At 42.0% G+C, this 144,179-nt stretch overlaps 2 protein-coding genes and 1 pseudogene across 4 annotated transcripts in view; all 3 read right to left on the bottom strand.

Annotated features, from left to right (window-relative positions):
• Positions 1-30,971: 30,971 nt before the first annotated feature.
• Positions 30,972-31,090, bottom strand: LOC137620372 (5S ribosomal RNA; annotated as a pseudogene).
• A 6,045-nt stretch (positions 31,091-37,135) lies between these two features.
• LOC137619699 (dnaJ homolog subfamily A member 2-like) lies at positions 37,136-109,630 on the bottom strand. 2 transcript variants are annotated; one of them, XM_068349978.1, is made up of 9 exons: positions 109,472-109,630; positions 97,994-98,140; positions 91,158-91,324; positions 77,078-77,158; positions 70,124-70,257; positions 62,592-62,773; positions 54,805-54,964; positions 54,050-54,177; positions 37,136-39,978 (listed from the first exon to the last, which is right to left on the bottom strand). In XM_068349978.1, the coding sequence occupies exons 1-9, from the start codon at positions 109,538-109,540 to the stop codon at positions 39,802-39,804; spliced, it is 1,245 nt and encodes a 414-aa protein (XP_068206079.1). In that variant the 5' UTR covers positions 109,541-109,630; the 3' UTR covers positions 37,136-39,801. The 2 variants fall into 2 exon arrangements, with proteins under 2 accessions (XP_068206079.1, XP_068206080.1); XM_068349979.1 differs by lacking the exon at positions 97,994-98,140 and having other exon boundaries at positions 109,472-109,621.
• A 31,961-nt stretch (positions 109,631-141,591) lies between these two features.
• Positions 141,592-144,179, bottom strand: part of LOC137619701 (GMP reductase 2-like) — a 68,171-nt gene continuing 65,583 nt past the window's right edge. Inside the window, exons 7-8 of one of the 2 annotated variants that reach the window (XM_068349981.1) lie at positions 143,387-143,603; positions 141,592-141,952 (exon numbers count right to left, since the gene is read on the bottom strand). In XM_068349981.1, coding sequence (XP_068206082.1) covers positions 143,399-143,603 — 205 coding nt within the window. In that variant the 3' untranslated portion in view covers positions 141,592-141,952; positions 143,387-143,398. Of the gene's footprint in view, positions 142,194-143,386; positions 143,604-144,179 lie in introns of both variants that reach the window. The other variant, XM_068349980.1, reaches the window with a different exon arrangement.

Below are 144,179 nucleotides of genomic sequence, written 5' to 3' on the forward strand. Positions count from 1 at the left end.
TAAGAGACCTGAGAAATCGAACCACGTTCCATGGAGGAGGTCTCACTTCCGACTGAGGGCAGGTAAGTTCATAACTTCGTATGAGTAGGGAAAGTTCCAGCGAGGAAGAAATGTCCACTCCTTTGAGCCTGAAGGCTAGACTTAAGGCTGAGCGATAGCCTTTCACCGCCGAGACTGAAAGGCGCATTGCTTCCCGCAAATACACGAGGAACTCCGCTATTGCTGGAATAGTGGCATCGAGTGGAGAGATACCCCTTCCACGACACCAACCACAGAAGACTTTCCACTTTGCCTGGTAGACAGATGCGGATGACTTTCGCAGATGTCCAGACATCCTAACCGCAACTTGTTGCGAAAATCCTCTTTCAGCGAGGAGATGCTGGATAGTCTCCAGGCGTGAAGTCGTAGCGAAGCTACGGCTTTGTGGAAGATGTTGGCATGTGGTTGTCTAAGTAGCTCGTGTCGTGGAGGGAGTTTTCTCGGAAGTTCCGTTAGGAGTTGCAGAAGGTCCGGAAACAATTCCGCGTGATGCCATAGCGGAGCTATAAGGGTCATTGAAAGATTGACCGATATTCTGGTCTTGTTGAGCACCCTCCTCATCAGACAGAACGGGGGAAAGGCGTATACGTCGATGTTGTTCCACCGTTGTTGGAAGGCATCTTGCAAGAGCGCCTTGGGATCCGGGACTGGGGAGCAGTACAGCGGAAGCTTGAAGTTCAACGCTGTAGCGAATAGATCCACAGTCGGGGAACCCCACAAAGTCAGGACTTTGTTGGCTACTAGATGACACAAAGACCACTCGGTACTCACTATCTGAGACGCTCTGCTCAGACTGTCGCCGAGCACATTCCTCTTCCCTGGAATGAAACGTGCCGATAGTGGAATCGAGTGGACTTCAGTCCATCTCAGTATCTCTACTGCGATGGGATAGCTGCTCTGAAAAGGTACCTCCCTGCTTGTTGATGTAAGCCACTACTGTGGTGTTGTCGCTCATCACCACCACAGAGTGACCCGCCAGGTATTGTTGGAACTGTTGAAGGGCCAGGAAAACGGCCTTCATCTCTAGCAGATTTATATGGAGGCACTTTTCTGATTCTGACCACAGAATCCGGGGGGAGGACGAGAAGATCCACTCCTCTTCGTAGGTTCTCGTCTGTCACCTACCACTGGAGGTCCGTCCGTTCCGCAGGTCCCATAGGGATCATGATGTCCGGGGAATCGTAACCCTGATTCCACCAAGACTTAGAGTCGCCACTGGAGGAATCTCATCCTGAGGCGACCGTTGGGAACTAGACGAGCCAAAGATAAGAGGTGACCGAGGAGACGTAACCACGTTTGGGCTGGAAGTTCTTCTCGTCTGAGGAAAGGGCTTGCGACCCTCCTCAGCCTTGCTATCCTGTCGTCTGACAGGAAGGCTTTGTGGAGATTGGTGTCTATGATCATGCCTAGGTATACCAGTCTTTGAGTGGGAAGCAGAGAGGACTTCTTGAGATTTACCATGATCCCCAGATCTTGGCAAAGTCCCAGAAGTTTATCTCGGTGTCAAAGAAGGGCTGACTCCGAGTCTGCTAGGATCAGCCAGTCGTCCAGATAACGCAGGAGACGGATGCCGATCCTGTGTGTCCACGACGATATTAGGGTGAACACTCTGGTGAAAACTTGTGGTGCTGTGGAGAAACCGAAACACAGCACCTTGAACTGGTAAACCTTGTATCTAGGCTGAATCTTAAGTACTTCCTTGAAGACGGATGGACTGGGATCTGGAAGTACGCCTCCTTCAGATCCAGAGTACACATGAAGTCTTGGGGTCTCACTGCAAGTCTGACCGTGTCTGCGGTCTCCATGCTGAACTGAGTTTGCTTGACAAACTTGTTCAGAGCCGAGAGGTCGATGACTGGTCTCCAGTCTCCTTCTTTACAAGAAAGAGTCGACTAAAGAAGCCTGGAGACACGTCGAAGACCTCTTGGAGAGCGCCCTTCTTCAACATAGTCTCGACTTCTGCCTGAAGGGCTTGCCCCCTTGCTGATCCCATGGCAAGGGAGCTCAACGACACTGGATCCGCTGTCAGGGGAGGTAGAGATGTTGTGAACGGGACGCGATACCCCTGACTGATTACAGAAATCGTCCAGGAATCGGCCCCGAGTTGCTGCCACCTGTTCGCGAAACTTTGTAGGCATCCCCCCACTGGTGAACATGCAGGGGGACTGCCAATCCTAGCGTTTGCGGCCTCGGCCGCTCCCTCTAGGATTCTTTCCTCCCCTGGAGGACTTTTTGCCTTTCTTCTCCTTGACAGGAACGGGCTTAGACACCACCGTCTTTGCTGCCGCTGCCGGTTTCGTGGTCTTGGTAGGGCGTGGCTGCTGGGGTGCTGGAGGTTTATAGGGCTTCAATGTCAGAGCCCTATGTAGGAGAGAATCCTGGTTGGACTTCCTCCACCTCTCAGCGGCCTGCTCCACGTCCCTAGGCTCAAACAAGTTCTTTCCCATGACGGAAGAATGTCTGAGCCTGCTGATCTCGGTATTAGGGACCTTTTGATGGAACCTCTCAGACACCGCATCTCGACGTTTCAAGATGGTGTTAGCCCACAAGTTCGAGACTTGGTGGGCTAGAAACTCGATTGTGCGAGTACCGGAGAGTAAAAAGGTCTCCATAGCCTTCCTGGTACTTTCTTTGGATAAATCTCCGAACGTATCAGGATACTTAATGTCCTACCCAGATATCCAGCCACGAAGTGGCCTGCATGGCACACTTCGCCACCTTCTCCTGGCTAAGGATCTCCGTTGCCGAGAACGAGACCTGCCGGTTGGAGTCTCTCTCAAGAGGGACTCCCCTGGTAAGCTCTTCCAACGAATGGTGAAGGGGAAGAGCCAAACAAGTCTCCTCTACGATGTCGAAGTACCTCCTCTGTTGGACACGAGGAGGTGGGAGGAGCTTGTTTCCGGCGCTAGATCGGCTGGAGGAGGCTAGCTCGGAGAGCTGAACTTAGATCTTGTCTCTGGCACTCATGATCCCTTGAGACCAGGGCAAAGCCGCACTGGCCTTCGAGGGTTTTTGAGTCCCAAAGACTCGGTCCAAGACCGTGTCTTTGCCCTCATGAGGAGGAATCTCTCGGTCAGCAAACCCATTGAGATTCCTCATAAGGGTCAGAACCTGCCAGAACGCGTGCTCTGACTCCTGCAGCTCTCCTCCTGAAGGACTAGCAGCGAAGTCTCCTGTCCCCAAAGGCTCTTCTTAGGGGGACTCGCGGACATTCTCCGAGTGACTGGCTGGCTCCGGTCAAAGTCTTGATGAAGACTTTGGTACAGTCTTGGAGTCCTTCGACTCCCTCCTGGGAGGGATGCAAGACTCCAACAACGACGGTGGTAGGCTCTTCTCCACCCCTACCCGAGAAGACTTTCCAGTGCGAGGTGGGGTTTCCCTCATTGGTGCGATGGGGGAACGCCTCACCTCACGTGACTCCCCTGAGGACGGGAAGTCTTCGTCCGAAGGGGAGGGAGAAAAAGGCTGGGGGGGTGAGGAGGCCTGCCTCAAGGACTTACGAGGAGTCAGCTTTGCCCTCGGAGAAGTTACCATGTTTGAAACTCCTCTTTTCCTCTTCAGGGGAATAGAAGCTGCCAAGGATTTGTGGCCCAGGTCAGAGAAAATAGGCTTAAATGCCTGCACGACCGCCTGACCAGTGTCCCAAACCAAGGCTGCTGGCTGACGGCTGCGCTGTCAGATACTCCCTATGGAGGGAAAGGGATCGACCGATCCCTGGGAGGAGTTACTAAAGTGGGGTTCGCCTGAAAAGAAGAGGATAATGGAGAAGAAATGTCCCTGGGGGGAGGGATGCAACGATGACGACCTTGCCGCGCGTTGTCCTGCAGCCTCGCGCATGAGGGGGTATTGGCGATCGTGCAATGGGGAATACCCTGGGTCGCGCGCGGGAGACTGTTGGCGCGCGTGCGCGGGCTAATGTTGGAGCGCGTGCGCGCACGCGCGGGCGATGGCAATGGCGAGGGTGCGTGCGGCCGCGCGGCCGAGCGATGGGTATAGGAGTGCGAGCCAGAGACAGCAGAGGGTGCGCAGAAGGAAGATTACGTGCTCGCGCGCGCAGCGTCAGGATGAAGAGCCCGTGCGGGCGATGATACCGTTGGGCACGCGTGCGCAAGAGAGACATCTCTTGCGCGCGGGCGCGCATGAGTGCACACATCAGGATGGGGAGATGGGCGTGGGCACGCAGGGCGCGCGTGCGCATCCTCGTGGGCGCAAGTGGGAGACTGCGCGCGAAGGCGTGCTGGCGAGGGATGGCGCGCAGGAGGAGATCGACGGCGCGTTGGCGAGGGCTGACGAGCAGGGGAAGTATTCAACTTCCCTACTGCGCCCAGATCAGAAGATCGTGGGCGTGCAGGAGATCGTTGGCACAGAGAGCACTGGCGTGCAGGAGATCGTTGGCACAGAGAGCACTGGCGTGCAGGCAAGCGCTGGCGCGTTAGCGAGCGCTGGCGCGTTGGCGAGCACTGGCGCGCAGGAGAACTATGGCGTGCATGGCGCGCAGAAGGTTGAAGGCGCGCAGTAGTGCGCTGGCGATCAGGAGAGCGCTGGCGCCCAGGTGAGCACTGACGCCCAGGTGAGCGCCTGCACGCAGGTGAGCACTGGCACGTAAGGGACGTATGCGCCAACTTGCACATACGCCCTTGTTGCCCCGAAGGGACCGTTGCCTGTCTCACAACAACAGGGTGTGTCGGCGGCCACAGCGCATCAGCAGCCAGGAACGGCGACGGCAGGTCAGCAGGTCTAACGGGTGGAAGGTCGACGTGTCCTTTGTAAGGACGACCTTCCACCGAAGGGGATCGCGAACGATCCGCAGAGAGGTACAGGGTTGTAGCTGGGAAAGTCGGAGAACGATGGTGAGGCTCCTCTGCGGCGGACTGCGGAGGAGACGATGAACCGAAGAGGCGCCTCCTCACACCCTTGTGAGGTGAAGGAAGGCGAGCCTTACGCCGTATGCGCCCTTTGGGGGCCGTAGGGTCAGCGAGCTGACCGTCAGCAGTCCTCCGAAGAGGAGTCTCTGTGAGTGAACTCCCCCGAGGGGAAGAATCACCGGCAGGAGAGACTGTTGGACTTAGTTCCTCCCTCAAAGGATGAGCAGAGGGAGAAACTAAGACTTCAGCTACAGCATGGTTTATCAGGTGCAGAGGTCGGAGATACCGCATCGGAAGCCTCTGCCACCACAACGTCGACGATAGACAGAGGATCAACCTCTGCCAAAGTCGGCGATTGTTTGACAGCGGCACCCAACCGGATCATGTGAAACAAGGCTTCCTTGGAGGGCAAACCCTCAAGCCCCAAGGAAGACCAAAGCTGAAACAAATCATTAGTACACAAATTAATATTCAAATCCTCCTCCAGGGGAAGAGGTGGAGCTGCCTCGCTATGGAAGGCAACTCCCTCTCCCGAACCCCGAGTTCGGCAACAGAACTATGGCCTACACTACCACTCGACAGTTTCTCGGAAGAAACCGATCGAGCTGGAGCTTCGGAGGAGGTTTGGGCAACGGATGAAGAATCCTTAGGATTTTCTCCTTTCAAAGAAACTATCAAAGGAGAAATATCCCGCTTGGACTTCTTCTTCCGTCGCCGAGAAAACCTCTCCCACTGGGAGGTAGACCACTCCCTACACTCACCACACTTATTAGTTCTATCACACCATTGGCCCCTACAATAAGGACAAAGGGTGTGAGGGTCCGTATCGACCGCCGACATAAACGTACCACAAGGGCGGTTGGGTAATCCAGGACACTTTCGCATGATAGCAGAGGCCAACTTCAAACACACCTGTAAAAAAAAAAAAGCAAAAAGCATTAATGGCTGTCAGAGAGACGAGGGTGAAAGCGGACACGTCCGACTACCACCTGAGCCGAGAGCAAAGTGAGCTCAAGCACAGGTGTGTGTGAGGGGGCGGGTAGCAAGCTACCCTCCCTACCCCCAGCTAACTAGCGGTGGGGTAGTAAACCCTCGTTAAAATTCTAATGGCTCGTCATTTCAGCTACGCCGAAAGTAATAACCCCTATTAAATAGCGTGGTTTGTATGTCAGTTACAGAACAAATACAGTAATATTGAGCTTCGCAAACTAACATTGGTAATGTTAGCATAACATGATAACATTAGCAGTGTTTTTCATTTATTTTTTGTCATTCTACTTGTCTGTTGTATTCGCTCTCGTTCGTTCGTTTGTACATAGCAGGTTTCGACCTTCTGCACAAAAACCCCTCCTACCTGCGCATAGACGCCTCCTCCACCAATAGGATTTCCTCTTCTCTAGCCGTCAAATTTAACTATTCGACTTCACCCGGTTTATTCAAGTATTTGACTTGATCCAGTACAACTATGCCATCCCTTTTATGTAATACCTTCGTATACATATTACATTTGACCCCATTATTACTCTTTTTATTATCCTATACCTTATAAAATCACCTCATTTTATATTCCCATTAAATATTATTCATCATACACTCAATTTTATCTTGCTATATTACTTTTATATATTTTGTTATTACCTTGTCATGCCCAGATTTCACATAAATACTTGCTCTGGACAAGTTTCCCCTTCTGGTTCATTCATGTTTACTCTCTAGACCCGTTGCTTTTCCGTTAACCAATCAAGAACTCATACATATGGAAACTTTGCACAGGGGGTGGGGGTTAACATTTCCCTACCCCCACCTTCCAACAAACACTTTTCCGTGGAAACCTTTGTCCAGGTCAGGTCTTTGTTAGTTCAAGTGACGTGTTTTTGCGTATTTTACGATGGAAGTTTTAGAAACTTGTAACGACTGCAGCAATCCATACTTGGAAGTATTTCGGTGAATTGCAATGTTGATAATTTTCTTAAATCTCATAATGTAATAGCCCAATGTTTACAGTGTCCCAAGTGCAGTACTAAGCTAAGACAAAGAAGTTAAGACGTCACAGATTCACAGTCACAACACCACGGTGACTCCAGTTTCGTCGTTATATATTTGCAGGTAGAACCTTGGATAGGGGTTGTGACCTGGGAATGTTTGTGACCTGGGAAGGTGGTCTGGGGGCTTGCCCCCGGGTAGGGGTTGTGACCTGGGAACTTCTAGGTTAGGTTAAGTGGGTTTGTTAGGTTCTGTACCCTTCTGTACCTTTTTATATATTGTGTAAAAGGTATATGGAAAAATGCTTTAAAATACACATGCTAATATTATCGTAGCATTGCTAATGTTAGCAATGGCAGTGTAACATTGGTAACGTTGGGTAACATTGCTAAAGTAAGCGTTCGCAGTACATACGTTCTTGACGAGTGAAGTGACACAGAAATTGAACAAGTCATTATATTTAAAAATTTCAAAAGAAAATATATAACAAGAGACCTTATATTTAAACATTTCAACAGAAAATAGGAGCCTTTGTAGTATATGGGGACAGGCTTTTGACCGGCCGAAAATCGAGTAAAAAAAGTCCGAAATCGGCTCTTTTTTATGGGAATGATCACGAAATGAAATAATATTAATTTCACTAGTTTTGTAATTGCTTGTCCCAACAATCTACATATTAGGACCACTCTGGTCATGGATGTCGGAAACATGCGAAAAAAAAGTTCGAAATCTGCTCTTCTTCGCAGGAATGATCACGGAATGAAATATTAAATTCACTAGTTTTGTAAATGCTTGTCCCAACAATCTACATACTAGGACCACTCTGGTCATGGATGTCGGAAACGTGCGAGAAAAATGGACAACTAACCCAAAATTCTCCTCCTAACCTGACCTACAAGCCATGTCCTTACCTTCCTCGTGAACTAACCGGGGGGGCTAACGCCCCCCTGCGACCCCCCAAACACTGTCGCTAACATACAAACCACACAAACCCAACCTAACCGAACCTAGTAGTTCCCAGGTCACTACCCCTACCCGGGGGCAAGCCCCCGGACCCCCTTCGTAAGTCTCTCTCCTACACAAAAAAAGGTATGGGCAGCACTCAAAATTATATCTTAACCACATTGTCATAATAAAAAAGTACTCAGGCTTACCTTAACCCTTTTACCCCCAGGCTATTTGGAAATTTCCAACCCTTAACCCCCAGGGGGTTATTTTTTTCCAAGCACATTTTGCAGTATATTTTTTTTTAAATTGCTCTAAAAGCCTTAATTTTTGTCATAGAGAGGTCAGGTTGGTCTCATTCTCTTGGAAAATGCCTGAATTTTCTCAAAAACTTATCAAAAAATATGAAAAACTTATTTTTATAGCATTTTTTTGCAAGGACGTACCGGTACGTCCATGGGGGTAAAGGGATGGCTTTTGTGAAACGTACCAGTACGTCCTTTGGGGGTAAAAGGGTTAACATTCGATGTCGCAACATCAATTGTACACTTCTCACATGGACCCCTAAAATCCCCTAAGAGGCCTTCTCGAAATAAATAATGAAAGAATTCGGGGATAACTCGAGTAAAATCACGTAGGTGTATATACCTTAGAGTCTTAATTGAATCAATTTGATCAATATGAGTGATATACTCAGCAACATCGCTCAAAGAGAAACTGTACGAAACATGTCTATCCATTACGGCGGTTAGAGTTGGAAAGGGTCGACTCCAGGTCAATCTCGGGTCATGTGGGGGGGGATGAAAAATTAGAAATCACGCGGCCAACGAAAGGTTTAGTTCGGTTGCTATGTTTGGCACTGGCTTTATCTACTGATATATCTTAACTAGATGTTGGCTAACCTAACGTTTGGTTGTATATAAAACAAATTAGTATTCGGCATAATTTCAGGACGTGTCCCAACGAAATAACAATCTTAACAAGAGGTTAAAAATGAAGATTGTTGGGATTAGCGAAAACATAAGTCCGATCATCGATAACTGTTCAAGCTTGCGCCACCAGCTGATAGGCGAACCGAGCGCCGCCAAACGGGTGTTGTTATAGTCAGGCAGGAAACAATGCTTGCGGGAAATTTTACGACCGAGTAAGTTGGCCGTGGCTTCAGCGGACGACGCATTGTAACGACCATTCCCTAACCTAACATTTCATGATAATTATCCTAGAAGTATCAAAAGTCACTATAAATGATGTGTCCCTAAAAAATACAAACTTAATAAAGGGGTTACAGTAATATGTAGATTGACGGGACAGTATTAAGTTGTAAAACCGAACGTTTCTTAGACTGGGATGACACGGGGTCTATCTATCGGGAAAGTTGGAAACTAAGCAGGAGCTACCCGTGACTTGCGTTCGGACCGTGCTGAACTTAGAAAATATTGCCGTGGTAAAGGTAAATTATGATATTATTCAAAATGATAAAATATGATAAAATAACATCATATTATGGTATGTTGCATCATTGTAAAGAACATCTTCCCCATAAGGAAAAACGATTTGGCTAGTAAAAAGAAAGATATTGCCCTGTCCCCAAAAACTACAGACACCCCATGTTGGTGACCTGGGAAGGTGGTCCGGGGGCTTGCCCCCGGGTAGGGGTTGTGACCTGGGAACTTCTAGGTTAGGTTAGGTGGGTTTGTTAGGTTCTGTACCCTTTTGTACCTTTTTATATATTGTGTAAAGGGTATATGGAAAAAATGCTTTAAAATACACATGCTAATATTATCGTAGCATTGCTAATGTTAGCAATGGCAGTGTAACATTGCTAATGTTAGCAATGGCAGTGTAACATTGCTAATGTTAGCAATGGCAGTGTAACATTGCTAATGTTAGCAATGGCAGTGTAACATTGCTAAAGTAAGCGTTCGCAGTACATACGTTCTTGACGAGTGAAGTGACACAGAAATTGAACAAGTCATTGTTTAAAAATTTCAAAAGAAAATATATAACAAGAGATCTTATATTTAAACATTTCAACTTAAAGTTAGTCGAACTGGTTGTTCTGTTTGTGAATGAAATAAAAGTCAAACTCGGTCAAATCACGTTATTTACTACAGGAAAACATATATTTTCTGTTTGAGATCAGAATCTGTAATACAGTAAAACTTTACCTAGTATAGTATAGTATAGTATAGTATAATATAGTATAGTATGGTATAGTTAGTAATATGATAGGGAAGTGTTGTGGGCTGAAAGACGGGGGCAGACTTGATCTTATCACCTCTACAAACTCCTATAAGAATTCATATTATCATTGTAAACTATTAAACACTGGACGTATACTTACAATAACTATGAGCTTCATGAAGTGAGCGTCAGTGACAACGTTGGGTTGAGGAACTTGGGGATTTGTTGCTATCTAGTAACAACTTTGTTGACGTTCCTGGTTCGGTTCCTGGTTCCTTATTGCTCACTCCGCAAAATAAGTTTGCGGGCACTCTATCTCTTTATAGATAGGTGCAAAGCTTCTAAGCTTATTCTTCTTATTAAGTTTATATCATCTGTGCCTTAAATAAATTAATATCATAATGAGGTTCACAATCTTTACTTTTATTCCCTTATACTTTGAAATTGGATACGATAACACCTTGCTATCATCAGTTTTGGCAACCTGTTGTGGTAATCAGTTTGGGCTTCCTAAACTCTTCTTTTATATTCATTGCCCTATCTATAAATTCAGCCAGATCCCTGCTAGGATTTTTTAGCATACCTAAACTTAATTCTACATTCTTTAGCTGTTCTAACTTTGGGCATAAAAATAAATGTTCGGTGGTGTCTTCTTCCTCTTTGCATAGATCACACAAATTGTCATCATATTTTCCCCTGAAATTTGCTTTTAAGTTGAGCATATTTAATCTTGCTTTCATCACAAGGGATGCCTTATCCAGATACATTTCTCTGATATAAGGCATAGGGCCATTTCCTTTAATAAATCTTAATTTTTTCATTATTTTCTTTTTTTCTTCAATAGTTTCTTCTATTTTTTCTATAATTCTTTTCTTGATTTCTTTTTTCAGGGTCCTTTTCCCCCAACTTCTTATTTCTTCCACTTCCATCCCATATTTACTGCAGATTTCTTCTACGCTCTTGCTCCAGCACTTCCCATACGGGTTCTTCAACTGATCCTCAATTATCTCTCTTACTAGTCTTTTTTCCTCGGAGTTTATGATGTTATGGAAGAGCATTAACGTTGACGTTGATTATCAACAGGTTCAGGTTCTGGGGTGAGGCATAGCCTTTACAACGGCGCCTTCAACGTTTATCTTCTTGTACTGTTTTGTCTTTTCTTCCACATCAGGTTTAATACTTCTTTTTTCTTTTCTATATTTGTCACTAAATAAAAATAATCCTACTATCTTCTTTAAGTCTTCCTCGTATGGTTGTTGTAGCTCAATTACTTCATTCCTTTCTTTTCTATATTCCTGGCAAAATAACAAAAAATGTATCAAATCTTCCTCCTCATTTTCACAAAAATTACAATTTATATTCCCCCATTGTGTCTATTTACAATATTTAGTTTTAACGTATTAGTTCTTGCTCTAAAAAAAATATCACTGAAGCAAATGTATTGTCATAAACTGACTCTTCTTTAATTTTTTTCTTCCACGTTCTATATATTTCTAAGCTCACTTTACTTTCTATTTCTTCTTTCCACTTTTCAGTATCCCACTTTCTGGTTTCAGTTTTTATTTCTACCTTGTTCATTCTTCTTATTTGTCTTATGCCTAAACTTAATTTTTCCAAATACCTTGCAGGTTGTTTCCACCATCTTCCTTCTTTTTCTTGAACATCCTAATTAACTATTTTCAGTATTTCCTTCTTTCCATTCAGGGTACGATTTAAGTACTACAGCTTCCCATCCATCACCCTTGCTTTCATAGAAGATGCACCTATCTCCCCTCTTAGAGTAGTATTAGCTGTGCTTTTAGCGGCACCTAAAATCTTCCTGTATACCCCCATTCGCTATTCTTTGTAGTTTCTCTATTTCAGTTTCTGTTAGATTTATAATACTTGTTCCATACAAAATAGATGGTAAAGCAATACTTTTCCAGAACGTTTTTCTTATTACTTTATTGCAACTTTTCTCTATAACTGAATATGTTGGACTAGCTAATTTTTGTGCATTTTCTATCATTACCCTTATCTGAGTTTTAAATATATTCCTATTATCGTCTAGCTTTATTCCTAAGTATGTTAAACTTTCTACTACTTTGATTCCCTCTATGTTATCTGGCTTTTCTTTCATATTGTAAATCATATAACTCTTTTCTCTATTAATTTCTAACCCACATTTTTTACTAGTTTCTACTAAAATCTGGATGTTACGCTTTGCATTATTTATATCCTGTGCAATTATTAAGGCATTATCTGCAAAAATTAATGATTCTATCTTTATTAAATGATTTCTGAAACCGTTTCCTTCCTCTTCTATTTTCTTCATGACAATATACGTAATCAGTTTAAAAGTGAAGTTGATCCTGTGCAACCTTGTTTAATTCCACAAACCTTTTGTCAACAAACATCTGGAGGCGTTTGGTCTTTCCAGATATTTATTTCCTCTATCTAATCCATACATTATTCGTCTATATAAAGATTATTCGTATATTTGAAAATTTAAAATACTAAATTACTTTATTATCTTGTATCTATAATCTTTTTATTCAAATAAAAACAATATTTTCATAATAAATAATCCAGACTAGTAAAATGATTAGTTCTATGAGGAAAATCTTTTCCTGCGATCAAATGAGTTCGCAATCATTATGTAAACACTTAAAACATGATCGTGATGAATACGAACAAGGGATACAACGTTCTGGAAAAGTATTGCTTTACCATTATTTTGTATGGAACAAGTATTATAAATCTAACAGAAACTGAAATAGAGAAACTACAAAGAATAGAGAATGGGGTATATAGGAAGATCTTAGGTGCCACTAAAAGCACAGCTAATACTACTCCAAGAGGGGAGATAGGAAGTAGGTTGACCAGGGCACCAGCCACCCATTGAGATACTACCACTAGAGAGTTATAGGGTCTTTTGACTGTCCAGATACATTTTTTGTTGTTCTGCCAGGAATATAGAAAAGAAAGGAATGAAATAATCGAGCTACAACAACCATACGAGGAAGACCTAAAGAAAATGGTAGGATTATTTTTATTTAGTGAAACAAATATAGAAAAGAAAAAAAAAGAAGTATTAAACCTGATGTGGAGGAAAAGACAAAACAGTTTAAGAAGATAAACTTTGGAGGCACCCTTGCAAAGGCTACGATGCCTCGTCACCCCTGAACCTGAACCTTTATTAATAAAAGGAAAATATGGATATGAAATCCCCATGTACTTTTATTCCTTTCATTGATTGATTTATAAGAATTACTAAGAAGTCGAAAATTTAATTTGTTGATATGTTTGGGATAGTTCTGTTGGAGTGGGTTCGGATTTGTTGATCATTGAAGAGAGGAAGTTAAATAAAACTATAAAGTCAAGATGGATTAAAAGCAGGCGGAATCTCTTTCTGAAGCGCTTCAAATGTGAAGACCCTTACCTAGATAGGAAGTGGCCCTAAATCTGAAGAGGATTTTTCTATTTGCACTAATAGTTTTGCCTGAAGTACTGTACAGGAAAAAAGTAAAACGTAGGACAGAGAACAATAAAATAGAATAAGATATTTTATAGTGATAATATTAGTGTGACAGAACAATTAAAGTAAAATGATCCCAGTATTGGATTAGATAGAATAATATCTATTCATTTACGAAACAAAATGTCCACCCAAATAATAATTATCTTTTCTTCTGCAGTAATTAGGTCATCTTTGTACTTATAACATGAAACAAGTTAATTAGAACCTATTCCTGAGCATTGATCTATGGAATTTTGTGTCCGGTGAGTGCGAAAAATTACTTTCTTTGGTTAGTAAGGTTTGAAAAGTCTTTTGTAAATTATGTAAAGGGTAGTTAGTCGACTCTTTGGGTCTGGCCGAGGACTAGCCCTTTTAGCAATAATGAAGCATATACAGGTGAAATAATTCTCTCTCTCTCTCTCTCTCTCTCTCTCTCTCTCTCTCTCTCTCTCTCTCTCTCTCTCTCTCTCTCTCTCTCTCTCTCTCTCTCTCTCATGCAATTGCTATCTATTTTTCTTTCACATTTCACTGGTTTTTTTCTCATACATGTATAATAAAAGTTGTATCACCTTTGAATACTGTAATTAATGAGATCAACTTCAATCAAACTACTGAAGAGAAGATGAGAATGTATCATGTCTTTTTTTATGTTTGCTGCTTTGTAGTCTTTTAAAAATGTAGAAGAAACAAAAATCACTGGTCATACTTGGTCTTTGTGCTTAGGTCCCTGCTTGTCTTGGGCACTACTATTCCATCCGTATTGCTTAATGGAGTACGAGTCACGTAAGCAATAAACATGTTAGTTCTCAGTTGTCTATCATTCGTGATATCACAACTGGTGACCTCCCAGTTTCCACAGTAACTTTGCAGTTTTGGCTACGCCATTAATGGACTCAATATGGCTGTGTTGCCTTCAGAAAAGCCTTAAATGGAGCCATACGATGTCTCAGTTAGACTTTCTGAAAGTTCCTCTCCCGAGTCGACATCAAAACACTGCACAAAACTCTTGCATTCTGGTGTTTTCTCGAGTGGTTTACCCCTACCATTCATATATATATGACCACACAAGAACCCGACACCATTAGCAGACTAACTACGGCACATATCGCATTTTGGTTTGTGAGGTAGAACAATGCCGGACATAGAGATAACTAGTCAGATGCCACCTGCTGGGACCAGAATTCCTGCCCCCCCCCCCCCCCCCCCGGACTACTGGCGGAAGTTGCCCGGAAGTGCCTCTTCAACATGGGAACATGTCGTTCCCGCTCATTTTCCGCCGGCTCGGCCACACCCACCATATGCTCGTTCACCCCCTCATCAGTAGACCGCCTTCCTGCAGGAGTTTCCTGACATTTTCAAGTCAGAACTCTGCCAATCGGCTGGAACACCAGCCAAACACGGCATTTACCATCACATCACTACTACGGGGCCCCATGCATGCCAAGTTTTGGCGGCTATCTCGCCAAAAAACTCTGTGACGCCAATACCGCATTTGCTGACATGGAGAAGATGGGGATCTGCAAGAAAGTGGCAAGCCCGTGGGGCTCTCCCCTCCACATGGTAAAGAAATCTGACGACACCTGGAGGCCTTGCGGGGACTACTGTTACCTCAATCTCATCACAACGCCGGACCACTATCCCCTATCTAACAAGCAGACATCACCGGTGCCCTACACGGGGCAAAGATCTTATCAAAAAGGGACCTCCTCAAGTCATACCTCCAGTTCCCCTGTCCACCCGGACGACATCGCGAAGACAGCCATCATCACACCCTTCGAAACGTACACATTTTCCTTCTCCACCTTCTGCCTCAAGAATTCAGGGGCCACCTTCCAGCGCATGATGGATAGCATCCTTAGAGACCTGCCGTTCTGCTGCTGTTATGTTGACGACATCCATATCTTTGCAAAGTCACAGGAGGAACACAAAGACCACATCCAGGCGGCCCTGAAACGCTTGCAGGAAAACAGATTGGTGGTCTACTACAACAAGTGCACATTCGGGGCAGAGAAGGTGGATTTCCTGGGACATGAAATCTCCTTGACGGGTGTGTGGCCAATGAACTCCAAGGTGGAGGCAGTGAGGACCTTCACAACACCCACGGCAATCAAGGTCCTTCAGTAGTTCATCGGCATGGAGAATTACTATCGCTGCTTTGTCCCGAACATTGTCCGCATCACGACTCACTTAAATGACGTCCTGAAAGGGAAGGTAAAAAAGTTCAGATGAGAGACACCTCAGCAGCAGGCATTCGACCAGACGAAGGTTGCCCTCGCCGAGGCCGCCACACTGGCCTACCAGGACCCGGAAGCCCATCTCAAATTGACCACCAATGGCATTGAGGTGCCATGCTGGAGCAGGTCGTGAATGGATTCACCTCAGCCACTGGCATTCTTCAGCTACAAACTCAAGCCTCCGAGACCCACTACAGCATGTTTGACTGGGAACTGCTGGCCGTCTACCAGGCCGTTCGGCATTTCAGGTGCTTCCTGGAGGGCACCACCTTCAACATCCTGACGGACCATCAGCCACTGGTCCACGCATTCACAAAGGTGAGTGACGCATGATCAGTAAGGCAACAACGACACCTGGTAACTATTGCCGAGTTTGGGTGTACCATCCGGTACCTCCCGGGAAAGAAGAACCCTGTGGTCGATGCTCTATCACAGATAGAGATCAACTCCATTCCCCTTGGGGTGGACTTCACAGACTTTGCCCGAGAATAAGCCGCTGATCCAGAAATGTCGGCATACCGCTCAACGCTAATTTCACAGAGATTGGAAGATGTTCCGTTGGGCCCGGATGGCTCGACACTCCTCTGCGACACCAGCCCTCCGGAGGAAGCTGGTGTTTGACTCATCCACGGACTGTCACATCTCTAAGGACAGACCACGGCATGGCTGATGATGGAAAAATTCGTCTGGCATGGCATCAAGAAGGATACATGTGAATGGGCCCGGACATGTATGGCATGCCAGACCAGCAGGATTAGCCGACACAAGGAATCTGGTGTTGGGGGCCTTCCCACAACCAAGATGACAATTCAGGCACATCTACGTCGACATCGTGGTCCCCCTCCCAAAGTCTTGAGACGCCAGGTACCTCCTGACAATCGTTGACCGCACGACTAGGTGGCCCGAGGCCACCCTCATGATGGAGGCAATGACCAACACCTGTGCGGAAGCCCTACTGACGAGCTGGATCAGCCATTTTGGGGTACCTGACGACATCACGACGGACCGCGGCCCAGCATTCCCGTCCGAAGTGTGAGCTTCCCTGGTCCGCTTGATAAGAACTTCACAGCACAGCATAATAGCTTACAACCCCGCGGCTAACGCCATGGGGGAAAGTATCCGCCACTCACTGATGGCTGCCTTTATGGTGCACTGTACTGACGAAAAATGGAAGGAATAGCTACCATGGGTCCTCCTCAACCTCTGGACCGCTCCCAGAGTGAATGGCGAGGCCTCCCCAGCTGAGAAAGTCTATAGCGAAACACTGACAGTGCCCTGGGAATTTTTCCCTGCTTACATCTCGCAAGACATGGCAATCACAAGACTCCTTGAGATTGCCGGAAGATAGGCACCATGCCTCAAGACCTCCGACAGGACCAAGCACTTTAGGCCAAAGGGCCTGGATACCTGCAGCAGGGTTCTCGTCAGGATTGATACCCACCGGCCTTCTTTGACGTGGCCACAACGAGGACCATACCGTGTCATAGAACGTACACTTTATGGTCCATGGTCAAGAAGATTGAGTCACTGTGGACAGGCTAAAACCTGCATTCTTGGCAGGGGACAACGACGCCACGGGAGCCAGAAGCGGCCACCCCAGAGTAATGCCCCAAAATGACAAATTCGTAGATAATTTGTATTTTTCCTAACTATACAAACCTTAGCTATTTACATGGGGGTAATTACTTCGGCGTAGCTGAATGACGAGCCATAAGAATTTTAACGAGGGTTTACTACCCCTCCGCTAGTTAGCGGGGGGTAGGGAGGGGTAGCTTGCTACCCCTCCCCCTCACACACACCGGTGAAAGGCTCACTTTACTTAGAGGTAGGACTTATCTTGGGGGACAGGGCTGGCGGGCAAATATGTGTAAATAGCTAAGGTTTGTATAGTTAGGAAAAATACAAATTATCTACGAATTTGTCATTTGTTCCGTAACTGAAATACAAACCACGCTATTTACGTGGGGTGACTTAACCCTTAGGAAGGGTGGTAAGTCCCGGCCATACTGGCTTTGGCTTGCCCGGGGATTCCATATTCGAGCGATAAAGTACTCGGACAATAGGGAATCCCTGCTCCTCGCTAGCGGTTGTGAAACTGCCGTGGCCTACGTAAGGTGTGTGCGAAGGTGAAAAGTGACTTGTCCTAGGCAGTTGACCTGGAGTTCCTCAGAAGGAAATATAGGCTAGGACTCTCCCAATACCACCTCGTCAGGGTATGGGGATATGACAGTATTACACCCAATACTAGGAACACAAGGAAGCATGGTCTACCTGCAGTGGTTTGAGGTCAGCTGTGCAGAGAACCCAGGATGCTGCTTTCTCCAAGGGAGGAGAGGATGAAGAAAAGAATAAGGGCCAGACAGATCTTTCATTCATGCAGACTAACACCAGGTAACAATGCCCTCAACCTTCTGCTACTTGTCCATTAAGGAGCCTGAGGTTTAGACCAGCTGTTGTGCAGCCACCACAGGGCCGATAGAAACGTATTAGCCTCCTCTGGGACATGTCTTGCAGGTAAGGGGCTGAGAAGACGGTCTGACGCTTCAACACCCCAGCTTGCAGAACCTGTGTCACTGAATGATGCTCCATGAAGGGCAGGGACGTAGCTACGCCCTTGACATCATGGGCTCTAGGGCGATGCGACGGAGAAGGGTCAGGATTCAAGGCAGGGTGTAACACCCTGCGAATCCGGGCTGAGATGGTATTCCTGGTGACCCTTCTCTTCGTTTTTCCAGGGTCCACGAACGAGGCTTGAGCCTGGGGACGAACTGCAGCTGTTCTCTCTAGACGCCACCTCAGACTCCCTACCGGCAAGGTAGGAGATGGTCTGGGTCATCTGCTACAGGACGGAGACTCGACACCTGGAAAGAGTCGAACCGCGGGTCAGGCACTCCCGGGTTCTGAGTCTTGGCAACAAAACTCAGGGACGAACCTGAATGTTGCCTCCCCATATCCCCCTGAATGGACGAAGTCGTATGAGAGACCATGTGACTCGCTTGGCCGAGGATAAGGCTAGCAGGAACACTGTCTACCCAGTAAGGTGGTGATCTGGGGCCTTACGTAGTGGTTCGTCGGGAGGTCTCTTTAGAGACTTGAGGACTCGAACCACATTCCAAGGAGGAGGTCTCACCTTCGACTGAGGGCAGGAGAGAACATGGCTTCGTATGAGGAGAGAGAGTTCCAGCGAGGGAGAAATGTCTATCCCTTGAGCCTGGAGGCAAGACCTAAGGTTGAGAGATAGCCTTTCACAGCCGAAACTGAAAGGCACATTTCATCCCGCAATCCCACAAGGAGCTCCGCTATTGCTGGAAGCGGCATCATGTGGAGGGATACCCTCTCCACGACTCTGACCACAGTAACTCGCCCCATCGTCTGGGAGACTACTGCGGAAGACTTGCGCAGGTGTCCAGACCTCCTTTTCGCAACTTGATTCGAAAAACCTCTCTCTTTGAGGAGATGCTTTGTGGAGGATGTTGGCATGTGGTTGTGTGAGTAATCCGTGACGTGGGGGGGGGTTCCCTCGGAGGCTCCGTAAGGAGTTACAGAGGGACTGGTGAGCCATCTGCAAGAGGCCCTAGCGGAGCTATGGAGGTCATTGAGAGACTGACCGATACTCTGGTCTTGTAGAGTACTCTCCTCATCAGCCAGAACGGGGGAAGGCGAACACATCGATGTTGTCCCACCGTTGCTGAAAGGCATCCTACCAGAGGGCCTTGGGGTCCGAGACCGGGGAGCAGTACAGCGGGAGCTTGTAGTTCAGCGCTGTAGCGAACCGGTCCACAGAGGGGAGCCCCACCGAGTCAGGACTTTGTAGGCTACTTGAGGATCCAAGGACCACTCGGTATGTGGTGTCTGTGTCGCACTGCTCAGACTGTTGGCGAGCCCATTCCTTTGCCTGGAATGAAGCGAGCTGCTAAGGAGATCGAGGGGAACTCGGGCCATCCCGGTATTTCTGAGCATGTAAGCCATCACTGTGGTGTTGTTGATCCTCACAACCACAGAGTAGTCCGCCAGGCTTGGTGGAGCTACTGAAGTGCCAGAAACACGGTTTCCATCTCTAGTAGGTCTAGAGGAGGTACTTCCTGGTTCTGACCACCGGCCTGAGGTCCCGCGGTTCAGAACGTGGGCCCCCCCCCTTTCTTTGACGCGTCCGAAAACAGCATCAAGTTTGGAGGGAGGAACGAGAAGGTCCACTCCCTATTGTAGATTTTCGTCTGCTTCCCACCACTGGGTGTTGAAAGCTAAACACTACATCCCAAGAAATGAAACCAACTTCAATATACCATAACATGAAAATTTGCAACCTGTGTTATCTTTACCAGCCACGCTTCAGAGAGTTGAACGGACAGTAGTTGGAAAATCAGGATGTTATAAACCGACCATCTGTTCCGGCTGTCCCCTAAGGATCCAGGCGTCCGGGGAGTCGTGTCCCTGACTCCACCGCGCCCTGAGTCGCCACTGGAGAGAACTCATCCTGAGGCGACTGTTGGAAACCAGACGGGCCAGGGAGGAGAGACGTAACCACATTTGGGTTGGAGGATCTTCTCGTGTGGGGAAAGGTCTCGCGACCTTCCTCCGCCTTGCTATCCTGTCGTCTGAAGGTAAGGCTTCGGGAGATTGGTGTCTAAGACCCTGCCTAGGTATACCAGACTCTAAGAGGGCTGCGGGGGGGACTCCTCGAGGACCACCATGATCCTTAGAACTTGGCAAAGTCCGAGGAACTTGTCCCAATGGTGAAGAAGGGATGCCTTCGAGTCTGCTAGGATTAGCCAGTCACCCAGGAAACGGAGGGGACGGATGCCGATCCTGTGAGCCCATGAAGAGATCAGAGTGGAAGCTTCGGCGAACACTTGAGGTGCCGTGGAGAGACCGAAGCACAGCACCTTGAACTGGTATATCCGCCTTCCTGGCAAACTCCAAAGTGCTTCCTTGAAGACGGGTGGACCAAAGGGTCCGGAAAAAGAGAAACCGAAGTATCCCTGTCACTAAACACCGAAGTGTTAGTGACTGAACAGCAAGCTGTTTCAACAGGAACAATCCTCCGAAGAGGAGTCTCTATGAGTGGCCTCTCTCGCGAACGAGAGAGGTGAGCACTTCGTAGAAGAGACTGGTGATGGAGCCCCCAAGGGCCGTGAGATCAGCTGACGTAAACAGGAACAATCCTCCGGAGACGAGTCTCTGTGAGTGTCCTCTCACGAGAACGGGAGGAGACACTTCGTAGAAGAGACAAAAGGAGCAATCCTCAGAAGAGGAGCCCTTAGTGCGGACTCCCTCGCGAACGAGAGAGGTCAAGACTAATCTTGCAGCTACTCAGCCCCTTGAGCGTAGCTACAGAAGCGACCGCTCATCCCCGAGAGCATAGTCGCTAGCACCATGGTCCGGCCTTGCAACCGCTCAGCCCCTTGAGCAAGTCACAAGGACGGTCGCTCAGCCCCAAGAGCATAACCGCCTAAGAACCAGGAAAAGGTAAGTTAACTAACTACCCTGGAGGCGAACCTCCTTATCGTTCTAGGATGCACTGAAGAGCTGACAGTAGTCACGGGGGAACTTCTAAGAGAAGGGAACGCCCCTGGTGATGTCCTAGAGAGACGGCGGCGACAGCAGACTCCCCAGGCATAAACAGGACAGCTCTGCTTCGAAGGAACACTACAGGCAAGAAGAAACTGCATCGTAAACTGGGAAATAAAAATTAATAATTATTTAACAGAAATTCCCCCGGGTGAAACTCCGAAGAAAAACCCCGAGGGAAAGTAAAACATAAAAACGAAAGTAGGTATGCGCCCTCCTCCCCCACTGACATGCACGGGTGAAGGGGGGGGGGACGAAAAACTTAACAAAAACAGGAGTTATAACATTATAATTATGCAACTGACTTTGAATGTTCCAAGGATCACAGACCCCCGAAGGGACGTGTTCCCGAGCTGAAAAGTTAAAAATACAATTATATTCATAAAAATGATTGAGACAAATAAAACGAAATAGCGACTCGGCCCGAGAAGCTATCGTAGCCGTAGTACGGAGTAAGAGGTGAACGACCTCGAGAGAAGGGCCGTACTCCACGAAGGCAACCATGGTGGCCTAGGAGTGAACGGCCGTGACCAAGAAGAGAATCGTGGTGGCCTAGGCTAAGCCGGCGATCACTCTCGTAGACGCACACAACACACACCGCACAACACTGAAAGCAAAGGAAACTTACTATTTCCTATACCCAAGAATATATATAAACATCAATAATGTTTAAATATATTAAGTATAAGAAAAGGTAAGTTAAAAAGACAAAACAATAATGGCCGTCAAGTGAGGATGGGAGCGGAGACATCCGATCGCCATCCGAGCCTAAAGTAAAGTGAGCCTTTCACCAGTGTGTGTGAGGGGGAGGGGTAGCAAGCTACCCCTCCCTACCCCCCGCTAACTAGCGGAGGGGTAGTAAACCCTTGTTAAAATTCTTATGGCTCGTCATTCAGCTACGCCGAAGTAATTACCCCCATGTAAATAGCGTGGTTTATATTTCAGTTACGGAACAAAAAAGCCGCCACCCAACCGGTACCATAGGCGTCGACAACGGACAATCGAACCCCTTGGAGACCCTGCCCCGGGAGGCATCCTGCAAACAAAATAGCGGATGAACCAACTACCAACGACGCCCTCCGACCATAGGTTTAAAAAATCCTGGGGCATTTTAAGAACAGTAACATCAAAATATATCTTTCATATACAAACTATAAAAACTTGAAGAAAATAAGCATGAGGAAAAGAAATAAGATAGAATAGTGTGCTCTACTGTACCCTTAAGTAAGAGAAATCTACCCTAAGATAGTGGAAAACCATGGTGCATAGGCTATGACACTATCCAAGACTAGCGAACAATGGTTTGATTTTGGAGGAGCTGCTTACCATAGCTAAAGAGTCTCTACCCTTACCAAGAGGAAAGTAGCCACTGAACAATTACATTGCTGTAGTTAACCCCTTGAATGAAGAAAAATTTTTGGTAATTCCAGTGTTGTAAGGTGTATGAGGACAGGGAAGAATATGTAAAGAATAGGCCAGACTATTCGGTGTTGGGTAGGCAAAGGGAAAATGAGCCGTAACCAGAGAGAGGGATCCAATGTAGTACTGTCTGGCCAGTTAAAGGACCCAATAACTCTCTAGCGGCAGCATCTCAAATATTCAATAAATACAAATTATAAGGACTCCATTTGACCAGCATTGTAAAATTGAGATTTGCTATGTTCGGACCATTGATGGTCTGATGTAAGAGGAGAAACAAGCAATGGATGGCATACCTCGATTTTACCTGAAGTTAATTATTTATTGAGTTTGTTTTGTGTACATTAGTATAATGCACAAATGCAAATATCAGATTAAGGTTTTCTGAAATATATTGGTAGAAGACCAAAGGAAATATGTGATTGATTATGTATTTTGTTCTCTCTCTCTCTCCACTAGCTTTCTGCCCATCTATACCCTGACTACAACCTATCCCGGTTGACTAACGACCAGGTAAACTATCAACTATCTATATTCGATCATCCGAGGTGCCTTAAAGTGTTTAAAAGATCAGAGCTAATCCACCTCCCCTGGCAGAACTTGGATCAAGAATTGCTCGAAGGTCATTTGAGTCACTGTCTAAAACTTGCTTAATTACGGAGGTCAGTTATAACTGGCAACTGGTCATCTTTTCTAACTACGTTACTGAATGGTATTTGCACGCAAATTTAAATGCTGGTTCCTAGAATTTCAGTTTTGTTGATATTTATGCACCTAAATCTTAATTAAGGAAGGATAGGAGGATAGATGTGAGAGAGGCAAGATTGCGTGCTAGAAATAGGAATGAATGGTGAGCGATTGTGACGCAGTTCCAGTAGGCCCTGCTGCTTCCTCCGGTGCCTTAGATGACCGCGGAGGTAGCAGCAGTAGGGGATTCAGCATTATGAATCTTCATCTGTGGTGGATAACGGGGGAGGGTGGGCTGTGGCACCCTAGCAGTACCAGCTGAACTCGGTTGAGTCCCTTGTCAGGCTGGGATGAACGTAGAGAGTAGAGGTCCTCTTTTTGTTTTGTTTCATTTGTTGATGTCGGCTAACCCCAAAAATTGGGGGAAGTGCCTTGATATATGTATGTATGTACAACAGGTTCAGGGTCATCAGGGTCTGTCGTACCGAACCCTTCAAAGTCCCTCTCAGCAACAGAAGCTGGCCACAATTTCCTCCATGCTGAATTAAGAGTTCGTCTTGTGACACCCTGCCATGCATCGTCAATAATTTTCAAACAATGTACGATGTTAAAATGTTCCTTCCAAAATTCCCGAAGGGTGATATTGGTGTTGTCTGTGATATCGAAGCATTTCTTGAATAAATGCTTCGTGTACAGTTTCTTGAAGTTAGAAATAACTTGTTGGTCCATGGGCTGGAGGAGTGGCGTGGTGTTGGGCGGGAGATAAAGGACCTTGATAAATCTGTACTCATCAAGAATGTCCTCTTCGAGACCAGGAGGGTGACCAGGGGCATTGTCAAGGACCAAGAGATATTTCAATGGCAGGTTTTACTCAGCCAAATATTTTTTGACTGCCAGACCAAAGCACACATTAACCCATTCTGTGAAGAAATGCCAAGTAACCCAAGCCTTAGCATTAGCGTGCCACATCACTTGCAGTTTTTCTTTCAAGATCCTTTGGCTCTTGAAAGCACGTGAGTTTTCATAGAGGTACACTAGCAGTGGCTTGACCTTACAGTCACCGCTGGCATTGGCACACAAGGCTAGAGTTAACCGGTCCTTCATGGGTTTATGGCCCGGTAGTCTCTTCTCTGCCATGATGAAAGTTCTCCTGGGCATTTTCTTCCCAAAAAAGGCCAGTTTCATCGCAGTTGAAAACTTGTTGGGGGATGTAGCCATATTGAGCGATAACCGAGGCAAATGTTGTGACGAAGTCCACCGTGACTTTCGTGTCGGAACTTGCTGCTTCCCCATGCCTCACAACCGAATGTATCCCGGTCCATTTCTTGAAATTATCCAGCCAGCCATGACTGGCTTTGAAGGTTTCCGCTGGCATCGAAGTCTCCCCTTTCTCAGCTGCTTGCTTCTCTTTTAAGTCATCATAGATTCTACTGGCCTTCTCACATATGATCCTGGCAGCCGCATAGCTAGTACAGTATCTCAACTTTTTCCTCGTATCTCAGAATAGAAATTTGCTCGGTGCTATCCTCGTATCTCAATTTTCTCGTGTCGGGACACTCGTATCTCAAGGGATATTAAATTTAAACACAAAAAGAGATAGCATCAAACAAACTTACCCCTTTCCATGTTGTCAAGAAGGGTTAAAAAAGGCTGTACAAACCAAAATAAAATGAAAAACTTTCAACAATGAAATACAGAGAATTAAGCATTATTACGTCATCGTAATTATTGAGAATACTGTAGTGACTAATTAATCATAACCTGATTTCTGTTAATCAACTTTATCATAGTCCAAGGTTCACCACTTAACAAAAAAAAAGCTGGGAAAGATGGAAATTAGATGGCAGCTTGACGCAAGTTTATACGCAGGTAGCATTTTCTCCATCTGTAGCAGGGGTTCTTCGAGATGACGAAGTAATGTGTCACCCATAACAGAGTTTCTGCACTGGAGGTGCTGTGTCAAGTTCAACAGTGCACTGACCTCATGTCTCTTATAAACTGTATGCCCTTGAAGGGGAAGAAGCAAGCTATGCGTTCGCCAGGGTCTGTCTCAGTAAAGTCCAGAAAGTCTTCTCAGAGGTTTTGACTGGTTCTGCCACCCATGGTTCGGTCTAGGGGTATATGTATCAGGAGCAAGGAGTCCTTTTATCAGCTTCGACAAGCTTTTCAGGTGTTGGTGGTGTGTGGGGAACCACAAATGTTCACCGCACCTCTTCGGAAGCTGGAAACATGATAAATTCGAAGATAATTTGTATTTTTCCTAACCATACAAACCTTAGCTATTTACATTGGGTTTACCTTTTAGCGCAGCTGAAATGGCGAGCCATTAGAATTTAACGACGGTGTATTACCCCCGCGCTAGTTAGCTGGGGGGTAGGGGAGTGGTAGCTAGCTACCCCTCCCCCCCTCACACACAGATGAATGCTCACTTTCACTTAGAGGTAGGACTTGTCTTGGGGGACAGAGCTGGCGGGCAAATATGTGTAAATAGCCAAGGTTTGTATGGTTAGGAAAAATACAAATTATCTTCGAATTTGTCATTTGTTCCGTAACCGAAATACAAACCACGCTATTTACATTGGGTGACTTACCCCTTAGGTAGGGTGGAAAGTCCCCAGCCATACTGGCTTTGGCTTTACCCGGGGACTCAGAATCCGAGTGAGTCGCACTTGAGAAAAGGAGTCCCTGCACCTCACAAGTTCCTTGCTCCGCAAGGAACCGTGTGGCCTACATAAGCTTGTGTGTGAAGGAAGAAGTGTGACCCGTCCTAGGCAGTTGACCTGGAGTTCCAGAAGGAACTCTGGGTTAGGACGTTCCCAATACCACCTCGTCAGGGTATGGGGGACGCGACAGTATTGACTCAATAATCGGAACACAAGGAAGCATGGTTTACCTGCAGAGGTTCGAGGTCAGCTATGCAGAGACCAGGATGCTGCTTCCCCGTAGAGGGGATGATGAAGAAAGAAATAAGGGCCAGACATACTTCTTTCGTTCGTGCAGACTAAAACCTGATAACAATGCCCTCAACCTTCTGCTACCTGTTCAAAAAGGAGCCTGAGGTTAGACCAGCTGTTGTGTAGCCACCACAGAGCGATAGAAAAAGTATCGAGACTCCTGTGGGTCACGCCCTGCAGGAAGCGGGCTGCGAAGGTCATTAGACGCTTCCAGACTCCAGCTTGTAGCACCTGCGTCACAGAGTAGTATTACTCGAAGGCGAGGGACGTTGCGATATATCCAACATCGTGCTGTAGGGCGACGTGACGGGGGAGGGTCTGGAGACAGGTCGAGATGAATGTCCTTGAGTCCGGGCTGAAGAGGTATACTGGTGACTCTCCCCCGTGTCCTCCTTGTGCTCCCAAATCGGCTGCAACCGAGGACAAACTGCAGCTGTTCCCAAAGCTAACCTCTCAATTCCTTTACTGGCAAGAAAGAGAAGGTCTTGGGACATCAGATACAGAATGGAGACTCAAAATCTTAAAGAAATTGGACCGAAGGGCCGGGACCCCCAGATTCTGAGTCTAGCCAACAACTCGGGAGCGAACCTGAATGTTGCCTTCCCCTCTTCCTTAGAAAGGGCGGAGTCATACGAGCCGAAGAAGATTGTTTACACACTGGCCGTGGCCAGAGTGAGCAGGAGACCCAAGGCGGAATACAATCCGAGGCCTGTCGTAAAGGGTCTTGAGAAGATCTCTTCAGGGACTAAAAAGTCCGAGCCATGCTCCAAGTTGGAGGTCTTCCTCCGACTAGGGCAGGGACGATCGTAGCTTCGCATGAGCGAGGAAAGATCCAGCGGGCAGGAGAAAGTTATTCCTTTAAGCCTGAAGGTCCGGGAAAGGCTGAGCGACAGGCTTCATTGCCGAGAGCGGAAAGGAGTTTCCTCCCGCCGAAAGGCAATAAGACCGTTATTGCTGGAGAAGAGGCATACAGTGAACCCTCGCTACTTCGCGGTTCGACAATCGCGGATTCACCACTTCGCGGGGTTTTCCCATAACCCATATATATATACATATCGCGGATTTTCCGGAAAATTCGAAAATACCGCGAAATCTGAAGACAACCAAATACGATATTTTGTTACCTGTAATTCCATTAATACTGTAATTAGTAATATCTGTTCTTACTGATTGTTCATTGCATTACATATGATATATAATTCAGCACAGAAAGAAATAAAACACGAAAAGAGAATGTGATCATACGATAATTCAGTACTGTATACAGTACGTAGTACAGTAAAATTAAATCGAACATGAAACGCAAATCAGATGCAGTCATACCATATTAGAATGGTGTGTACTGTAATGGATGTGCTTCTTTTCCATGAATCTTTTGTATGTATACGTACGTAGTACTGCATCCAATAATATTCTTTGTTGCAAAAATCACATTTCGAATAAGCGTACGAGAGAGAGAGAGAGAGAGAGAGAGAGAGAGAGAGAGAGAGAGAGAGAGAGAGAGAGGCGTAAAATAGCGTACGTAAAGCTGTATTATTATTATTGTTATTATTATTATTATTGTTGTTGTTGTTAATAAAATTATTATTGTTATTATTATTATCATTATTATTATTATTATTACTGTACAGTATTATTATCATTATTTATTATTATTACGGTATTTACTTAATCTACGTACGTTCGGTATGCGCGGGGCATCTTCTATGAGTAGGTAACCAACGCATCATAGTACTGTAAGACGGGTTGTGATTGGTTCAAGCGCTGATAGATGACGAATCAGAACTCAAGTTTTGTTATCTAGCCTGTGATTGGTGTTTTGCCCGCATCTCCTAAGTTCTCACGGGGCTGGATCGTCCACTCTCTGTTACCGCGTATCGCTGAGTAGACGTTCTTAAGTGTGTGAATCTGTGCTGTGTGCGACTTTTTTAAGTTGAACTTTTTGTTACTGTAAATCCTACTGTAATGGCTCCCAAGCTTTCTGCTTCTCTTAAGGCTGGTAGTGAGCCTAAACGCCACCGAAGGATGATGACGATAGCTGAGAAGGTTACGCTTCTCGACATGTTAAAAGATGGTAGAAGTTACGCGTCCGCTGGCCGCCATTTTGTCATCAATGAATCTACTGTTTGCTATATCAAGAAGGACGAGGCGAACATTAGAAAGACGGCTGCAATCACCTTTAGCAGATCAGCGAAGCGAGTCGTTACAACGCGTAATAAAACGATCGTACGCATGGAAGGTGCTTTAGCTGTGTGGATTGCCGACTGCCGGAAGAAGAACATAGCGTTGGATACGAACACCATCCAAACAAAGGCTTTGAGCTTATATGAGAATTTTGCTGCAAAGGAACCTAAAGACGACGACGGCAACCATGCTGAAGATGATGATGATGCAGATGATCCTCAACCAGGGACATCCACTGATTCCCAGCCTCAGAAACGTTTTTCCGCCAGCAAAGGATGGTTCGCGAAGTTTCAGAAACGCTTCGCCCTGAAAAGCGTTTCCCTGCATGGGGAGTCTTCTTCCGCTGACACTGCCGCTGCTGAAACTTACGTGAACCAGACGTTCAAGAATATTATCGCCGAAGGTGGATACAAGCCGGAACAAGTCTTTAATATGGATGAGACTGGCTTGTTTTGGAAGAGAATGCCGTCGCGAACTTTCCTGTTCAAAGAGGAAGTCAAAGCCTCTGGCTTTAAAGCATTCAAGGATCGCGTTACCCTCGTGATGTGTGGCAATGCTGCTGGATTTTTGTTAAAGCCGGGGCTTATTTATAAGTCGAAAAATCCTCGCGCTTTGAAAAATAAAAATAAGAATCTCCTTCCCGTGTACTGGATGCATAATCAAAAAGCATGGATTACGAAGATGCTGACCTCCAACTGGTTCCATCAGTGTTTTATCCCGCAAGTCAGCAAATATCTCTTAGAGAAGGGCTTGCCATTCAAGATCCTTCTCCTTATGGATAACGCTGGTGGACACGCAACTGACCTGTCGCATGAGGGCATTCAGGTTGAGTTCCTGCCACCCAACACCACGTCATTAACTAACCTATACATATATGTGTACTGTACACTAAATGAGTTTGTTTCTTCATTATGATCAGAGATGAACGTAAACAAAACATTGGTGTCCATTTTTTATCGTGCTTTTTAGGTGTTTAGGAAACGCATGATATAAAATCGCCTTTAATATTTGTGCCTGTTTTAGTTTAGGGTGCTGTAGTACATGCATTAAGTGTTCTGTACATTAAAGGGTGGTTTGTTAACAGTACTACGTACAAGGGAAGGTTTTAAAAGTCCGAATATACATGTTAAATAAATAGGTAAATATGATGTCACTACTTCGCGGATTTTCACCTATCGCGCCCGCGTCTGGAACCTATCTACCGCGATAAACGAGGGTTCACTGTATCTCCCACGGCACCAACCACCGAAGACTCTTCACTTTGCCTGGAAGACCTCTGCGGATGACTATCGCAGACGACGCGACCTCCGTACCGCGACTGTAGCGGGTTGTCTCTTCTTGAGGAGGAGGCGTAGTGTCTCCAGGCATGAAGCCGAAGCGACGCCCTGGTTCGGGAGAGATGTTGCAGTGTGGTTGTTTGAGTAGTCTGCGCCGTGGGAGAAACTCTCACGGGAGTTCAGTCAGGGGAAGCAGAGGGTCAAGAAACCGTTCTGCGCATAGTCCCAGTGGAGCTCTCCCATTGAAAGGTTGACAGACAACCTGGTCTTGTTGAGACCCATTGTCCACAGACAAAAAGGAGGGAAGACGCAGGCGTTGAAGTTGTCCCACCATCACCGGAATGCATCTTGCCAGAGTCTCGGGGTCTGAGACTGGGGGGAAGAACAGCGGAAGCTTGAGGTTCCAAGCTGTCGCGATCAGGTCACCCAGACCAGGACTTGCTGGTTACTCAAGGTCAAAGACCCCCAGGTACACTCTCTCTACGAGGCTCTGCTCGGATAGTCGGAGAGAACATTCCTCTGCCTGGAATAAGAGAGCCGATGGTGGTATTGAGAGTATCTCAATCATCCCGGTATCTCTACTGCAAGAAGTGAAGGTGTGAAAATGCATCCCCTGCTGGTTAGAACACGCCAGAATCATGAAGTCGACGCGCACGGAGCGACTCGGCAGGAGCTGTAGGATCTGTAGAGGGGCCAGACTACGGCCCCTAAGCCTGCCTGAATGATTGAGAGGTATCCTTCAGGTCTTGACCATAGGCCTGGACCGGAACATGGCCCCCCCCCCCCTTTCCTTTGACGAGTCTGAGAACAGCATCAAGAATGTGGGGAAAGGACGAGAATATCCACTACCATCAAGAGGTTCCATAGGTCAACACCCATTGCAGGTCTAATAGTTCCGCTGGTCCCATAGGGGCCAGGAAGTCCGGTTAAACGTTGCCTGAAACCACCGGAACTTGGACCGCCCCACATGGAACTTATCCCGAGGTGACCGTTCGGACTATAGACGGGTCAATGAGGAAAGGAGAACTAGGAAATGTTCCAAGGTAGGGCTGAAAGCTCTGCTTGACTGAGAACAGGTACTGCGACTCTCCTCAGTCTTGCCACAGTCAACTGAAAGGAAGGCTCGGAGGATGTGGCAACAGAATCTGGCGTGCCCAGGTGGTCACCCATCCAAGTACCGACCAGAACCGACGTTGCTTAACCTCGCTGGACGGACGAGAAGCGGGGTTTCCAACGTGGTAAGGCCGTTGACTCAATATCATGGCCAGATACTCCAGATGTTGAGGCAGAAGAAGAGAACGCTCCAAGCAAAATACCATGAACCCACACTCATGGTAAGCATCCGGAAGCTTGTCCCGGCTCTGAAGAAGGTCGAACCCGAGCCTACCGGAGTTGACCAGCCCTCCAAAAAGCAAAGGAGGCGGAAGCCTGCACCTGAGCGGCCATGAGGAAAGCAGGGAGAGTTCTCTGGGGAAAAAAACCTGCTATGCCACGGCGGGATAGCCACACTGCATCATAAGCAGGAATACTTGCAGTCTAGGCTGAATTCCACGAGCTCCCTGGAAGATGGATGGAATGGAAACTGAAAGTACCCGTCCTTCCGATCCAGGGTTTAAGGAGTCCTGTCGCCTCGTTACCAGTCTGATCGATTCTGCTGTTCTACGCTGGCCGAAGTTTGTTCGACAAACTTGATCAGGGCTAACAGGTCGACTACGGAACTCCCCTCTCAGATCCTTCCTTACAAGAAAGGATCAACTGAAGAGGCCGGAGGTGAAGCTGTCGATGATCCTATGGAGGACCTTCGCCTAAGGTATGGATCATTCTGCCAAACCGGGCAACTCTTGCCGACGCTATGGCATAGAGGTTCAGAGACACTGAATTCGCTGACAGAGACGGCAGGCGCGATATCCTTGGCTGATCACAGAGATCGTGCGGGAATGGGCATCGGGAAGCTGTCATCCGGATGAGTAACCTTAAGCATCCTCCAAGCGAGAAACCTGCAATCCTAGAGTTCGTGAACTCTGCCGCTCCTTTTAGGACTATGCCCCCCCGGGGGAGCCTCCCGTGCCATCTGTTCCTGACAGGAGGAAACTGCAATTGGACACCTTGTCTCAGTTGTCGTAGCCGATAACTTAGGCCGACGTGGTTGAAAGAAAAAGGCGCTGGAGCCCTGCAGAGTCTGGAAGAAAGCGCCTTGGAGGAGTGAAAATGGAAGTCGATTTCCTCCGCAGAGCCGCTGTCTAAGTCTCTGTCCTTGGGCACAAACAAACTCTTCTCAAGGATGGAAGGGTGTCTGAGGTTGTCGACCTCCACAGATGAGACACCCGAAGGAAGCCCTCAGTCAGCGCGTCCAGATGGTCCAACCTCGAGCTTGTCCGCAAGTTAGATACTTAACGACGAAAGGCCAAGGTGCCTGAGCCCGAGAGGAGGAAAGTACCCATGATCTTCCTGTAGCTTCCTTGAACCAAACCTCGGGCCGTAACCGAGGAGGGAAAGGACTTGGTAAGCCCCCAGAGAAAGGGGTAAGCAGTCACCCCTTGGCCGATGGAGAAATCTCGAACGGAAAGCCCCCCGCCAAAAAATCCTTCCAGGGAATGACGGGGAAGGGCTAACCCAGGTTCTGGAAAGAGGAGTTTTGCTCAGACCGCCCTGAAGTTTCCTCCTATTCTTGCAAGTGCCATGCTCTGCGTTTACGGGGTGAGGCCGTGTTCTGGAAATACGCTCCAGAAGAACTCGCCAGGCTGGCCATGCTGCGAAAACCCCAATGGGAATCGTGGTTGCAATCGCCCTGGAGCTCGCGCGATGGTAATTCAGAGATTTGCACGTGGGCGAACGTAGAAGCGCCCATGCGCGGTCACGCAGGAACGCAAACGAAGGTGAGCGAAGAACCGCAGAAGGAGGGCGAGAGCTGGTGGTCGGCGAGCGATAACCCATAGACGAGCAATGGATACTGCAAGAATTAAGCCGACGTTCGTGCGAAGAAACACCGTCGGTTCGAGCGACGGAACACCGTCGGTTCGCGCGACGGAACACCGTAGGTTCGCGCGACGGAACACCGTCCGTCCGCGCGATCGAATACCGTTGGTTCACACGTGGGCGAACATTGGAGAGCATGTGCGCGAACGCACATGAGCGTAGACGTGCAGGCGTGTGGGCGCGCAGGCGAATGATCGCGTGGGCGCGCGGGCGAGCAGTCGCGAGGGTGGGCAGGTGAATGAGCGCGAGTCCGAGAGGGCGAACGCAGGCGTTAGCGCGATGGCGAGGAAACGCGCTGCCGCGTGGGCGAGGAAGACCGCTGGCGATGTGGATCAACAGGCGATAGGTGGTGAGCTGGTGAGCGCTGACGCGCAGGTTGGCGATGGCGCGTTGTGGCATGTCGACGCGTAGGCGAGCGATGGCGAGCAGCATGCGCAGGTGGGCGATCGCGCGATGGCGAGCAGCATGCGCAGGTGGGCGATCGCGCGATGGCGAGCAGCATGCGCAGGTGGGCGATCGCGCGATGGCGAGCAGCATGCGCAGGTGGGCGATTGCGCGATGGCGAGCTAGTAGCTGGCGAACCATGTTCCTTCAGAAGCGTTGGAGAACGTTGGCAGGCCGGCTGTAACACACGCGGGCGATCCGGAGATCGCCGAGAAACAGGTGATCGCTGACGTGTAGAACCTGTTGAATAGGCGATACTAAAATCGCCTGTGTGCGCTGGCGAGCAGGTGAACGCTGGCAAGCAGGTGATCGCTGGCGAGCTGATGATCGCTGACGAGCAGAAGGCAACGCGTGGAAGCCTGCGCATAGAAGAAGAGTCCTTGACCCAGACCTGAACCGAAGTTCTAGATCGCGAGAGCGAACGTGGGCGCGTAACAGGAACCAACAGGAACAGCAGGGATGATCATCATGAGAGCGCTGGCGAACAGGAAGCGCTGATGAGCAGGAGAGCGCCTGTGCGCTAACACTGAGCAGGAGCAGGAGAGAACACAGCAGAAGGGCGCGCAGGGGAACCCTGACACGCAAGGGAAGAACCCCCGTGGGAGGCAACCCTTTGCCCCGAAGGGAACGTTGTCCGTCGGGAGACAGATGTCCATCGGAAGACCGTTGCCTGTCCGCCGGGAGACTGATGTTCGTTGGAAGACCGTTGCCCGTCGGAAGACGAGATCAGACTGCTGTCCATCTGCACCAAGGCGGAAGATCAAGAAGGAGTTGTAGGCTGCAAACGGAGATTCAAAAAGGCGCCTCTTAGCACCCTTATAGGGAGATGAGAGGCCCTTACGACGAGGCGGACGGTGGGCCTTACGGCGAAGGAGGCCAACAGCAACAGCAGCAGAAGAATCCTCCGAAGAGGAGTCTCTATGAGTGTACTCTCTCGCGAACGAAAGAGAAACACTTCGTAGAAGAGACTGGTCAGCCAGTGACCTAAGAGGAGCAATCCTCCGAAGAGGGGCTCCTGCAGTTGCCCAGCCCCTTGAGCGAAACTGCAGGTGTGACCGCTCAGCACCAAGAGCATAGTCGCACGAAAAAAAGGCAAGAGAAGAACCCCCCAAAAGGGGAAAAACTTCCCTCGGAAGGAAAGTTACCCGCCCAAGGAGGCAAGCCTCCTGAGAGTTCTAAAATGAACTGGAGAGCTGTCCGTCGTCACGGGAGTACTTCCAGTAGAAGGAGACACGCCCCTGACGAAAATACAAGGGGGGAGGCAGCTACAGCCGAATCCCCAGGCCTCAACAAGAGAGCTCACACCGTTGCCATATTACAGAAACGAACTAGATCGGTAACTGTAAAAAAAAAAATAAAACAAAAATCATTAGTACACATTCATTCCCCCGGGAAGGCTCCGAAGAGGAATCCCGAGGGAAAGGAAACAAGAATTACACAACAGGCACGTGCCCTCACAACCACTTACACTCACGGAAGGAGAGCTGTAACCAAAACAGAATTATAACAATTATAATTATGAAACTATGTAATTATGTAATTTAAAAATGAATGAACACTAAAGAAAGAACGAAAACCCCGAAAGGAATCGTTCTACAAGTTGAGAAATTAACAACTACAATTAGATTCATAAACTAATTGAGACAAACGTACGGCGTAGCAACCCCCCCACACGGAAAGGAAGCTACAAGGGCGTAGTAACACGAAGTAAAAGGGTGAACGACCTCAAGAGAGAGAGAGAGAGAGAGAAAGACCGAAGTCAAACTCGATCGCCACCCATAAAATTACGCCGTGGTGGCCTAACTGCCGAGGACTCCACGTAGATATCGTACACTACACACAACTCTGAAAAGGAAACTTACTGATTTCTATACTCAAATATATATACAAACATGAAAACACGTTTATATATATATTGAGTAAAAGAAAAGTAAGCGATTAAGTAAAGACAAAACAAACAATGGCTGCCAAGAGAGGACCAAGACAGACGTCTGTCACAGTCCGAGCCAAAAGTGAAAGTGAGCATTCATCTGTGTGGGAGGGGTAGCTAGCTACCACTCCCCTAAACCCCCGCTAACTAGCGCGGGGGTAATACACCCTCGTTAAATTCTAATGGCTCGCCATTTCAGCTGCGCTAAAAGGTAAACCCAATGTAAATAGCGTGGTTTGTATTTCGGTTACGGAACAATTGAAAATTAAAAAGTCTGGTAAGGAGCTGGCAGTACTTGCGTACTTGACAGCCGCCGAATCAAAAGTAATGCTCTTCGGCTGGGAAAGAGGGTGGGCCTCCTAGCCCTGCACCTTTCACCACCTGGATAACCAGTCGTTATCCAAACTTTACTGACCGTCTCCAGCTCATGCCAAATCAATTTTGCTAACTACAGGACAAGAGTTTCTATGTTACAACGGAACAAACACACTCTACAGCAAGGAAGACAATATTTCTATGGTATTATTATTACTTGTTAAGCTATAACCCCAAGGCCCCAACAGGAAAATAGCCCAGTGAGGAAAGGAAACAAGGAAAAGTAAAATATTGTAAGAACAGTAACATTAAAATAAATCTTTCATATAAAAAACTATAAAAATTTTAACATAAGCAGAAGAGAAGTAAATAGAAAAGACCATGGTACAGAGGTTAAGGCACTACCCAAGACTAGAGAACAATGGTTTGATTTTGGAGTGTTGTCCTACTAGAAGAGCTGCTTGCCATAGCTAAAGACTCTCTACTACCCTTACCAAGAGGAAAGTAACCACTGAATAATTACAGTGCAGTAGCTAACCCTTTGAGTGAAAAATTGTTTGGTAATCTCAGTGTTGTCAGGTGTATGAGGACAGTGGAGAATCTGTAAAGAATAGGCCAGACTATTCGGTGTACGTGTAGGCAAAGGGAAAGTGAACTGTAACCAGAGAGAAGGATCCAATGTAGTACTGTCTGGCCAGTCAAAGGAGCCCATAACTCTCTAGCGGTAGTATCTCAACAGATTATCTTGGATTACCTATATTAGTCTTTTACAGTAAAGTCCTTAGAGACCGTCGTCGGCGCCCACTCGCGTCCTAGTATTGGGTTCTGTCGTTAGCCATCAGCCTCCTATCTTGAGAAAGAGATGAAGAGGGGTGGAGGAAACGACAGAATGCCAGTAGCTGGGTATATTGTTTTGGGTGGTCGTGGCTTTGCAACGGCCATGCACACACACTTGGCCCACACCGTTTTCACCGTGGCTCAAGACATATGAGACAGACGGCTTCTCCGATGTTGGTTGCATCGGGCTGCCGGGTTCTTGTTATGTCAAGGCCTGCCTTGTTGCCTGCCCGACAGGCATTGCCCTCTTCCGCCGGCGCTGGGCAGCTCCGCCGTTGGGGTCTTGTTTGGTTTGATTTTGGAGTTTTCCTTCTCCTAGCCTTTGCCTATCTTAAATAAAGGAGAAGGCCTATAGGGGGGTCCAGTCTTGGTCTGGTCTCTCAGAACTGGCCTTAGCGGTATGGTTGAGCCTGCCAGGGTGGGTAAACTACCCCACCGCCATTGCCCAGCCCATCATTGAGACGCTCAAGCCCCTCTACTGCAGCAAAGTGCTGGACCATCAGAGACCACACAGCAAATTAACCAAAAACATAAATATCTGAACATGGAACATATTATACCTATCAACATGTATGGTCGTCCTCCTTTTCCAACACTACGCCGTCTTGAAAAGGGAATAATAAAATGAACAACAATGTGTATAACCAGTGGATTCTTATCTTATAAAGTATATCAATAAGGTCTAGCAAGTGGAAATAGTGAAAGTACGGCTACTTATGTGATTAATGATCGAATAAAAAAAATTCATATATTCCTAAAAATCAAATATTAATAAGGCCAAAATAAACAGAGCTAAAGTCCTCTATACATATTTATTATTTTCAAGAAACTAAACACAGTGTGCACACAAGAGATAAGATAGATATATAAAGCAAATATGCTTTACTAGAAAGAAAATTGCTCCTTACCACCCTAAAAATTCCTAACCTAACATTCAGGTAGATAACATATAGAAGGGTTGATAAAAGTGCTTAAAAATGAAAAGTGGTTTTAGGATGATACAGAGCACAACATTCTTTCAAAAATAATATTTGAAACTGTAACAAACTAACAGTAAACAGTTTGCTGCTCAGTTCAAAATCAAGTAGTTCAAGACTGGGCAGAAACTTATTCATTATTAAGCTTCTCCCACCTCTTCTCAAACAACTGTCTGTAATCATGAACGATACGTGAATGCTCTTTGTAAACAATATTGTATAGGAAAAAGAAATTTTGAGAACTTGCTCCACAATGTACTTTACTTTGGCTACTATTAATAAAAATCTGCAACGGCAGCAACTAAACGCCCCTAAAGCCACTAACCACTAATACTGCCAGATTGTGGTGAACTAAATTCCACATACAATAACTTGCCTAATAAATGAGAGGAAATAAGTTTAGACCATCTTTTACATTGATTCATCAAATAGGTCGTATAGAACTCTTAATTCTGCATACTCCTCGTTCTATTATCAAAATGCAACTAATAAAATACACACTTCTCATTGTTGAGCATAAAGTACTGTACATTGAAAATGAAAAAGTTTTTAAATGGAGAAACTACTATTAGCAATTTCTAGTTTACCTGTAACATGAAAGAGAAATTGCAATGTGTGATAAATAAAATACTGTACTTCAACTAATAACGCCAAATACCATGCAAAATGTTGAAACCTTGCAGTTTTACAAGTAACGTAAAAGCCTGGTACATATCTTTCTATCACAAACCCCTAAATTGTTTTGTCATTGGCTACAAGAACATTCTTTTACTGTATTTACATTCAAATAGATACCACCTAAAGCTTCATATTTTACAGTTGACAACTTTATGCATTTGAATGATAAAACAGTTACCACCTTATAAATAAAGTACATTAAAAAATCAAATATAATTCAATATATACCAAAAAAAAAACAGAATTCTAAAATTGAGTTTGAATAATGCCATAGTACTTAAATTATTAATAGAATGCAAAACAAAGACTGAACTTCAATTGGTGTTTTACCCATCAATTTCCAACCAAACTCCCTTGACATTTCTTTCTTCACTTTGGCAATATCTCGATGCGAGCTTACATACACTGCTCCTTGATAGTCTGCTTTACTCATACAGTTACCTCAAAATAAGAGTCCTTCATCCTCACTTAGACTATCTCAACCTTCCTGTAATAAATACTGACTTGAAACTTGGACACGCATGCAGTGATCAGTTACACTTTGCATTGCCTTTTGAATATTGCTTACCTGTATCAAGCAGGGCAAAACTGACGTTAGCCTCACATATAGGAAAGTACACTGCAACCTAACAGAGAAAGCCCAATTCACCAAGTTAAGTTTTATCTATCAAGCATTCACAAATATTTTCACTGGTCACGATTAGTTGTTCAAACTGTACATTTAATTTACTGAATGTACATTTTCTCTATTTCATCAATTGTATATCCACATTGTGAGGTTTTCATAATACAAATCTGATTAAAACATGAAAAAGCAGACTGATTTACAATCTAATGAAAAGCTAACTTATATAAGCTTTCATACATAAGGAATGTTAATATGGCTATATATAGACAAAAAATATATACAAATACAGTACGTACATTTATTTGCAAAACGTGAAAAGAGAAACTACAGCATCATGTATGTGAGTCAGGTATGAATTCTCCCTTTTGTTTTACAGAATTGGTTTTGTCCAAATTAGGAGATTTTGGTATCATGGGATCTTTCTACAAAAAAATATATCCCTTCCCCCCCCCAAAAAAATGACATCCTAAACCTGGATAAAACTTCAATATAAGAAAAAATAAATGAGGAAATATAAAATGTAACATGTCATTTACCATAGACCAGGTAACAATAGCCTCTTTATTCGTGCAGAACTGTAAAAATACTTTGATGGTGCTTTGACATTTATGGAATTGGCAATCCCTTTTCCTAATAAAGTGACCAACTAAAAATGTTAGTGATATTAGGCAAGGGGATACTACAGAGAGACCTATAGATGCAAAACATGACCAGTTACAGCCTCATCTCAAACCTTAAGAGCATATACAAGCAGCAATTCACAAAATTATAATACCTGCCAGGATTACATTTGCTCACATTAATAAATTACTTCAGACTTTACAATTACTTAGAGAAAGGAAAACAATGGACTACTTTTCCAAACTACATTTTCAGCAGATCATGTCTCAACAATTATACAATGCGACATCCGGTAACATTCTAATCCCATCGGCAGAAGATTAAATTTCAATGAAACAAGCTGGAAACCAAAAAACTATTGATACAGATTACAAACGATCTTAGATGCACTAAAACTTATATGCATAAATTCCCTTTACCTTTCATGATACTATCGGCATATTCCACAAATTACAAAAGGCATGTGAAATATGGACTTAGCTTGGGAACTCACTGTTAGCTTCACATGACTAAAGGGGCTTCAACCATTGCTGTATCATAATAGAACTTCATACACACTACTGATGAGCACATTGTACATGTTGACCCATGTGAGGATGATCATCATCCTCATCATGCGCATGTCCACGGGGTCCACCAGTCCCGTGTCCTTCAAATTCAGTCATATTAACCTCCTCAGCCTCTGCAGGAATTGGGGCTGCAGCAGGTCTACCACCAAGAAGTTTTTCCAATTCCTACGAAAAACAAGAATAAAATACGAGTCCTTAGAAATGCTGTAACAGTTTTAAAAATGATTGATTTCATAGGAATTTAGATCTACTATTAAAAAAAAGCTCTAGTTTTTCCTCCATCCAGTGACCAAGTAAACCAATAAATGAAGACGGTAATATGTAATATACATTGCAGTAAATAATTCAGAGCATAATAGCAGACCTAAACCTTGAGTAAACAGATTCACGCATCATTTAACCCATAATTTAATTTTCTTGCAATTCTTACACAATCCTCCATTATAAAAGATGTACAGTAGTTCTTACCACATCATACTCTATTATTATAATAATTATCATCATTATTATTATCATCAACAGTATTATTACTATTATTATTAATTGCTAAGAAGCAACCCTAGTTGGAAAAGCAGAATGCTATAAGCTTGAGGGCTCCGCAACAAGGAAAATAGCCCAGTGGGGGAGGAAATAAGGAAACAAGAAAGTAATTGACAATTAAAATAAAATATTTTAAAATCAGTGACTACTAAACAAATCTTTAATATATAAACAATAAAAACTTTACAAAAACAAGAGGAAGAGAAACAATATACAATAGTGTGCCCAAGTATATCCTCAAGCAAGAGAACTCTAACCCAAGTCAGTGAAAGACTATGGTACAGAGGCTATGGCACTATCCAAGAAATAGAGAACAATGGTTTGATTTTGGAATGTCCTTCTAGAAGAGCTACTTACCATAGCTAAAGAATACCTTCTACCCTTACCAAGAGGAAAATACAGTAATTCCTCACCTATCCCAGTTAATGGGGACCCGAACCAACCGCGATAGGTGAAAAACCGCGAAGTAGGTTCCCTCCCTATTTTTGGAATACGTACATTTTTTGGTGTAAATGTACATGTATATATAATAAGTGTATATTAAACCTATAAATGCATATGTTATCATTAGAACATTAAAGAATCATGTAAATAAATATTGATAATACATACATACATACAAACATATACCAAAGTACTTCCCCCCATTTTGGGGGGTAGCCGACATCAAACAAATGAAACAGAAAAGGGGACCTTTCCTCTCTACGTTCCTCCCAGCCTGACAAGGGACTCAACCGAGTTCGACTGGTACTGCTAGGGGTGCCACAGCCCACCCTCCCCCTTTATCCACCACAGATGAAGCTTCATAATGCTGAATCCCTTACTGCTGCTACCTCCGCGGTCATACAAGACACCGGAGGAAGCAGCAGGGCCTACCGGAACTGCGTCACAATCACTCGCCATTCATTCCTATTTCTAGCACGCTCTCTTGCCTCTCTCACATCTATCCTCCTATCACCCAGAGCTTCCTTCACTGATAATATACTGTAAATTATATACTGTACATAAAATAAAGTACTGTTCAAAACATATCAAATCTAATGTCTTTTCAAGTATATTAGTTGCCCTAAGTACGGTGCCTGATGATAAACGTAACCAAACCATATTTAACTTACATTTTATTAACAATTTCATAATAAATAGCTTATTTAAGCAAAAATTCCATATCAACATTGAAATCAACTTTTAACTATACGAGTCCAGCTGACAAAATGTAAACAAAAGTTGTGGTTACGTTCTCTGCAATCTATCTTTCTCTAACCTTTTGATAATTTCAATTGTAGTGTTAATGATGGTATATTAAAGCATTTTTGTTTATTACAGTACATGTAAAAGTTTTATTTGTTCCGGCGTAGATACAAACCCTCCACTATTTATAGGGTATACTTTCGGCGTAGCTGACAGACGAGCCATGATAATTTTAGCAGGGGATAACTACCCCATCCGCTAGTTAGCGGGTAGGGGGTGGGGTAGACTGGATACCCAGCTCACTCGCACCTCTCGGCTGAGTAACCACTTCACTAGAGGATGTAGAGGACGTTTAGGAGCCATTTTCAAGGGCCTCACAAGCACTATTTAACACTAAAAAGCACAAGAAAACAGCTAAAAGTTCCATGCGGCAAGACTAAGCAACACAAGCGAAGCGAGAGAACAATGAATGCAGTCTCCCTTGGCGGGGCGCACGGCAGGGAAAGATGCTGGGTAAAGCGTCTTGGCCAATCAGCTTGTGAGATTCTGGAGCCGAGATGGCCAGCGAATCAGAGAGGTGGATTTTGAGTTGCACGGCAGCTCTGTGTTGACACCTGATGTTCTACTGTACTTTCTGCCTTCTGCTAGCGCCCGCGTAACTCTCGCAGCATTTTTTCTAATTTTTGATGAATATTTCTGAAAAGCCGCGATGCACTGAGACCGCGAAACTTGAGCCGCAAAATGGCGAGGGATTACAGCTACTGAATAATTACACTGCAGTAGTTAACCGCTTGAGCCAGAAAAAATTGTTTGGTAATCTCAGTGTTGTCAGGTGTATACAGACTATAGTCTAACCAGCAGTTCAACATCATCTCTTTTGATTAGTTAATTGGTAATGGAATTTACTCTTGAGTGATATAACAACGTTTACATAGTGACTCAAGAAGTTGCATACAAAAACTAAAGTCAATGCATATGTCACATTTTTATGTTATCAAATTGCACTGGGACACCAGTTTATGCGAGAGACTTTAAGCACATTTATCATGTGTATGGAGCCAAACCACATATTTGAGTATATAGTTTAATCACAACATTTGTATATAGAATGAAAAGTAATGAGCATCTGTTTGCACTACCCCGAGGGAAACAAGATATTACATTCCTATACCAACTATGGTGCACATGAGCAACCGCTCTTTGGAATCCATTACTTAACCCTCTTACCCCCAGGCTATTTGGAAATTTCCAACCCTTAACCCCCAGGGGGTTATTTTTTCCCCAGCATATTTTTTTTAAATTGCTCTAACAGCCTTAATTTTTGTCATAGAGAGGTCAGGTTGGTCTCATTCTCTTGGAAAATGCCTGAATTTTCTCAAAAAATTATAAAAAATATGAAAAATGACAAATTCGAAGATAATTTGTATTTTTCCTAACCATACAAACCTTAGCTATTTACAAAGGGTTATTACTTTTAGCGTAGCTGAAATGGCGAGCCATTAGAATTTAACGAGGGTGTATTACCCCCGCGCTAGTTAGCGGGGGGGTAGGGGAGTGGTAGCTAGCTACCCCTCCTCCCTCTCACACACAGGTGAATACTCACTTTCACTTAGAGGTAGGACTTGTCTTGGGGGACAGGGCTGGCGGGCAAATATGTGTAAATAGCTAAGGTTTGTATGGTTAGGAAAAATACAAATTATCTTCGAATTTGTCATTTGTTCCGTAACCGAAATACAAACCACGCTATTTACAAAGGGTGACTTATCCCTTAGGAAGGGTGGAAAGTCCCCAGCCATACTGGCTTTGGCTTTACCCGGGGACTCAGAATCCGAGTGAGTCGCACTCGAGAAAAGGAGTCCCTGCACCTCACAAGTTCCTTGCACCGCAAGGAACCATGTGGCCTACGTAAGCTTGTGTGTGAAGGAAGAAGTGTGACCCGTCCTAGGCAGTTGACCTGGAGTTCCAGAAGGAACTCTGGGTTAGGACGTTCCCAATACCACCTCGTCAGGGTATGGGGGACGCGACAGTATTGACTCAATACTCGGAACACAAGGAAGCATGGTTTACCTGCAGAGGTTCGAGGTCAGCTATGCAGAGACCAGGATGCTGCTTCCCCGTAGAGGGGATGATGAAGAAAGAAGTAAGGGCCAGACATACTTCTTTCGTTCATGCAGACTAAAACCTGATAACAATGCCCTCAACCTTCTGCTACCTGTCCAAAAAGGAGCCTGAGGTTAGACCAGCTGTTGTGTAGCCACCACAGAGCGATAGAAAACGTATCGAGACTCCTGTGGGTCACGCCCTGCAGGAAGCGGGCTGCGAAGGTCATCAGACGCTTCCAGACTCCAGCTTGTAGCACCTGCGTCACAGAGTAGTATTACTCGAAGGCGAGGGACGTTGCGATGTATCCAACATCGTGCTGTAGGGCGACGTGACGGGGGAGGGTCTGAAGACAGGTCGAGATGAATGTCCTTGAGTCCGGGCTGAAGAGGTATACTGGTGACTCTCCCCCCATGTCCTCCTTGTGTTCCCAAATCGGCTGCAACTGAGGCCAAACTGCAGCTGTTCCCAGCGCTAACCTCTCGATTCCTGTACTGGCAAGAAAGAGAAGGTCTTGGGACATCAGACACAGAATGGAGACTCAAAATCTTGAATGAATCGGACCGAAGGGTCGGGACCCTCAGATTCTGAGTCTAGCCAACAACTCAGGAGCGAGCCTGAATGTTGCCTTCCCCTCTTCCTTAGAAAGGGGGGGGAGTAGTAAGAGACCAAGAAGATTGCTTACACACTGGCCGTGGCCAGAGTGAGCAGAAGACCCAAGGCGGAATACAATCCGAGGCCTGTCATAAAAGGGTCTTGAGAAGATCTCTTAAAGGACTAAAAGTCCGAGCCATGCTCCAAGTTGGAGGTCTTCCTCCGACTAGGGCAGGGACGATCGTAGCTTCGCATGAGCGAGGATAGATCCAGCGGGCAGGAAAAAGTTATTCCTTTAAGCCTGAAGGTCAGGGAAAGGCTGAGCGACAGGCTTCATTGCCAAGAGCGGAAGGAGTTTCCTCCCGCCGAAAGGCAATAAGACCGTTATTGCTGGAGAAGAGGCCTCACGGGAAGAGGTATATCTCCCACGGCACCAACCACCTTAGACTCTTCACTTTGCCTGGGAGACCCCTGTGGATGACTATCGCAGATGACGCGACCTCCGTACCGCGACTGTAGCGGGTTGTCTCTTCTAGAGGAGGAAGCGTAGTGTCTCCAGGCATGAAGCCGAAGCGACGTCCCGGTTCGGGAGAGATGTCGCAGTGTGGTTGCTTGAGTAGTCTGCGCCGTGGGAGAAGCTCTCCCGGGAGTTCCGTCAGGGGAAGCAGAGGGTCCAGAAACCGTTCTGCACATATTCCCAGTGGAGCTCTCCCATTGAAAGGTTGACAGACAGCCTGGTTTTGTTGAGACCCATTGTCCGCAGACAAAAAGGAGGGAAGACGCAGGCGTCGAAGTTGTCCCACCATCACCGGAATGCATCTTGCCAGAGTCTCGGGGTCTGAGACTGGGGGGAAAACTAGCGGAAGCTTGAGGTTCCAAGCTGTCGCGATCAGGTCCCCCAGACCAGCACTTGCTGGTTACCCAAGGTCAAAGACCCTTAGGTACACTCTCTCTATGAGGCTCTGCTCGGATAGTCTGAGAGAAACATTCCCCTGCCTGGAATGAGAGAGCCGATGGTGGAATTGAGAGAATCTCAATCATCCCGGTATCTCTACTGCAAGATGTGAAGGTGTGAAAATGCGTCCCCTGCTGGTTAGCATGAAGTCGACACGCAACGGGGCGACTTGGCAGGAGCGGTAGGATCTGAAGAGGGGCCAGACTAAGGCCCTTAAGCCTGCCTGAATGATGGAGAGGTATCCTTCAGGTCTTGACCATAGGCCTGGACCGGAACATGCCCCCCCCCCTTTCCTTTGACGAGTCCGAGAACCGCATCAAGAATGTGGGGAAAGGACGAGAATATCCACTACCATCAAGAGGCTCCATAGGTCAACACCCATTGCAGGTTTAATAGTTCCGCTGGTCCCATAGGGCCAGGGAGTCCGGTTAAACATTGCCTGAAGCCACCGGAACTTGGATCGCCCCACATGGAACTTATCCTGAGGCGACCGTTCGGACTATAAACGGGTCAATGAGGAAAGAAGAACTAGGAAACGTTTCAAGGTAGGGCTGAAAACTCTGCTTGACTGAGAACAGGTACTGCGACTCTCCTCAGTCTTGCCACAGTCAACCGAAAGGAAGGCTCGGAGGATGTGGTAACAGAATCTGGCGTCCCCAGGTGGTCACCCATCCAAGTACCGACGTTGCTTAACCTCGCTGGACGGACGAGAAGCGGGGTTTCCAACGTGGTAAGGCGGTTGACTCAATATCATGGCCAGATACTCCAGATGTTGAGGCAGAGGAAGAGAAGGCTCCAAGCAAAATACCATGAGCCCACACTCATGGTCAGCATTCGGAAGCTTTTCCCGGCGCTGAAGAAGGTCGAAACCCGAGCCTACCGGAGTTGACCAGCCCTCCAAACAGCAGAGGAGGCGGAAGTCTGCACCTGAGCGGCCAAGAGGAAGGCAGGGAGAGTTCTCTGGGGAAACAAACCTGCTATGCCACGGCGGGATAGCCACACTGCATCATAAGCAGGAATACTTGCAGTTTAGGCTGAATTCGACGAGCACCCTGGAAGATGGATGGAATGGAAACTGAAAGTACCCGTCCTTCCGATCCAGGGTTAAAGGAGTCCTGTCGCCTCGTTACCAGTCTGATCGATTCTGCTGGTCTACGCTGGCCAAAGTTTGTTCGACAAACTTGATCAGGGCTGAGAGGTCGACTATGGACATCCCCTCTCAGATCCTTCCTTACAAGAAAGGATCGACTGAGGGGGCCGGGGGTGAAGCCGTCGATGATCCTAAGGAAGACCTTCGCCTAAGGTATGGATCATTCTGCCCAACCGGGCAACTCTGCTGATGCTATGGCATAGAGGTTCAGAGACACTGAATTCGCTGACAGAGACGGCAGGCGCGATATCCTTGGCTACTCACAGAGATTGTGCGGGAATGGGCATCGGGAAGCTGTCATTCGGATGAGTAACCTTAAGCATCCTCCCAGCGAAAAAACCTGCAATCCTAGAGTTCGTGAACTCCTTTTAGGACTATGCCCCCCCGGGGGAGTCTCCCGTGCCATCTGTTCCTGACAGGAGGAAACTGCAATTGGACACCTTGTCCCAGTTGTCGTAGCCGATAACTTAGGCCGACGTGGTTGAAAGAAAAGGGAGCTGGAGCCCTGCAGAGTCTGGAAGAAAGCGCCTTGGAGGAGTGAAACCGGAAGTCGATTTACTCCGCACAGCAGATGTTTAAGTCTCTGTCCTTGGGCAAAGACAAAACTCTTCTCAAGGATGGAAGGGTGTCTGAGGTCGTTGACCTCCACAGATGAGACACCCGAAGGAAGCCTTCAGTCAGTGCGTCCAGATGGTACAACATCGAGCTTGTCCGCAAGTAGATACTTAACGACGAAAGGCCAAGGTGCCTGAGCTCGAGAGGAGGAAAGTACCCTTGATCTTCCTGTAGCTTCCTTGAACCAAACCTCGGGCCGTAACCGAGGAGGGAAAGAACCTGGTAAGCTCCCAGAGGAAGAGGTAAGCAGTCACCCCTTGTCCGATGGAGAAATCTTTAACGGAAAGCCCCCCCGCCAAAAATCCTTCCAGGGCGGGAGAAGGAGAGAGTACTCGTGCAGGAGAGGGGACCCTCGAGACCGACCTCTTGGGAACCAACTTCGCCCTGGGGGAAGTCACCACGAAGTCCACTCCTCTCTTTCTCTTCAGCGTAGGAGAGACAGCCGCTGGTTTGTTACCCTGGCCGGTGAGTGCTGGTTTCATAACCCTCATTAACGCCCGTGCCAGCGGATCAAACCATGTCTGCTGCTCCAAGGACACAGAGTCCGAAATCCTCGCTAAGGTGAAAGGGATCGGGCGATCCTTTGGAGAGGACACGACGGTTCCTGCCTGAAAAGAAGGTGGGAAGAATGCTGTACTGACCTGTCTTCGTCCTGCACTACCAACCTGTGCTTGGATGGAGGTGATCCCGAGTGCCGCCTAGGAGCACGCGTCCCTGCTGCTACCACCGGCTGTGGAATTCGCCGCGAACTATGGTCGCGCGAGGGCGAACGGTCGCGCAAAGGCGAATGGTCGCGCGGGCGCACAGGCGAGTGGTCGCGCGGGCGCGCAGGCGAGCGGTCGCGAGGGCGCGCAGGCGAGCGATCGCGCGGGCGCGCAGGCGAGCGATCGCGCGGGCGCGCAGGCGAGCGATCGCGCGGGCGCGCAGGCGAGCGATCGCGCGGGCGCGCAGGCGAGCGATCGCGCGGGCGCGCAGGCGAGCGATCGCGCGGGCGCGCAGGCGAGCGATCGCGCGGGCGCGCAGGCGAATGGGCGTGACGGCGAGGGATCGTGCTGCCGCGTAGGTGAAGAAGATCGCTGGCGGTAAGCGATGGCGAGCAGCATGTGTAGGTGAATGATCGCGTGATAGGGTGCGATGGTGATCAGCATCCGCAAGAGGGCGAGCGTTCAGAGTTGTGCGATGATGAGCAGCATGCGTAAGCGGGCAATCGTGCAGGGTTGTGCGATGGCGAGCAGCATGCGCAGGTGAATGATCGCGTGAAAGGGTGCGATGGTGATCAGCATCTGCAGGAGGGCGATCGTTCAGGGTTGTGCGATGAGGAGCAGCATGCGTAAGCGGGCAATCGTTCAGGGTTGTGCGATGGCGAGCAGCATGCGCAGGTGAATGATCGCGTGAAAGGGTGCGATGGTGATCAGCATCTGCAGGAGGGCGATCGTTCAGGGTTGTGCGATGAGGAGCAGCATGCGTAAGCGGGCAATCGTTCAGGGTTGTGCGATGGCGAGCAGCATGCGCAGGTGAATGATCGCGTGAAAGGGTGCGATGGTGATCAGCATCCGCAAGAGGGCGATCGTTCAGGGTTGTGCGATGAGGAGCAGCATGCGTAAGCGGGCAATCGTTCAGGGTTGTGCGATGGCGATCAGCATCCGCAGTTGAGGGTCGCGCGATGGCGATCAGCATCCGCAGTTGAGGGTCGCGCGATGGCGATCAGCATCCGCAGTTGAGGGTCGCGCGATGGCGATCAGCATCCGCAGTTGAGGGTCGCGCGATGGCGATCAGCATCCGCAGTTGAGGGTCGCGCGATGGCGATCAGCATCCGCAGTTGAGGGTCGCGCGATGGCGATCAGCATCCGCAGTTGAGGGTCGCGCGATGGCGATCAGCATCCGCAGTTGAGGGTCGCGCGATGGCGATCAGCATCCGCAGTTGAGGGTCGCGCGATGGCGATCAGCATCCGCAGTTGAGGGTCGCGCGATGGCGATCAGCATCCGCAGTTGAGGGTCGCGCGATGGCGATCAGCATCCGCAGTTGAGGGTCGCGCGATGGCGATCAGCATCCGCAGTTGAGGGTCGCGCGATGGCGATCAGCATCCGCAGTTGAGGGTCGCGCGATGGCGATCAGCATCCGCAGTTGAGGGTCGCGCGATGGCGATCAGCATCCGCAGTTGAGGGTCGCGCGATGGCGATCAGCATCCGCAGTTGAGGGTCGCGCGATGGCGATCAGCATCCGCAGTTGAGGGTCGCGCGATGGCGATCAGCATCCGCAGTTGAGGGTCGCGCGATGGCGATCAGCATCCGCAGTTGAGCTAGTAGCTGGCGAACCATGTTCCTTCAGAAGTGTTGGAGAACGTTGGCGTGCCAGCTGTAACACACATGGGCGATCCGGAGATCGCTGGCGAGCTGATGATCGCTGACGAGCTGACGATCGCTGGCGAGCTGATGATCGCTGACGAGCTGATGATCGCTGACGAGCAGAAGGCTACGCGTGGAAGCCTGCGCAAAGAAGAGTCCTTGACCCCGACCTGAACCGAAGTTCTAGATCGCGAGGGCGAACGTGGGCGCACAGGGCACGTAACAGGAACCGCAGGGAAGATCATCTTGAAAGCGCTGACGAACAGGAGAGCGCTGACGAACAGAAGGGCGCGCAGGGAAACCCTGACACGCAAGGGAAGAACCCCCGTGGGGGCAACCCTTTGCCCCGAAGGGATCGTTGTCCGCCGGGAGACTGATGTCCGTCGGAAGACCGCTGTCCGTCGGGAAGACCGTTGTCCGTCGGGAAGACCGTTGCCCGTCGGGAGACGAGATTAGACTGCTGTCCATCTGCACCAAGACGGAAGATCGAGAAAAAGAAGTTGTAGGCTGCAAACGGAGATTCAAAAAGGCGCCTCAAGCACCCTTATAGGGAGATGAGAGGCCCTTACGACGAGGCGGACGGAGGGCCTTACGGCGAGGGAGGCCAACAGCAACAGCAACAGAAGAAACCTCCGAAGAGGAGTCTCTATGAGTGTACTCTCTCGCGAACGACAGAGAAACACTTCGTGGAAGAGACTGGTCAGCCAGTGACCTAAAAGGGGCAATCCTCCGAAGAGGAGCCCCTGCAGTTGCCCAGCCCCTTGAGCGAAACTGCAGGTGCGACCGCTCAGCACCAAGAGCATAGTCGCACGAAAAAAAAGGCAAGAGAAGAACCCCCCAAAAGAGGAAAAGCTCAAGCCTGGACAGGAAAAAAAACTTCCCTCGGAAGGAAAGTTATCCGCCCAAGGAGGCAAGCCTCCTGACTGTTCTAAAATGAACTGGAGAGCTGTCCGTCGACACGGGAGTACTACCAGTAGAAGGAGACACGCCCCTGACGACAATACAAGGGGGGAGGCAGCAACAGCCGAATCCCCAGGACTCAACCAGACAGCTCACACCGTTGCTATATTACAGAAACGAACTAGATCGGTAACTGTAAAAAAATAAAACAAATAATATTAGTACACATTCATTCCCCCGGGAAGGCTCCGAAGAGGAATCCCGAGGAAAAGGAACAAGAATTACACAACAGGCACGTGCCCTCACAACCACTTACACTCGCGGAAGGAGAGCTGTAACCAAAACAGAATTATAACAATTATAATTATGTAACTATGTAATTATGTAATTTAAAAAAAGAATGAACACTAAAGAAAAAAACGAAAACCCCGAAAGGAATCGTTCTACAAGCTGAAAAATTAACAACTACAATTAGATTCATAAACTAATTGAGACAAAATGTACGGCGTAGCAACCCCACCCACACGGGAAGGAAGCTACAAGGGCGTAGTAAAACATAGTAAAAGGGTGAACGACCTCAAGAGAGAGAGAGAGAGAAAGACCGAAGTCAAACTCGATCGCAACCCATAAAATTAGGCCGTGGTGGCCTAACTGCCGAGGCCTCCACGTAGATATCGTACACTACACACACACATCTGAAAAGGAAACTTACTTATTTCTATACTCAAATATATATACAAACATGAAAACATGTTTACATATATATTGAGTAAAAGAAAAGTAAGCGATTAAGTAAAGACAAAACAGACAATGGCTGCCAAGCGAGGACCAAGACAGAGACGTCTGTCACAGTCCGAGCCAAAAGTGAAAGTGAGTATTCACCTGTGTGTGAGGGGGAGGAGGGGTAGCTAGCTACCACTCCCCTACCCCCCCGCTAACTAGCGCGGGGGTAATACACCCTCGTTAAATTCTAATGGCTCGCCATTTCAGCTACGCTAAAAGTAATAACCCTTTGTAAATAGCGTGGTTTGTATTTCGGTTACGGAACAAAAAAAATTTTTATAGCATTTTTTTGCAAGGACGTACCGGTACGTCCATGGGGGTAAAGGGATGGCTTTTGTGAAACGTACCAGTACGTCCTTTGGGGGTAAAAGGGTTAAATAATAAATAATGATGCTAAGAAAAGACCCACCCACTCCCAACTGTTTGAGTTGGAAAACAATGGCCATGATTAACACTTTCAACGGAATCACCAAAATCAAGACCAAACTTACAAACTTTCTTACCATGTCAAGGGATTCCAGTACAGCATTGGAAATTGTAAGAAAGGCATCACATACTCCAATGCCTAATTAGTTTAGCTTTTTAGTTCCATGAAATTTAAGTGCCCTTACTGGAACTTGATGCTTATGAAGGTGTAGACCCAAAGGGTATTCTTTTTTTCTTTAAGACAGGTGATCCCTTTCTTTTTTCCAAGTTAGGAAGAAGAGGTTCTTTTATCATTTGTTGGAAAATTGGCAATATTACGCCTCTGGGTAAATGTGTTTGTAGTAGCTCTAGCCCTGCTGATTAACTCACAATTTCCACTATTCCATGATCACCTTTCGGCACAACATCTAAACAGGTATGTTGATGGTAATCCTCTTTCCCCTAATTTCCAGTGCTCTGGAGCATGTGATGCCTATCTTACAATCTCCAATGTTGTACAGAAATCTTGATTGTGGTCAGAAAGTTAATACGATTGATCTCGACTAAAGTCCTGCCTTTGACTCTGTTAATCATGAGGCCCTTGATTTGAAATTCAAACAGATGAGAAATAGTAGGTCTTTTCTTAAAATCAATATTGAATTTCTAAGTAATAAATTGCATGGAAGTAGTAGTTGATGGGCATCCATAGTGACATTGAGATGTAATATCTGGTGTTCCTTAGGGTAGTGTTTTCGGCCCGTTACTTTTCATACTATATATGCATGTGGGGTTTGGCCTAGGAAGCAAGCTCATTGCATATGCAGATGATACTACTCGCTTTGCATTCATTCCATCTGAATGTAGACCTATGGTTACAAAAACCCTTAATAGAGATCTAGCTATAATTAGTTCATGCTTCAAATTAAGGGACATGAAGTTGAACACTAAAATAATTCAAAGTATGTCGAGGACAGTGGCTCCTCAACATCAAGAGTACAATTTTGCATTTACGATGTCTAACTATATAAAACCCATTTAAAATTTTAGGTGCGATTCTTGAATGGAAATTTAATTTTAACCCTTTTACCCCCGGGGTATTTGGAAATTTCCAACCCTTAACCCCCAAGGGGTTATTTTCTTCCCAGCACATTTTGCAGTATATTTTTTTAAATTGCTCTAACAGCCTTAATTTTTGTCATAGAGAAGTCAGGTTGGTCTCATTCTCTTGGAAAATGCCTGAATTTTCTCAAAAAATTATAAAAAATATGAAAAACAAATTTTTATAGCATTTTTTTGCAAGGACGTACCGGTACGTCCATGGGGGTAAAGGGATGAGTTTTGTGAAACGTACCAGTACGTCCTTTGGGGGTAAAAGGGTTAAGAAACACATTAGTCTATTTAGCCTTCAACTGCACAAAAATTGGGTTAATTGGGAAAGTCTTAAGATATCCGAAGATCAGTCACACTTTATGAAATGTTTTAATTTTCATTTTACTTTGTTTTGAGTGTTATTTGCTTGTCTTTTGTCTTCAGTTGCAGACTCTCATCATATTTTGTTAGACAGAAACTCTAAGTCTTTTCAATTTCATATTCCTTAACTGGATGTCAATCTTTGGCACCACCCTTTAGTTAGTTCTTTATGCATTGCTACATAAGATTTTTGATAATTCAGATCATAATCTCCACTCTGATCTTCACAGACTGTGCCATCCAGAATGTAATACTAGCAATGCAGTTAATTCTAACAGTCATGACTTCTCCATTATGAGACAAGTTTTATTCAAGCTGTGACCAAATTGTGGAATGATCTTTCTAATCAAGCAATTGAATCAATGGAACTTCAGAGGTTCCAATTTTTTGTAAATGTTTTTATGTTGAGCGAGTTGACATGTATCATTTCATAGTTTACAGTATATATGATTGATAACATTTATTTATTTATATATAGTACATTTGCTATTACCTTATTTCCTTTCCTCACTGGGTTACGTTCCCTGTCAGAACCCTTAGGCTTGTAGCATTGTGCTTCTCCAAACAAGGTTGTAGCATGGCTAGTAATAATAATATCAACAGTAATACTAAGTTGCTCGAGGGTCACCACTTTGTTGAGAATGTATTAGGCTATAGGAGCAGAGCTCATTCTCAATCTTTCATAGTCTCCAATCACTTCAGTTGCTCCAATTCTGTAGGTGAGGAGAGTCATTGCTCTTAAGAATTGGGTGATCAAAATCAAACCTTTATTGTATAAGGGCCATCCTCCAGAATTCAATCAGGACATTATCACCCAGGAACTTCCCCCAATTATGGGGGGTAGCCGAGATAAAAAAAAATGAAACAAAAAAGGGGACCTCTCCTCTCTACGTTCCTCCCAGACGTTATAAGGTGGGTAAATTAGAGTAAGTAGTTTACCAAATTAAGTTGGTGGTAAGTAGTTTACCAAATTTAGTTGGTAAGTAGTTTACCAAATTTAGTTGGTAAGTAGTTTACCAAATTTAGTTTACAACCTTTTTTTCCACGTTATCTAGGTCCAAGTTATGAAGAAAATCTAAAATAGCACCTCCCACAGGTCCCAGCAAAATGTAAAGTGCTAAGAATTCAGAGGTCGGGCAACTACTACTACAATACTTTTAAGTATGATGCACGAATCAAAACAGACTTACCTTTAATTTTCCCTCGTTAGTGAAGTAGTTATCAGGGAATCCTATTTCAAAACGTATATATAAATCTCCTTTCTGATACGGATTCTTGCTCATTGGCATACCTTCGCCAAGTACTCCACGCACACAACCTTCAATGAGAGGATATTGCATTACTTACTAATACAACTATTCATACAAATTCTTATACAATCCTACTAGTTTTACACATTACCATTTAAAACAGTGGTTCCCAAACTGGGGGGCGCGCCCCACTAGGGGGGCGTGAAGTCATCTGCTCGAAATTACTTGTTTAATAGAATAATAAAATCATTAAAAGAACAAATATCTGTCATTGCATACATGCATCCATCTCACTAAATTTGACCAGAAATTATGCCTTAGTCTCATAAGTATTTCCAAATATTATATGCCATGTTTTCAAATTATCTATTCTTAAAATTGCAACTCAATTTTGCCAATTTGCTAATGTTCAAACTTTTTTTCGCTCACTTTGAACCAAATGTTTCATTTTTAGTTACTGGAATGTACTATTATTTGTTTGAGTGGCTTTCATTATTAAAATGTAATACAAACAGAAATCTGTTTTCCCGTACAATGCTAGGAAATAAATGTAAGAATCATTTCATATAAAAAAAAGAGAGTGGGGGGGGGCGTACAGGTTTGGGAACCAGTGATTTAAAATATCAGGATGCAGTAACCATCATAAACTGGCTTTTATGTTCAGTGTAGTCTATAAATCCTCTCTTCAAACTTACCTGGTTCTAAAACTGATCCAGGGGGATGTTTAATACACAAATTCCTGCCATCTAAATGTTTAACCACCATGCTAAATCCACACAAGGCCTCTGTCAATGATACTGTGTACTTCATCAGCAAGTCGGATCCATTACGTTGGAATGTCTCGTGAGGTTTTTCCTGTGAATAGTCAATATATACAGTATCATCAAAATATTCCAATAAATATGAGGTATGCATATAATTCCCAACATCAAACTGAATATCTTTTATCTTTCAAATTGATCACAAAGTCAAAAGAAAATATAAGATATGTTCCAGAACTTTTGCAATATCATTAACAGGATTGTAAGAGTTATACTTTTGTAAAGAGAAACTTGTAAACCAAGTATATGAAACACTCATGGAAGGATGTACAGTACATATCCTTGAATATATAATCAAGCATGATGTAAATATAAAAACACAACATATACTACTGACCCTTTTAATATTTATACAGTACACAAACTAAAAGTAGTTCTACATTATCTAGTTTTCTTTAGCCATCAAAATTACATTATGACCATTGAGCATGTCTGCACTCTTAACCCTTTTACCCCCAGGTTATTTGGAAATTTCCAACCCTTAACCCCCATGGGGTTATTTTTTTCCCAGAACATTTTGCAGTATATTTTTTTTTTTTAAATTGCTCTAACAGCCTTAATTTTTGTCAAAGAGAGGTCGGTTGGTCGCATTCTCTTGGAAAATGCCTGAATTTTCTCAAAAAACTATCAAAAATATGAAAAAAATATTCTTTATAGCATTTTTTTGCAAGGACGTACCGGTACGTCCATGGGGGTAAAGGGATGAGTTTTGTGAAACGTACCAGTACATCCTTTGGGGGTAAAAGGGGTTAAAAACTCAAATCAACACTGACTTGTGTAAACACTTAACATACCAAAAAAAAAAAAAAAAAAAAATGCAATTATCAAAATCACAATTTTTAAAAGTAATCTATATTTCTTTCAACTAAACAAACCTGAGTCCTAAATAGGAGCATGATTTCAGAGAAGTTGGAAACTTGGCTGTTCAAAAGCAGGCGGAGGGGAAGCCTTGACCCCTAGCCAGATTACAGAGCATCAAATTTGCGGGGCGGATGAGGCTGTTAGTAGAACTTGAAGGGCTAAAGTTTGCATACTTAGAAAAAATACAAATTCCTTTTAAAATTTTTATTTGTTCCTAAATTAATACAAAATTTCATCCTTCAATAGGAGACTTATCATTAGGAGGGAGGAAACTTGCCAAACTGGCATACTAAAATGACAAGATGTCACCAACTTGTGGTATCTCTGCAGGTAGGATTGATATATAAGGCTAGAACACAGGGGCAACTCCCTTGGAGTCTCAATCAAAGCACATGAGAAGGTCCTGGAACCCTTCTATTCATGGCCACTTGGGTGCCACTGTCATTCCGAAGTTTGGGGCTAACCGTAGCATGTAAATTATCTTGAAATTCAAGAATAACAGAGGAAACGCATAAAAGTCTAAGCCATCCCAGGAGTGTTGGAAGGCATCTTCCAATGCTGCTGCCCGATCAGTAACAGGTGAACAACACTCAGGCACCTTGTTGTTCAGCCTCATTGTGTACAGGTCAACCATTGGTGAACTGCGCAAAGTCCAAATCCCCCTTGCCACAGAACTTGCCTGGAGTGAATCTTTTTGACAGCTATATACCAGTGTCCATTGTCCAATAAAAGCTTGTATTGCCAACTGACAAAGGTACAGAGAAGCAGTACCTCCCTGCTTGTTGATGTATGCATGTATGCCACTACAATAGTCGATCATCAACAGTAACGAGTGGCTTACAAGGTATTGTTGAAATTATTGCAGTGCTATCACAGCTGTCTTCATTATCAGAGGGTTGATGAGGAAGTTCTCCTTCACCAGTCCAGTGGCCTACCATCACCTCATCCAACAGAAGGGCTCTACTGTTCAGTCGAATGACCGAGCCAAAGGCCGAGCGATAGCCTTTGACAACTACAAGATATTATGCATCTCTCAACAAAAGAACACTGAAATCCACTATCTGTGTTAGAATTGCTCCCACCGAAGTATCCCTTCTAAGACCCCCATCACAGATGATAGCCTGCTTCCCCTAGTAGACAGCTGCAGAGGACCATATAAGATGCTCCCGACATCATCTATGCAGTGCCTCACAAAAAGCCTTTCACTCAGGGATTGCTGGATAGCCTCAATCCTTGAAGTTCAAGCGACTTCACAGACAGGTGATACTTCAGAAGATATGACTAACTGAGGATTGTGGGCGATTTTGGTAGCTCTCCCAAGACCTCAACTAGAAGTATTGCTTACAGATTGTGATACCACTCGGCAAGAGACCATCTAGGAGCCACTAGGCTCATTCTGAGTCCTGACATAAACAGCACTATTGATTAGCAGATGGACCAGGCTGAACGGACAAAAGGCGTTGCGTACTGGTAACTTCATGAGTGTTGGAAGGCATCTTCATCACGACCAATGGGTCTGGAACAGGCGAGCAAAACACAAGATGCTTCCTGTTTAGCTGCTTGGCAAACAAGGTCGATCCCATGAGAACCCCAGAGGGCAAGACAGCTCTCCGCTGCGCAAAGCAGAAGGGATCACTCTGACCCTACAACCTGTTCTTGATGACAGTGCGTCTGCTAGTACATTCCTCTTGCTCGAAAATTACCTGGCTGACTAATCTATGGCGTAGAACGCCACCCAGACATGTATCCACTTTGTTAGTTTGCAGAAGGTGTGAGACTGTGCCCTCTTGATTGTTGTCATAGCCACTAAGGTGGTGGTGTCACTCATCAACATTACTGAGTGCTTCTTCAAATGTTCTTGGAATGCTTGCAGCGCTAGGAAGGTTTCTTGCAATTTGAGGACCAAGTGCGGATGTATTTCTGCTAGGGACCAAACCCTTCTTCAATACATCTGAGAACAGTGGCATGTTTTCCTCATTCAGCTACCAGGTAAGATAGCCACAAGGCCCATGCCCCACTGCAACGATTAAGAACAGGGAGTCCCTAATGGCTGACCAGTGATCCTTTAAACACCACCGAAAAGATTATTGGTGGAGGCATCCATGTGGAAAAAGTTTCTCCGGCGAGAAAAAGTGGCTAAGAAGACTGTGTGAACAAAAATGATCACACAACCTATTTACGCTTTGTTGATGAAATCGACTGACATAAAGACTTGTTGCTGCCAAATAGCATCCAAAGTACTCCCAGCAGCCATTGCCTGGCTCAAAATTGGTCCTAGCTTGGGTGGAGAGGGGTCTTGGGCACTAATCATATGAAATATGGTCAGCCTCTAGGGCACTGTCCTGCTAAATAGGGTAATGTCACTGTCACTTGCCTCTGCTATTCATGAGCAACCTTAAACCTAGCTTGGGTAAGAGATTCAATTTCTCCCAGTTTACCATAATCCCCATATGATGACAAATGACAGAATCTGATCTTTATCCTGTAGCAAGTGCACCCCCAGACGAGGCCAAAATCATCCAATCCTCGGGTTACATCAACAGATGCATTCCTTGAGAGTGGTCCCAAGCTGCTGCCAAGGTGAACACCCGAGTGAAAACTTGGAGCCTTACCCTTTGAAAGTGACCCTTATACATTCATAAAATAAATATAAAATAAAATTCAAATGGTAAGAGAATTTCCTAAGTACTTTTAGAGCATAAGATTTTCTTTCAATCCTTTGGCACTTATGCCCTTACAAAAGTCAGGATGAGGTACCGCCCATATGGTCTTAGCCGAACGAGGACATTCGCGAACAAGTTTTGTTTTTTAAATTGGTATGTCCAAACTATAACAGATTAAGGCTTCTGATTTGTTGCATTATATTGCCTAAAGATTGAACATTGAACTAATGAAAAAAAAAAAAAAAAAAAAACTGGAATGCTATAAAATAATACAAGTGCATGTTGAACCTGAATTTAAGAAAAAAAAATCTTGAAATACTTTTTTTTTAAATTCATGAAAAATACAATTATTACGTCTGAGGATTTGATATATTGTGCAAATTCGGTAAAATAAATGTATTATTAAGTGGAAAAAATAGCTTTTTTTTGGGGGGGGGAACAAAAATTTCAGATTTTCCAACATACTTAGGTTTTTCATAGTTACTATGTAACAAATAAAGATAAGGAAAATTTAAAGACATCACTGTAAAGACGATTAAATTTCCAATAAAATTAATATACAATATATGTATTGTTGGACAAATATTGAGCAATGTACCATTAGAAAACAAAGTATGTTTTGCAATTTTGTTGTAGTGTTTTTACAATAACATTTTATGTATAGAAGCTTTAGCACTTTTATATTGTTTTATATACCATACGAAGGTACAAAGTATGAGCTTTCAAATGATTCATGACGACATGTATATTGCAGTAATTTATATAGGCACAAACCTGCCAGGAAATCTTTTTTTCTACAAGAGCGTAAATTTAAACACAAAACATCCCATTGGAAAGCAGCATAGGCCTGCCCTGCCTAAGCTGCTACTACCCTATTTCTTTTAGGCTCCACATGTCCCACAACCATTTGCTTTCTCGCGGTGCGTGTTGCGAGTTTCGTTTTTCTTGAGTGACCCGCGTAATTACGACGAATTTCCCCCAAAAAATAGGTTATGTATGACACGGCAATTCGCGCCACCGGATCACTTACGACAATAAATATTTTCCCGCATCATTGCGTCATTGGTTCATAAGAGACTTACAAGGGTTTTAAATGAAAAAAAAATCTATGCAGAAACAAACTAGTAGCAGAAGTTTGAATTAACCCCACAAAAACTTTCATTGTTATAATGGGGCCGAGTTGGGTTACTTCAAACTCTTAAATTTTTTTTGTTTCTCTTCCATTGTTTTAATCTAAAAAGCATTTGAAAAAGAATTTCTACTTTAAAAGTTGTACCGGTGCATTGGAAATTTTCTTAGCATATGAATTTTTATATGTTTTATCTTATCAGTCTCTTATTGTTAATTCCCTCATTTTTCATATAAAAGAGATATGATACTAAGCCAAAAATTAAACATTGCTAAATTATACAGTGGTACCTCTACATACGAATTTAATTCGTTCCACAACCAACTTCGGATGTAGAAAATGTTCGGATGAAGAAACGAATTTTCCCATAAGAATACATGGTAATTCATTTAATTCGTTCCTCAGCCTAAAACCCATAATAAATCCTTAATAAATGGCTACACATAATTACACATAACAATAACATAACTGCCTAATATGAAAGAAGCATGTAAAAAAGATAATTATAAAGAAATAAATAAAAAATGTGTTTTATTGCCACTTTACCTTAGAGACAGGCCAACGCAGGTGTAGGATTTGCTACGCCAGGAGAAGACGGATGATCGGCGAGAAGGTAAACATGGTGTTAATATGTTCTTTAAATAAATACTCTCTCTCTCTCTCTCTCTCTCTCTCTCTTGTTCTTCTTCACTGTTAGTGTTAGAGACGTCTATTAATTTTTTCTGAGAGAGAGAGAGAGAGAGAGAGAGAGAAGAGAGAAAGAGAAAGAGAGAGAGAGAGAGAGAGAGAGAGAGAGAGAGAGAGAGAGAGAGAGATTAAACAAAAATGAGATATTAAACAAAAATGTGTGTACATATGATTTTTAACAGCGTTAACGAGTTGAAAGACAGTTAAATGTAACTAAAAAAAAACAATATCAGCGAATCTGAATTCCTTTATTAACTAAAACAAATATTGATACAAACACACTCGTGTGCGTATGCGGAAACACACACACACACACACGAGGAGACACGATCGGCGAGGAGGTAGAGATGGTGACTGCGATAACATACCGTAACTTACACTACGGAAATTTTAATCTAACTTAGCTTATTTATTTTTTTTATTTTTATATTTCATATTTTTTAATATTTTTTTTCTTTTTATTTTTTATTTTCATCACTTTCAGTGACGAGTATGTTATCACAGTCACCATCTCTACCTCCTCCCCGACCGTCTCTCTTACTGCGTAGCAATTTTTGCACCTGTGTGTGTGTTTGTTTCAATATTTGTTTTAGTTAATAAAGAAATTCATATTAGCTGTTATTACTTTCTTAGTTACATTTAATTGTTTTTCAACTCGTTGACGCTGTTAAAAATCATATGTACTCTAAACACATTTTTGTTTAATCTCTCTCTCTCTCGGAAAAAAATAATAGACGTATCTAACACTATAACAGCGAAGAAGAAGAGAGAGAGAGAGAGAGAGAGAGAGAGAGAGAGAGAGAGAGAGAGAGAGAGAGAGAGAGAGAGAGAGAGAGAGAGAGAGAGAGAGAGATATTTTATTTAAAGAACATGTTAATGCTATGTTTAGAGAGAAACAGAAAAAGAGAGAAGTCTTATTTAAAAGAGCTTGTTAATGCTATCATGGTTTTCTTTGCTTCACTTTTTTCTTTCTTTCTGTTCATCACGCTGGCCCTTCTCACAAATGATCGTTGCCAACAATCTCTTTGTCCTTTATCCCTATCAACAAAAGGCGTTCTTTCTCTTCCAGGGTATTGCTACGATGTCTTTTAATAATGGTGATCCCCTTCGATGGTTATTTGCTTTAATGGCTGCCTTCAGCTTGATGATCCTCGAGATCATAGGCCTATTCCGGCCATATTGTTTAGCAATACAGTATCACTCACATGCACACTGCTCTCATGTTTTTCTATAATTTCTTGCTTCAATTCTAATGAAAGAATTGCCTTCTTCCTGTACTGAAACTTAGCTTCTTAGGCACTATGATTATAGGTAAAATCTAAAAGGAAATGGGAGAAAAGGAAGAAAATAAGCACTGTTAATAACAGACCAAACAGAGGACAACCACACGATACACACAAGAATAGAGAACTGAGCACTCGACGCTCAATGGCGTAATGTTTACTTCGTGTGTCGAAATAAAATTCGGGTGTAGAGTCAAAAATTTGCTCGAATTTTACTTCGGATGTTGGAAAATTCGGATGTAGATACGTTCGTGTGTAGAGGTTCTACTGTATATAGCATCGAATGTAATAATAGAACTGAATAGTTATATTTCAAGGATTTAGGATCGTCATGAGAAAACCCAAAATTTAGAAATAGTTTATAATGTTATTAATGATTTGGGAATTTTTAAAGAGAGACTGTATAAATAGGAGTTTAAACAGTACTTCATTGAACAATTAATGTAATAAAACCTACAGTACAATTAGTGGACTACAACATGTGGAAACAATGTGGTGCATTATTTACGGGATTAGGGAAACTATGAGTTTATTATCCCTAGGGTACCAATATTATTTGGTTTTTCAAGTTACAGTAGTCTCTTTTACCTTACCCGCAACAAGAAAGCTGTTAAATAGCAAGAAGTTCATTGCACAACTTTCAGCTAGTTTGGGAAAAACTGCAAAAAATTTTTTGCTTTCTTAATCTCTTCACAACATGAACTAACAACAATCTAGTTGAAAAAAAAAAAAAAAAAAAAAAAAATTAAACCGCTAGTTAGCTGTGCCAGGAAATGTCTGTTCTCGTTTGCGGCAGAAAACATTGCGGCTACTCAATTGGTGTGGGAATGCTTCTTTCCCGCTTACCAGCAACAAACTAAACCTCGTTATAAATTTTAACAGCCATTTCCAGCTTCACTGAAAGAATGCCTCTATTAAAGGATGGAAGTTTATACTCATATAGGAACAAAATGTTTATCTCACTCATGGTAACTATTGAGGTTACAACACAGCCATGTTTTAGACTCATATCTTATGGATTTATGAAACAAAAATTACCTGCAAAACAATAATCACATCACCAGGCTCAACTCCTGGCATTTGATCTCCTTCACCACGGAAGGTAATGCGTTGTTCGTCTCTCATTCCCTTTTCGACGTGTACCTCCAGTATTTTGGTTTGCTGCGTGACTTTGCGGCCCATGCATGACTGACAACGATCGGTTTCATTAATCATCTCACCTGTATGGAAAAAGGACCTATTAACTCTACGGACTAATTGACCGTAATTCCACAACTACTCTATCCATATACCATGGCACTTCCCCCAATTCTGGGAGGTAGCCAAGTGACCCAAGGTGACAGCACAGCTTGTCAGAACAGTGTCACAATTGCTCGTCATTTATTCCTATTTCTAAAACACTCTTTTGATTCTCTCACATCTATCTTTTTGTTACCTAGCATACTCTTCACTCCATCCATTCACCCAAACCTTGGGCTTCCTCTTGCTCATTTCCCATCAACTCTCGCATTCATCACCTTCTTCAGCAGATGGCCATTTTCCATCCTTTCCACATGACCAAACTATCTCAACATATTCATATTACACTAGCACCTCATTTCATTTCTCACAACCGTTCTGACCCTTACTACTTAGTTCATAGCCTTATCCAATCAAGACACACCAGCCATACTCTTCAGACACTTTATCTTGAACCACATTCCATTTGTCTCTCCATCACTTTCATTCACCACAACTCTAATCCATATATGACAGTTGGTAAAATCACTTCCTCATACAAAACTCGCTTTACATTTATCCCTAACCCTCTGTTCTTTACCCCTCCCTTCACTGGGCCCCCAACACTTTACAGCCTTCATTCACAGTCTCTGACGTACATCTGCTTACACTCCATTTCCAGCAACAACAGAACCCAAGTACTTAAACTGATCTGCTTCCTTGGGTAACTGTCCATTCAACATGACATTTAATCTAGCACAACCCTTCCTTCTTATGCACCTCATAACCTTACTCTTACCCACATTGATCCTCAACCTACTTCTCTCACACACCCTTACAAACTCAGTCACTAATCAACACAGCTTCTCCTCTGAGTCTGCAACCAATACAGTATCATCCACAAACAACAACTGATTCACCTCCCACTCACAAACACTCTCATCTATCAGTTTCACTCCTAGACCAAGCACTTGAGCATTCACCTCTCTTACATTGCCATACACACAAAATGAAGAACCATGGTGACATCACACATCCCTGTCACAGCCCCACTCTCACTGCAAACCACTTACTTCATTTTCCTATGGTACCACACGCTTTACTGCTTACCGTATATTACCGAGTAAAGGGCAAAATTTTAAGATCAATTTTGGATGGAAAAAGTCTGGGTTCGCCCATTACAAGAGATACTTTTGGAAGAAAATTTTTTATTTTCTCAGCCTCTGTTGTGTTGTTGTTACGGTATTCTAATTGCATACGGTTCATTAATAAGATACAATTTTGGAAAGATCGACTTAAAATCGTATACTATACTCATTTTAATTGAGGTATATAATTTTATGTTCAAGTAAAATAGGAATATCAATAGGTAATTTCATCTTTATTTATTTAAAGTACTGTACTCGGGCTCCATTGTGTGAACCTTTTGGTAGGCTAGCCTAGTTGTCTAAAATCTAGATTTTCCATATTTGTACGTACATACATACATATACCAAGGCACTTCCCCCAATTTTGGGGGGTAGCCGACATCAACAAATGAAACAAAAACAAAAAGGGGACCTCTACTCTCTACATTCCTCCCAGCCTGACAAGGTACTCAACCGAGTTCAACTGGTACTGCTAGGGTGCCACAGCCCACCCTCCCCCATTATCCACCACATTTGAAGCTTCATAATGCTGAATCCCCTACTGCTGCTACCTCCACGGTCATCTAAGGCATTGGAGGAAGCAGCAGTTCCATATTTGTACCAGTAATTAATTATTCTACTTAGTAGTTAGGAAGGATTGACTTAACAGCATATAATATGCTCAGTATACTTATACACAGTAGTTGTGTTTATGTAAAATAAGAATAAAAAATGATTTTTTTTTCTTTATTACAATACTTGCATCACCAAAAATTTGTTTAGGACAATTACGAATGTGGTGAGAGAGGTGAATGCTCGAGTGCTTGGACGAGGATTAAAACAGGTAGACGAAAATGACCATGAATGGGAGGTAAATCAGTTGTTGTTTGCGGATGATACTGTATTGATTGCAGACACAGAAGAGAAGCTTGGCCGATTAGTGACAGAATTTGGAAGTGTGTGAGAGAAGGAAGTTGAGAGTTAATATGGGTAAGAGTAAGGTTATGAGATGTACGAGAAGGGAAAGTGGTGCAAGGTTGAATGTCATGTTGAATGGAGAGTTACTTGAGGAGGTGGATCAGTTTAAGTACTTGGGGTCTGTTGTTGCAGCAAATGGTGGAGTGGAAGCAGATGTACGTCAGAGAGTGAATGAAGGATGCAAAGTGTTGGGGGCAGTTAAGGGAGTAGTAAAAAATAAGAGGGTTGGGCATGAATGTAAAGAGAGTTCTATATGAGAAAGTGATTGTACCAACTGTGATGTATGGATCGGAGTTGTGGGGAATGAAAGTGATGGAGAGACAGAAATTGAATGTGTTTGAGATGAAGCGTCTAAGGAGTATGGCTGGTGTATCTCGAGTAGATAGGGTTAGGAACGAAGTGGTGAGAATGAGAACGGGTGTAAGAAATGAGTTAGCAGCTAGAGTAGATATGAATGTGTTGAGGTGGTTTGGCCATGTTGAGAGAATGGAAAATGGCTGTCTGCTAAAGAAGGTGATGAATGCAAGAGTTGATGGGAGAAGTACAAGAGGAAGGCCAAGGTTTGGGTGGATGGATGGAGTGAAGAAAGCTCTGGGTAATAGGAGGATAGATGTGAGAGAGGCAAGAGAGCATGCTAGAAATAGGAATGAATGGCGGGCGATTGTGACGCAGTTCCGGTAGGCCCTGCTGCTTCCTTCGATGCCTAAGATGACCGCGGAGGTAGCAGCAGTAGGGGATTCAGCATTATGAAGCTTCATCTGTGGGGGATAACGGGGGAGGGTGGGCTGTGGCACCCTAGCAGTACCAGCTGAACTCGGTTGAGTCCCTTGTCAGGCTGGGAGGAATGTAGAGAGTAGAGGTCCCCTTTTTGTTTTTGTTTCATTTGTTGATGTCGGCTACCCCCCAAAATTGGGGGAAGTGCCTTGGTATATGTATGTATGTACAAATGTTAACATTATTTGCCAAGAGATGGGGGTAAGGGCTGTCTGAAACCTTAAACTTTGCAGGTCATTAATACCTACACTATGGTATAGAGGAAAATGATGCAAAAATTCATCATGACAGCACCGTCATTTGTATCATCTACGTTGCTTTCGTTTTCACTACTAGCACTGTCATCGTCCTTCGTTCCATCTAAATTGGTTGAAATGCTTTTGCTGTATACTTAGAAATCGAAAACAAATTAAATAGACAATTTTATGTCATGCTTTTGCTAAAGACACCACCTAAAACCTAAACCATTGCTTTCTTTAAGTTCCATCGCCAATCATAATGAACAAACGAATGCATTTACATGTGTATAGGTTAGCTTTTGTAGCAACAGCTATCTTACCAAGTATTGGTTATGTAATAATGATATTATTGATGTTAATTTGCTTACTTTATCCTTAGAAATTCAAAATAAATGAAATGAATGCAATTTTATGCCATGTTTTTCTTAAAAATGCTGTCTAAAACAGAAAACATTTTGTTTACATTTCATCGCCGATCGTGACGAACTAACGAACACAATTTCACATGCAAGTGATAACTAATGATACTAAATTAGGCTGGCCTTAAAATTGTCGTTCGAGTATATGATAAAAACGTTTTTTTTAAAAGAAATTTTATGGTTTGCCCATTTACATGGGTTCGTCCTTTAGACGGTAATATACGGTATTTATAGTTTCACTGCTTGAAACAGTCTTCCACCAATTTCATATAACGTCATCACATTCCACATTGGTTGCCTATCAACCCTATCATACACATTCTCCAGATCCATAAATACAACATATAACTCCTTGCCTTTTGCTAAACATTTCTTGCATATCTGCTCAACTATAAAAATCTGATCCGTACATCCCCTACCTATTCTAAATCCGCCCTGCGCTTTAAAGATTACATCCTCTGTTTTATCCTTAATCCTGCTAACTAACATACTACCATACACTTTTCCAACTACATTCAATAAACAAATCCCTCCAGATAAACAACACTCATGTACACCTCTCTTACCTCTGCATAGCAGAACAATATACACACACACTCAGTCCACTGGCACCAGTGACAACATAAAACATATATTAAAAAACCTCACCAACCACTCTAGTACAGTCACACCCCCTTCCTTAAACATCTCAGTCCTCACACCCTCCATACCAGAAGTTTGTCCTCTCTCATTTCATCTAGTGCTCTCTTCACTTCCTCTCATTCTCATCTCCCACCACTGGCACCTCACACCTGCAACGGCAATTATATTTGCCTCCCATTTATCCTAAACTTTCTGTAACCTTTTAAAATATTTTGCCCACCTTCTTCTTGCCTCATCTCCTTTCAACAACTATTCATTTTCATCTTTCACTGTCTCTTCATTCCTCGATCCAACCTTCCTTACTCTCTTCACTTCTTCCCAAAACTTCTTTATATTCTCATCATACAAATAACCAATCCCTGACCACATCTCTCGTCAGCCTCCTTCTTTGCCTCGGCTATCTTACGTTTTACTTCACATTTTTCTTTCTATATCTTTCATACTTCTCTACACTATTACTCTCCAGCCATTATTCAAATGCTTTTTTTGCTTCCACCTTCATCTTCACTTATTCATTCCACCACTTACTACCCTTCCTCGTGTTGCCTCCAACATACCTCTTAATACATACTATGACTTGCATGGCCCCCCAAAAAAAATCTTTTATTAACTTCCACTCCTCCTTTAGATGACCAGTTTCTCTTACTTTCCTATGCCACTTAAAACTATTCTTAATATTCACTATTTACCTCTGTTTTTTTTCATCTCTTCCACCTTCACCGTCTCCCTTATACATCCCCCATTTCTATTTCCCCACTCTTTTGCTACAACTAATTTCCCTTCAATCAAAAATTTATCACATACTATTAGCCATACCCCTAAACATGTGCACATCTTTTAAACTTCCAAACATCCTTCTTGTTACAACATAATCCATCAATGCCCTTTTTATCACTCTTCCATACTTAATTCAAAAGTCATTACACTGAAAGTGAGCAATATGATCTAAGAGCTTCCTATATCAAAAGTTACCAGTTAACAAATAGTACATTTCTTCCTCCAGAAGGTTGAATTTATAAGTGAAATTAATATTCCATAATTCAATCCTTGAATATCGTGGAAAAAACACCAATGTTTCAGGCCAATCATACTGTACAGTATAAGTAATGCTAAATAAACTTCCTTCATATTCAAGTTAAATCCTAGCATGCAAACTCTCCTAGATTACTTCACATCTCCAAGCCATTTCATAACTGCATTTTAAACGGAGCTGTTATACATTATACGTAACCTAATGCAGAGCTCATGCTAATCAATCTTATTCACTACAAAATAGCTTAACCCTTTTACCCCCAGGCTATTTGGAAATTTCCAACCCTTAACCCCCAAGGGGTTATTTTTTTCCCAGCACATTTTGCAGTATAATTTTTTTTAAATTGCTCTAACAGCCTTAATTTTTGTCATAGAGAGGTCAGGTTGGTCTCATTCTCATGGAAAATGCCTGAATTTTCAAAAAAAAAAAAAAAAAAAAAAAAAATGATCAAAAATATGAAAAAAAAAATGTTATAGCATTTTTTTGCAAGGACATACCGGTACGTCCATGGGGGTAAAGGGATGGCTTTTGTGAAACGTACCAGTACGTCCTTTGAGGGTAAAAGGGTTAATAGGTGTGAAATTAATCTTCAAAAGTATAGTAATCTATTAATGATGTACCCCTTATTTCATAATCACTATTTATGGAACCCAAAAATCCCAGAGAAAGCTACCGTATTTCCAGTATCATAAGACGCTACAAGTGGTTAGACATACCCTTAAATTAGGGGAGAGAAAAAAAAAAAAAAGTTATCTTAGCAGCAATTCCTAGTCAGCGACTCTAGCGTGATTTTTGTCTGGCACAGTAAATCTTCGTATTTTGAGTGTATTAGGAAATGTATAAGTTAATATTAATTAGCTGCATGCCAGTTATCCCAATTTTATTACATATTCATGTAAGACACCACTAAACCTGTTGTAGTTGCCACCACAACTAAGCGTTTAGTGTTTCAAGAGTTGTTTACATGAAAGCAATGTTGACACATGTTATTATTCAACTTTTGGTAAAGAGGTGAAATTGCAGTAATACTTCCCACATTCCTCAAATAGCCTACACATTTTCACACAAAATTAATCATTGATCAAAGAAGACTAGAAATTCCTCTAGGTAGAATACCTCTGCTACTCTATGTGGGACTCTAGGTCTAGTTACTTTTCTGCAAACTTAGTAACACTGCACTCGACTAACAGTGAGATGCTTTTTCCAAGGTCGAATTCAGCAACTGTCTTTTTGTATTATTTTGGAATCAGGCAAAGTAGGTGTCCAAATATTGCTTTATCACGTCAACAAAATATGAGAAAAAATACAAATACTGCATAAACAAGTAATATGCCATAGCGTCGTCTGCTTGGAGACCACTAGTTGGCATGTTTGCTTGTAGGAAGGGGGTTGACGAGTCATCAGCTGATTACCAAACCAAACATATTACTTGTCACTGCACTTCGTTAAACGAAGTGCAATATAAAAATAAATTTATTTATTACATACGAATGATAACTTTAAGTTTATATTTCATGCCTGGTAAGTGTGAGTGCTTGTATGTCATTACTGGGGTGTTTGAGAGTTGTCAAACTCCCCTATAAAACTTTTTCTTAAGTTTTAAGATTCAGGGTGTTTTTTTTTTTTATGGAAAAAAGGATTTTTATACAGGAGAGGGGGTTCCCAGCCCCCTTGTCCCGTCCCTTTTAGTCGCCTCTTACGACACGCAGGGATAACGTTGGCGCTATTCTAATTGTTTTTATGTCCCCGCGGCCACAGGGGATTCCGCGTTATAAAGCTTCATCTGTGGTGGATAATGTGGGAGGTTGGGCTGTGGCACCCTATCAGTACCAGCTGAACTCAGTTGAGTCCCTGGTTAGGCTGGAGGAACGTAGAGAGTAGAGGTCCCCTTTTTGGTTTTGTTTCATTTGTTGATGTCGGCTACCCCCCAAAATTGGGGGAAGTGCCTTTGGTATATGTATGTAGGAAAAAAGGTGCTTCTTATGTCACGAGAAATACGGTATATTAGCCAACAACAATTTCCCAGTAAACAAGATACATTTCAATCAATTTCCTGAATTGCATATCTAAAGATATGCTCAAATTGATTATGCAAGATTTTCTTCAAGTCAAGCATTATAATGTCTTAAAACATAATTACCTTCTCCGTAACAATCTGGGCACCTGCTTTGCATCTGTTGAACCATACCAGGTCCTAGTTGAGTAATAGTGACCTTAATACCACGACCATTACAAGTCCGGCATGGTTGAAGAGCACCAGCGGGACCACCTTTCCTATAGACAAAGATAAATACATAAAGAAACTCATAAATATCACATTATATCTAAATCTTAATCTTAGTTTACTTACCATGTCCTTATGGATACCGTAAACTTGAATTTCATAGGCACCACAAGCAATTCCTACTGCCCTAAAATTTGTCAAGATGTTTATTGCTGGATTGAACAAATTTTCTTCTTTTTACCCAATCAGGTTTCAGTTTACACACAATAAACGTCTAAAAAATAGTCAGCAGTTATAATCTCCAGAAAATAAACAAATCAGGGAATTCTCATTTTCAATGACAAATGCTTTTTCTAAGACCTTTCACACTTTCCTAAAATGCCTTCGAGAATTTGGCCTTACAACATTGCAAATACACAATTAACCTGTTGAAATATTAGTATTAGAAGAAATGGTCACTTTTCAAACCAGCCAGACCATCAATGTAAGATTCCTTACTAGCATATTCTATATTTAGTCATCAATGCAACATTCAACATACATTTTCCTTTTCATATTTTGGTCAGAAACCTCCAAAGCTAGCAAAAATCTTGCAGGTCAACATAACGTTATAAAGTTCCCGCCAAACGTCACCAAAATTATCCGTGTCCCAAGATGTATTTGTATATGAAAACACTGACTTCTGAGGCTATCTTGCGTCTTACCATGACACTATATTCCACTCTTAGGATCCTAGAAGGATATAACAATAACATATCTGGTGCACTGAAAAAAACCCAAGTACCTAAAGAGACAAAAAGTTAATGAAAAAGAAATACAGATACTTGTCTATTTATGACCTAAGCGACTCACAAGCTACGGACCTTATTACACAAAAACACACATATACAGTATATATCTTAGCAATCCACGTTTGCCAACGGTTATATAAGCGAATGAGAAAATTGGTAGAGTAATGAGAACTCTGGGTGTGGAGGAAATGCCCCCCTAAATCTCAGTCACTGGCAGCAGGGTGACAAATTGGGTTTAAGATGTCTTGTTGGCTCTTACTCCTGTTGCCTAGCTGATGATTTTACTGAAATTAATATGGACAAGCATGGATCACTTGCCTTAGATAGACACTGCACATCACAAGGAACTGGCTATCCTTCGATGAATTTAGCTAATGAATCCTCTATGAAATTAGTCTATGGAAAGCAAAACTTTCAGAATGGTCCCCAGGCCTGGGAATAGCAGTGCAAAGAATCTCTGGGTTTATAAATACTAAAGAAAAATTGGTAATTGGAATGTTGGAACTATGAATCAGATTGAGAAGTTACATAAAGTTTGGATATCTTGGCCCTAATTGAAACACAGTGTAAGGGGATTGGTGAAGAAATTCTAGATCAAGGCAATATATTTATATATCTACTCATGAAAAACAGATGGAGTTGGAAGAGAAGGGGTAGGAATAATGATGACACCAAGAGCAGAAAAGGCATTAACAGAATGGAGAGCTGTAAGTAGTAGATTGTTACTTGTAAAGTTTAAAACAAAGCAGCACAGTATGAGTATTATTGTTTGTTATGCACCAACAAATGATTCCCCGAAGAAAGGAAAGATGAATGCTATGAAGAAAAGCAGTGTAATAGAGGAGATTCCAGAGAGATATAAAAATTATGATAGATGACTTCAATTGTAAAGTTGGAAGGAATAATCAAGGTATAGAGAATGTGACACTAAAAAACATATAATTGTATAAAATATTGTGCATCAGCAACTTGAATGAAACTCCGGTTAATTTCTATGTGCGATTCAATTCAAAAGTAAACAAAATATGAGAGAAGTATTTCAAATAAAACTATTGATATTAGTTTGCTAACTGGAAGATGATAGATCAACTAATAATTGTTACTTTTGAGAAATATGAAACAGGAGAAAAGATTATATAACCGTAAACAATGGGGAAGATTATAATTCGCTGATTTTAATTGAAAATACGATACTAAAATGTGGATATTACATGCATTAATATTGGATATAGTTAAGTATAACATCAGTTTGATCAAAAACTAGTTTATTTCAAATATAACTATGTTTTTACCAAAGTAAATGGATATAAAGTTTGAACAACGACGTAGCCTAGTCCAAGAGTGCATATGCTAATATTATACCTCGTGTATGATGCAATACTATTGAATTTAGCTTCAAAATTAGTCTTTAAACCTTGTATGTTACGATAGTATATAGGGTATTTGTGTTAAGCAATTCAGATCCAGTCGGAGTCGGAGTCAGGACAATTTTAACGACTCCGACTCAAACTTCGCGATTCCACAGGCCTGCTTATTTTACTCTTCAATATCAAACTTGATATTTTGTTTTGATTGTTTGTGTGAATTGTATCGCTACGGAGTATAACACTATTCCATTCCAGCTTTCATGAAAGCCTGGAGGTGATCAAATATACAAATTTTTACCCTCTCTTCATATTAGTTACAGTACAGTAGTACTTAAGGTTACAAATAACTTTGAATAAAAGCAAATCGGGGTATGAGGAGAGATGTGAATTGGGTTACAAGCACTGTATCTGTCTTGAAAAATAATTCCTTCAGTAAGGGCATTTCAAGTGAACAAGTACCAAGAGACTAGCACGAGAAGTGCAGAAATCAGGCACGAGGTGCTCATACGCAACCGACATAGTTTTCAGTCCATATCATTATGATTTTCACCCCCTTTTCTCTCGCATCAGAACACACCCCCCCTTTCCAAGACTCGGCCTCTTCCACTCTCCAAGCAGCACTCCTCTCATGCGAGTCTTTGCAACTGTTCTTTGTGGAGTTGTGACCCTGTGTTCTTTGTCTTGGTATGACTGACATTGTTCATCATAAAGACACCCTCTACTGCATTGTAAGGTATATTTTTTTTTTATAAGGAATTTGGATGTGACAGTGAGAAGTTATGTGGGAAACTGAAAGCCTAGAATTGAAGGATGGTTTACATTAGAGACGTGCACCTAACACATTCCTCTTCAATATTGTAAGGGAAGTGACAACAAAGAACGCGAGGGATGAGGCACCATGGCCGATGATCTGGTGCTATGTACCGAGACAAATGAGTTGAAACAAACTTGTGGCATGGAGGATAGACAAGTGAAAAAAAAGTAAAAGAAAAATTGAATACTTGCAACTTGGTACACAATTAAATGATGGGGAGGGCATGGTGCTGGATGAAGAAAACATCAAGAGTGGATAAATTCAAATATTTAAGATCTTTGGTGGATGAAACCGGAAGTGGGGCACGAGAGATTAAGTGCAGGATACAATTTGGATAGAAAAATTGGAGATGTGTCAGGTGTATTGTGTGACTGGGGAATGGTATAAAAAACAGCTGTAAGACCAACAATGCTCTATGGCATGGAAACTCACAGTCAAGAGGACAGATGAAAGATTAAACGTAGCAGAAATGAGGAGCTGCGCTGGATGTGTGGAGCAACGAGGGAAAATAGAATGAGAAATGAACACATCAGAGGAACAACAGGGGTTACAGAAGCTCCAAAAAAAGGTGCAGGAAGCAAGATTGAGATGGTATGGACATGTGATGAGGGATGAGTATGTTGGCCACAGTGATGGAGAGGCAGGTTCCAAGATGGCGACATAGGGAAAAAGAAAGAGAAGATGGAAAGATTGCAGCAGGGAGGATATGCAGGAAAGAAATTAAATGAAAAAGGGAATAACCAGCGGCAAAAACAAAAAACCAAACACGGTTAAGAATAATAAGTGTCGCTACCGAGAAATCCCAAACGGACAAATATAATACTCAATTTGGGAGCAGGGATCTTTAAAACGTCGGACATCTTCCAAAAAACACAAAACAACACAGAGCAAAACAAAACACGTCTGACCAACGCAAGTGCTGAGGAGGAATGTGGATAGGGGGTGGGGAGATGTAGGGGTAGAGAGGGCGGATGTTGATGAAGGAGAGGTCTAATTGGTGAGGGATCTATGGTCCTGGTTCAATCACGCCTCAGTTTTCTATACCGACACTCAGAGTGAGCGAGCTAGGTTTATTCCTGGCATTCCATGCATCTCTTTTTTCTCTGGTATATTCAGCAATACCTATGCCTTGGAAATGGTGCTAGAGGAGCATTTCACGGACCGACACAGCTCGAGCCCAGAAAAGGGATTTTGACGAAGGAAAAATCTATTTCTGGGCGAGAAACCTGTGTCGCCCAGTGAAATGCTCCTTAAAGCACCATTTCAAAGGTATAAATACTGCTAAATATATCAGAGAAAAAGGTAGCATGGAATGCCACAAATATACCCAGCTCGCTCACCCATAAAGGGTGTCGGTATTAAAACTGGGGCGAGTGACACCACTACCAGAGATCCCTTTCCAATTAGACTTCTCTCTCCTCAAAATCCCCCGTTACTATGAGGTGTCGTTCACTACAGCTACTGACCCCCCCCACCACCACCACTACCTATCCTTCTCCCCTCATTCCTTGTTAGCATCCGTGAATGTTCCCCTCATTCCTTGTTAGCACCCGTGAATGTTCGGACGTGTTTTTGACTCACCAAAAACAGCGATTCCATATATAGTCAAGAAGTTGTAAGGTTATCAGTATAGTACAGTATTGTGATACTGGCCTCCTAGATGATTAAGAAAGATAGTAAAGATACTAAAACCATAGAAATGAAAAAGGAAATGCATCACATGCACGACTTTCTGACTTGGTACGATCTTAGATTTAAAGGAGCTCCTATTTACAGTTGAAAGAATACACCTTTTACTAAAAAAATCCAGACTACTAATAGGAATAGTAATTATTACTGAATAAACCCGTTCTCAGGAAAGGGAGGAGTTACTGTCCTTGACGTGTTTTCTTTCAATCAATTAACCTGCTCCTTGTACTCTTATATTTCCTATAATCAATGTTTTAACATCAAATCAATTAACTTTGATCTTCCATTGCCTTCCTCCCTTCCCTACAACTTTCTGAGGTACATTTGGCATAAGCATGAACTTTGTGATCAATTGGCTGGGCATGTTCAGTGGGGATGTTCTTTTGCTCGAAATAAAGTTTTTTATGATTAATAACTTTTGAATGGTTGGTGAGATTGTTTAATGTGTGTTTTGTGTTGTCAATGGTACCAGTAGATTGGGTCTGTGCATGTATTGTACCACTATATAAGGGTAAGGGAGATGTGCATGAGTGTTGTAATTCAAGAGGTATTAGTTTGTTGAGTGTAGTTGGAAAAGTGTATGGTAGAATACTGATTAATAGGATTAAGGATAAAACAGAGAATGCAATCTTGGAAGTACAGGGTGGTTTTAGAAGAGGTAGGGGTTGTATGAATCAGATTTTTACAGTTAGGCAGATATGCGAGAAATATTTAGCAAAAGGTAAGGAGGTGTATGTTGCGTTTATGGATCTGGAGAAAGCATATGATAGAGTTGATAGGGAAGCAATGTGGAATGTGATGAGGTTATATGGAGTTGGTGGAAGGTTGTTGCAAGCAGTGAAAAGTTTCTACACAGGTAGTAAAGCATGTGTTAGAATAGGAAAGGAGGTGAGCGATTGGTTTCCGGTGAGAGTGGGGCTGAGACAGGGATGTGTGATGTCGCCGTGGTTGTTTAACTTGTATGTTGATGGAGTGGTGAGAGAGGTGAATGCTAGAGTGCTTGGACGAGGATTAAAACTGTTATGCGAGAATGATCATGAATGGGAGGTAAATCAGTTGTTGCTTGCGGATGATACTGTACTGGTAGCAGACACAGAAGAGAAGCTTGACCGACTAGTGACAGAATTTGGAAGGGTGTGTGAGAGAAGGAAGTTGAGAGTTAATGTGGGTAAGAGTAAGGTTATGAGATGTACGAGAAGGGAAGGTGGTGCAAGGTTGAATGTCATGTTGAATGGAGAGTTACTTGAGGAGGTGGATCAGTTTAAGTACTTGGGGTCTGTTGTTGCAGCAAATGGTGGAGTGGAAGCAGATGTACGTCAGAGAGTGAATGAAGGTTGCAAAGTGTTGGGGGCAGTTAAGGGAGTAGTAAAAAATAGAGGATTGGGCATGAATGTAAAGAGAGTTCTATATGAGAAAGTGATTGTACCAACTGTGATGTATGGATCGGAGTTGTGGGGAATGAAAGTGATGGAGAGACAGAAATTGAATGTGTTTGAGATGAAGTGTCTGAGGAGTATGGCTGGTGTATCTCGAGTAGATAGGGTTAGGAACGAAGTGGTGAGGGTGAGAACGGGTGTAAGAAATGAGTTAGCGGCTAGAGTGGATATGAATGTGTTGAGGTGGTTTGGCCATGTTGAGAGAATGGAAAATGGCTGTCTGCTAAAGAAGGTGATGAATGCAAGAGTTGATGGGAGAAGTACAAGAGGAAGGCCAAGGTTTGGGTGGATGGATGGTGTGAAGAAAGCTCTGGGTGATAGGAGGATAGATGTGAGAGAGGCAAGAGAGCGTGCTAGAAATAGGAATGAATGGCGAGCGATTGTGGCGCAGTTCCGGTAGGCCCTGCTGCTTCCTCCGGTGCCTTAGATGACCGCGGAGGTAGCAGCAGTATGAAGCTTCATCTGTGGTGGAAATGTGGGAGGTTGGGCTGTGGCACCCTAGCAGTACCAGCTGAACTCGGCTGAGTCCCTTGTTAGGCTGGAGGAACGTAGAGAGTAGAGGTCCCCTTTTTGTTTTGTTTCTTGTTGTTGTCGGCTACCCCCCAAAATTGGGGGAAGTGCCTTTGGTATATGTATGTAAGAACAAACTTGGATTTAAGTCTTTCTATGATTAACAACTTTTAGGAACAAACTTGGATTTACAATCCTTGCAAGTTCTTTCCGTGGCATTATGTAAAAAGCCCTAAAAGTGTGACTAAACTAACAAAACTTACCCTCCACAAGCTGTACAGATGGTATTTCTCGAGAGCTGAAGTTTCGATATTTTCCCATTATATAAATCCTCAAGAGTTACTCTGAAAATAAATAAAAACATGATTATTGTAGAATTGAAATTTTGACAGACTTATTTTCCCCCAAAACATGAACTTTTGATTTACAGTACTGCAGTGTAGTTACATCTTAGGAAATTATCTGATTTTATGAATTTTGTAAAAATTACTCTTCAATGGGTCAATTTCTAATGCTTTCATCCAACTTTACTTGGTTTTACATACATAGGATTATGATATGGCCAATAAGCAATACATAGCATATATAGTAATATTCTAAAGGTAAAACATTTAACCCTTTTACCCCCAGGCTATTTGGAAATTTCCAACCCTTAACCCCCAGGGGGTTATTCTTTTCCCAGCACATTTTGCAGTATATTTTTTTTTAAATTGCTCTAACAGCCCTAATTTTTGTCATAGAGGGGTCAGGTTGGTCTCATTCGCTTGGAAAATGCCTGAATTTTCTCAAAAAAAAATTATCAAAAATATGAAAAAAAGATTTTTTATAGTATTTTTTTGCAAAGACGTACCGGTACGTCCATGGGGGTAAAGGGATGGCTTTTGTGAAACGTACCAGTACGTCCTTTGGGGGTAAAAGGGTTAACACTTCTTACCATACAAAGCCATAAATTTTATAAAATGTAAAACTTGAAAAAAAAAAGACTTGGTATTCTATAATACCTAAATTATGTAAAGATAATATAAGCATCATTACCAAACTAACCTTAGTTCACAGACCAGACTGGAAAATTACCAAAGATTGCGATGGATTGGTTATGAGCTAAGATGAGAAGGGAAACAGTTGGTAAGAAAAGCTATCTAGATGTAACTAAATTTACGTAAGAAAGCCCATGAATTCATGGAAAAGAGATGGATGAAGACCTAGAACTTACAACGGTTCAAACAAAAAGATCAGAACAAAAGACAGTACAGAAAATCCATGTCTAAACCCACCTGAGCGTTTAAGTAAAATAACATTCCTGACGTTTACAAGACTTGAGGAAAAATATGAATTAATATAAGCTGGATTCTTGCCCTCAAAGTAACCAATATAATAATGATAAGGGGTTTGTGTGAAAAAACTTCAATTATTTTTTTTGGGTTCCAAGGAAAATCCAAATTTCAAATGCATTAAATTTCTTATTATTAATTTTGTTTTTATATAGTGTACTTTAATTTACAGTAAGCTCTTTGTCCATTTGTTTCATGACCCCCTTACACTCAGCAGGGAACTGATGTTAAAATTTAGCTTGTCATGCTTGGAAATTGGGACACTAGCCAGGTTTCTTGGTGTTGGTCGTAAATTCATTTGTTTTGCCCGAGGTCCCCCAAAAAAACAAAGTCAGAAGGGATTGTTGACCCCAGGAGAGTACGATTGCCTTCCATTTACAGTGGTGTACTGTAGGCTAGAACATGGAAAAAGACCCTAAAAGGCAAAAAATAATTTATGCCCTTGGCCTATTAATTGCAAGACTTAATTTGAGCCACGGTGCAAATTAGTGGAGAAACGAGACGACGGTGCTCGTCAACTGAAGATGACACTGTGGAGCCATAAATTAAAAAGAAACAAGATGTTGGAACATCAGCCAAAAAAAGACAGAGAATAAACAAGTTCAGGATAAAGAAGCCTACCGAGAAGATACAAATAATTCCTTGGATGAGTTCTTGGTGAAATGAACATTAAACGGTTTTCAAGTCAACAGAAGCTCATTGGTCTTTGGCCCAGAGCCCCGTTAAAATTTGTATTCAGATCCATCCATATTGTATAATATATATGTTTTGTTTTGTATAAGGAACCCATACGAGTGTTCAACAGGTGAAGGTTTTTTTTTAGGGGGTTATTCAAAATAATTTTTTAATCTTGTTACTGCGAGGCTTAAATGTAAAGGGATACTAAGTTGTTTTTTTTTTTTTTTTTTTTTTACAAAAATATTATTGTCAAACTAATTATGTCTCATTTCTTATTAAATCTGTTTCTATAAGCCTCTTACAATATATATTTTTTCCACTGTGTCCTGTCACCAGCCTAGAGATAATTTACATTTTTTTCCCTTCTAATGTTTGAAAAAATATCTTACCTAGAAAGTATCTGTTCCTCTTATTTAGGACTCCATGCATAGCAATTCAGAGGGAGATGGGGAACCCAAGGAAAAGATAATAGGGAAACTTGAGGTTCTAGCTGGGTACCCTTGCCCAGTATAAAAAATCGAGGGGGGTGCCCAGTTCTCTTGATTATTTACCTTTTGCCAGGATTTCGGGGTATTTCATTGTCATAGTATGTTGGTGTAGTCAGCATTCAGACACTAAGCAATCTGCGTGCTACATCTGGCCACAGTCGTAAAACCACCACAGCATTACTCTTAACTTCTCTGGACACTCGGATTCTGTTTAGGACCTGACAAATCACAGAAAGGCGTTGAGTCGTAAAAGCCTTAGTCCGTTCCATAACTATTGCTGCCGCTTGGACTTGGGACTGATAAGCAAGACACCGGGAACTTGGCTTTCAGGCAAGCGTCAAACATGTCTTGTGATGGGGAAACCCAAAAAGTCAAGGGACCCTTTGCCAATAGAAGAAGAAGCAAAGATCATACAAAACCAACAGCCATCCCTAGTCGACTCAAATGGTCCTCAAAGACGTTTCTCTTCCTAAAAGTGAACCTCACCGAGAGGGACACAGCGCTGTTTTGTACCCAACAAAGTACCTTTACTGCTAGTCGGCATAGCAAGAGCGAGAATTCGGGTCCCGGCTTGGAGATATAGGTCACTACTGTGGAGTTGTTCAACACCACATCGTGACCTCCAAGAAGTGGAGTAATGCAAGATACTCCCACTCTACTTTCCAGATACTTGATGCTTCAGGCAACCAGCTCTTCCCAGCCAACTGCATTCAGCAAACATGCATCCTCCCAAAGGGGATCAGCTTCTCCAACAAGTGAGGTGTTCCAGAAGGTTCTGCCAAGAGTGAGCAGGGAGCAGTGTCCCTTCCAAGATGATTTATGCCACTTTCCTAAATCTTAATACCGACTCAATTTCCATGCCTAGATATCAGATGTTCTGTTGACGGATGAGGCTGGACTTCTCTAGGTCCAATTGAACTCCCAGCTCCCTGCAAAAGTCTAGATCTCTATGCTTTATAAGGAAGGCTTGAGACTGCCAGAAGCCAGTCATCCCAATATCTCAGAAGCCGGATGGCCACGGCATGGACCAAAACAGTGTAAATGGCAGTTGCCACCTGATTCCTACCATCAGGATTTTATTTAACACTACCAAACCATTCATGAAGTAGATAAATGCAGTAAGTTTATAGCATAAAATTGGGTAGTGAAACTGAAAAAACCTTATGTACATTTATTTGAAATGTAGTGTAAACACTGGTATTATCTAGGCAAACATAGTGGGTGCCTACGGCCACTTGTATGTTTCTCTTGTGATAAAAACATACTATACAACATTATATACATTACATACAGTAATGTAAGATGATAAAGTAAGTAAAACATCATATGTAATAACCTGATATTCATTTTATATGAAAGTGGACTATAGTTGCCTTCTGAAAATAATAGGCATCTCAGTTAGGCCATAATTATCCTCGGCCAAAATTTAAACCTAGGAGTTCTTGTACAGTATCAATTTATGAACAATTCAAGCTACTAACGGTATCTTGGTCCCTACTGCGTTCGTTGGTTGGGGACTGTCTGTAATTAGACTACGAGTCTCTGTAATTAGATCTTGTTTAGGACTACTTAGCAATTCCACCTTTTGAGGGTTCGCCAGAAGACTTAGCCTTTCCTCGAATGTCCTTACTCTAACAACATTCAGTGAATGGAAAGAAGAGGAGATTGAGAAAGAATAGGAGGAATCTCACTCACACCAAGCGTTTCTACGCTTAGCAGTGTGCGAAAGAGAAACATGAAGGTACTTTTTGGAATTTAACCAGAGGGTAGAGTACGATCTCTCCGAGGAAGGCCACTTAGGGCGCCTCCTACGAGGACCACATCTATGACGTTTGGTTACCGAGACATCCACTACTGCAGATGGGAGGCCTTTCATAGTTGAAGAGGGTAGTCTCCAGTACCCTTTTCATCACTTGAACCTGTAAAGTAGAAATACCTGAGAAAGGTTTAAGTTATTCTGAAAAATCTGTAAAAACCATCACACGTTGAAATGACAGCGTGTTCAGTGATGTCCTTGTGTAGGATCAGTGGCACGTACAAACTTGTTAGCCTGAGGATGTGCCTTGGCTGTGAGACGTGTAACACACATGGAATCAAAGAATGCATAGTTATTACAGTCCGCTTCCGAGCAGTTTGCTTAGAAGAGAGAAAAAACAGGATTAGAATAACTCGGTCACACAAATATTGCGATTGTGGACACTGGGAAGTTCTGGGACAATTCCTGAGAACTCTTAAGAGGAGAGCAGTGCTGAGGACCCCTGGGGATACGAGGAATGAGCAGGTGAAGGAAATAGATCCTCCTTTAGGCCTGACTCCATACGCAGAGAAATGGCAGTCTCGACACTAGGGTGTGCCTTACATGTATAGCAACAAAAGGAAGTACGATGTTTTTACAGGAGATATTTACAAAAGTGAAAAGTCACCCCACAGAAACTTCCCCACAAAGGGTTCACCATTCAATATACTAATGAGGAAAGGGAGATCTATATATATCAGCATAACCAGGGACCAGGGAAGCTGGGACTGGATCGGGCTCGGAGCACACAGCCATAGCCAAGGGATCAGTCTTGAGCATCGACTCTTGGTCACTCTGTACGTGATTATTAGGTGATAATACATTTACAAAGTTAGAATCACCAATAATTCATTTATGGACATCGTCCTCTGTAACTGGAGCCTCAGAAGGCTCAAGACACAAAGAAGCAGGGTGGGGGATGTCGGTTGTTGCAGAAAAGAGCCTACACTTCTTGCTCTCACCAAAAGACAAGGATGGGAATGATCCCTCTTGGCTCACTTCTTGCACCAGGAACAATATATCTCCCACTGGGAGGACGGCCACTCTCTACAATACTCATATAGAGATTCCACAGAACATCATTTACCATAACATGAGGGGCAGAGAGGATGCTGATCCACCTCAACCCAACTTGTAAAAGTGCCACAAGGGTGACCATCACGGCTAGGACAAGTCCGCATGACACAAGACAGTGTTGAGCATAATTAGTAGGAATAATAAAGAAAAAAGACAAAATACTAAAGGGTAATACAGTGTGGATAGGCCAAGTCGAGATCATAGAGCAAAGAGGGAAGACATCTTAACGGGATGGCGACCAGAAGAGTGGAGCTTGCATCACAGCAGCAGTTGTAACTGGATCCAGTTTTTTTCTTTTATGTCTGGCCATAGAAAATTGACATTAACCCATTTAAATGACTCAGAAGTTTGTATCCACATAAGAATAAACAAAATTGAATTTCTAACTCCTATTTTGGGACATGTGTTGAATAGAGCTAACATTGATTAAGTAGTTGCTCGAGCAGAATATATAACTCAAAGTTGGTTTCATGAATTATTCAACCTTCCAGTTTTGGGTCAGATTTCTCAAGCTCAGATGGGCAAAGGAGGCCCTGTCTTCCAAAAGATTAAACAACAGAATACCGTTACAGTAGACATTGCACAAGGATTTCTGACCGAACTCGAAAACCTTTTAGAGGAATAGTGCAACAGTCATTTTAGCTAAAGTTCGGTAGGGGAAAGACTGTCCCACTTCTTCCCCGTCTTGGAAAGAAAACAATCCGATCCATAGGTATTGGCTGTGGTCAAAGGCGGCTGAGAATACTGCTCAATACCAAACTGCCTTTTTCAAAGAAACTGGTCCTGTACCCAAGTTATCTTACTAATGCATCAAAAGCTTAGTTACTGCAACAGGAAATTGTGAAACCTTTAGGGAAGGATGTGATAGAAGAGATCCTAACCAGTGGCAGCTCGTAGCTAAAATTAGTGGGGGCGATGCTTCAGAAAATGTGTAGCCTTTGTTTCAATAGCTTAAAAGGAATTAAACAGGTAAATAAAATTTATTCAGGAACTTGATAGAATCATAAAACAAAATAGAAAATGTTTACTTACTATAATATAAATTGCTACTGTTCAAGCTTCATGCACTTATTTAAAAATAAAATCTATTCTTGTTTTAATTTGCACAAAAAGGTCAAAAAATTTTTCCTCTATCTCCAGGAAGATGATCAATGCCTGTCATTGATATTCGCTATGCTTCCTGAAGGAAGGCCTCTAAACAGAGGCCACTGGAGGAAGTCTCCCGCAGAAGGGCTGCATTCAATAAAATCCAAATAAGTGCACAGGGTATCCAAAGTGGAAAAAGGAAGAATCAAATTCCCGTCGAAGGAATCCCCCAAACGGGATATCAAAATGGAGTTTTTATGATAAAACAAAGTTTTATGAATACTTACCTGGCAGTTATATATATATAGCCGAGTCTCCGACTGCGGCAGAATTTAATCGAAAATCGCAGCAACCGCCTTGTGGTGGTTGTGTGGTTAGATGGTTAACAACCCTTACAGGGTGGTACTTGGAATCATTCCCGTTTTCTGTTCCTCAGATTATCTTTGCCCGACCTGTCTCCTGAGGGGAGGTGGGTGGGCTTTAAAATATATATATAACTGCCAGGTAAGTATTCATAAAACTTTGTTTTATCATAAAAACTCCATTTTTATGAATAGAACTTACCTGGCAGTTATATATATATATAGCTGATTCACACATTTGGAGGAAGGAAACAGACAGAAAAACATAGTTGGGGAAACAACAAAAGAGTTGTAGGAGAACAAACACCTTGATTCCTTACCTGCTAAGGTAGCTGACTTCAAAGGTAACTGCCTCTAGAGTCGCTTTCCCTTAGGAGTGTTCAGCCAGGAGTAGACCTGCTACGCTGCAAACAACTCAATCGAGTCTGTCAAAGGGGTAGGACCAACAACTTGACTAGACTTCAGAAAACTACCTTCCCATATAAAAAAACCTGCAACCTTACTAAAGCTAACCATCTAACCTTGCAGAAATAGATATAAACTATCTATCTGGACTGAGGGAACCGTACCACAGGACGAGGACCTCAGACAACCATAAAAAACACAAACCCATATACAAGTACATAAACTAAGGTTGAGTGGGGGTAGTAACTCCTTTGCCTAATACAGAAGCCGCAGCTACGTATGGGCCCAAGGTATAACACTTGTCATAGTCCACTCTTACCTCTCTGAGGTAATGAGAAGCGAAGACAGAGTTGCTCCTCCAGAACGTTGCGTCCATGATCTGCTTAACTGACATATTTTTCCGGTATGCCAGCGAAGCAGCAATGGCCCTTACTTCGTGAGCCCGTACTTTCAACAGGGCGAAGTTTTCTTCCTCACAAAAGAGGTGGGCTTCCCTAATAGTTTCCCTCAGGAAAAAGGACAAAGCGTTCTTTGACAGGGGTTTTTGAGGATCCTTCACCGAACACCATAAGGAGTTGGAAGCACCCCTCACGCTCTTAGTGTGGGCCAAATAAGCCTTGAGAGCCCTAACCGGGCAGAGGAGGCTTTCCTGTTCCTGACCTACTAGATTCGTCAGGTTAGGGACTTCAAAAGTCCTGGGCCAGGGTTTCGAAGGGTTCTCATTCTTGGCGAGAAAGTTGAACCTCAAGGCACAAACCGCTCCATTTAGGGTGAAGCCTACACGCTTCTCGATTGCCTGGACCTCGCTGATCCTCCTGGCAGTCGCTAGAGACAAAAGGAAGAGGGTTTTCTTAGTCACATCTCGCAGAGAAGCTTGCGAGATAGGCTCAAACTTCCTGGAGCACAAAATCTTAAGCACCACATCCAGGTTCCAAGAAGGGGGTCTTAAGTGCACCTGCTTCGTTGTCTCAAAAGACCTAATGAGGTCCTGCAAATCCTTATTCTGAGATAACTCTAAGCCTCTATGCCTAAAGACGGTCGAGAGCATGCTCCTGTATCCTTTAATGGTAGATACAGCCAGCTTAGCATCCTGCCTGAGGTACAAAGGAAGTCTGCAATCTGGCTTAGAGAGGTAGAGGACGAGGAAACCTTGCGCCTCCTGCACCAAGCTCTAAAGGTCTCCCACTTTGACTGGTAGACTCTTTGTGAAGAGATCCTCCTTGCCCTGGCAATAGCTTTCGCCGCTTGTGCCGAAAAGCCTCAAGATCTAACGAGCTTCTCGACAGTCTGAAGGCAGTCAGATTGAGAGCGAGGGGGTTTTGGTGAAATCTCTCGAAGTGGGGTTGTCTGAGAAGATCTGGACTTGCCGGGAGTCTTCTTGGAAAGTCCATCAGCAACCCTACCACTTCGGTGAACCATTCCCTCGCAGGCCAGAATGGAGCCACTAGGATCATTCGTCCCGAATCGAGGAGAGCGAATTTCCTGACAACCAGATTGATGATCTTGAACGGGGGAAAGGCATACATGTCCAGCCCCGTCCAATCCATCAAGAAGGCGTCCACTGCAACAGCTTCCTCGTCCGGGACTAGGGAGCAGTAGTTGGGGATCCTCTTGTTTAGACCGGAGACGAAAAGGTCTATTACTGGTCTGCCCCACAACTTCCAGAGGCTCCGACAGACATGCGGGTTGAGAGTCCACTCTGTAGGAAGGACTTGTCCCCTCCTGCTGAGCATGTCTGCCCTGATGTTTCTCTGCCCTTGAACAAACCTTGTCAACAGCTGGGTCTCGTTCTCGTTCGCCCAGAGGAGAAGCTCTCTCGCAGTTGAGAACAGAGAGAGGGAGTGAGTTCCCCCTTGCTTCCTTACGTACGCGAGAGCTGTGGTGTTGTCGGAATTGATCTCCACAGTCTTTCCCGACACCGAGGTTTTGAAGGCCTTGAGCCCTAACAAAATGGCCATCAATTCCTTCCTGTTGATATGCCAACTGACCTGACTCCCTTCCCAAATACCTGAGACCTCTTTGTTCCCTAGTGTTGCTCCCCAGCCTGACTCGGACGCGTCTGAGAATAACACTAGGTCGGGGTTCTTCTTGAACAAGGAGATCCCTTTTCCAAACAGAGCTGGGTCCAGCCACCACATTAAAAGATCCTTGATCTCTGTCGGAATGGGAAAAGAAAAAGTGTCCTCCTGGATCTTTCTGTTCCAAACCTTTGCGAGGAAGTGTTGCAGAGGCCTTAGGTGCAGTCTCCCCAAAGGGACAAACTGCTCCAGGGAGGATAGAGTTCCCAGCAGACTCATCCACTCCTTCGCTGAGCATTCCTGCTTCCTCAAAAAGTCTTTGACTTTGTCCAGGCACCTGGTCTGCCTCTCCTGGGAGGGAGAAGCCTGAAAAAGAACTGAATTCAGAACTATCCCCAAATAGAGAATAGTCTGATTCGGCTCGGTCTGAGACTTCCCCCAGTTGACGATGAGTCCCAGGTCCTGAGTGATCGTATAAGTTTTCATTAGGTCCTCCAGACATTTCTCTTTCGACTGTGACCGGATCAGCCAGTCGTCTAGATAGAAGGAGACCCTTATCCCCTCCTGGTGTAACCAGCCTGCCACATTCGCCATTAGTCTGGTGAAAACTTGGGGAGCTGTGCTGAGACCGAAGCAAAGTGCCCTGAACTGGCAGCACTTGCCCTGGAACACAAACCTCAGATATCTCCTCGAAGACGGATGAATGGGGACGTGAAAATAAGCGTCCTGCAGGTCGAGAGAAACCATCCAGTCTCCTGGACGAACTGCAGCCAGCACTGACTGAGTCGTCAACATGGAGAACTTTGTTTTCTCCACGAAGGCGTTCAGAGAGCTGACATCTAGGACTGGTCTCCATCCACCCGAGTTCTTGGGAACCAGAAACAGGCGATTGTAAAAGCCTGGGGAGGCGAGGTCTTGAACTGGCTCTATTGCTCCCTTGACCAACATCTGGTCGACTAGCTCCAGAAGAGCCTCTCGTTTCCCCGCGTCGGTGTACTGAGCCACTAAGGCTAGGGGAGAGTCTGAGAGAGGTGGTTTCTTTAAAAAGGGGATCTTGTAACCTTCCTTGACGACTGAGAGGGACCAGGTGTCTGCCCCTCTCCTTTTCCAAGACTGCCAAAAACGAGACAGTCTTGCCCCTACTGGTGTCTAGAGGACTTCCATCTCATTTTTTGGACCGGGGCCTAAACGCACCCCTGCTGGTCCTTGGCCCCGACTCTTGTCTTCTCCCCCTAAAATCCGCTCTCGAGGAGATCCTGCCCCGAAAGGGCTGTTGAAACTTCTTCTCCTCCTTCTTCAGAGGAGCAGGAGCAACAGGTAAGGTCTTTCTAGCCGACCGAGACAAAAGGTCCTGAGTAGCCTTCTGAGCAAGAGAAAGGGAGATATCTCTGACCAGAGCTTCAGGAAAAAGATGACGTGAAAAAGGGGCGTAAAGTAGCTCCGACTTCTGGGCAACAGTCACAGATCTAGAGGTGAAGGAGCACAAAAGGGCCCTCTTCTTTAAGACCCCTGCTGAGAAAAGGGAAGCCAATTCATTAGCTCCATCCCTTAGAGCCTTGTCCATGCAGGACATGATACTCGTCAGGTCCTTCGTGTCCTCCAGGAGTTCAGACTTCCTGGCCAGAGTCCCGAGAGACCAGTCCAGGAAGCTGAAAACCTCGAAAACCCTGAAAATTCCCTTGACGAGGTGATCAAGCTCCGACATGGACCACATCACCTTGGCAGAGTTTAAAGCATGCCTTCTTGCCGAGTCCACAAGAGCCGAGAAGTCACCTTGGGAGGAGGAAGGCACTCCTAACCCCAAAGGTTCCCCTGTCTCATACCACATACCGGCCTTGGAAGCGAGCCGAGACGGTGGAAAAGAAAAGGTGGTCTTGACAGCTTGTCTCCGTTCCTTCATCCAATCATCCACTTTAGCGAGAGCTTTCCTGGCCGAAATTGAAAGTTTCATTTTGATGAAGGCCGAAGACTTAGTAGCTTTCTTCCTGGTAAATTGAGACTGAGGAGAACGAGGGGCCGAAGGTTGAAATTCCTCCCCATAAAGTTCCAAAAGAGAGCGAGAAAGAACCTTGTAATCACTAGAAGAGTCGGCAGGTTTTTCTTCCTCTTCCAAAATATCTTCGAGGTCCTGCTCAAGGATAACATCCCGAAGAGTTGGGCTGCCAGCAGTCTGGCACCGAGAGCTGTTTGAATCCTGGCGCCGAGAAGCGGTATCGTCACGATGACGAGAAGCGGTATCGTCACGATGACGAGAGGCAGTATCGTCACGATGACGAGAAACGGAAGCGTCCTGAAGATGCAGGCTGCCTTCGCCTTGAAAATGCATACTGCATTCATCCTGTTTCCTAAGAAACGAGGCAGTAACGTCCAGGCGTTTTGAAAGGGAAACGGAATCGTCACGGCGCCGAGAACGAGAGGCAGTATCGTCCTGGCGCCGGGAGAGGGGGGAAGGAAATTCCTGGCAGCGTGCGGATGAAGAGGGTGTGCGTTGTCGTACGGCCGACGAAGTGCGCAGAGGTTTCTTGGGAGAGATACTAAAATCTCTCTTAGAAGAAGATCTCTTAACAGGCAAAGAGACGTCCTTACGTCTGACGGACTGAGAAGGGTGGCTGAAAGCTTTAACTAACGATGAAAGTTGTTCCTGCATAACCACCATGAAAGCTTTAGCAACCTCCGCTGGCTCTCGCGGTGCCGAAGATGGCAGTTGTCGTACAGCTTGACTGGGAGCACTGGCAGAAGAAGTAGGGAGTCTAGCAGGATTAACTGGGCTAAGGACTCTCTTTCACCCTTTTAACAGGAACATCGAAATCGTCTTCCGAAGGATCAGGGTCTCTGCTACTCGAACCGGGAGAGGGAGAGCGAGACTGCACGTCCCGGTTCCACCCTCTCTTCATTGATCTTGATTCGTAACGCCAATTACGTCTGGGAGAACGATCAGGCGAAGACACAAACGTATCCGACACGCCTTTCCTATGGCGGTCAAGAGCAGCCTGGGAGATCGCAACAGGACTGTCTGAGGCGACGACTGACCGAGGAAAAGCACCTCTCACCCCCTTTCGGCTTTCGACGTACCTTCTCCCTTGGTCCTGGGAGCTTGGTAGAGGTCTAGACCTAGGGGTATGACAGATTCGATCAGTCGCCACCTCCACTGCACTTTCACACACTAATTTCACCCACACCCTTACCTTTAAAGGCTTCCAACTGTGCTTTAATGGCCTCCAATTCAGCAGCTAATTTAGCATACCCAGGGTCATCCGTAGGCACAGATCCTGTAGAAGGGGCAGGAGTCACTACATTTGGGGAAGGAATACCTTCCAAAGGGGTTACAAGCAAAGGGTCAATAGATAAATCTAAGCTAGGCTCACTAGCAGACTTTGACTTTGATTTAGCTCTTCTAACTCTATCAATCTCAAGTTTGCGCACATAGCGCTTCATAGCTAACCAATCATCATCACTTAAAACCTCGCATTCCTTGCACTTATTATCTAAAGCACCCCCGAAACTTTCGGCAACCTCACCTTGCAAATATCATTCGCACAAACACGATAATGAATTTTCTCACTCATGATAATAAAGGAAAAAAGACAAAAAAACAAAAACAACACGATTGCCAAATCCCAACACAGTGTACTTCACCAAAAACCAAGTCCAAAAAGGCGATGAAGGGAAAGCGATCCGAAAAAACTCTGAAAGGCGGACCAACGATGTTCTCGATCCGGCCGGCAGAGATAATCTGAGGAACAGAAAACGGGAATGATTCCAAGTACCACCCTGTAAGGGTTGTTAACCATCTAACCACACAACCACCACAAGGCGGTTGCCGCGATTTTCGATTAAATTCTGCCGCAGTCGGAGACTAAGCTATATATATATAACTGCCAGGTAAGTTCTATTCATAAAAACGAGTTCTATCTCAAGGAGAAGGATGACGCAAAGTGTTGCTTGAGAAAACGAAGCCGAGGCTTGTTTCTAGGTTTTCCCTAAAGGAATTACCCGAATAAAGGACGATAACGGACAAATCCAATTCCTGCCGGAGGAATACCCCGAAGGGAAGACCAAACAAGTGAATGAAGATTCTTCCAGGGACAGGAAGCAACAGACATCTGTAAGACGTCTGCCTCATGAAGAGGAGCGTCTTGTACGTGACCGTGAGCGTCCAGTTCATGATTGTGAGCATTCAATTCATGATCCTGAGAGTCTGGCTCATGTTTGTGTGAATGTCTTCTAGCAGAAGAATGTCGAGATCATGTGTGACCTTCGATCTTGTAACTGTGAGTGTTTAACTTGCGGCTGTCATCATCTTCAAGAAGAGCATGGAGATCGTGAGTGACCTTCTATCTCATAATTGTCAGTGTTTAACTCGTGACTGTGATCGTTTACAAGAAGAGCGTCGAGATCATGATAACTTTCAATCTCTGTGGAAACGGCGTCCTGGCGGGGAACGTCAGGAAGGGAAAGAGGATAATCTGTCTCGTCCTAGCGATCATCAAGCAGATGGAGAGTTGGCCATGGGTTGACAATCATCCGTAGTTTCGTGATCCGCAGCAGGCGAACGTTGCCTGTGGGGAGAGAAAGAGAGATTGCGGATCATTGGGTGATGACGAGATCGACAGGTGGCGTGAGGACTCGTCGTCAGCAGAAGGCTGCTGGGTAGGCGAACGGGAGGCGAGGTGGACCACGTAGATAGCAAAGACATCTGAAGGAGCAGCTGTAAGGCCTGAAGAAAAAACAAAAAGAGAATTAAAAAATTTTCCCCTCCGGAGGAAAGAAGGATGAGCACAAAGCAATTGTCTCAATGGCTAAGCCTGAAGGAGAAGTGTGTGAAGACATCCGTTCTCTACCAGCCAAAAGAAAAAAAAAGTGACATGGTTCCTCGATCCGTGAGTAGATATAGGTGGCTGGGTACCTCACAGCCACCCTACTTACCCACTATATTGGTTAGGTAGGGTTGTCACCTTGCATTTAAAGTCTAACGGCTACGTTTCACCTCCACCTAAAGTATATCCACGTAAATAACGTAATGTTTGTTAGTGTGGGAACAAACTTCAAGGTCCTATACAAAATTCAAAGATGATCTTTAATATTTAATCTGTTAAAACTTACTTTAGTCTATGGATAGTGTTCTCTCCTTTTCTTGGTCCCCTTCTCTGTCCCCTCATACCCCCACCCCCAAAGCCTCCAAACAGTCCACCAAATGGTCCTCCGCCACCACCGAAGAAATTGCCAAATAGATCCTCTGGCCCAAAGCTGAAGCCACTGTCACCACCCTCCTGCAGAGATACATTATCATTTAAGAAAAATTATGGAAAATCAGGCAACAAAAATACTGTTATAAATGTAAAAAAAATTCTAGGTTGAGAAAATTTTCAAAATACGGTACTCTCCTAACCCAAGTTTTATTTACTACTTAAATTTTACTTGAAACAATAAAAGAACTGAACTCAAATTTTACAAAATTCTCAGGATAATTCTTATTTTCCTAAATATAAAAGCAATTCTTACATCAGGAGAATTTCTGACCAGAGCTGGGAAACGGTTAGTGAAACTTGGGAACAAAGATAGTGGATTGGTTAGGAGTACCATCCACTCACTTGTCAGAAACAGACGTGATTGATGGGTGCCAAGTACAAAAAAAAAAATTATTTGTATTTTTCCTAACAATATAAAAACCCAAGTCCTTTACACAGGAAAGAGATAACAATTAAAAGTCATAACAAGGTGTTAACCCCTTTGGTACTAGGAACCAGTCCCGGCTCAGTAGCTGTATACGAGAATTGTGACGAATATATTTTTATCAACATGTAATTGCATTTTTGATTTGTATATTTGCATTTTGTTACTGCTAAGTGATTACTGTATGTAATAATTCCACGACAGATAGCGTTCAAAATGCTGTATATAAAAACAACTAGTCAATAGAATATTTTACAGAAAGCTCATCACTAATCCGGTAACTTTGAGATCGGGAGGGTGCAGGATTATCCATATATTACAGTAGTCATCGATTTTAGACTGATAGAAGGAGTGAGGTGCATCCTAGGTCGTGAAAAAATCGTTTCCGTAGATTTATTATGATGCGTCAATATTCGGCAATCCTCTAAGTCATCTTTTATGAATATTTTCTTACTGTACTGTATATCACTATAACATTTTCATGTTTAATAGTATATCATATGCTCTATTAAAGCATTTTTGTATTCTATTTTTCATTTTCGAAAGAATTTTAAACGTCAAGAATTACTTAATATTGTTTACCTTTAGTTATGATCAGCTGATCTGAAGGTCTTGCTACCATATCGAAAGACTGCGCACATACGAGTAGCGTATTTTATATATAATTTCTTAATTTATTCGAAATATCCTCATGATGAATATTACTTCCGGAACTGTTCCCTTTCGTCGTCAGACTTGATGGGTCTCATGAGGAAAGACTAGAATGCCGCCATCCAGATGTCAATCGAGGGAGCCTTATGCGAGGAAAAACATAAGGTTTCCATCGAGACTGCTTCCGCTCAACAGTTTGTCCTCCATGTAGCTGGGGCCAACTCCACCAGGTTATCTTCGGCTGCCAGATGCCACGATTCGACGCCCTCTTAAGTGTAGAAGCGCCAGTGACGCACCTTCGTCGGCGCGATGGGCTTGAGGGAGTTAGGAGCCCTTCTCTGAGCCAAACAAAACGGGTCGGTCACGATGGTAGGGCCCTGATGACGACCACCAGTGTTCCCACCTGAATACCCTAGGAGAGGAGCAGATAGGAGCGCCGCTTAACGAAGCAGGTAGCGCCGTAGCAGAGCGAGCAGTGACGGGAGAAGTGGCCCTCTTCGAGTCTACTGGGACGTAAAGGTCTCGAGCAGGGAAGCCGGACTCGGAAGGTCTCGAGCAGGGAAGCTGTTGCAGGCCTCGTGGGAACATCGATAGCCGCACCGACAACTACCACTCCTGCTGTGACGACGCCTGCTACTGCCTACATGCCGCAACAAGGACTTACAACAGCGTCTATCCCTCCGGCTGGTTCTGCCCCAATTTATCCTGGAAGGGGAGACTACTACACTCAACAGGAACCTGGAACTCCTTCTCTTTCCACCACGGTTCTCCATCCTGTCACAACGTAGGGCACCAAGCTCTCCCATCCTCCAAACCGGGGGCTGCCTCAGCAAGGTGCCTCCCGACCCTCGACAATGACGAAAGCTTGGCAATCGCTGATCAGCACGTCCGGGGTACCCTCTGTGGAGACCTGAAGGCGTTAAAAAAAGTTTCTGACCAGGAACCCAGCCACCAGTCAGGGGAATTTGGGAAGTGCTCTCATAGCGAGGCGGCTGTTGCACCCAGGTGCTCCAGCAAGGGATCTGGAGTGGGCACGTGGTCTGCCACTGGCCCTGAGGGCTGCAAGCCTGCGGGGACAGGAGGAGGATGAATGGTTAGTGGCCCGGCCTGGGAAGCTGCAAGCGAAGCAGCGCAAGAAGCAACCACCATCTTGAACATAAAGTACGCTAAGGGAGTCCCACTGAACCCAAGTAGGCCCATATGGCATAAAGACTCTGCTCTAAGGAAACCTCCTGGAAAGCCAACGGCACCGACGATAAGGGGGCCCCTACCACCGAAGGGGAAACTGTGGGACCCTTGGAAGGGGCAGGAGACACAGCCGGTAAAGAAGTACTCCTCATGGTAGAGGCCCTGGAATCCCTACTCTTCTTCAAAGGAGAGCAATCCTTCTTCGGCTCTTTCCTGCCACAAGAATCCACTTCCACTCGACAAACTCCCGACAGGTGTCCTCACGTACACAAACATGACCCCAACATGAGGTGCGAAATGAGTGCAGATCAACTTCCACGTTTAAAGGCCACTCATGAATGGCAGAGCCAAGGGACAGTGACATTGCCGTAGCAAGCAGGACAATATCCTAGAGACTGACCATATGTACATATGATCAGAACCCAAGCTAGGACCAAGGAGGGATAGGCAATGGCTGCTGATGACTCAGCAGATAGACCTATAGGCTCCCCCAAACCCCCATTCTATGCTCACTAGGATGGTAAGGTTGCAGCTACCAAAGAAACTTCAGTAATGAGTTTGAGCGGAACTCGAACCCCAGTCTGGCGTTCACCAGTCAGGGACATAATCACATCGGCCAACACAAGACTTTTCAATCACACCCAGACAACAATGTTTAACACACACAGAATCCATGCTTAGTGGAACACACACAGAACACAGACCCAACGGGAGGAAGAGAACGTGGAACACGCAACATAAAGGAAAAGAGGTCATACTTCGGGAGACAGCCGACTTGTACACAGGACAGCGACCATAAATGTAATGAGAAAGGAATGTCTGTGCGACCTGTACTGGGCGTACAGTATGTATTCATCCGCCAGGTAAGGTATTCTAAGTCCTGCCAGAGGATCCATGTTTAGGAAAACTGGGAGGGCCTATTGGAATATTATGGTTGTGACAGAGTTGACACAGACCTCCATAGAAGGAAGTTAGGAGTAAGTATATTGCATCGGAACAAATTAAATATTATTTGAGCAAAAAAATCTCCCCACCAATTTAAAAAAAAACTTTCCAACATGAGGACCTTGATATAAATGTGTGAATACATACCAATCAGACCTTAACTTTTGTAGGTTTGCTCTATTTGCCTGAGTCCTGGGAATCCACAACACTATGTTTATGGCTATCTATTCTCCATTACATAACACCAAGGACACAGTACTGTACTTCATAGATAGAGAGAATATCATTACAGTATCAATCTAGGGCTTGAAAATTCATTAACAGTATCAATATCAACTTCCCTGTTAAATAATTAATTATGCTTTTGTCTTTTCAGTCAAGGTGTATTCATACTAATGACATTGTGATTGCACAATAACTTAAGTTTATAAATATAATACAGCATACTCCAATTATACTGCATAAAAGGAGAATAAGTCGAAACTGATACTGTTACATAAGTGAATTTCCATGCCCCAAAGTCAACTGGCTCTGACTTTTCTATTTGGTGTTATGTAACTGTGAATCCTTTCTTGTTTTTGGCATTAAACAACTATAAATTCCATTAACTTTTGTTTTCCACAAGGCTGAACATAAAGTGCACCCATTTTTTTGCTGGTTTTTCAGCATTCTCTGACATGTGTGGTGCCTAACACCGCCCTCCCACAGAAGGACATGGTCTGGCTGTACTCAAGTGAAGTTTATAAGTTATCGATTTAACACTAGGATAGACCAGGATTGTATTACATGTTATGTGAAGGATATTTCGAAGAAAGGGACAACACCAGTAGAGGCAAAGTGAACCGGTCTGACATATGAAAATATCCCGCTACCTAATTTTTAATCAAGTATGTTTGAATTTTGAATGAATACGCAAAAATATTCTAGAAAAGCCAATTATTCACACTTCTTTATGTAAAGTAAATCAAAATAATGAAAGAAATCAAAGCTTATAAGGGTTGCCTTTGGCCCAAAAATCAGACCAATTACTAAAAACATAACAGACACCTCACATGTCTCAAACTGTCGACCTAACTACGCCATGACTCATCGATGCTGGGAGGAAGGGAGATGGCGGCTAGTACAACCCAAGGCTACCGGAGTCTAAGCGATGACAGGGAGGGCAGTCGGTCGGGACTACGGTCTACCCCAATCGCCAAAACAAAGGCTTTTAAAAAGAAAGCAACCGTGTTACCCCATACAAATGGGAAAAAAACACGGTGATGGAAGGTACAGGATGTACATGTAACCTGAAGTAAATAAAAGAAACAGACTGAATGTGTATCTCAAATGTGAATTTGCGATCAAGAACCACACCAAAAAATCTTAAGTCATATGGAGTTGAAGAAACTAACAATGCTGAGGAACCACTGTCCTCGATCTACTTACTATCATATTTTCAGATTTGTTAGGGATCAACTTCACACCCCATAATTTGCACCATGCACTAATTTTACCTAGATATCTATTATGGGATTCAGCAATTCCAGATTTGCAATTAGGAGATGGAATTGATGCAAACAGAGTAATATAAATATCCAACAAGCTTTTTACAAAGCCAAATCACATGTGTGTGTATGGTATGAAAAGTAATAGACCCAGAATACTACCTTGAAGAACACCAGATATAACATGCCTATACTCAATATGGTGCCTTTGAACAGCTCTCTGCAATCTTATTACTCAAAAATTCAATTATAGCGATAAAAAAAAAACCCACCTATTCCCAACTGTTTGAATTTGAAAACAAGGCCCTCACGATTAACAGTCAAAGGCAGCACTAAAACCCAGTACAATCATATGAACATTCTCACCCCAATCAAGGGATTTCTGTATAGCATTGGATACTGTAATAAGGGCAATAGTGGTTTCCTAATTTTTTTCTTTTTTCCATACAGCAAAATTTCCTACTGCAATATTATTACTGTAACGTACATCCCCTAATAACTATCATCTCTTACAAATTTGAAAAACCTGATTTTCAGGAAGAAAATCTAGGAAAAGTGGCTAGCCATGAGAAGGGTTCCTCTCCATTTCCTTCTATTCTGAACTCCAATTTGGACAGGTCTTAAACTTACATGTTCTTTTCCATTATTTCCAGGTCAATATTTCCTATTCCCTTGACTAACTGTTCCACAAGCTTTCTCGTCAATTTTGATATAAACATATTCTTGCTTATTTTCTGGCTCTGGACATATTTCCTCATTCATAATGAATGCTCCTTCCGACATACTCAAGATACAAATTTTGACATCCAAAGGTCCATCACAAATGCATATCTTCAAGACCCCATGTTCCAGCTACATTACTAAGTATCCACCATAAGTCTGTTCTCTCAACCGATGGAACATCTTTATTTACTAGTCCTCAAGCAAGTTTCTCCCTTTCATCCATGCTTCTGCCACTCTTACTGCTCATTAACCTATTCCTTCATACTCTTGTTTTCAAGGAAACGGCCGTCCTTTATCTCTACTAATACACACCCATATATCAAAAAAAAGAGTTTGTTCAACTCTTCTTCCTTCTATATTAGACATCCAAAATATCTTATCCAGGTAAATTTAAGAACACCTCTTCTAACACCAACTGTTACATTTGGTACACAGTACAAAGTTTGGTGAAAGGATTTCGCAAATAAAAACATACTGAATAAAAGCCTACTAAATAAACAGAGAACACTATCAAATGGGTAAACAGGAAGGACCTTAAGAGATGAATCATGATGATTATTTATGACTACCACAAAACCAATTTTTGCTTCAATAATCTAGTACAGTAAATATGAAGAGTACACAACCATTTAAAATAGGATGAGTACTACAAACATTTGCCTAAAAATAGCATCATATTTTCTGGGTCGACCTGTGACGGCCGGTGAATGTCACTTGTGGAGGTGGGAATTGTAGAGGAACCGATTTGGAGAGGTTCTTCGAATAACGACAACGTAACAAATAAATATAAAGATATAGCCTAATGTTAACCCCGGTTTTAGGCTATATCTTTATATTTATTTGTTACGTTGTCGTTATTCTTCGTTCTTGGTTATTACAATTTTATCATCATTTTTATCATATTATTGTGTGATTTGGCTGTCATCTAGGTTATATCACTTACGTTTTATGACCTATTTTATTATCATTATTTTATTATTGTTTTTACTATGGTATTTTTTTTTTTGCTAGCAAGTCCAATTTGGACGAACGAAGAATAACGCCACCACAAGTGACATTCACCGGGCGTCACAGGTCTCTCCCCAAAAATAGATTTTTCCTTCGTCAAAATCCCTTATTCCTGTACAAAGCAAATTTCACATTTTCAAAATTAGATCACACAGTTTTCTGCATTGTAGTAACATTATGCTAATAATACACATTTGTAACCTTAGTAGTTGCAGAATGGGCTTTCTACTGGGGCTCAGTAACTACCCAACTCACACAACCCACCTGCAGTCCTTTAAGGCCAAATCGATCATAAACCTCCCTCTTTTGAGGATCTGTTAAAACTTCGTAGGCAAAAGAAATTTCTTTAAACTTGTCTCCAGCGGCAGGATTCTTGTCAGGATGATATTCCTTGGCGAGTTTGCGATAATTCTGTGTTAGTACAAAAGGAACATTAGACACACTGTGGATAAGGAAAACTTACACAAATGATAAAACAAAATACTGTACTGTAAATGCTAAAAATACATTTAATAAAAAGTTAGTACTGTATACAAAAGGTTTAGTGAGGTAAAATCACTTATCTACAATGTGTAAAAATGTTAAACCAATTGGGGAAAGTTTCAATGAAAAGAAAAAAATTCACAATTCTGCATCAAATATCAAGTAATTTGAGTCAGCATATCATACATCGAAAAACTAAGTACTGTACTGTAATAAGGGCAAACTTATGGTGGGCTGTATCTACAAACTACAAATGTTATTCACTTACTGTAGAGCCTAAACAGAGAAATCTAATTATACTAAATGAATTGTATATACTGAACTGTAATAATGATTATATAGTATCTAAATAAGTTACAAATATATATTGATTTAAATGGATAACTCAAGTGCCAAACTATTATAGCTATTGAAGTCTTAAATGTTAGTTCTTACACATTCCTTTGTGAAGTACAAGCGAAGCTAACCATGCAATGTGATGGAGTCAGTTTTTTTTTTAAAGGAACCCTTCGCCCCTCAAACACAAAAAAAAAGGAAGAGAGAGAGAGAGAGAGAGAGAGAGAGAGAGAGAGAGAGAGAGAGAGAGAGAGAGAGAGAGAGAGAGAGAGAGTGTGTACTGCTCATAATAACGTATCGTACTGAATTAGTCAGTTGAATTAACAAAAAGTAATTACATTCTAAAACTATTTTAGATAAATTTCATGAATCACAAGTGAGAAAGTAAGTAGCTGACGTTAGAATTAATAGCAATAAATTAGAACATACTTCAATTTGTAACGTTATTAATCTTAAAAAGATGTGGGAACTAGATGCTATTTACTTCTTATTTACATTGAGGCCTCATACAATACATTACACTTAAATTTAGATTTAGATATATAATGTGCAGTAGTATACTATTGTATAATAATACAGTATTAGAAAGATTTGGTTAATCAACTTTGTATATATAGTACAGCTGGCCCTATACATTAATAGGTTAAGTTTCATGGAGTAAATTGCTTTATTGCTTTAAAGTGACCTATCTGTGATTGAGATCCCTTACAAGCATAGGTTCGAGTCAAAAAGCTCTTAGGTCCAACATGATTATTTTAGGCACCCAACTCATTGCCCTCAATCGCCTATTCTTCTTTGTTTCAGGTCAGTTGGTTTTTCCAACACTGCTGTAGCGAGTTGTCCGACACGAGTGTCAAGATTTCCTAAAGATATTTTTGCACACTCAGGTTCATAAATTAAATGTTCTTATAGCAGGGATTTGCTGTTATTGCCTGGGGAAGCAGTGATACTGTAAACGTAATAATTTCAGTTTTTTTGGCCACTCTTCTCACAGTATTGATCACTGCATCATTCATTCTTGGGGCATTTACTGACACTGACATTCTTGTTTGCTTGCTATCCCGCAGCACACAACCTTCACTCCGCCTCTGTTTGACTGTAACCACAATTGTAATTTGTACTGTATTAACACCTCACATGCTTACAGCCTTTATGCTTTTTTTTTTGTATTAAATTTTTGATTTTTTTTTGTCTCGAGAGAGAGAGAGAGAGAGAGAGAGAGAGAGAGAGAGAGAGAGAGAGAGAGAGAGAGAGAGAGAGAGAGAGAGAGAGAGAGAGAGAGAGAGTGTGTGTGTGTGTGTAAGGGATTCCACCAACTTGTGGAACCTCTGTATGTAGGAATAACAGCAATGTGCTGCAGGGGAATCTCTTTCCTTTGACACCCTATGTCTTGCTCCAATAGGTCCTAAAATTCGCTGCAGACGACGTTTGGATCATCACCACTTCAGTGGTGAACCCCTAAATCAAACAACCCAATAAGACATTGCTTGATCTAAGAAATTGCCAAAAGGCATTTTTCTATCCAATTGGAATTCAATCATTCCAAAATCCAAAAAGTGTAATTAGAGCATCAAGCATGGTGTGGTGGTGTTCGTTCTTAGTAACGCAGACATGAAGCTGGTAACATACAGTATACCTACGAGAGCGAAGAGAAAGTCTTTGTAGTCCATTGGGACAGGCCATGGAAAGCCAGAAAAAAGTGTAAAAAATGTAAGAAAACCCACATTGTTTATGGTCATTCCAACAGAATGAATTTACTAGTTTTATTGATGGTTGTCTTAACATGACATCTTACATACGAGGAGCATTCCACACATGAACGTCAGGGACGTTCCAGAGTACCAAAAAACAAAACCATGAAGGACAATAAGGCAGAAATGTCCTTTTTGTACATGGCATTATATACAATATCAAATAATTAAAATTTCAGTTGTTTTGTTACAGAAATGATTGTCTCAACATTCTACATACTAGGACCAATAGGTGCATGAGCGATACACACACTTATTCCCTCAAATTGTTTAATAGCGTTGGCAGTGCCCTGCTTTTTTCTATTGCAATGGACACGCTCTCTGCACCATCAACAATGACTTTATGAAAGTAACACAGCCCACACATTCCACATACTATGAACACTTGGTACTTGGGGTGTATAACTATTTCCTTCTGTTCTAATCACCATTAAAGTAGGGGTTATGTTAAATTTTTTTATGCATTTTTACAGCAGTCTAAAGCCTGTCCACCCATTTTCTTTAGTGCGAGGGCTCTGCACACAAACCCCTGTTTACCATAAGCATGCAGATGATGTTGATTTACCTTACACGTGGGGGATCTGCCCCAAAAACCACATTGTTTATAAACGAGCATATGACGTTTACTAATTCACTTTGAAACTAAGTACAACATAAAAGTGATGGCCACAAGTCAAATTTACTTACAATTCAACAGCAATGAAAGAATTTCCTGCAAGAGCTGCCACCAGTACTTAAAGGGATTCAGGAACGGAAGGAAAAGTGGCAGGGCTTTGAGTGGGCAAAACGCTTGATCAATTGCAAAAATGCTCTGAACGGACATACTGAATGACCCTCTCTAGATATCGCTCCGATACAATACTCTGCAAAACAGCAGTCATGTAGCATTTTCTGGATACCGAATCTTGGTAGCAGGCTCCTTTCGATACTATTGTGTCTGTATGTGCGCTTGGGTCAAGAGTGTCAAAAAAGTTAACACTATGGTCCACAGTGTAATGCTTGAAATAATAATCTTTCAACTTGACGTATATCCTCCAACATTCACAAATTATCATGGTTCCTGGAAGAACGAGCTTATGAAGCACAGAGATCAAAGTTTAAACATGACGTTCATGAACCACTTTGAAAATGGTCTCGGTCAAAGGCCCAAAGACCCAGCATCCTTCGACCACTTTGCAGAAGTTGAACTTCTGCTTCCCAGATTGACTTTCATCCATTTCCACAATGTGCACTGGTCCAACAATTTTCTTGCTGTCCAAGATCATAATTGTTGCACACATTTCTTGGCAGAAGTTAAAGTATTCAAATCGGCAAGTGTGAAAAGTTAGCTTCTTCCTCTTGACAGTAACATTGTCTTGTGGCCAATGAGCAACCCAACAATACAATGCACCGTCAAAGAAGGAACCACATTGAATCAAGAATTTCTTATAGCAGTGAGGTTCTTGCACCGCCAATTATAAAGGTAAAGCATTAGTTGCCATGCACATTGCAGCCATCCCTCGCATGTGATACATCAACATTGTTCACAAACACCTACAGCATTTAGTCCCCTAAAAGGCCTTCCCGGAACAAAGTGAAAATATTCAGGGCAAACATGGGTGAATCCCTTACACCTAACAACTGAATCGTTTCCACAGTATCAAGCTGATTAATATGGGACATAAACTCAACATCAAGTCGCTGAGGCCGTGATCCCTCTAAGCCAAGAGCCGATTAGGCCACGATCATTTTAGATCGAGTCCTTTGGGCGGTGATCCCTTTAGGCCGTGAGTTCTATTCATTAAAAGCATACCCAAACATTTGTCAAATCACAAAAGAGGACAGTGCAACAATATATTCATCATCTCCCCTACAGTGCCTACACCACAATATAACGTTCACCAATGACACACTTTCATTTATCACATCCTTGTCTTATCATCAGACAGTACTGTATTTATTACAATTAGAAATGTTAGGCTATAACGTTAAACGTCACACCGATTCATTGACCCCAAGGGAGCTTCTTTCGTAAGAGTACTGAACAGATCATATAGCGTCAAGCCCACTGTGGTGGAGTTATATAAATTATTAACCCCACTCTAAAAAAACATATTAATCATATTACTTCATATTTCGATATCCCTCCATATCCTATACATAAGCGTCACATCCCCTTGTAAAGATAGCAAAAAATATCCTACTGCGGCTCACTGAACACAACCCATTATTGGTCTCTGCCACGACCGACACCCTAGGAATTGACCAATAGGCCCAGTAATATCTCGGCAAATCAAACTCTCCTCCACTCGAAATATCAAGATACTGCTGGATACCAATGAAGTGTAAGGAAATAATAGATATGGAATTTAACTTCAACATAACAATTATGGCAGTGTTTTGAGACTCAAGACAGTTTCAAATTGGGTAATTCACAGTTTCGAGACTTTCGAGATTATGGACACGGAACGGTCTCTTGTGCTGTGCTGTGCGAGAGGTGGCAAGATAGACAATGTTATCATGGCGAATGTAGAAGCAACTAATTTCTAATGCCTGGGTTGATGCTCACACACACCAACATACAGTACCAGGACCAGCTCCTATTCAAGTAGGATTAGAATACTGTATTCGAATGAAGAGGTGTTCTCAAAATTACGTCCTAAACGACTAACGCCTTAAAAGAGTCGCGGCCTAAACGACCTGCTCCCCTCAACATAAGCGAAAAACTATATGGAGGATGTCACTCCATTGTGGCAGCACTAAGAGAAAGAGTACCCTCAGACCAGGGGATTACTAGTTTTGAAATCACACAGCCAACAAAGGACTGTCTATAAACGCACGACAGTTCAAATGACTGTATCGGCCGATGATTCTTCACTGCATTTATAACATCTCTTACCATAACTCTTGTAGGATTGTTAATAAAATAAGCTAGAAATAAAAACACATCTGTATATATATTGCTTATTAATCATAGCTTAATCAACCTAATCACTTTAACTAATGGTATACTGTAAATGAAAAAACAGTTCAGCGTCAGACAGAGAAAAGCTACTTGAAGGACATCGCTCCACTTGGGCAGTAACTAGAGAAAGAGTGCCCTCAGACCAGGGTCGAGTTGCAAGAGGTTACCAATTTTGAAATCACACATCCAACAAAGGAAGGTCTATAAGCGCACGACAGTTCAACTGACTGCGTCGGCCAATGAATCTTCACTGTATTTATGATAACATCTCTTCCCATAAGTTATCTTGGATTGTTAATAAAATAAACTAGAAATAAAAATATATAAATGTATATCACTAATTGACTATGGCTTAATCAACCTAAACACTTCAACTATAGTCAATTTCTTTTAGCGATGCAGATTTGCACCGACTCGCAGCGGTGTCCTTTTAGCTCGGAAAAGTTTCCTGATCGCTGATTGGTTGGACGAGATAATCCTAACCAATCAGCGATCAGGAAACTTTTCCGACCTAAAAGGACACCACTGCGAGTCGGTGCAAATATGCCTCGATAAAAGAAATGGACTATAGTTGGTCCTGAACCTAACCTTTGGTTGTATATTGTATACATGGAAAAACACTGTTGAGTACAATTACAGGATATGATATGTGCCAACTATCTACCAACTTAATAAAGGTGTTAGAATGTAGACTGTTGGGCTAATAAAAGAAACTAGAAATAAACACATACAGTATAACTATATACAATATAGCAATGCATAATTACAAAACCAAAAACCAAATGTTTATTAGTTCACGCATGCTAATTATCCTCGGCTTCATCAACCTAAATACCCTAACTGGTTAGTCCCAAACCTAACCTTTCGTTCTATCTACAAAAAAATAGATCTACAAATTTAACAGATGAGTAAGAATGTAGATTATTGGGATTCAAGAAAACATGAAGTCTGAACCTCACTAAATTTCAACCTTGCACCACAAGAAGATTGGTGAACGACGTGCTACAATGGGCGTTTTCTAAATAAAGCAAGAAGTCGTGTCTGGAAGGAATTTAACGGAGCCTTTGTAGTTTGTTGGGACAGGGTTGGGATGGCTAGAAAATAGAGTAAAAAAATATAAGAAATTGGCTGTTTTTTCACTGGACTTATAACCGAATGAAATATTAATCTACATGGACCACTCAGCGCATGATTGTCGGAAACGTGCGAGAATAACCAACAAGAAATGTGTTGGAATACCGAGAAAAACCTAGTTTTGTGCTTGGCATTCAATACGATATCAAATAAGTGAAATTTCACTCGTTTGTCCCAACGTTCTACATACTAGGAACACTCAACGGACACAGGTGGGAGCCTGGGGTTAAGGCTGTGCAAAAACATGACGAAAAATGGTTATTTAACGCTTTTGAGATTTGTAAAAGGCCACAGAACTTAACCTATCCTAGTGGTTCTTGGGTCACAGCCCCTAGCCAGGGGGCAAGACCCCAGACCCCCTTTCCCTGGCCACAACCCCTAGCGAGATTTGTGAAAGGCCACAGAACCTAACCTAGTAGTTCACAGGTCACAACCCCTAGCCGGGGGGCACCCCTTTGGACCTTCCTCCCAGTCACAAACCCTAGCAAGATTTGTAAAAGGTCATAGAACCTAAAAAAAACCACCTAACCTACCCTAATAGTTCCCACATAACAAGCACCTAGAAGGGGGGCAAGCACCAGGACCCGCTTCCCAGGTCCCAAACTAAAACAAAATTTAAAATAAATACTTACATTATGATAGAGTGAATCACAAATAAATATCTCCTACACAATAAAAGCGATGGGCCACACCCTAAATTATATTTTAACCAAACAGCATAAAAATAAAAGTTACTCGGGATTATTTCTATGTGAATGATTTTACGACATGCGCTTCCTGCACCTCCAATAATCCACGATTGTTCTCAAAGAATCAAGTTGATCGATATGAGTAATAAATTCAACCACTTGGCTCAAAGGAAAAATATAAGACATCGGTCTGTCCATCAAGGAGGTTAGCGTTGGAAAGGCTGACCTCACTCACGTTTATCTTGGGTTGTGAGGGGGGTAATAAATTTGAAATTGCACGGCCAACAAAAGCATGGAAAAAAAAAAGGTTAGTTCGGGTGGGCTAATTGACACTGGCTTGTTGCCTACCCTTAACTTCGGTTGTATATACTGTATAACAAATTAGTGTTCGGTATATTTCCAGGAAGTGTCCCAACGAACTACAATCTTAACAAGGGGGGGACATCACTAAATTTTCACGCTTGCGTCACCAGATAGACGAACGGAGCGCCGCCCACGGATGTTATTTTATCCAACCAAGAAGCAATGCTTGCGGGAAATTTTACGATCGAGTGACTTGGCTGTGGCTTTAGCGACCGATGCATTATAACGACTTTTACCCTACCTAGCATTTCATGATAATTATTATGGCAGTATTAAATGCAACTGCACAGGACGTGTACTAACCAACTACAAACTTAACCAAAAGGTTAGAAATGTATATGGATGGGGCAGCATTAATGGTGAAAAACAAATGCTTCAGAACCTGGGAGAACACAGGCTCTATTTATTGCAAAATTTTGAAAGCAAGCAGGAGCTACCCGTGACTTGTGTGCGGACCGGGCCAAACTTAAGATATTACCATGGTAAAGGTAAATATGTTAACCCTTTTACCCCCAAAAGGACGTACTGGTACGTTTCACAAAAGCCATCCCTTTACCCCTATGGACGTACCGGTACGTCCTTGCACAAAAACGCTATAAAAATTTTTTTTTTATATTTTTGATAATTTTTTGAGAAAATTCAGGCATTTTCCAAAAGAATAAGACCAACCTGACCTCTCTATGACAAAAATTAAGGCTGTTAGAGCAATTTGAAAAAAATATGCTGCAAAATGTGCTGGGAAAAAAATAACCCCCTGGGGGTTAAGGGTTAGAAATTTCCAAATAGCCTGGAGGTAAAAGGGTTAAAAGACGAGTAAGAATGCCGATTATTAGGATTCGAGAAAACATCACTAAACTTCTAACTTGCGCAACCAGATGATTAGTGAAGGGTGTTTTCTAAATAAAGCAGGAAGTCATGTCTGGAAGCAAATTAACAATTAACTTGACCTCGGCTTTACAGACCAGTGCATCATAGTGACAGGTTCCCTACATAACTTTTCATTATAATCATTGAAGTAGTATTAATTGCAAGGAGCCTTTGTAGGGTGACGGCCAGATCCCGTAGAAAACGGGAATATTCTGAACTGTGGCCGTCGTTCTGAAAACGATTTTGGCGGGAGAAGCTAACTTAAAAAACCCACCTAACCTATGCTAAAAGCCGTATCATTACCCAGGGGGGCTTCGCCTCCCCCGGACCCCCCCCCCTTACACAACAGTTTCCTTACCTACGAGTACGACGGGAGAAGCTAACTTAAAATACCCACCTAACCTATGCTAAAAGCCGTGTCCTTACCCAGGGGAGCTGCGCCCCCCGGACCCCCCCCTTACACAACATATTTAAGATCCGTAGACCATTTCCAAACGTTTTTATTCTATACAAGATAACAGTCGAAGCGATACTAAGCAAATAAGGACGCTTGGCCGTAGCGCTACAAACTACCCAATTGCAATTTTATAGGACATGTCCCAACCAAACTTACCTCAGAGGTAAGAATGTACTGTATATAGATGGGACAGCCTAAATGGTAATCTTGATCGCTTCACATTTCAAGACAACCGAGGCTCTAACTATTGGGGATTTTGCAAACTATACAGGAGCTACTCATGAATGGTGTGAGGACCAGGCTGAAATTAGACCTCTGTCCTGTCAGCCACAAAAAGAAAAGCATTGGAAAGAAGAGCATGTGATACAATCAGTCAGCTCCAACTTTAGCGACTTTGAATATTGTAAATACAGCAATATTCTGTTTTATATATATACACGTATTAGATTGGAAGCCTTTGTATATCAGCGGTCAGTTCCTCTAGTGTGCATAAAAAATGGACATTAAGTAACCTAACCATCCCTCAAACCTATCCTACAAGCTGTGTCCTTACTTATTTATCTAACGGGGGGCTAACGTCCCTGCAACCCGCTAACAATGCCGTATTCTAAGTCAGCCGTCATCATACATACAGGTGGCCGCTATCATACATACAACCCTTATATGGAACAAAGTGATTTTGATCACTACAATAAAGTAATAATAGCCCAAAATGAAATAAGAACTGAGATGATAAATTGCAAGCCAGGCAGAGTAAATGTTTGTTGAAGTGATTTAGATTTTTGAAATAATGCCAATGCATTCGACAACAAAGCTTGTGCTTGTGGCGCAATCTGTATCATTTCCCAGAACAGAGGAGCAGTGAAATATCGTTAATATGCGCACAAAGTGAGCCACAGCCGAGCAAATGCCAGCGAGTAATTCAAATTTATTTCGGGGTGTATGTATGATAGTGGCCACTTGTATATATTATTATGGCTAACTTAGAATACTGTATGGCAGTGTAAGGGGGGCCACAGGGGGGCGTTAGCCCCCTGTAAGGTGTGTAGGTAAGCATGCGGCTTGTAAGTTAGGTTAGGGGGTAATGTTAAGGTCCATTTTTGATGAACGTATGAGAAACTGCTCGCTGATATACAAAGGCTCCATTCAACAGACAATTATAGCCGTAAATACTTAGGCATGAGGTAATGCGGCCACGGATCCGAAACAACCAGAAAATGGGAGGTAAACGCCTAAATTCTACGCAAACACGGGGCCTGGTCCGTCGTCATATGAAAGATGAAAACTATCTAGAATTACAAGAGGAATATTTCATTTCGTCTTCATTAGGGATGTTTTCATCAGGATATAAATGCCATAAACCGCAGGATTTGGAGGCATAGGACTCCACATGCAAAACATGAAATAACTTTTTTTCAGCCTATTATCAGAGTTTGAGGCTTGGTAGGATAAGACAGGAACCCCGAATTACTGGAATCCTCTTGAAAATTACCGAAATCCCCTACAATATCACTGCAAACCCTTAGAAATCAATAAATAATATGTGCTTTTATTAAATTACATTATTTTTTAGTAAATTAATTAAATAAAATGTTTATTTTAGAGCATTTTTCTATATAAACTTTACACAATATATAAAAGGATACAGAACCTAACAAATCCACCTAACCTAACCTAGTAGTACCCAGGTCACAAGCCCTAGCCGGGGGCAAGCCCCCGGACCCCCTTCCCAGGTCACAACTCCTAGCCAAGGTTCTACCTGCAAATACATAAAAAATATAAATGCTAAAAGCATAAAAATCTTATTTTAGTAAAATCACATTATTAGTCGATTTCTAAGGGTTTGCAGTGATATTGTCGGGGATTCCAGTATTTACTGAGAATTCCAGTAAATCCAGGGGGATTCCAGTAATTCGAGGTACCGGGATAAGACTACGTGTACATCATTAACGACCACGCTTTGTAGGACCCACCATAAGAGGAAGGATATCGTTAGTAGCAAGACTTCCCGGACATGGGAGGAGAAGTTTCGGTATTTTTGTAGTGAATTACATGGCAATGTAACCTAGGAAAAAAACTACTGTTTCTTACAGAAAAATATACGGTTTTGTATTTTCCTCCGGTTATTATAATTTCAAGAAGGTAATGTATAGAGAAGAAAAGGCTTGTTTTACGTTTATATATCGATTCCCCAGTATGTTTTCCCCACCCAAAACCCCGAGTTCCCACTGGGGGTCCCCCATTATTGGAGGATATAATGTATATATATTTCTGAAACTATTAATTTGCGACGGGAACGAGTGTCATTTTCGAAGAGAGAGTAATTTTTTCTATTAGAAACAGTAGTTTTTTTCCTAGGTTACATTGCCATGTGATTCACTACAATGAAACCGAAGTGGTAGTCTCCAATGGCATAACATAAACAATGAGGCGGGCAGCCAAGACCCATAAGCATATCAACAAAATGACTTAAGCAGTAAATATGCATTTCAAAGCCGATAATGGTTTCTTTAAAATCCATCTACCCTTACAATATAAATATATAGGAATACTAGGAAAAAAAAAACCTCATTGTGCATTTCACCACCTTGTTTCTAACCAGCAAACATCATGCCTTCGTAATAACAAACCCCAAAAATACAGTTTAATAACTATTGCTGCTCATTTCCGTATGACCAGGGTTAGTTCACAGCCCAACCCTTTCTTTTTTGTACTCACTCTACGAATTTCGGAGTCTGTAGCTCCTCTGGCTACTCCTAAAGCTTCGTATAATTGGTTATCCGCCATTCTGATGGTTCTCTGTCTGTGTGGAATTGCACTTGATGCGAGAAGAGAAGTCCCAGAACCTTCTTGGCCGCTGCGGAGCTTCGTACGTCGTGAGGGAAAACTCTCGTACTGGCGTTAAGTTGTTAGAGAACTTTTGTATAGATTCTAATTATTATTATTATTATTATTATTATTATTATTATTATTATTATTATTATTAAATGTTAAGCTGCAACCCTAGTTGGAGGAAACTTAAGGAGAAATAAAATATTCTAAGAAAAGTAAAAACATTGAAATATTTCCTATATAAACTATGAAAACTTTAACAAAACAAGAGGAAAATAAACTAGATAGAACAGTGTGCCCGAGTGTACCCTCAAGCACGAGAACTGTAACCCAAGATAGTGGAAGACCATGACACAGAGGCTATGGCACTACCCGAGACTAGAGAACAATGGTTTGATTTTGGAGTGTCCTCCTCCTAGATGAGGTGCTTACCATAGCTAAAGAGTCTCTTCTTCTACCCTTACCAAGAGGAGAGAAGATTTTACTGCAAAATCTATAAGAAAATATAAGCACAAACGAAGCAGCCTTAGAACTCTAAACTTGGTATTGTATCCAAGAAAGATGATAAGGCACCATTGTCCTCTTGCACAATATTTCTACCATCAATTGTTCTAATGTATGGGGCCATAATTGAGCGAATATGTAGATATTGATATCTGTTCAGCAGTTTCCTAATAAACGGCTTGCTGTGTAAATCGAGAATTTAAAGTAATACAGTCTAGTAGGATTTGACAAGTAGGCCTAATGCATTCTGACGGGGGAAGAAACAAATAGAGAAAGCATAAATTGAAATAATGGAAGTAATGTGGGAAAAATAATAAAATAAGTAAAATAAATTAAAGGAAGATATGGTATTGATGAAATATAAGAAAACAAACATAAAAATTAAGAGATACAATTATATGATGAAAATGGAGAAATGGTGTCACGAGAAGAAGCAGAACAAATCGATATAGTGTAATCTGGGCAAAATTAGACCTAAGCGAAAATAACACGGAAGAAGTATGAAATCACGAAGAAAGACAATAAAAAGAATGTAATTTATAGTTTATCTATGTAAGATTTATTTCAATGTTTTTTATTGTTCTTAAACTTTTCTTGTAGTTTATTTGTATCTACTTTCCTCACTGGGCCATTTTCCCTGTTGGAGCCCTTGGGTTTAAGCATCCTTCTTCCTTAAATAACCAAATAAACACCTGGGAACTCTAAACTGAATTATTGACAGTGTGAAGAAATGGATGACAATAAACAAAAAAAAAAAAAAACTAAGTTCGTGATCCAGGATTATCTCTTGACTGTAACTTGTTTTTCAATGCCCAAATAAACAACGTAGAAAAGGTGGCTGGTTATCATCTTAGAAACATTGCTTCACTAAAAGGAACTTGTAATAAACTGTGTTATTACTACAATTTACCAAGAGTACAACTTAAGGAATTACAAAACATATTTAACAGAGGAGCATGACTGATAAAAGTTGTCCCACCACGAGAAAGGATCACTCCCATACCTATACTAATTGATTTGCACTCGCTAACTATTAAAGCGAGAACTTAATTTAAAATATGTTTTTTTCCCCATTTACGAGCTGCCATTTGGTACAAAAGCCCGTGACTTCCCCATTTTGTGTAATTATCAGAACCGGACGTCCAAAATATCTAAGAGAATTGCTATTATTGTACAGCCACCAAATCGTGTTGACACGAGAATAGTTACAGATGGTTCCAAACTATTGGAACCAAGATATATGTCTACTGTAGGCTCTAAAGCCTTTGGATATGTGGCCCAGAGACTATACAACAAGATCACATGAGACATCCGAATGATTGAAGATATTAAGGTTTTCAAGAGGAAACTGAAGACTTTCTTATCCTGTGAGGGCTTCGAAGGAGACGATTTAACAGTAAACGAGCGATACGCGATGTGAAAATGTTGAATGCTCTCGAACGAACAGGATAAAATGACTATGGAGGTCTGTATAGGACCGGAAAAAAAGCAGCCCTTAAAGTAAAGTAAAGTAAAACAAACGTTTATAAAAGAAAATCAGTGTTTAGAAATAAAAGAAAAACATTACAAAATGAGAAAACCTGGCAACCCTGCCACCAGGTCTAGTGTCTCTAAACAATAACTGATCGTGGGTGGTGGAAGGGAAGTTGCGTCGGCCACCATTCTACTCCATTCATCATCATTATTATTATTATTGAAAGCCAAGCTACAACCCTAGTTGGAAAAACAAGATGCTATAAGACCAAGGGCCCCAACAGGGAAAAATAGCCCAGTAAGGAAAGGAAATAGATAAGCTACAAGAGAAGTGATAAATAATCAAAATTAAATATTTTAAGAACAGTAACAACATTAAATTAGATCTTTTTCTATATAAACTATAAAAACTTCAAAACAAATAAGATAGAGTGCCCGAGTGTACCCTCAAGCAAGATAACTCTAATCCAAGACAGTGGACGGCCATGGTACAGAGGCTATGGCACTACCCAAGACTAGAGAACAATGGTTTGATTTTGGAGTGTCCTCCTAGAAAAGCTGTTTACCATAGCTAAAGAGTCTCTTCTACCCTTACCATGAGGAAAGTAGCCACTGAACAACTACAGTGCAGTAGTTAACCCCTCGGACAAAGAAAAAGGTCTGGTATTCCCAGTGTTGTCAGATGTGTGAGGAGAGAGGAGAATGCGTAAAGAATAGGCCAAACTGTTCGGTGCATGTGTAGGCAAATGAGTCGTAACCAGAGAGAGGAATCCAATGTAGTACTGTCTGGCCAGTTAATGGACCCAATAACTCTCTAGTGGTAGTATTTCAACGGTTGGCTGGTGCCCTGGCCAACCCACTACATGCAAAAGAGGATAAGATGATGGGAATAGGCAAATTGAAGGCAAATACATGAATTATTTGGATAAGAAAACTACGACTTCTACATCATGGAAGATGAAATAGAAGAACGCCTTGAGAATAACATGGAAAGGAAGGACATGTTTACAAAAAAGTAATATTGTGTTGACGAAATGGATAAAAGGAAGAAAGACTTGATGGTCACTGGTGATATCAATAATATTCAAAAGGAAATACGACTCCGTTCAGAGAGAAAATAATAGAAATAAAATATAGCATACAATAGATACAATAAAAGAAATTTGCGTTGGGGACAGAACGAAAATCAACACAGGATACGAACTAGAACAGGATTTTGATGCTACAATTGAGACAGAGCAAGGGTAGGCCTACACGGGAACTAAGACAGAGCAAGGGTAGGCCTACACGGGGACTAAGACAGAGCAAGGGTAGCCCTACACGGGGACTAAGACAGAGCAAGGGTAGGCCTACACGGGGACTAAGACAGAGCAAGGGTAGCCCTACACGGGGACTAAGACAGAGCAAGGGTAGGCCTACACGGGGACTAAGACGGAGCAAGGGTAGGCCTACACGGGGACTAAGACAGAGCAAGGGTAGGCCTACACGGGGACTAAGACAGAGCAAGGATAGGCCTACACGGGAACAGCAAATTGACTTAAACTAATTATGTAATGAATAATAAACGAGTGAGAAAGAAAATTAAGATTGTTTGAAAACGAAATAACAAAGATTTTGACACCATTCTTTTCAGACGATGATTTGTTAATTGCTGAAAATATAGAGGAAGAGAAAAGAAACATGATATTAATGGAAGGATGTAAGAACTGTGGGTAAGAAATAAGTCATATGCTGATATACAATACGAAAGAAAAACCTGAAGGGATAGAAAGTGTAAGTTACAAAAAGCATAAAATACTTGGGAAAAAGTTACATGTATAGGAAACAAGAGAGAAAATAACTGAAAAGACAGAAAATATTGTAAATTCACATATTCTGTTATAGAAAAAGATGCAACAAAATATTTATAGGGAAAACATATCAGAAAAAATGTAGCCTTGCCTGGAAGGGATTATTATTATTATTCTTTTTATTATTATTATTATTATTATTATTATTATTATTATTATTATTATTACTTGCTAAACTGCAATCCTATTTGGAAAACAGGATGCTATAAGCCCAGGGGCTCCAACAGGAAAAATAGCCCACCCAGGAAAGGAAACCAGAAAAAACGAAATATTCTAAAGTGATAAAAATAGCAGAAAGTTAAATAAAATATACCAAAAAAAAAAAAAAAAAAAAAAAAAAAAAAAAAACGCAGACTGGAGAGTCATCGAAGGTCATTGACACCGATATATCGTTTGTTATAAACATAAAATAAAAGGATATTCAATTTAAAACCACAAAAGCAAAGATGTCTTGTAAACGCAGGGTGGCCAGATTTTGAAAATTGAAATATAGGGGACACCTAAATTAGGGGTGTAGTAGCGTTTTTCCGTTGGGGGGGGGGGACTTGTGGGGACCCACCCCCAGAATTTTCGTTTACGATGAAACACGCTTAAATGGAATTTCCTGGCATCTGAGAACAGATTGTAGCCGAAAAAGCAAAAATAATAATAATGTTTTGGCCTACAAATAGGAATGAATGGCGAGCGATTGTGACGCAGTTCCGGTAGGCCCTGCTGCTTCCTCCGATGCCTTAGATGACCGCGGAGGTAGCAGCAGTAGGGGATTCAGCATTATGAAGCTTCATCTGTGGTGGATAATGTGGGAGGGTGGGCTGTGGCACCCTAGCAGTACCAGCTGAACTCGGTTGAGTCCCTTGTTAGGCTGGAGGAACGTAGAGAGTAGAGGTCCCCTTTTTTGTTTTGTTTCATTTGTTGATGTCGGCTACCCCCCAAAATTGGGGGAAGTGCATTGGTATATGTATGTATGTATCATTATCACTTGCCAAGCCACAACCCCCGTTGGAAAAGCAGGATGCTACAAGGCCAGGGGCTCCAACAGAGAAAACAGCTCAGTGAGAAAAGAAAACAAAGAAAAATAAAATATTTTAAGAAGAGCAACAAGATCAAAACAAATATCTCCTATATAAACTATAAAAACTTTAACAAAACAAGAGGAGGAGAAATAAGATAGAATAGTGTGCCCGAGTGTACCCTCAAGCAAGAGAACTCTAACCCAAGAGACAGTGGAGGACCATGGTACAGTGGCTATGGCACTACCCAAAATTAGAGAACAATGGTTTGATTTTGGAGTATCCTTCTCCTAGAAGAGCTGCTTACCATAGCTAAAGAGTCTCTTCTATTCTTACAAAGAGAAAAGTGGCCACAGAACAATTGCACTGTAGTAAGAAGAATTGTTAGGTAATCTCAGTGTTGTCAGGTGTATGAGGAGAATGTGTAAAGAATAGGCCAGACTATTCGGTGTGTGTGTGTGCGTAGGCAAGGGGAAAATGAACCGTAACCAGAGAGAAGGATCCTATGTAGTGCTGTCTGGCCAGTCGAAAGACGCCCCAGCCCTAGGCCTCCAAGTAGGAAAGTAGCCCAGTAAGGAAAGGAAATATGGGAATAGCAAATAAAGAATATATAAGTCATGAAAAAAATTAAAACAATATCCTAAGATCAGAAACCACGTTGAAATAGATTAGTCATACACAATCTATAATACAATACTTCTCTCAAGGGGTTAACTACTGCATTGTAAATGTTCAGTGGCTATTTTCCTCTTGGTAAGGTTAGAAGAGACTCTATCTATAGTAAGTAGCTCTTCTAGGAGAAAGACGCTCCAAAATCAAACCATTGTTTTCTAGTCTTGGGTAGTGCCATAGCCTTTGTACCATGGTCTTCTGCTGTCTTGGGTTAGAGTTCTCGACAACTGAAGACCAGATATACGAACAATACTTGATATAAGGTAGAATGAAAGAATAAAAGCATTTCATAAAGATACACTGATAACCAAAAATCTCTAAGAGGCTTTCTCCAGCCAGATTTTGCAAATGAAGAAGAAAAAGACCGACTGTGTTTCTCAATAGTAAATTTGCTATAAAAAATCACACCTAGAATTTTAAAGGATCTATGTATAGGTAAAGACACACCATCAATGCAAAGATCTGGTTCTTAAGGAGCCACTGTCCTTGACCTACTTACAATCATACTTTGAGTTTTTGTTAAGGTCCAATTTCATGCCCCATAATATGCACCATGCACTAATTTTAGCTAGATCTCTGTCTCTACATTCATGAGATAAAATTGAGGTAAAGAGAGTAGCATCATCTGCATATGCAACGAGCTTGATTTCTAGGCCAAGCCATATATCATGTGTGTATAGTATGAAGAGTAATGGACAGAAAACACTACACTGAGGGACATCAGATATTACAATCCTATAGTCACCATGTCGTCTATAAACAACTACATAGTAATCTATTAATTAAAAATTCAATAATGATGCTAAGAAAAGACCCACCTATTCCCATCTGTTTAAGTTTGAAGACAAAGGCCTCATGATTAGCATGGTCAAAGGCAGCATCAAAATCAAGGCCAATCACACGAGTTTCCAGACCTCAATCAAGGGATTTCTGTACAGCATAGGAAATTTTAAGAAGGGCATCACATGTTCCAAAAGAAGAGGAAAACAAACAGAAATGAAGAGCTAGGAAGAATTGTTGGATGGAAAGAGGCATCATTGATATATAAAATAGGCAAAATAAAAATCCTGCCGTGCTTTGACAGTTGGGGGCTTGGGGAATCTCTGTACTCAAGATATACTTCAAACACTGCATTGGCTCAAGACATTATCTCAAGTAATTGGTGTACGCTACTTCATCCTAGAATAGATGAAGAATAAACATACACCTTGTGATATGGATCTGGTGGAATAAATTGATTCGTACAAGAAGCCAAAGTAATCAAGCACTAACACAAATTTCCACGACAATTCCCCACGTATTGGATCACCTTCTGTTCACATCAGCTGTTTGCTGACGTAACACAGTGCAGAAGCCTTTGTAATCAGATGCTATCGTACATGTTATGCGTTATCGTACATCGTATAGTGGTTAAGCGGAAATATTGGAAATGTTATTTCATGTGCTTTTTTCCATCTAAAATTAGAGCATTGAGTATAGCTACTGTATAAAATGTTAAGAATTATATATTTACTATTGGAATTGAAAGAAAAAGTCATGCAATTCGGTGTTTTGCTTTGGATGGGGAAATAAAATCTTTCCAAAGTTGCACCATTGCGTATTTTCTTCAAGTACACAGGCGACATAGAAAATGCGAAATAATATTTTCAATGGGGAATTTCGGTATATGTTTTACCGCATAGAATCTTCAAGGTCACGTTCCTTCACAATTTTAAGTGATGTGCTGTATTCCGTTTGTTATGAAATGATCTGTTCTTTTAACAAAAATATTATTCAATTCTGAGATAGGACAGTAGTTTCATCGAAATAACACCATACGATTATAAATGACGATTACAGTCCTACCAGAAAGTGTTTTAAGAAAATGAATTACTGTTGTTAATGGACATTGCAAATAGATTCTTTTGTTAGGTATTGTTCATTATATAAGTATAATGTAATTCAAGTTTTAATGTTATTTATTATATGAATATTATGCGAATAACAAAACAATCTCACAGTATAAGGGATGAAATTTTCACAATTTTCTGTATGATAATAGAATATGGCTGTTCTCTTTCTTACTCAAGGCAGACATATACATTATTTCACTTGGATATCTGTGAAATTATGTGTGGGAAATAATTCCAGGAAGATCTTCCTTTAACAGATATCTAGATCCTTTTAGGTAGTAGGTTGGCCAGGGCACCAGCCGCCCGTTGAGATACTACCGCTAGAGAGTTATGGGGTCCTTTGACTGGCCAGACAGTACTACATTGGATCCATCTCTCTGGTTACGGTTAATTTTCCTTTTGCCTACACAAACACCGAATAGTCTGGCCTATTCTTTACGTATTCTCCTCTGTCCTCATACACCTGACAACACTGAGATTACCAAGCAATTCTTCTTCACCCAAGGGGTTAACTACTGTATTATAATTGTTCAGTGGCCACTTTCCTCTTGGTAAGGGTAGAAGAGACTCTTTAGCTATGGTAAGCAGCTCTTCTAGGAGAAGGGCACTCCAAAATCAAACCATTGTTCTCTAGTCTTGGGTAGTGCCATAGCCTCTGTACCATGGTCTTCCACTGTCTTGGGTTACAGTTCTCTTCCTTGAGGGTACACTCGGGCACACTCTTCTATCTTATTTCTCTTCCTCTTGTTTTGTTAAAGTTTTGATAGTATATAGGAAATATTAATTTAATGTTGTTGCTGTTCTTAGAATATTTTATTTTCCTTTCTTTCCTTTCCTCACTGGGCTATTTTCCCTGTTTGGGCCCTTGGGCTTATAGCATCCTGCTTTTCCAACTTGGGTTGTAGCTTAGCAAGTAATAATAATAATAATAATAATAACCTGGTGGATTGGATCGCCAACACTCCCGCACTAACAGACAAGAAAACTGTAATGATACAATTACTCATACGTTTTCAAGTACAAAGATTTCTCAATATTAGCTTATCATGATCAATAATACCTCACTGTTCAGGCACTGCACTCGAACTGAAACTACTGAACAGTGAGGATTTACCAGTAAATGAACAATACGCGATATGAAACGTTAAATACTATGAACGAACAAGGTAAAACGACGGTGGAAGTCCTGTAGAGAGTGGGGTTCCACTGCAGCCATCAAAGTAAGTAAAGAAGTTTTATTCCTGCTGTTACCAAGTTGTGGAATGATCTTCCTAATCGGGTTGTTGAATCAGTAGAACTTCAAAAGTTCAAAATCTGAGCAAATGCTTTTTTGTTGACCAGGCGGACATGAGCCTTTTTATAGTTTATATATGACATATTTGTTTTTGACGTTGTTAATAGTTTATATATGACATATCTCTTTTGACATTACTTTTTTAAGAATGATTTATTGTTAATTTGTTCTCTTCAGTTATTTATTTCCTTATTTCCTTTCCTCACTGGGCTATTTTTCCCTATTGGAGCCCCTGGGCTTATAGCATCTTGCTTTTCCAATTAGGGTTGTAGCTTGGATAATAATAATAATAATAATAATAATAATAATAATAAAGAACAATGATTAGCGTAAACAAGACAAGGCAAGATCGTGAGTAGGCTACTGGGGCTTTCTCACTTCAGCAGCGCAGATAATTGTAGCAGCAAAATGAAAATGTCAAAAATAAGACAATTATTCATATGATTGCATTATTCCTACATAAAGGATAAATAGTGTTACCGGCAAGGTAACAAGGAAACACTAAACAAGTACAGCGAAAGGAAGGATTGCATATAATACAAGTTTTACACATTCTCATTATCCATGACATAGTCTGAGCTCTAGAGCCATGCCGGACGCGTGATTTCGATAGATAAAGATGAGATCAAAGAAGATTTTCAAAACTTAAAACAGGCTGTACTAGAATCTAATTCATCACGTAGAGAGACATATAAATTATCGAATCCTGAATTTACTACACACGATGTATATGTAAAAAAGATTAATGTCAATGATATATATAGAACTTCTTTTACTAGATTAAGGTTAAGCGCTCATAACCTTGCTACTGAAACAGGTAGGTGGAACAGAAGAGGTCGAGGTAGGTCGCCTCCCAGTAGAGGAGAGACTATGCCCTTGTAGCGAGGTACAAACGGAGCTGCATGTGGTGGAGTCCTGCCATATTACACATAGTGAACGAACTGATTATAATATAAATTCATATCATCAGATACTTGCCAAAGATGTACACACCACTGTGAAAATTGCCCATTCAATCTTGAACTGTTACCCATAGATATATTTTTTTGGTTTAATATTAATTTTTAATTTTATGATAAAGTGATTTATAGGAAATATGGTTAATGATTTTAATTATGATATATGCTAAGGAACTATTATAAATCATGTAATTTCATGGACTACATAGTATATAAAATAATGTAAATATCCCGATTGTATAGTAGATTAATGTTAATTTGTAATTATATTCATTGAAATTTTTTAATGTAAAATTTGTGGTCAATAAAAATCTATCTATCTATCTATCTATCTATGCCTCATAGGGCGTACTGACACCTCTGGCAGGGTTGATGTGGTGGCTAACGACGTGTGTGAGAGGTCGAGGCCATTGGTAGGTGCGACATGTCTCCTGTTTCTCAGCGACAGACGTGCACTGCTATCCAACATTATTCGGTACTGCCGATGGGGAAAGGAGTCCTCCACCAACACTGAATGGTCCCATTAATTTGTTACCTGGTTTTTCACTCTCCTGCAGATCCCCTGCTAACAAGGGCTTGAGTGTTCTGGTAGCATGACTAGCACTGATTTTATCTCTCTTGGTGGACATTTGAATTTCACGCCTATGCAATGTGTTTCCAATGACTGTTGACCAGGTAATGTTGCTTCAGGAATGCCACTTCATAATTGCTTTCCAGTTGCCAGCTGTGCAGGAGAGTTATTAATATCGCGAATGGGTGTGTCCAAGTTTTGCAGTATTGTGACAGAGGCCTTATCTCAGTTTAAGCTGCCCCTCTCCCCTATGTTTGCCCTAATGAGGCCCTTTTTGTGGATATTCCTCTGCTTCCACTTTCCAATTTGACTGTGGGTAATATGCCGCTGAGAGCTGTACCTTGATGCCCCATCCTCTGAAGAGAGCAGACATTTCTTTGCTCACTGAGTTTGTGCCCCCGTTCATGGACACTTCATCAGGGGCCCCCTACTTTGTGAAGTAGGCTCTTGGCACTGATATTACTCGCTGAAAATTGGTAACATTGGGGAAATGAGCTATTTCCAGCCATCTCATGAGCATATCAGTATACGCCAGGTACATCTGCCTTTCTAACTGGAACATATCATTTACTGTGCATTGATGACCAATTCCTCTGTAATGAAGGTGCATGTGTGTTACAAGCGATGCAGGAATTCCTATGGTGTTGGAGACTGCCCTCCATGCCGGGACAGTAAATAGACTGTAGAGCCCTTCTGAGCATGGAGTCAATGGAGTCAATTGCTTGGTGACCCACGTGTAGATTTGCTGCGATTTGTCGACGAAGTTCCTCTGGGATTACCAGTCGTATGTACCCGTTTTTGTATATATAAAGCACTAGAATTTCTGAAGTGGATAGGAGGTCTCTTATACCATAAAAGGGGATAAGGCAGGCTACCTCCTGCGACTTCTGTGGGTGCCACTCGCCTGCATATACCTTCGCCATTAGTAACTGGTATATCAGGTCCTTGGCTGCCGCTGAACTGATTGTTTTCTCGTCCATTGTGAGCGCCTCCTTGTGTAAAGTCTCGATAGCTGCTACAGTGATGGCCGCTGCCATATTTTTCTACAACTATACATTGCATTCCATTCGTCAGGGGAGGTTGCAGGGAGGGAAATGAGATAGAAAGTCGGCCTCATAATTTCCCTATTCTGGTAGATAGGTAATAGTAAATTTGTACTGGAGGGTCTTCTCCTTCAGTCTGAATAATCTTGGGTTAACAGTGTGAGTCAGGGCTGTATTTCCCAGGAGCTTGACTATGGGGCGATGGTTGGTTATAAAGGTAAGGTTGGGGCATCCCAGGAGTAGCAATCTAGCCTTCTTTAGGCACCACACAACAGCTAGGGCCTCCTCCTCTACTGCTGTAAAAATGGCCTCCCAGGGGGCCAAGTGTCTAGTTCTGCAGAGGGTGATTCTCCAACCGATTTTACAGCAGAATGGCATATCGTAGTATGCGACAATGTCCCCTCCCAGCTTGCAGCCTGCCATCTGTGGGCTGGAAAAGTAGGTATTTAGGTTCAGTTGTTAATTCCTGCCCCTTTTCTGTTTTCCATGTTTGTTGTGCTGACGGTGAGCTGGACTTCCACGCGACTGGAATGGGAGTCAAGGTGAAGGGGAAATAATTTTTGTATTGGCAGGAGGCCAGATATTGTGCTAAGAGACGCTAGTGCTCATCAGCGGTCTGACGACCACAATCCCAGATTAATACTTCAGCAGCAACAGCTGGTGCTAATATGGACGACCATAGTTCGCTAGCATGTGGCCCAGTAAGGCCTGAAATACAGGTATAGATTAGTGCCACTGCGTCGTATCCCTTGGTGAAGAGGGTTGTGTTATGCTGGGGAGTTATGTGTCCCTCTGTTAAGAGGGCGGTATTATGCTGGTGAGCGACTCCAGGGGTCGGCCATAGTTCAAGAGCGTTTTTGACCCTGTGAGGTCTCAAGACAGGTACTATTAAGGCATGTCAGAGCATTCCTTGTGCCGTTTTACATTTCAAGTTGATTTTAAAAGATTATAACTTCATGAGTACCATCGGAGGTTGGAATTTCATTAATATAATAATGTGTGCGGTTTTGTATATATATGTGTATTTCTCTGTAACGAAAGGGGTTTAGGTAGGTAGGGAATATATATTTAAGTAGGCTCTAAACTTTCTTGTTACTTTCTCTATATTGATAAGTTTTTTTGAGATAACGAAAGTGGGTAATAGTACATGAATCTTTTGCGCCTCTATACCTCTTACTAGTACCCTTGTCTCTTCAATATGTTTTCAGTGTGGTATGATATTTTCCGTCTGTGTCCTGAAAGGATTTCCCTTTATTATCTATATAACTGCGTAAACGAAATTAGTGTGGTTTCCTGGTAATTTTCTCTTTTGTTGACATGAGCAGCTTTGCTGAGTGTTTGTTTTAAAATATATATTGTATAATAAATTTATCGTCAACGTTTCTGACGTTCTCTTTACCCTCTTTTGTTTACGATTGTTCTTGATTATTTTCTTGTTTGCCAATCTGATGTTTTGCTGTACTTCGGTAATCTGGTAAAAATAAAGCCGTAAGGCAGTTTACTTGCGGCCACCTTGATTTAAATTAAGCAACAAGGTCAAATTGGTATTTGAAGGTCGGCCTGCCGGTAACACTGTCTGTTTCTTCTTCAGTAGGTACCTGAATAGTTTCATGATGGGTGCGGCCACGAGGAACGGCACCAGTTGATTGACAAAACTAAACCAAAACCTGATGTCTATAATGGTGGGTGTGGGCTGCATGGGAAACTTCTGAATGGCGGCAAGGCTGTCCTCAGTTGTTGGTCTATAGCCTTCCCAGCCTAAATGGAACCCAATAAACTGCTTCCCTTCAAGAGCATTTGAATTTTTCTGGCTTGAGTGTGATGTCCTTTGTTGCACATGTCGCCAGACCGTTGCAGGTGTGCTAGAAAGCTTTTTCAGCCCCACTGTCATTGAGGAGTGTATCATCTATATGCTTATACTTACATGGTATATCCTTGATGGTGTCGACAAACCATCTTGTATAGGCATCTGAAGCTGAACAGTGGCCTATAGGGATTCCACAGTACTGGAAACGGCCCCAGGGTGTGATGAACGTTGTTAGGCAGCGACTTTCCTTGTCAAGTTCCATCTGGTGGAATCCCCAATATGCGTCGGCTATTGTCTTTAAAGAGTGCTGGTGGATGCCACATACTATATCAAATGATGATGGGGTGGGTAGGTCTCACTCATGCAGGAGGCATTCAGGCGTTGGCAACTGTGCGTTGTGAGTGGCCCAGATTCTTTGCCTACATGACCATTTGTGAGTACACTCTGTCGCCTCTCCCAAGGGTATTTCTTTGATGATGCCCTTCTGTATGTCCTCTTCAATTTGGGCCTTTACCTCGATTTCCCAATGCTTGGGAAATGCTGCGAGAATATATCATGCATATGGCATGCGTATGGCACAGCATTTGGCATCAGGTGGATGTGGTGGGGCATTCCCACCATCACTGGTAATGGCTCCATAGTCGTGTTGAAGGTTGTCGATGAGAAGTGCTGGAGTACCCACCGTTCCAAGCGAGGGACATTTTCTTTGATGGATGGTAGCGGAACCCACGAATATCTGGAGGGTAGTGTCATGCCAATAGACACACTCGTGAGATGTTGCTGAAAGTCATTTGGGAAAAGTTCAAGGTCCTTGCACGCTGAAAGAGAGGAACAACGACCTTGCAGATTTGATGAAATATATCTTTTTCACACTGGTTTGATTTCTGAAGGAGATCCATAAGGTCAAGTTCCCAGGCACTCCAACTTTAAGTTGCCGACATTTCTTAAGCCAGCCTGATGTTGTAATAGTGTAGGCCTTACGTTGCAGAATGATAATATCTCCGTGCCCGTGATGCATACCTATGCCCCTGTATTGGCGACGGCAATTACATTAATGAACCTGGGGCCCATCCCCTCCACCATCCTGACCATGACAGTGGGTAGTGAGAGGTACCAAGTTTCAGTGATAATTGCCCTTGTCACTACCGAGTCAGTGGTGGAGTCCGTTGGTGTCTTCCTGCTTTTACAACATTTCTTGATATGGCCAGTCTTCTTGTAGTTATGACAAGCATAAGACCTCATTGGACATGTGACTCCCCCCACAGTCTCTGTACATACGTTTAATGGTGATGAGGTTCTGTGACAGTTGGCTTCTCTAACCATTCACAGTAGCCGTCTCGAGGGTGCTGCCGGCGCCTTTTTCAAAATCATCTGGAACGTCTTTTGTGTCTTGTTGCCATCCTTGCTGTCTTCCACAGGCATCCTGCCTGGCCGCTTCAAATGTACAATCCATTGCCTGCAAACCATCGACACTTACGAGAGACTCACATGATTGAAAAATTCATCTTTTTAACCCTTGATGCCCTATACTAATCATGAGCTTCCTTAATAACATATATTCTGAAAGATTAAAATAACAATCAAGAGACTGAAGCCCACAATCCGTGGCCTTTTGAGAGCAATACACAAAGAAATCACTGCCACTGTCAATGTGGCCTTGTACCACATTGAAAAACTCTAACCATTGCACTGCCCAGTTCATTGCATAGAGAACGAGGTTGGAAATGGCATCCAATGCCTCCTTAATCAAAAAGGCACTACAATCTTCTGCGCTGTACCTGGCATCAGAGACAGGCTGTAGCGCTGATGTGTAGTACAGTTTCACGTGTTATATGGCCTCGTTGGCTGGCACCTTGCAAAGTTGGAGCTAACACTCCATTGATTTTCACTGTGATCGGAGCGTAGCCATTGACATCTCCATTTCTCATTTTTTTGGGTCTGCAGATGCTGGAACCTGTACTGCGGAACCACATGTTCCACATAGGGAAACATTGGAAAGGCTGGTCTGGAGGGTCTCAATTGCACGTTGATGTTGAGTCAGCCATAAGTGTGCACGTGCGTCGTCATGAAGAGCCGGTTTGTTGAGAGTTACTGTAGGTCTTTGTGGGGTAGGCATGTTGCTCATTTAGGAGCATAAGTAACTCAATGTACCATGTAGGATGTTTAGGACTGCAGGATTGCAATGAGACTTGTTGTTCGGCGAGGCGTATAATTGGGAAGATGCATCACATACGAAAGCTGGATACAGACTGACTGCATGACGTGCATGTGTGAGCAATAGTTCCTTATTTAGGGAGAACATAACATACTTACACTATAATGATACAAATATAAAACGACAAAAGGATTTCATATGATTATTTTCAAAAGGGTTTTCCAGATGATTTTATTTAGACTCTTAATATCATTTGCACGATAGATAAAATTAGAAAAAGAAGTTTACTTAAAATCAATCATCCCTCTAACCTATCCTATGAATTTATTGACAAACTTTAAACAATCTTTGTAAGGATAACTTATCAAAATATACAAGGCTTAAGGGTGAAAAAACGGTAACCAATTTATATTATAGACTATACTCAATTTTTATAATGGGGCTCATTTGCTCTCACTTTCAGGTGTGCCCTTTTAGCTCAGGAAAGTTTCCTACTAGTTTATTGGTTGCACAAAATAATTCTAACCAATCTGCCAGTAGGAAACTTTACAGAGCTAAAAGGGCATCCCTGCGAGCCAGTGCAAATGCGTCTCATTAAAAAAAATTGAGTATGGTGCAGTTTGAGTATTTGAGCAAGGGCTTATTCTGTAATAAGGGGTTAGTAAAATCAGAAAAAAATAAATAGAGAGAGAATACTCTACCAATTCCGAATAAAACATATGGTTATTCTATAAGCAAGTAATTAATCAGAAACAGTAAAATGGAACATAAGAGGAATAACCTACAAGGTGTCACAGAGCGAAGACGTGTTTTGCACAGAGCTCCGTTCACCACTCCAACTGAGCCGTGTTTTTCGCTTGTGTTTCTTGTTTTTAAAGCCAGTGGTGAAGATATTAGTTGATTTTATGGAGATACTAAAGTGAAAAAGAAATAGTACACCATGTCTGCCCTTAACCCTGTGTACTGTCCTAGATGTCAAACCACTGACAGAGACGCAAAGAAGTGGATAGGATATGATTGCAAGAGGCACTTTCATAAGAAATGTGTGTCTATAGTGACAAGCATCATTGATAAAGCAGTATTAAATTTGAATTGGATATGTCCATACTGCGTTGAAGAAGCCAATACAGCTAAGTTACATATAGTAGAATTGGAAGAGCAATTGAGAGTCAGGGACCATGCTTCGAGTGCACAGGAGGCGATAATTCATGAATTGGAAAAACAAGTTGCGGAGCTTAATGCATACGCAGCATATTCCACCCAAACTACTGACCTCACTGAGAAGGTTGATTATCTACCAATGAATATCGTAATCAATTAAGGAAACTTTTCAAACACTGATGGCGCAAAAACCAGAGAAAACAACATACGCGGACAAAATAAAAGAAAAGAATGTACTGGTAATTAAATCAATAAATGCAACAACTAAAATTACTGATAGAAAAAATGAGGCTAACATGCACTTAAAGACATTCCAATACTTAATAAGAGTTCAACCTCAAATGTAAATGCTGTAAGCTTTACAAATGAGAGGGTCAGAAAGGAAGCCGCTAACAAAATCCAGACAATGGTTGTAGATACTGAGATGAGGAAAATTGGAAAATTAAAACCAAAAATAATGATATTTAAAATGATGAAGATGATGTAGTAAATACATTGATTCAAGTAAATCGTTACCTGGACCAAATCCAAAATATAGAAAATATAAGTGTAGTACTGAAGAAAAATGCTGCATGTTGGACTACCCACTGTGTGCTGAAATGTGATCCTGAAGTTCGGAGGGCTATTCATGATAATGGGGACAAAGTTATGTTACGATGGGGTACTTATAACATACATGATAGGTACCACGTGATCACTTGCTACCACTGTCAGAGGTATGGACATCTTGAAAAAGATTGTAAGTCTAAAAATGATGATAAAGTCTGCGGGAAATTTTCAGGAAAACATTCCATCCCGGAGAATAATTCGCAAATGTCAAAGTGGATTAACTGTACAAAGTTAAACAAACCAAAATGACCACATAGTGAATTCAAGAGATTGCAAAGCTTATGACTTGGAGTTGAAAAGATTAGCAGAAAATACTGATCATGGATACTAAGGATAAGGACGTCATAAACTGTGGCTATGTAAATATACAATCTGTGGGTAATAAAACTATTCATATTTGAGAATTGATATTATTATTACTTGCCAAGTTACAACCCTAGTTGGAAAAGCAGGATGCTATAAGCCCAGGGGCTCCAACAGGGAAAATAGCTCAGTGAGAAAGGGAACAAGGAAAAATAAAATATTTTAAGAAGAGCAACAATATTAAAATAAATATCACTTTATAAACTATAAAAACTTTAACAAAACAAGAGGAAGAGAAATAAGATATAAGATATAACAGTGTGCCCGAGTGTACCCTCAAGCAAGAGAACTCTACCCCAAGACAGTGGAAGACCATGGTACAGAGGATATGGCACTACCCAATATTAGAGAACAATGGTTTGATTTTGGAGTGTCTTTCTCCTAGAAGAGCTGCTTACCATAGCTAAAGAGTCTCTTCTACCCTTACAAAGAGGAAAGTGACCACTGAACAATTACAGTGCAATAAGAAGAATTGTTTGGTAATGTCAGTGTTGTGAGGTGTATGAGGACAGAGGAGAATATGTAAAGAATAGGCCAGACTATTCGGTGTTTGAGTGTATAAGCAAAGGGAAAATGAACCGTAACCAGAGAGAAGGTTCTAATGTAGTACTGTCTGGCCAGTCAAAGGACCTTATAACTCTCTAGTGGTAGTATCTCAACGGTTGTCCAAATATTTGGACATACTAGCATTATCTGAAACATGGTTAAATTGTATTTGACATAAATGTAGAAGAGAAATGCATGATCTCCCCAGTACACAAACTTATTACTTTCAGAATTCCTCTACAGAAACATACAGTGGTGAAGAAAATAAAATTTAGACATAAATCAAACTTCTCTCCTACTGTATTTATTGAAGAAGTCACAAAGAAAATAAATGACATTCCCTGTAATTATGATAACCAGCGCCTGTTTGTTGACTGCCTTACGAGCAATTATAATAGAGTGAGTAAAGGTAAATACGATTTCACTTATCCAGTTTTTACACAGAATTAGCCTCTCCTTGCACTCCATTTCACTCTTCCATTTGCTCGTGTCCCATTCTCTTGTTCTCTTCTTTATGTCCTCTTTCGTACATCTCTTGATTTCTCTCATCACCATCCCCTTTCTTCAGCATACTTCTTAACGTGCATCCACCACTTCCTCTCTATTTCTTCCATATCAATGACTATTGCTGTTAGTATGTCCTTCTCTCCCTTATAAATGCTATTAAGGTACCTCAGCTTTCCATCCATTACCCTTGTTTTCATAGCAGATGCTCCTAAATCACCTCTCAAGGCTACAATTTCTGTATTCTTTACACCCCCTAATATCCTTCTATACACTCCATTCTCAATTCTCTGCAACTTTTCTATTTCAGTTTCCGTTAAGTTAATTACATTTGTTCCATATAATATAGAAGGTAGTGCTACACTTTTCCAGTATGTTTTCCCTATCAGTATCTTATTACAATTTTTTTCTATGATTGAATATGTAAGATTAGCTAGCCTTTGAGCCTTAAAGCAACCGTAAAGATGGTGATTGCAAAAAGGAATGGTTTTACAGGAAATGTGTTGGTTGTAGCACACTGGGATCGGGTGTTGTAACGGCTCTTTCGCCCACATATTCAATCCTATCCCATATCCTTCGAGACAAAGTTAACTATTTGGGTAGGGATAACCGTGGCTTGTTTTAAACACGTCCCTGGTGTATACGCAATATCTCTTGGGATATTCGGTCCGTAGGTTAGAACTCCGTGATACCTCTACAGGTAAAATCCTCTGGTATATCACTCAAAAATATCCCAAGTAGAAAGTTGCCATTGAGGATCTTCCATCAGGATGACATGGCTTGTGCCCAAAAAACCTATTATTCACGAAAGTATTCTTTTCAGGGGGTTTTCTCCCAAGAATGCAGCTTAAAACTACTTGGCTATCTACTAATAATACAATGGAACTGAGTTATCAGCCAGAAATTTGACCTTTGTCAAATATTGTCTTCAGGCACTTCAGGGATAATTGAGAAGCTAACAGCTTTAATGTAAGAAGAGCTCTCTCTTTTATAGGAGAGACTTTAACCTCAGAGAATAAGAGTGAGCAAGTCTGCTCCTGAACAACATAAATAGCGCTCCCCCATACTTCCTTAGAAGAATTGGAAAATATATATAATTTGACAGGAAGGTCTACATTAAATGACCTCCTTTTAAAGGGGACACTACCTACCCCTTCGAAACTTTTGCATAGCCTAGGCCATCAAACTAAGAGTTCACTATCTAAATCTTGACCCCAGTCAATTTTTGGCACATCTCTCTTATTAAGAGCTATCCTTGCAACAACAATGGGGCAAATATTTCAGTTGGGTCAAATACAGAGGACAAAGACGAAAAAATCTGCCTTTTTGTTGAGGCATTGCAGTTAAGAGAGGCATTCGTTAGTTTTAGAGAATACTCTTTCTTATTATACAAATACCGTAACACACTAACATCTGGAGTAAGACATTTTTCTTCCTCTTTTAGGTGAGAAAGAACAGACCTATCATTAGAAGCCCATTCCCTTAATGGTAAACCTCCAGAGATCATAACCTTATTTATGTTATCAACCATATGACGAAGCTCACTAATATTGTTGGTTGTAAAGATCAAATTATCAGCATAAAAATTTATCTTTGATTAAAGTGGATACCTCAATGTAGGAGTTCACCATCAGATGGTGCTTAACAATATAATTCAATATGAAGGAGGAACTCACAAAACAAAATATTATGGTGTTATACCCATAGAGGACATATTTACCGTTAATTTTTCTAAAAGGGCAAAATCTGTTCCTGTCCTCATCAAGAGATAGTCTAATTTGAAGGAAAGCTTTTATTATGTCCACAAGAATAACAATCGTTGGCTCTAAAATAGATCAACAAAGATAAAACATTGTTCATCAGGCCAATGCCTGAAAAGGTAGCTTCATTAAGTGAATGAGCTTCTCCGACCTTCGGAGGGCAATTAAACAGGCCTTAATTTTTTGGTGGATAACACACCCATCTTGATAATGGGTCGATGGGGAATAAATATCTGACCTGGTACTCTCCTTTCGACTGGTTCTATAATACATAATGCTTCTTGCTGGTCAAATACGTCCTCATATTTTCCCGAGATACTCTTACTTTCTAGATTCTCACACACTCTTTTTGGCACCGCTAGAGATATTTTCAACTTAGAAGGAACTTTTTTTTTTTTTGTCATATCTTCCTTCCAAGGCAGAGCTACACGATAATACTTATCTTTATAGGAAATGGACTCTTTAAATTTTTGCCTTTTATAATTTTCAAAGGCCAAATTATTCTCCTCACTAACTGGAATCCCTATCGACTCTAAACTATAGAAATTATCTAACACATACTCTACGCTAGAGTCAGAGAAAATGTCTTGCAAGGGGTCAAGTTGGTATCCAACAGGATTGACTGCAAAATTGACAACTAATCTCTCCTTGTTATGTATTATTGTAATGTACTATATTATTTCAAGTGTTGCAGGTATTGCGCAACATTGCATCATATTGCATGAATAAGACAAGTTATGCTTTGTACATAAGAGTAATGATTTGTTTTGGTATTAGGATTCAAACATTTGTTGATTACCTCAAAGATAGGATGTGATTCTTTATGATTTGTACTGGAGTAGGATTTAAGTCTTTTCAGAGCGATGCTCTTTTGTTTAGCAATGTTTTGGTTTGTCAGATTGTGTAAGACGCTCCATATACACTTGGGAGTCAGCTGTCACAGAGTAAACAGAGCAATGTAGTCATTTATACATTAAACGTATTTTAAGAATACCAACGTCTTATTACCCATCAAGCCAAAATTGACGACTACAGATGGGATCAGCTGAGAAATAATTACTAACAATTGTTCATCAATGTTCCAGGTAATTATTATGGTTAATAGAACTTCCTACCAAAGTACCATATCCCACACTCCTTTCCTAACTTCTTTGAAGGAATAAACTATTAGGCCTTTCTAGGGAGATTCTTTAGATTTAACCAATTTCTCTATATTAGAATTATGAAACACCTGAGTTTCTACATTATATTCGTTGTTACCTTCACGAGGATTAAATTTTAAAACGTTCTCTTCTACACGAAGCGTATGAGGCTCATTTTCCACAGGTTTAGAACTAATGAAAGAGTCAACCTCAAGCAGATCTAAATTTCTCATAACCTTGTCTCTCTAATGCTGCTCTTCCTTTATTGGCATAAAATTCATACCATTTCCAACTGGAATATAACCATTAGCTAAACTAATGACCCTGCAGCTTTTACCATAAATTATAGCTGGTTGTAAACTAAACTGGTTAAAATATTGGAGAATATCACTACCTATAATGCCAAGCAACTTTACGTCTTCACCCTTGACCTTAGGAAAATCTGAAGAAACGTGTAAATTATTATCATTCATACTCTGAATAATACTTGTCAATTTAGGTACTTTAACAATTAAACTGAACCCTTCCATGGCAAGATATAAAAATCCTGTTCTGTGCCCATTGGGAAAGGTCAGAACTGCAACATAGGGTTGGGATGGCCGATGCAATAACGTCCCTGTCAGGTGAACACCAGACTGGGGTTCGAGTCCCGTTCAAACTCGTTAGTTCGTTTGATCACTGCAGCCTCACCACCCTTGAGAGCTAAGGATGGGGCGTTTGGGGGAGCCTATAGGTCTATCTGCAGCCATTGCCTGGCCCTCTTTGGTCCTAGCTTGGGTGGAGAGGGGCTTGGGCGCTAATCATACGTATGAATGGTCAGTCTCTAGGTCATTGTCCTGCCTGATAGGGCAATGTCACTGTCCCTTGCCTCTGCCATTCATGAGCGGCCTTTAAACCTTAAAAACATGATTGAAACCATCCGTTGCAGCTATTGGCATAGCGAAGGAAAATACTAATCGGGACACAGGCAGACTAAAGTATTCCCTACTCTACATTCTACAAATTCCTTATTAATCATACTAAATTGTGCAGCCGTATCTAGCAAGAAGTGATACCTAGATTTCTTATCCCTACTGAATGGCAAAGATATAATTGGAACTAAAATCTCTGAACCATTCGCCATACTAAATACTTTATTTTTTTTTTTCAGAACCACTTAAAATTTTGTTAAGGTTACACACACAGTTGGATGATACCACTTTAGTTTTTGTTAAAGTTACTCATGGCTGCATGATGTTAAGCCTTGTTACAAAGAAAACATTTGTAAGACAGTGCTGTTTTTAAACCTGGACACTCGTTAGATTTAAGATTGGAATTCAAACATCTAAAACACAATCCTATTGTAGAACCCTTAGCTTTCCTAGCTTCCAAACTACCACAACTAGAACATTTAGATGATGAATGTCCAGTAGTTTGGCAAAACTTGCATTTGTAATTTTGTATCCTCTTAGAATCTTCAGACGATTTGATTTTGACAGCAACAATCTTACTAGTATTATTAGATTTAGATTTAAAAGGATTATTCAAAGTACCTTCTGAGTTTTGAGTTTAACCCCTTGGTCCTTTAAACTTATCTTCAACCTCATTATAATGCTCTGATACCTATCAACTAACTGACTGAAATTAGGGTAATTAGTGTTTACTTCCCTTGATAGTTCAATAAGGTAATTAGGAGTAATTTATTATTAACTATCTTAATAAGTAGAATAAGTCCGCCAGAATGATTTGTAGTCAAGTTTATTCCCACACTCTTTAAATCCTGAATCTTGTTGCTAATTAACCTAACAAGAGACTTTACTTCATTTAACTGAGTAATTTCAGGTGCGAAAAGTAAAGAATTCAACGTCTTATCTGCAATTAAGTCATTACCCAAAAAGCTAGTATCTAGGAAATCTAAAGCTCTCTGGTAACTATCATCCATATTAAGAATATTTCTAATCTTTATATTAAGAGCCTCACTAGACAAGTAACCTCTCAAATACATAAGCCTTTCCCTCCAATAATTTCAGCATGCCAGACAGAGCATTACAATATCTTTTTTTGGGAAATTTTAATAAGCAAAAGGGTTGAATAGGGGGCAATGGTAATTTAACAATTATGCCTACTGGATTCGAACTTTGGACCCGAGTCCTTTTAGCATCCAACTCATCCCTTTTTTCTTTAAAGGCAGACAATCTCAGACTGATATTTAAACGATAAGTCCCAGCATTAGACAATGCATCATCAATTTTCCGATTCGGATATATCTTCGCAAATGGAAGAATTGAGATTTCGCCTACATAAAAGCTAACACGAAAACAGCAAGACTAAATTATATTAAATGACCCATCATTAAAGACGAGATAGACAATTAGGAACAAACAAATGTACCGATAACTATATGTACTTCATCGAGTTTAAGTTCCGCACGATTAACAAAACAACAATCTCGACGGCAATGAGCCAAAACAAAAAATGCACAAATCTATCAAAGCCTTTACGAACTTCAAACAAATTGACTTGACAGGTCATGCATAAGCCATCAAACACGTTAGTCTTAAATTCCCGCAAATATTGCTATTCATTTCAATGGTGTACAATTATTGTTCAAGGCAATACCACTTCCGTACCTGCATAAAACAATTGGCTAGGAACCTTTTTAATTCAAGGTTCGAGAATTTAAGTTCCTTTCTTCATTCTCACTTTGTACGTCCTCTCCGGTCACCAATTGTTGACTGACTCGTTTAGTAGAGCGGATACAGACCAGACCTTGTCAAAATTCCCGCAAATATTGCTATTCATTTCAATGGTGTACAATTATTGTTCAAGGCAATACCACTTCCTTACCTGCATAAAACAATTGACAAGGAACCTTTTTAATTCAAGGTTCGAGAATTTAAGTTCCTTTCTTCATTCTCACTTTGTACGTCCTCTCCGGTCACCAATTGTTGACCGACTCGTTTAGTAGAGCGGATACAGACCACTTGCCTCGTTGAGATACTACCGCTAGAGAATTATGGAGTCCTTTGACTGGCCAGACAGTACTACATTGGATCCTTCTTTCTGGTTATGGTTCTTTCCCTTTGCCTACACAAACATCGAATAGTCTGGCCTATTCTTTAAAGATTCTCCTCTGTCCTCATACATCTGACAACACTGAGATTACCAAACAATTCTTCTTCACCCAAGGGGTTAACTACTGCAATGTAATCGTTCAGTGGCCACTTTCCTCTTGGTCAGGGTAGAAGAGACTCTATAGCTATGGTAAGCAGCTCTTCTAGGAGAAGGACACTCTAAAATTAAACCATTGTTCTCTAGTCTTGGTTAGTGCCATAGCCTCTGTACCCTGGTCTTCCACTGTCTTGGGTTAGAGTTCTCTTGCTTGAGGGTACACTCGGGCACACTATTCTATCTAATTTCTCTTCCTCTTGTTTTGTTAAAATATATATAGTTTATATAGGAATTATTTATTTTAATGTTACTGTCCTTAAAATATTTAATTTTTCCTTTTTTCGTTCCCTTCCTGAGCTATTTTCCCTGTTGGGGCCCCTGAGCTTATAGCATTCTGCTTTTCCAACTTGGGTTGTAGCTTTGCAATTAATAATAATAATAATAATAATAAAAGCATGAAACTTGGCACGCGGATACAATACATCAATGCAAGCAAATTTGACTATAGTGCCAAGCTGGATTTGCCCTGTGTCATATGTGGTGGCCATTTTTCAAAATGGTGTCCGATCGTGAAGTTTTGCATTCATATCCCCCATATCTCTTGATGTAAGAGACCTACAGTAGAGTCATGATTTTGGTGTCTATTAGTAGGTTTTATAGGTTAGAGAGTCAGAATAACACACTTTGAAAACATTAGGATCAATATTTAATTGGTTTTAATATGATAAGAATTTTGGCCCCCCAAAATAAAATACGAATGTCATCCAACTGTGAATTTTAACTGCACTTATTTCTCTTCAACAGTACTTTATATTTCGTTTTGGAATAAAACGTTGTTAAAAGTGAAGCTAGTCCATACAGAGACTCAATCCTCTTCACGTGTTGTGCCGACAGACTGGTCTAAGTGTGCCTTATGTCAAGAAGAAACCTTTAAAAAGTTACAGTGTCCTGCCAGTTCAAAGCGAAGCAGATTGGGTGCTGGCTATGTAAACCTTGGACAAGATCTGATTGTCCAAAAGCCTTGCCATCTCCTTTTTATTAAGAGTAGACTACAAGGAGCAATATAAAAAAAACATCCTGATGATGACTCAGATAGTGAGAAGCCACGAAACGCAGGTCAATGATACCCTCGTCAAAAGACCAACACATTGGTCTGTCTGTTTTGTGAAAAGTCCAGTAATCCAACCGAGCCTTTGCATGAAGCAATGATGGATCGAGTCAGCCACAGAGCAAACCAGTTTGCAATAAAACTCCAAGACGAACGTCTATTAGCAAAAGTATCATCTGGTGATCTTGTCGCAAGTGAAAAAAAAAAAAAAAAAAAACGTCTGGTTGCTCTGTATAATTCTGCACAGAGAAAGAAAACATCTGATTCAACAAACATCTTATAAGATGTGGAGGCACAAAGCTTTTTTTTTCACGTGCTTCATTGATGACAGTGTTACTGAAAATCATGATCAAAATACATCATCAGTATTCAAGATAAGTGGTCTCAGGAAACTGTATAGTGTTAGAATTATACAACTGGGTGTGTCACGTCCACATGTACCCACGACTAAATTGAAGGATAGCATGTTCGCAGATTTTTCGGAACTAAAAGCATTTAAAGAAGGACGTGGCATTCTCTTGATCAGTGGTTCCCAACCTTTTTTCTGCCATTTCCCCCCTGCACCCATTTCAACCATCCAGATTTCTCCCTTCATGCCCCGCCCAGCCCTCATGCCCACTCGCCTGCCTCAGAAATGGGCATGACACTCCAATTCTCCCCTTGAATATCATGTCTGTGAGAACTGATATGATCATATCACAATTGAATGGCTAACAACAAATTGCCGCACGTACTATGAGGACATTTTCCGCTTGTTTTAGTTAGTAGGTAGTGTAATTATTTCCTCCCTGGAAGCTTCAAATTTCCCCTCAGGGGGAAATTTCCTCCAGGTTGGGAACCACTGCTCTTGATCATTAATGATGATATTGGCATTGCTTTGCACAAAGCACATGAAAGTGATGTTGAAGATGATGCTCTAACTCTATCTCGTGCACGTTTCTATATAGCCTGTCAGGTGCGCGATGGGAATTTTGAAGAGTATTTTAGGTATGAAAACCAGAACTGTCATGGGCAAGATCAGATCCGGAAAGATCAGCAAGGGAACAACTACACTGCTGAAGCTGTTATGTGAAATGGTCCAGCTGCTGTGCACTTGCTAAGGCCAGGGATATTACTTTATAAGATATATTAAATTATTACTGCGGTGTTCGTGTTTACACATGACCTTGGCTTAGACAAACAAAAGTTAAAACCACTGAACAAGCCTATAATTGATTGATTTAAAGTTTTCAGGCATCCTGAACAAGCCTATAATTGACTGATTTAAAGTTTTCAGGCATCCTGAACAAGCCTATGATTGACAGATTTAGAGTTTTCAGGCATCCTGAACAAGCCTATCATTGACTGATTTGAAGTTTTCAGGCATCCTGAACATGCCTATGATTGACTGATTTAAAGTTTTCAGGCATCCTGAACAAGCTTATGATTGACTGATTTAGAGTTTTCAGGCATCCTGAACAAGCCTATGATTGACTGATTTAGAGTTTTCAGGCATCCTGAACAAGCCTATAATTGACTGATTTAAAGTTTTCAGGCATCCTGAACAAGCCTATGATTGACTGATTTAGAGTTTTCAGGCATCCTGAACAAGCCTATCATTGACTGATTTAAAGTTTTCAGGCATCCTGAACAAGCCTATGATTGACTGATTTAAAGTTTTCAGGCATCCTGAACCAGCCTATGATTGACTGATTTAGAGTTTTCAGGCATCCTGAACAAGCCTATAATTGATTGATTTAGAGTTTTCAGGCATCCTGAACAAGCCTAAAATTGACTGATTTAAAGTTTTCAGGCATCCTGAACATGCCTATGATTGACTGATTTAAAGTTTTCAGGCATCCTGAACAAGCCTATGATTGACTGATTTAAAGTTTTCAGGCATCCTGAACAAGCCTATAATTGATTGATTTAGAGTTTTCAGGCATCCTGAACAAGCCTATCATTGACTGATTTAAAGTTTTCAGGCATCCTGAACAAGCCTATGATTGACTGATTTAAAGTTTTCAGGCATCCTGAACAAGCCTATCATTGACTGATTTAGAGTTTTCAGGCATCCTGAACAAGCCTATGATTGACTGATTTAAAGTTTTCAGGCATCCTGAACAAGCCTATAAATGACTGATTTAAAGTTTTCAGGCATCCTGAACAAGCCTATGATTGACTGATTTAGAGTTTTCAGGCATCCTGAACAAGCCTATGATTGACTGATTTAAAGTTTTCAGGCATCCTGAACATGCCTATGATTGACTGATTTAAAGTTTTCAGGCATCCTGAACAAGCTTATGATTGACTGATTTAGAGTTTTCAGGCATCCTGAACAAGCCTATGATTGACTGATTTAGAGTTTTCAGGCATCCTGAACAAGCCTATAATTGACTGATTTAAAGTTTTCAGGCATCCTGAACAAGCCTATGATTGACTGATTTAGAGTTTTCAGGCATCCTGAACAAGCCTATCATTGACTGATTTAAAGTTTTCAGGCATCCTGAACAAGCCTATGATTGACTGATTTAAAGTTTTCAGGCATCCTGAACAAGCCTATGATTGACTGATTTAGAGTTTTCAGGCATCCTGAACAAGCCTATCATTGACTGATTTAGAGTTTTCAGGCATCCTGAACAAGCCTATGATTGACTGATTTAGAGTTTTCAGGCATCCTGAACAAGCCTATCATTGACTGATTTAGAGTTTTCAGGCATCCTGAACAAGCCTATAATTGACTGATTTAAAGTTTTCAGGCATCCTGAACAAGCCTATGATTGACTGATTTAGAGTTTTCAGGCATCCTGAACAAGCCTATGATTGACTGATTTAGAGTTTTCAGGCATCCTGAACAAGCCTATCATTGACTGATTTAGAGTTTTCAGGCATCCTGAACAAGCCTATGATTGACTGATTTAGAGTTTTCAGGCATCCTGAACAAGCCTATGATTGACTGATTTAGAGTTTTCAGGCATCCTGAACAAGCCTATAATTGACTGATTTAAAGTTTTCAGGCATCCTGAACAAGCCTATGATTGACTGATTTAGAGTTTTCAGGCATCCTGAACAAGCCTATCATTGACTGATTTAAAGTTTTCAGGCATCCTGAACAAGCCTATGATTGACTGATTTAGAGTTTTCAGGCATCCTGAACAAGCCTATGATTGACTGATTTAGAGTTTTCAGGCATCCTGAACAAGCCTATCATTGACTGATTTAGAGTTTTCAGGCATCCTGAACAAGCCTATGATTGACTGATTTAAAGTTTTCAGGCATCCTGAACAAGCCTATCATTGACTGATTTAAAGTTTTCAGGCATCCTGAACAAGCCTATGATTGACTGATTTAGAGTTTTCAGGCATCCTGAACAAGCCTATCATTGATTGATTTAAAGTTTTCAGGCATCCTGAACAAGCCTATGATTGACTGATTTAGAGTTTTCAGGCATCCTGAACAAGCCTATAATTGATTGATTTAGAGTTTTCAGGCATCCTGAACAAGCCTATAATTGACTGATTTAAAGTTTCCAGGCATCCTGAACAAGCCTATGATTGACTGATTTAGAGTTTTCAGGCATCCTGAACAAGCCTATCATTGACTGATTTAGAGTTTTCAGGCATCCTGAACAAGCCTATCATTGACTGATTTAAAGTTTTCAGGCATCCTGAACAAGCCTATCATTGACTGATTTAAAGTTTTCAGGCATCCTGAACAAGCCTATCATTGACTGATTTAGAGTTTTCAGGCATCCTGAACAAGCCTATCATTGACTGATTTAAAGTTTTCAGGCATCCTGAACAAGCCTATCATTGACTGATTTAGAGTTTTCAGGCATCCTGAACAAGCCTATGATTGACTGATTTAAAGTTTTCAGGCATCCTGAACAAGCTTATGATTGACTGATTTAGAGTTTTCAGGCATCCTGAACAAGCCTATGATTGACTGATTTAGAGTTTTCAGGCATCCTGAAAAAGCCTATGATTGACTGATTTAAAGTTTTCAGGCATCCTGAACATGCCTATGATTGACTGATTTAAAGTTTTCAGGCATCCTGAACAAGCCTATGATTGACTGATTTAAAGTTTTCAGGCATCCTGAACAAGCCTATCATTGACTGATTTAGAGTTTTCAGGCATCCTGAACAAGCCTATGATTGACTGATTTAAAGTTTTCAGGCATCCTGAACATGCCTATGATTGACTGATTTAGAGTTTTCAGGCATCCTGAACAAGCCTATGATTGACTGATTTAAAGTTTTCAGGCATCCTGAACAAGCCTATCATTGACTGATTTAAAGTTTTCAGGCATCCTGAACAAGCCTATCATTGACTGATTTAAAGTTTTCAGGCATCCTGAACATGCCTATGATTGACTGATTTAAAGTTTTCAGGCATCCTGAACAAGCCTATGATTGACTGATTTAGAGTTTTCAGGCATCCTGAACAAGCCTATAATTGATTGATTTAGAGTTTTCAGGCATCCTGAACAAGCCTATAATTGACTGATTTAAAGTTTTCAGGCATCCTGAACATGCCTATGATTGACTGATTTAAAGTTTTCAGGCATCCTGAACAAGCCTATGATTGACTGATTTAAAGTTTTCAGGCATCCTGAACAAGCCTATAATTGACTGATTTAAAGTTTTCAGGCATCCTGAACAAGCCTATGATTGACTGATTTAGAGTTTTCAGGCATCCTGAACAAGCCTATCATTGACTGATTTAGAGTTTTCAGGCATCCTGAACAAGCCTATCATTGACTGATTTAAAGTTTTCAGGCATCCTGAACAAGCCTATCATTGACTGATTTAAAGTTTTCAGGCATCCTGAACAAGCCTATCATTGACTGATTTAGAGTTTTCAGGCATCCTGAACAAGCCTATCATTGACTGATTTAAAGTTTTCAGGTATCCTGAACAAGCCTATCATTGACTGATTTAAAGTTTTCAGGCATCCTGAACATGCCTATGATTGACTGATTTAAAGTTTTCAGGCATCCTGAACAAGCTTATGATTGACTGATTTAGAGTTTTCAGGCATCCTGAACAAGCCTATGATTGACTGATTTAGAGTTTTCAGGCATCCTGAACAAGCCTATAATTGACTGATTTAAAGTTTTCAGGCATCCTGAACAAGCCTATGATTGACTGATTTAGAGTTTTCAGGCATCCTGAACAAGCCTATCATTGACTGATTTAAAGTTTTCAGGCATCCTGAACATGCCTATGATTGACTGATTTAAAGTTTTCAGGCATCCTGAACAAGCCTATGATTGACTGATTTAGAGTTTTCAGGCATCCCGAACAAGCCTATGATTGACTGATTTAAAGTTTTCAGGCATCCTGAACAAGCCTATGATTGACTGATTTAAAGTTTTCAGGCATCCTGAACAAGCCTATAATTGACTGACTTAAAGTTTTCAGGCATCCTGAACAAGCCTATAACCAAAACTATAGATACCAAGAACAAAATGAATGTGAATACTGAAATTGATGAAAACGAACACAAAAAAATAAACTAAACAAGCAACAGCTCCTTCAAACCCATGGTTACCTTCAATTAAAAAGGAACTAAAAGAATAATTTCAATACTTTAAAATTAAGATTTAACTTATACTTAGAATGCTCGAATCTATACTAACGATCGCAACCCCTAGAAAAGGACGGTTAATTATTTAGGAAGATATGGATACACATGCACACACAGATTCAACCCTTCCCACCCCCCCCCCTCCCACTTTCCTAACCACGACCTATCTCACCAGGGTATGAATAGTTTCTCTTCCCTCTACCAGAGGGATGGGAAGAGTAGTTGTACGTCTGGCTATGCCACTGAGCGTGACTGGAAAGATATACACACACACATGAATATATATATATATATATATATATATATATATATACATATATATATATATATATATATATATATATATATATATATATATATATATATATATATATATATATATGTGTGTGTGTGTGTGTGTGTGTGTGAGTTAGTGTGTGTGTTTGTATATACATATATATATATATATATATATATATATATACACACACATATATATATACATATATCTATCTATCTATCTATATATATATACATATATATACATGAATAGAGAGAGAGAGAGAGAGAGAGAGAGAGAGAGAGAGAGAGAGAGAGAGAGAGAGAGAGAGAGAGAGAGAGACTCGTAGACACTTGCTTTTTATTATAATATGGAAGATTCTTAAAAGGCTCATTCAAGGGTGATGAGAGCCAGAGACAAATGTTTATTACATATGTTAGTTTCATGACTGATGGGTTTGTATCTGGTGATTAAATCAACTTTTAAAATTCAAAACTTTTTAGTAGGTCTATAATGTTCAGATATGTACTCAACGAAAAATTTACTATCTTTCAGATACACCATAAACAGAGAAACGAGCTCTAAGGTTAATTAAATAATTAGATGAATTATATACATTTTATTACTGACTAATTACATAATTTGATTGTGCAAAGAGTGTGTATGTAAGCACATAGAATAGGAATAAACATAAAGTTACAAATGTGATTGTGAGAGAGAGAAAAAACAATGGAAGTACAATATTGTAATACTATACATTCAAGATTATCTCACATCTCAATGTAAAAATTATTCTTGATTAAATGAAATACACCATATTGCAGTACTACATATTACTGCTTTCATGATTTTGAAATTAGTTGTCTTCTACAACACCTTGATGTACCACAAATTAGCAATTTGATTGACAGGTTTAAAGCCTAGCAAGACAGTACAGTATTGTCCTTTCCGTGCTCTTGTGCGATCTGCCAATAATGCATTCATTATTCACTTAGAACAGTATTATACTGAAAATTTAGACTGGTATTGAGAACTAGTGCACAAAATGTTAAGTCTCCAACAAGAGACCTGTTAACTTCATTAATTGTTATGTGCATTTGGCACTAATGAAGAATGCTAGTTGATTAGCCAGAAGTTAAATTTACCCATAGAGTCATTTAAGGAAGAAAAGTCTATAGACGATTTGGAGGTTTATGGACTGAAGATCTGTAAGGAGAGAAAATACAAAGTGTATCTATTTTTTTTTCTTAATAAATGTAAGCTTTATTTCTGACTTCGAAACAATGGCTGGCTGAGAGATGAATGTATTTTTGAAAGAAAAACTTCAGTAGGTAGTTTTGGTATTAGATATCACATCAATAGGGAAAACTTAATTAGCTTTGGCAAGCTTAAGCTAAAAACATTTTTCTAGTTGCTGGTGCTCAGAGAAGGGCATTTCTAGTACAATGCGCAGTAAACCATTTTTAAATCTGTTATCTCAATTTTTTTCTTCTCAGCATCTAGAGATTCATAAGCAGGACTCTTATCTTAGGTAAGTTTGGGGAGGTGACGCCCTTTAGTTTAATCATAACCCTTAACAGTTGTCTGATATTGTTAAAAAGTTAGCTACTTCAAGAAAAATTTGGTAATGACTAAAATAAATTCGTAACTATTGAAGAAAAATAAATCGGTAACTACTAGCACTCAAATCAGATGCATATAGCATAAGGCTTGTAGTCAGGGCAAGGACAAATGCAATACAATCTAATTCACAGTATCAAGGCATTAAAAAATTCACAAATAAAAAAGGTCAAGCTACTGTTAGGCCCACTAAACTTCATGCATCATATTCTGACAAATATCATAAGGATTACCTTCTTCATATTTGCCAAAGTGGTATTAATTTTCCATATTTCCCTAGCTATTCATTCCTTAATACAAATGCAATGAGCCAGTTACTAGCACTCTTTTGGAAACAGATAGGAAAACTGAACTTTTGTGCTAGATATTGTATTAATTTTCATGAAAAAGGGAAAATAAAATTTTTACATTATCTGACTGCCTTTACTGAGGATGCAATAGATATTGCTGTTCCCTAGCCCAGCTTGTGAATGAAAAATAATGTATTATGAACTTGGGGTTTACTCTAATAGAAGAATCTTAAGCCGGGATTAAATCTACAAGAGCTTCTTTCTAGAATAACATCATCTCAAAGCTGGCCATCATGTAGTGAAAAATATTTTTTTTGCAAAAAAAGGTTTGCTTATGTGTAAACATAAACATTATCTGTTACTATTAATAAAGAAATGTAATCAAGTAACATTCTCAATTCTAAGGACTTTTAGTTATAAAAAAAGTAATAAAGGGAATATTCTCAAAATATATTCAGTGCGCAACAGGAGTACAGTACAATGCATTACCTCTCCAAGTGATCATGAATTCTTCTCAGATGGTTGGCCAGCAAAGATCTCATTAGTCTGTTGAGTTACTCGAATAAAAGTTGTGCGCTTTGGGAGTTCCTTCAGCTTGGCAGCTCCTGTGTATGTGCAGGCCGATCGCAGTCCACCAAGAATGTCCAAAATGGTGGAATTTACATCCCCTCTGTATGGGATTTCAACAGATTTTCCCTCACTTGCTCTGTAAATGAAACAGCAATTGTTTGATAAAATATCTCTCGCTCCAAAATGGAAGCAACAGTAAGATAATGATAAGTACTATTGCATAGGCCCCTAAAATGAAATCTAGCCTCAGTACTTGAAAGCTAGTTAAGACATTCAGTCATAGGGCCATAATTTAGGTTATCTTGTTTTGTGCTGGCACTCAATGGCTATCTTGGTCCCTGTCCTTCAGCATCTTAACGTTTCGTTTCAGCCAACAGGAAGATAGAGCTTAACTATCCTATAAAATCCTTTCTATAACGGAATTGAGGTAATTTACTTAAATGAAGAAAGAAACCAATATTCTACAGAAATACAAAGGAGGGCAGAGGATGATATGAAGGAATGACTGGACATATAGAGATGGCACAAAAAAAAAAAAAAATCTCAAGATTAGTGTTTATATAATACCTTATCACAAACGAGAAGTGTACTCATGACACAGTTAAATACAGTTATCTATAAGGAATTTATTTATTTAAATCTCTTGAGGATAAGGATCAATCAAACCCACATATATTTGAAAGATGTGCTTGGAATAGATGTACAGATTCCT

Source organism: Palaemon carinicauda, chromosome 26, assembly GCF_036898095.1.
Source record: "Palaemon carinicauda isolate YSFRI2023 chromosome 26, ASM3689809v2, whole genome shotgun sequence".
NCBI classification, from domain to species: domain Eukaryota; kingdom Metazoa; phylum Arthropoda; class Malacostraca; order Decapoda; family Palaemonidae; genus Palaemon; species Palaemon carinicauda.

Bases quoted from the DNA above. Each gene is read 5' to 3' on its own strand.
- LOC137619699 (XM_068349978.1), bottom strand. From the start codon at position 109,540: ATGGCGGATAACCAATTATACGAAGCTTTAGGAGTAGCCAGAGGAGCT. The intron at 98,141-109,471 runs GTGAGTACAAAA...GTACTAACACAG, and splicing joins CAGACTCCGAAATTCGTAGA to AATTATCGCAAACTCGCCAA. The intron at 77,159-91,157 runs GTAAGTTTTAAC...ATTTATTTTCAG, and splicing joins AACACTATCCATAGACTAAA to AGTAACTCTTGAGGATTTAT.